The sequence below is a fragment of the Pempheris klunzingeri genome, chromosome 13 (assembly GCF_042242105.1).
Source record: "Pempheris klunzingeri isolate RE-2024b chromosome 13, fPemKlu1.hap1, whole genome shotgun sequence".
In the NCBI taxonomy this organism is placed as follows: domain Eukaryota; kingdom Metazoa; phylum Chordata; class Actinopteri; order Acropomatiformes; family Pempheridae; genus Pempheris; species Pempheris klunzingeri.
The window spans coordinates 19,000,919-19,144,642 of NC_092024.1; the positions used below are offsets into that span (position 1 = coordinate 19,000,919).

At 40.6% G+C, this 143,724-nt stretch overlaps 7 protein-coding genes across 11 annotated transcripts; 6 read left to right on the forward strand and 1 right to left on the reverse strand.

Moving 5' to 3' along the window:
• Window positions 1-6,455: 6,455 nt before the first annotated feature.
• On the reverse strand, window positions 6,456-22,309 carry rps6ka5 (ribosomal protein S6 kinase, polypeptide 5). The gene is made up of 17 exons (XM_070842283.1): window positions 22,093-22,309; window positions 19,140-19,211; window positions 18,756-18,974; window positions 18,393-18,508; window positions 18,180-18,281; window positions 17,415-17,498; window positions 17,153-17,256; window positions 16,907-17,057; window positions 16,558-16,719; window positions 14,787-14,912; window positions 13,572-13,705; window positions 12,683-12,776; window positions 11,561-11,731; window positions 11,051-11,242; window positions 8,755-8,914; window positions 7,969-8,132; window positions 6,456-7,502 (listed from the first exon to the last, which is right to left on the reverse strand). The coding sequence occupies exons 1-17, from the start codon at window positions 22,160-22,162 to the stop codon at window positions 7,209-7,211; spliced, it is 2,415 nt and encodes an 804-aa protein (XP_070698384.1). The 5' UTR covers window positions 22,163-22,309; the 3' UTR covers window positions 6,456-7,208.
• Window positions 22,310-24,540: 2,231 nt separating this feature from the next.
• hadhab (hydroxyacyl-CoA dehydrogenase trifunctional multienzyme complex subunit alpha b) lies at window positions 24,541-33,188 on the forward strand. Its single transcript, XM_070842449.1, has 20 exons — window positions 24,541-24,683; window positions 25,437-25,478; window positions 25,587-25,657; window positions 25,748-25,881; window positions 26,136-26,274; window positions 26,408-26,527; window positions 26,926-27,028; window positions 28,005-28,127; window positions 28,216-28,334; window positions 28,635-28,691; window positions 28,784-28,893; window positions 29,033-29,167; window positions 29,398-29,569; window positions 30,079-30,165; window positions 30,242-30,382; window positions 30,604-30,672; window positions 30,806-31,001; window positions 31,108-31,222; window positions 31,486-31,631; window positions 32,407-33,188. Exons 1-20 carry the CDS (start codon window positions 24,617-24,619, stop codon window positions 32,550-32,552), a joined length of 2,292 nt encoding a protein of 763 aa, XP_070698550.1. The 5' UTR covers window positions 24,541-24,616; the 3' UTR covers window positions 32,553-33,188.
• A 559-nt stretch (window positions 33,189-33,747) lies between these two features.
• LOC139211594 (kinesin-like protein KIF3B) lies at window positions 33,748-39,456 on the forward strand. The gene is made up of 8 exons (XM_070841854.1): window positions 33,748-35,183; window positions 35,296-35,397; window positions 35,615-35,737; window positions 35,961-36,079; window positions 37,216-37,332; window positions 38,270-38,384; window positions 38,756-38,934; window positions 39,306-39,456. The coding sequence occupies exons 1-8, from the start codon at window positions 33,783-33,785 to the stop codon at window positions 39,454-39,456; spliced, it is 2,307 nt and encodes a 768-aa protein (XP_070697955.1). The 5' UTR covers window positions 33,748-33,782.
• Window positions 39,457-40,233: 777 nt separating this feature from the next.
• On the forward strand, window positions 40,234-54,566 carry asxl2 (ASXL transcriptional regulator 2). Of its 2 annotated transcripts, none has more exons than XM_070841852.1 (12): window positions 40,234-40,374; window positions 41,721-41,803; window positions 42,892-43,000; window positions 43,297-43,438; window positions 44,670-44,788; window positions 45,904-46,024; window positions 46,330-46,389; window positions 47,281-47,441; window positions 47,765-47,861; window positions 47,983-48,088; window positions 48,882-49,608; window positions 50,021-54,566. In XM_070841852.1, exons 1-12 carry the CDS (start codon window positions 40,318-40,320, stop codon window positions 51,857-51,859), a joined length of 3,621 nt encoding a protein of 1,206 aa, XP_070697953.1. In that variant the 5' UTR covers window positions 40,234-40,317; the 3' UTR covers window positions 51,860-54,566. The 2 variants fall into 2 exon arrangements, with proteins under 2 accessions (XP_070697953.1, XP_070697954.1); XM_070841853.1 differs by having other exon boundaries at window positions 40,345-40,383.
• Window positions 54,567-59,822: 5,256 nt separating this feature from the next.
• On the forward strand, window positions 59,823-83,525 carry dtnbb (dystrobrevin, beta b). Its single transcript, XM_070841885.1, has 18 exons — window positions 59,823-59,889; window positions 60,143-60,223; window positions 60,335-60,548; window positions 62,062-62,147; window positions 62,496-62,650; window positions 62,762-62,867; window positions 63,248-63,414; window positions 66,057-66,181; window positions 72,496-72,570; window positions 76,438-76,528; window positions 77,774-77,862; window positions 78,027-78,140; window positions 79,799-79,895; window positions 80,231-80,251; window positions 81,656-81,815; window positions 82,091-82,180; window positions 82,390-82,443; window positions 83,437-83,525. The coding sequence occupies exons 1-18, from the start codon at window positions 59,823-59,825 to the stop codon at window positions 83,460-83,462; spliced, it is 1,818 nt and encodes a 605-aa protein (XP_070697986.1). The 3' UTR covers window positions 83,463-83,525.
• Window positions 83,526-91,286: 7,761 nt separating this feature from the next.
• Window positions 91,287-129,587, forward strand: dnmt3ab (DNA (cytosine-5-)-methyltransferase 3 alpha b). Of its 4 annotated transcripts, none has more exons than XM_070841726.1 (23): window positions 91,287-91,363; window positions 92,604-92,810; window positions 96,535-96,642; window positions 101,900-102,251; window positions 106,691-106,737; window positions 108,202-108,348; window positions 115,057-115,419; window positions 116,192-116,350; window positions 116,489-116,596; window positions 117,160-117,316; window positions 117,551-117,697; window positions 119,134-119,178; window positions 119,310-119,389; window positions 119,599-119,711; window positions 121,238-121,421; window positions 121,519-121,603; window positions 122,075-122,220; window positions 124,093-124,183; window positions 124,332-124,480; window positions 124,994-125,094; window positions 125,583-125,652; window positions 126,076-126,194; window positions 126,378-129,587. In XM_070841726.1, exons 2-23 carry the CDS (start codon window positions 92,730-92,732, stop codon window positions 126,517-126,519), a joined length of 2,994 nt encoding a protein of 997 aa, XP_070697827.1. In that variant the 5' UTR covers window positions 91,287-91,363; window positions 92,604-92,729; the 3' UTR covers window positions 126,520-129,587. The 4 variants fall into 4 exon arrangements, with proteins under 4 accessions (XP_070697827.1, XP_070697828.1, XP_070697829.1 ...); XM_070841727.1 differs by having other exon boundaries at window positions 124,994-125,079; XM_070841728.1 differs by lacking the exon at window positions 108,202-108,348.
• A 5,301-nt stretch (window positions 129,588-134,888) lies between these two features.
• On the forward strand, window positions 134,889-142,807 carry dpysl5a (dihydropyrimidinase like 5a). The gene is made up of 13 exons (XM_070842048.1): window positions 134,889-134,920; window positions 135,109-135,379; window positions 137,678-137,836; window positions 138,175-138,354; window positions 138,493-138,561; window positions 138,709-138,753; window positions 138,863-138,938; window positions 139,891-140,047; window positions 140,142-140,283; window positions 140,376-140,518; window positions 140,649-140,856; window positions 141,684-141,852; window positions 142,722-142,807. The coding sequence occupies exons 1-13, from the start codon at window positions 134,916-134,918 to the stop codon at window positions 142,805-142,807; spliced, it is 1,710 nt and encodes a 569-aa protein (XP_070698149.1). The 5' UTR covers window positions 134,889-134,915.
• The last annotated feature ends 917 nt before the right edge of the window (window positions 142,808-143,724 follow it).

Sequence of the window (143,724 nt, forward strand, 5' to 3'; positions counted from 1 at the left end):
AAAGGGATATATTTTGCATGCTTTTAAATGTTTTTGATATTCACTTGACCACATGTGCACACAGATGACCTCTGACCTTTGTGACGCATTGACCCAGACCCTCTCTGCTGATTACCTCACCTCTAGATTTAAAACCAAATGAATGATGTGGGAGTATTATCTGATTTTTGTCACCTAAAGAAGTGCTGTCTCCCTCTTGTGTGCACATGTTTCACCCTTTCTTATTTTCTTACATATACTCTTATTTTCTTACATATATTCTTTTTCTTTTGCACTATTTTGTATTTCTTTTGCACTATTCTGTATTTTGCACCTTCCGTTGTTTGCACTGTCCATGAGAGCTGCTGTATTTAAATTTCGTTGTGCTTCTTGCACAATGACAATAAAGGAATGCTGATTCTCTTCTTCTGATTCTCATATGTAACTTTTTCCAAAACGGAGACGAATTTAACAGGAGTAGTTGTAGTCCAGCTGACTGAGAGCCAAAGAGTGTCCTCTCCTGTCAGCATAAGGTAGTACCCAACAGGGAAGACAATGCGTAGCTTTATACTCGGTGGAGAATAGAGCTGCAACAATTAATTGATTTATCAATTAGTAGACTGATAGAAAAACAGTCAGAGACAACTTAAATAATTAATTAACCTTTTCATGATCTTTTATCAGTTTTTTAGCAAAGATTCACTGGTTTTAGCTTCTTGAATGTGAATATATCTGCTGGTTTTCTTAATTGTCTTTTTTATTTAGATTTCTCAATATATACATTATACACTTCCCACATCACAAAACAAAGACCCACAGTACAAATGACAAAGCAGAACAAGACAGGAAGACAAAACAAAACAAAAGCTCAACAGTATATATAAGGTTTGGCTGGTTTTTATCGTATTAAAATGAATCTTTGGGTTTTGCAATGTTGGGTGAACAAAACATGTGATAATCATGTCTCAACAATATTTTGATATCTTATAGATAATACAATGAACTAACTAATAAAGAAAATAATACTCAAATTATTTGATAATGAAAATAATCATTAGTTGCAGCCCTAGTGGAAAAGATATGTAATATTTCTTTTTTTAAATTATTATTGTTGTGACAAACATTTCCATATTTTCTAGAAGGGTTCAAAGACCCTGAAGCCCTTAACCTCTAAAGTGAGCACGTCTTCACAGATACGACACTAAACAGGAAAAATCAGTAAACACAAACAATTGCTCAGTTATCATTACGTTACACATGATTAATAATTCCCTTTTTTTTTTTCTAATTTCCCATTTTACCTTTCAGCTCTTCCCTGATGAACAATTCCAAAGTCTCACACTAGTGTGTTCGTCATACAGTATTAAATATGGATGCATCTTAAAACGACTCTTTAAAAAGACAGTGGAAACCTTTTATCAGGTCCACTACATACGACTATCTTAATCAGAGCATAAAAATAATACAACTGGACATTTAGTCATTTTGTAAAGACATAAATCTTGTTATAAATATGTACATAGCCGGTAACCGGTACATAGACTTTAATCTCTAGTCCTGCTAGACAACATAACATTTTATTTCTGAAGCATATTTAACAATCTTATATTCACCTCATCAATGAATAAATTATAAAGGTTGAAGGGAATTTGTGCTGTACAGTAGTTTGCTCTCTGAGTGGTACGTTATTAAATACTGCCATCTAGAGGATATCTGCTGAAATAAAGTTTCCTTGTCTCCTAACATCCCTTTTAATTAGAAAACCATTTTTGAATATGAAAAGGTTTGTACCTAATTTATTAGTCATGATCAATAAATGAACAGGAAAGCGTACATTTATTGTCTTTCTGACAACTCGTACACACAAATCCTGGTATCACAAAATATCTCCAGTAATGACATAAATACACATGAAAATACAATGAAGCCGAGGATCTATTAACAGACTCATCATGTCTGGTGTTATTAAATGTACAGATGTATTAAGCCAGCAAGTAAAGCATTTATTGAAGCAAATCAAAGTTTTTCCTCATACTATCAATGTTGTGCCTAAAGACCTGAATGATGATGTTCACAGTGCCCTAGAAAAGCAGGTATGCACATGGTGTATCCTTGCATTAAAAGTACTATCCGGTGTTGAGGTTTACACTTTAGTATCGTCTTGTTGGACAACGGCCATCAACAGAAACAGACGGATGAATAAGTTGAACATCTGAACCTGCACATAATCAAAGAGGACATTTTTTTTTTCTTTTACACACAAAAAAAAATCAATTGCATGATTAAAATACAAGTGCAAAGTTTTGCCCTTAAAGCTTGATTGCATGTTTTGAAACAGTTTAATATTGACCAATCTCAAAGGGATTCACTGCTACAGTACTTTTTGACACTTCAGTATTGATGTGACAAGGATATGGCAAGAATCAATATCAAAAGTGGAAAATATTGACAGGAATCAAGCAGTAGCACATGCATGATGGTGATGGCTGTGGTCATGGTGAGGATGATGACGATGATGCTTAAAGTGGCAGGTTGGCATGAGCACTGAATGACATCCCTTACAACATGTGTACGCAAAAGCATCAATGTTTCCCTCAAAAAAAAAACAACCCTACCAACAAATAAAATGAAAACAAACAAGCAAAAAAATAAATAAATAATAGAACTCTAAAACCTTTTCATGCAGCAATAATCTCTGTCAACAATAGAGCAATACTGGGCCCAGTAAACTTAATAGATTCCACATGTGCGTAAAGGTCTCTGACAGGGGGAAAGAGAAAAATAATTTCCCACTATGGATCATTAAAGGGTCAGTTTCTTACAAGTGGTATCTAACTTTGGTTTTATGTGGCCAGCTTGTGATCCCATCAGTCTATGAAATATCTGCTGCTGCACTAACATAATAGATGTGAATAGACATTTGTTGTGATGTTCCCAGCTTTGAAAAATGACATTTTAAATCAGTGATTTCTCATTCAAGAAACAAAATCCTGTTTGCATTTTGTGAGTTTTGTAATTTGAGTGAACTGACCCTTTAAAGCTGTAGTTCCCAACCTTTTTTGTCTGAAGTTACCAGACAGTGCAAATAAGTTTTTATCAATCTAGATGTTATCTAATCTAATTGATTATATAAACTTTAATATTGTTTCAGTTATTTAAATTTGGTCTATTTTCAAGGAGCTTTGGTCATGTTTGCATTCAGACTAACAAAAGCCAGACATTTTTTCTTCTGACTGCTTGATGTTACATCTGTCTCAGGCTGCTGAAAGTTGTGTCCTGTGCAGTCAACTCATTGTAACAATGACTATAAAAAGAACTCAAACAGTTTAAATGACTCTCCTGTAACACTGTGAGACTCGTAATGTACAGATTTTTAAAAAAATTATCAAAATCGATGCAGCCCAACGTGAGATATCATCATTTTTTTATTTTTTGCATTCCTCTAGAGCCACAAAGGGCTTGACACAACTTTTACTACATGTGCAGTAGTACTCTTGAGACCTGTTAACAGACTTTTCTGTGTAAAATTGATGGAGATCTCCTTTAAGATCAAACTATCACCAATTTGCATGTTTGTTTCCCTCCTCATCGCGATTTCTAGTTCTTAAAACGTTCAGTTACACCGTGGCAACTGCAATAATAAACCCAGATGTACAAGTACTCCCTGTTGAGAATCACTGCTTTAAAGGATCACATTATTGTAGGTCATTGTGGAAAAGCCACTTGTTTTTGCAGAACCACCAGAGATTTGGCCACTTCAGCACCTTGGACAGCTCCACTTGTTCCCATGCTGAACGCTGACCAAACAGAACTACACTAGCCACAGTATCTGTCCAAAAAAATGTCACTTTCACACATAATACATGCACAAAAGCGCCTGACTGAGGAGCCGTGCTTTCAGAGCAATACGTTCAATGACATTTTTGGCTTTGGCACCCACATCTGACTCTTAAGCACACACACAACACCACTGTCAGAAGTACAGAAGCACACGAGCATCCCAAGTCCAGTCCTTTGACTCTAAAACGCACAAAAGCAGTCACAGGTTTATACAAAACAGCTCAAACTACCAGCCCTCTAATTAATGTTGCACAAAAGGTACAAAGGTTTAGTTTCTCAGGCAGGGTGCTTTCAACCTTAATTCATTGAGAAGCAAAAAAAAGGGAAGCACTGTAGGCAGAAAGGGAATTTTCATTAAAATTCCAGGGAACCAACAAAAAAATTGTATCAAAGACAACAGGACGTCAAATCAAAACTGGCCTCCCTCTTGTTCATAGTGGCACACTGAACAAGTGGTTCATCAAAGGAGGGGACAACATAGTTCAAAAATAAGCCCCAATGGATGTTGGTACTAAACCAACTCTTTCTTTTTTCCCCTTACAAAGAAAAGTGAGCTGGGTCCCACAGAGACAGTGAGTGGAGTACGGTATTTTCTTTGGAACAAACAGCACTGCAGCACATCAGCTAATAGAGCCTAGCTCCCAGAGGGGAGCTCAATATAGGACACTTTTCCTCTTCCCCCACTTGAGCTATTAATACACCCAAACAAAAGAAAAGAGGCTTAATGAGGCAGCAACAGGGAACTCATGCGAACTAAGTTAGACAAGATCTTTGCAGTGTTTGGCTCTAAGGATTCCTGCTTTTCATGCAGGCGATGGGTCCTACTTTGCTATTTCTATTATGGCTGCTGCTATGGGAGTAAAAGTACAGTACGTGTGCATTTTTTTAAGGTCTTTTTGAAGTGGCAAAAGCAACAAAACAGCAAAAAGAGATGCACAGTTTAAAGCATGATAATGTGCCGGATATGGATATTATAGTTCCATGTAAAGAACCTCTGAAGAAACACACTGTACGCTGTTACAAAATGATCTGAGCTAGAAACATCGAACACATTTCACCAGTTGGACAAAACAAACAGAAACCGTGATATATGAAGCATTTCTTTGCATATTTGCATGAAAGGAAAGATCTCATGCAGCTTAGAGCAGCTACCTTGAAGTTAATGCTTTGGTTCAGATTCAGAGTGCATTAAAATGGAAGAAGATGAGAGAGTGTATTTAAATGCACACAGTAGTCCAACTAAGAATTTGTATCCTGATTGAGCGAGAGAAACTGTTTCTAGGCAGCTTCACATACTGAACACAAATACCCCTGTACATATCAACAGAATACAGTATTTCACCTATTACCATGGAAACAAACTAACACATACTTGCAAAAAACAATTCACAGAGCATGGCATTTACTTGCCTAACTACCCTGGCTAACACCAGTATTGTAACATGGGAACATTACAATATTCAGGCTATTGTAAAAAGCTGTTTTGGTGGTTACACCCATTACACCTTGAACTGCAAAACTTCAAAGTCCCCAATTAAATCGAATAAAGGGATATTCAAATGTGCAAGTAAACAAACTCACATCAAATCAAGTAAGAATCTGCCGAGAAAGCCCATAAGAACAAAGAAAAAGAAGAGGTTGATGTTTCAGTTCACATCATGCACTGGGGACCTAATACTAAACGGATATTTGCCTCAAAGTGAGAGCTGTCACACAGTGCAAAGATCACCTTTTCAGTCATGCAGTATAACATGGTAAATAGAGCAAAGAATGGTGTCAAAAGTAAAAGGAGTGTTTGTTTGAGGTCTGTCCTCAAGACTCAAGATTTAGGGCAGTGACACAAGGGGAAACTTTTCTCTGATATTGCCTTAAAATGTCCTGATGAACCACAACCCTTACCTGATAGGCTCCAACCTGATTTATTTTTTGCCACAGAAACTTTTCCCTTTTAAAATACTTTTATCTTGTTTATCCGAAAAGGAAGCCATGTGATGCTGCCCTTTGGCATCTTCTATTTCAGAAAACTCTACCTCACACTAAGCTGATCTGAATTTTCCATTTGGGACATTCTGCCCAATCCAATTGGTGGAAGTGATAATGAGACAAGTAAGTCTGATACCACACAAGGCAAATCCACTGCTGAGCTAAATACTGGCTTGAGGATCAGACCATCTGGAACGGCAGCAATGCTGAGCCTTGAAGTAGTCATACTCCCACATCAGAGGCAAAAATAAGTCTAAATATAGCTCTTCTTGTAGGGTCATATCCCCTCAGGCAGCAGTGCTCCCCAAACAACAATAAAATCACTGATTTGGCTGAACATACTACATCCACATTTGGTTGTTCCTACAAAAAGATGTTTACACTTTTGCTTCTTTAATCCTTATAAAGCAGGAAATTGACTTTTTTTGACCACTGGACACAGATGCAGTTCAATCTCAAAATGCACCAGCCTCCATAAATAATTTGAAAAAGTCTAAAGGACTCTGGTTACATAAATAAACTGCTTCACAACCATTAACCAGCAGATAATGGTGTCAATCTCTTCTTGCCTTTAGTAATGTCTACATAACTGTGTCTCAGTAGCCTACTTGAAGCTATGATGATTACAAAGATGTGTCAACAACTAGTTTGACTACATGGAAACAGTCTTTTGAGCAGAAAGGGAAAAACATACACACATACACAAAATGTCTTTTTTTTTAAAGACTCGCTGTATCCATTATCTCTTTTCAGATCACTCTGAACCATAAATAAGTTAACAATATAGCTTTTCATAAATAAATTTCAGTCTGTAAAATTCACATATAAATATCCTGCTCCATCTTGCAGAGACTTCCCAGAAAAGAGAAGTGGACCCCCGTTAACGGTAACGCTGCGGTACGGTGCATTTCTTCTCTCCCTTTGACAAAAAAATACAAAGCAGCCAAGGTGTAAACACTAGGACTTTCCCTTTAAAACCTTTGGAGGCATGGACAAAGACAGGTAAATAGAGCTGTGACTTCGTGACGAGACTGAAGATTGTCTCTCCATTGTCTGTCTGGACCTGGGGCAGTGGGGCAGCCCTTTTACTTTTAGACATCGATGACAACTTCTTCCTGGTCCAGTCCCTGATTGATACAGTCTGTGTGCGAAGTGAGAGAAAGAAAAGAGATTGGCTATTGCTAGTGATGGTTGATTGGTTGATTGATTGATTGATTGATATTGAGGTGATGGTTGCTGCTCCTGCTGCATGCTTGGTTTTGGAGACGTGCGGACGTCCATGCAATTGAGCCAGAGGCAGAGAGCTGCCAGGGAAAGAGAGAAAGAGAAGAGAGCTGTCTCTACACTGGTCCTCGTCATCCTGCGGTTCATCTGACTGTCTGAATCTCCCTTTTCCTCTCGCTGCCTCACTGTCCTTCGGAGAAGTGAAAGGCTGGATGCGCTGGTTGTTGCTCAGAGTTCGCTGCTAGGGCCACGGGCGTGTTGACGGGCGTGCTGTTGGCGGGCTGCGGGTTGGTGTCGCCCCCTGGAAAAGTCTTCTCCTGAGACTGGGAGGAGGAGGACGATGAATGGGTGCTTTCACTAGAGCTGCTGCGGGTCTCTGTGCTGGTACTCGTCTTTTTCATCTTCCTCCTCTTTGCTAGTGGCGCCTTGTCGACCGTCTGCAGGCGGAAACCTTCCCGCTTGCATTTGTTAAATGCCTGGAACAAAAAAAAAATGGAATTGGTGAGCTAGTTATAAAGATTTAATTTATAACTATTTAAAATCTGTGCGCTCATTGGAATCATTTCTACTTGAGGCAACATGAGACCACAGACTGCTGAGAAAATACAATTATTCTTAATATGGCACTGACAAAGAATGTGAATTTTATTGGATCGGGAATATCTGGCCAATATCTAATCAACAAAACATGAATTTTATTTTATCCATAAAATACAGAACATTTGTTGTGGGCTGCAGCTAATGATAAATTCCATAATCGATTTATCTGCTGATTATCTGCTGATCTCTGTTATGCGATTAACCGTTTCAAACTGTATTAAACATTGTTGTTTCTTAAAGCCTAAAACCCTGAAGCTCATATAGCTTTAGCTCTATGCTTTGGTGTTTTGTAAGAGTTTAAAAGTTCAAGTAGCAATTGTTAAACACCCATTTTTTTCTCACATTAAAGGTAGCTTTGACGTAAGTGTGGACGGAGGCAGTGGAGGAGCCGAGAATGTCCGGGGTCATGAGTGGGTTGGAGGACAGCTGGCTGTCATCCTGGAGCCAGGCATTGTAACGTAGGCCGCACATCTTAATCCTCTTGTTTGGGTCCACAGTCAGCAGCTCTGCAGGAACAAGACACAGATAATTACCTTTAGCGCTTTTAATACTCGAGTGAGGAAGTGAAGAGGAGTTGATTTCCTCTTCAGGTAGCTCAGTGAGTGGGAGCAACTTTGTACTTTTAAGGTTCAAACCGAGATCCAGATGGAAACATGGGTCGTCCTGCTGACGAAAAACAACCCTTAAAAGCACAATCAAAACATTTAAAGCATCCAGTATTTTTCGGATGCTGTCATTCCAAACATATCTGACTGGTTTGTTACAACAGACACCAACTATATACACGACAGCTAAATCAGAATTTGTAATATTTTGTAATGCTGTAAAGATTCATTCACATTAACTTGTAAAATTGGAGAGAAAATAGGCCTGTGTTTTCAATTAAGACAAGTTGAAAACACACAACATACTAATTTTCACACTATTAGTCTTACTTTTAGTTTTAAGTGTGATGTATCATACAATAGAGGGCATGATACAACGGTCTTATCATTTCTTAGCAATTAGCCAATTTACATTATATATACATGATAGTGAAAAATCTTCCAAAAACCTTTTGTTTTTGTCAAACAAAAATGGAGTCTAAACCACAGTCAGACATCAGGATTTAACAAGCTCCATCCTCACCTTGTATAAGGTCCTTGGCCTGTTGGGACACATTTCTCCAGGCCTCGCTTTCAAAAGAAAAGTCCCCATGTTTGATTTTCTTCATAATCTCCTCAGCACTGGTGTGGGTCAGGCTCTTCTCCTGACACTGAAAAGGCACCTGGCCAGACAGCATGGTGTACTGCAAACAGAGGAAAGTGACACAATCTGCTGTCAAACCAACATGAATACATTTTCTAGGCTCAAACAGCTACACTGGAAATCAAATTTAAATAGTTTGCACAGTCAGTGTGGGCACAGGAAATGCTACATATTGTTTTTGCTACTAATGTTGCCTACGATGAGTTTGGAAAGTAACAGGACATGAGTGTTAAAAAATATCTGTCGTTAAAATGACAACATGCTTTAGAGGGGCTCTTAACCGATCACGACTGTCCACTTCTTTCCATGACCGGGGCTGAACCAGCGCTAAACAGAAGAGCGGCCTGTGCTCAGATGAATGAACAGGATACTCTCACCTTGGCCTGCTTACATCTACCCTCAGATTTCTCATTAAACTGACAGTAGTTGGGAACAGCCCTTTTGGCGGTGGAGGATCTGTCCTGCCCCGATGTCTCGCTCTCTCTCCCTCCCTCTATGTGTCTGCTCACTTTGCTTCCAGGGCATTGTGCACAAAGCTTGTCAGTAGCCATTTCATCAAAGCTCCATGAGGCACACTCCTCCCACATCCCCCCAGGGGGCGTCGGTGCGAAACAACACTTGCACGGAGAGCCCAAGCTCTGTGCGGATGACTGGCCAAGTACAGAAATCTCTCTCTCTCAACTCTCCGCCCCCCCGTGTGCCCTCTCTTTCTCCTCTCTACCTCTCCTTTTAATTTTCCTCTTCTATGCAGAAAAAGGGTGAATTAGGATGACATTTCCGCTACCGGGAAGCAACATCTCATATGAGCGCAGCCATAACCAGCTCTGAGAGCCGGGCTGGTAGCTCTTCACTCTGTGGTGAGCGCTAAACTGTGTCAGCTCACCGCAGGATGCTGAAGGTTGTAGCGCTGAACAAGAGGGGGAGATGAATATCATGCAAAACTGATTACACAGAACATGCACACACATGCATACATACATGTGAACACTGAAGCACAAAAACACCCCCCCTACATACACACACACACACACACACACACACACACACACACACAGCCTGATTTACAGCCAAAATGTGTTAAAATAACAGCTGATTGCTTAATCAGAATGGACAGCAGCAAATGTTGAATCCATAAACAGGATAACATCACTAAATCAATGCTGTATGGAGCTCATGATTAAACATTAATTTGGTTTTAAAAAATGATTCAGTTAACATTATTATCAAAAACAACTTTAGAGTAGAGCTCGGAGCTGTGGATTTTTAAAAGATGTTTATAAATTATACATTTATATAATCAGGTCACTTTTCTGGGGTATTGTGGAAAGTGAGGCCTATACTCTGCAGTCACAAATAGTGCTGCTCCTGAATAGGACTAATCATTGATCTGCTATTTAATCCTACTCATGATTGAGCAGCATCAATGTCATCCAACTGGAAGATGAATTTTGATGAGGTGCGTAATGCTAGGAGTGTCCTCAGTAACTTTTAACCTGATCATATCAAATATTAAATAGCACACAGTAAACATTCTGTACTCACAAGGTTAAAGGTTTAAGATATTTGATCATTTGCCAAGAATGCAATATGTAAGTCTACAGCCCGATTTTAATACACTTCCTTTTTAAGACTTTAAGTCTTACCACCTGACTGAGACATTTTTATTATCATTATTCATTCTAAAATATGATTACACTGTGATTACACATTCTCCTTGCATACTTATTTGTAGAGTTTGTCAAGCAGACCATTAACCATCATTTGGATTAATGCTGCAACAAACAAGTGGGTAGCAGATCCTCAAGTGATGTTATGAAATTGCTTACTCAGTCCAACAAACAGTGAATAAACTTAAAGTTATCTTAAACAAAGACAGTAGGCAAATATTCTTTTTTAAAAGCTGTAACCAGCAATTGGTATTTTAACTAGTTATTCAATTTTCAAAACTGTCACAGATTGATTTTGAAGTGTCTCTGAGTACCAAGTGAAAGATGTTTTCTTTCAACTGTTTACAATTTCTGTGGACACCTGTGGCAGTGCAAAGACAACGGGCTGCTGCTATGTTTCTTTACCCTCAGGATGATGTTGAGCAGAATAATAAATGATTCTCCATCGGTCCAACCACCAGTATTTTGTTTTAACCCGAGCATGGCTCTGTCGTCCCACATCCACTCACCAGAATGACCCCCAGACTCCACAGGTCACAGGACTCATCGTAGCCATCATATTTGAGTATCTCTGGTGCTGCATACTGCAGTGTGAAGCAGGGGGTCTTCAGGAGCTGATTGTCTGGTGGTTTGAGGCGAGCAAAGCCAAAGTCTATGATTTTTATCTCGGAGTTCTCACTCTCGTCTGTGAAGAGCAGGTTCTAGAAAGCAATTCAAGACACGGACAGCAATCATTTCTTTCTGCTCTGCAACACTTACCAAGCTTACCAAATTGGACATCAAGACTTGTCTGACCAGGCACTTTTGACCCATATTAGGGTCAAACAATTTTACTCTTGTTTTGTAGAAGATTGCACAGTCAGAATGACAATATGCCAGATCATACAAAGTTCAGAAAAACACAGTAATTCTGTTTCAAAAGTTTATGATCCAGTGTGTCTGTATTCATCACAAAGACGCAGACTGCTCAGAGAGAAACAGATATCTAGCAGCAGTCCTGCTGAATGTATGTCCAATACCTCGGGTTTAAGGTCCCTGTGTACCACTCCTACATCATGCATGTGACTGACGGCCGACACCAGTTTTCGCATGATGCGGCTGGCCTCAGTTTCGCTGAAATGTTGCTTTCTACGAATTCTCTCCAGCAGCTCCCCTCCACCGAGCAGCTCCAGAACCACGTACGTGTGGAGCTACAGCGAACACACACACACACACACACACACACACACACACACACACACACACACAAAAAAGGAGTATGTTTACAACTCTGACCCACCTCTATTACACCAATTTTCCAACCTTTATTCTTTGACACTTTCTGAAAAGTGCAGTGGGTGCAAACATTTGTGTGGGTTCTGCAGTTAAGCAAATACTGAAAAGTTTGTGTTACTCAGTCTTTTCTTTCACAGCTTGAACTGCAAGTCGAAAACAGCTGAATGTTAAATGATGAAATGATAGACGAGAATTTTTTTGTTGCAGAAATATAGCAAAAGCATCCTTGATCAAACCATCATGGCAGTGAGTAAAAGTGAAAGGGGCCAAGCAAAGTGGGAAGGGAATAATGTGTCTGGGCAGCGGGGTAGAATTTCTCATTAGTGCTGGGTCTAGGGAACAAAGGCAGGGCTTGGTTGAGGCGAGACGACGCAGCGTTGCTTTGATCTGGGTCACAGGCCTCTGAGGTACAGTAATAACCCCACTGAGCTCATCAGGACTAAAGTGGTGCTCCTAAGCTTGAAGGACCGGGGTTAATGAACCTGTACACAGTCAGCCACACGGACACACCTCCCCAATAACTGAGGTAAGCAGTTGGAAACACATGCACACTTACTTTGGTTTGAGTGTGCGGCTCGATTAGCAGCACAAGTGAATCTAGGTTGTATCTTTTCAGTGTTACAAAGCGCATGTTTATACAGCTGCAGTTTAAAAATACATTTGGTGTGAAATATCGAGCACACGGAGAGATGTTTATGGGACAATACATGAGGAGACAGAGACAGACCTCGAGGGCTTCAAGCATCCCTATTAATCTGCCTTGTTCCAGTTCCAGGACTTAATAAGGCTGCAGTCTCCACAGGCTCCACGGAGAGCCATGCAAAACAGCTTATGGTGACAAATGTAATCGCAGAGATCGACCTTACCTGGTCATGGTAAATTTCATGTAACTTGACGATGTTAGGATGGCCATCGCAGAGCTTCAGGGCTGCTATTTCCCGCTGAGTCTGTGCCTCCATCCTACAGCAAAGACAAGCAGGAAGCCAGATAACTGTCATGAAATACAACATAAATACACAGACACAGCAGAGTGAGACATCGACTTTTCAGAGGGCAGTTTTTGTATCCTTTGACTGGTTTTCAATGGACATTTTGGTCTGAAGTGGACAATCTTAGTGAATTATGCAGAAGTGCTTTTGCATTACATATTAGCAAATAAATATAGTATTATGTCCTAAGAGATGCAAAAGCAGGCTCTAGAAGACAGAATAGTGTATCTATCAACCATTAGCTTTCAACCATTAACAGTGGATTGTGTGGGGTTGCCATTTACTTCACATATCACCTAAGGAAGCCCACAAGGTTCAGTTCTCTACCACACTGCTTTTTTTCTAATGACATGAATGGACAAATTCCAGCTAATGCACAGTATTGTTAGAGCCACAATATCTGTTGCTACACTGATCGTCTGTGTTGACTGGAGTCCTACAACACACTCCTCCATAGACAAAGCTTATTTTGTAGTAAAATCAACCAGGTTTGTGAGCAGAGATCTGGCTACATTTATTTACACCACATCTGGCAACCTCGAACAGGAGAATAGGGCAAATAAAATCTGTCTGAGAAATTATATAATCCAGTGAAATTACGACATTATTTTGCATTCACCAGTGCATTCAAAAGGCCATTTCTAATTTCTGCCAGGGAGACGAGAAGAGTAGGTGACTAATTTATCCAGTCATACTGTAAACATCACACAGCTAACGGCATTTAGGTTGGCAAACACATCTGAGCGTGTGGGCTGTGAGCCTGTACCTCTTGCTGACAATCTTGACTGCGTATTTCTGTCCAGTCTTCTTGTGTGTGCACCGTCTGCAGATGGAGAAGCTACCCTCTCCCAGAGCACTGTCCCTCAGGTCCATCTCATAACTCATATAGAAAGGTGAGTCCTGCACAGGGAAACAAATTAAGTTGTGTCAACTATATATTTTAACTAAGAGGCATCGCCACAGTCTCCAATACTTTCAAGTGAACTAAATTAAAGAATGAACTCAGTGTTGTCTTCAATAAAATGGTTGTAAAATATTTCATGTGATTAAAAAATTAAAACTTGTTGTTTTTTTTGTCTTTATAAAAATGTTTTGTTATTTCACCGCACATTGACCTGCAACAGTTCATGAAAACCGTTTCATGAGGAACCCAGTAAACTTCTCTTATTGTGCAATGTTGTCAGAATTCAACTGAATACAAAAAGAGAAAGAGGGAAGTGGCAAATGTACAAAGTAACAAAGCGGTAATAAACCTAGATTTTCCAGACCTGTGTTAAGATGTTGAAGGTCAGAAGGTCAGTACAGGATAAGATGAGAATGACTGTTAGATAGCTTCCCGTGTGGCAGAACATAAAACATATAAAACACTGTGAGCTGAGGAATTCTGAGCACATTTTCGGCACAGTTAGGCCTCATTGCTCTGCTGAAACGACCTTTTCTGAAGCATGTAAAGAGCAAAGGATTTAAGTAGACAAAGACCAAGGTTATCTGCAAGCCAAAATGCTGATTTTCACTTAACAGGAATTTAATTTAATATTGCAGCATTTTGTTAATTAACTGAACATTACTAAAAAGATTTTTGACTGAAAAGTATTCAAATGATTAATTACAATCCTCATCCCCAATATAACAAATGCGATAACAAATCTTGCAACATTTGTGAAACAGCTCAGTTTCATATCACTTAAATCTCCACACCAGCAAGTCCCCAGGATGTTGATGAGAGAGCTTGTATCCCAGTGAGTTCACAATGCACTGCTACCTTCTAAAAAGCATTTTGTTGCACAGATATACAAATGCATTCATGAACAAACATAAATAAACGGGCTCATGCCTGAAAACCTGAGTGCAGTAAAACCAGTACAGTAGGAAAAAAAAAGTTCCAGTGGAATAGAGGCAGGGAAAAAGTCTCATCTGTCTGTGACAGCAGCCATTAACTTAAGTGTGTTTGTGCAGGGGGATCCAAGCCCATTCATCTTACCTTCATCATGGCGCTGCGGGCCACCGCAGCAGAGCCTGGCCTCTCAGAGCTCCCACACAGCTGGACAGGGTCGTCCATCACCACATTCCTCTTAAACAGGATGGAAGGGGCCATGAAAGAGTAGCCCTGCACACAGAACACATGAACTCTAGATGTTTACATTTCACTAAGACATAAAGTGAGGGTTGGACTATATGGACAGTGGAAATGGGAGCATCCTTTCTCTTTACAGCCGCAGAAAAGACAGCAGCATTACAATCTCCCGATTATACTTTATTATATAAATATATAATATAAATATACAATGGTTTTGATCACTGATTAAACATTTTGTGTATTTTTTTAAGGAAAAAAAAATCTCCAGCTTCTTAAATGTGAATATTTTCTGTTTCTTTACTCCTCTATGACAGTAAACTGAATGTCTTTGAGTTGTGGAGACATTTGATGATGTCATCTTGGGATACACTGATCGATATTTTCTCCATTCTCACCATTTTATGACATTTCATATACCAAACAACTAATCATTTAATAATGGACAGATTAATTGACAATGAAATTAATCGTTAGTTGCTAATTTATAGACACCGTTTTGAATATTTCCAAATGTACTGTAAAACTTCAAATTGTCGTGCATTTTCTACAAATGTTTTCATGTCAAACCAGCCTGTGAGCTCCCAAATCTGTTAATTTGTGAGTGACAGTGGCTGTCCAGCTGTTCCTATTGTTCGACCTGTCATTGTGAAGCGCTGCCTGCTTAATTCCAGCTGTGGGGAGCCCAAAGCTTTGAGCTGGCATTAATCTCTCTTTCCCTTTTTCAGCAACACACACACAGCTGTGTGGTATGTAGTGACAGCCATGGATGGACGGAAGGATGGATGTTGAATGAAAGAGATGCCCTAAATTGCCGGGCTTGAATATTTGATTGCTCTGCTGTGAAATTACATCTTGGCGCTCTTAATGCAATTTTAATTTTGTTTTGTGAGGCACCGTGGGGGTGCAAGTGCACAGTTTAAAATTGGGATTGCTGTCGTTATCTCAGAGATTGCTAGGCTTGCAAATTATAAAGACCACAAAATTTCAGACTATGTGAATGGCAGCTGAGAGCGAAAAAAGCCAAGATGAAGTTGGCAATCAAAGACTGAAGGCGTAACCGAGACAGACGTGGTGATGCTCTCAAAGTGTAACCTTTTATTCCATGAGAGAAGCCCGTTAATGGATCTATTGATCTACCGAGCTCAAGGATCCAGAAGGCAATCAGCGTAGAAATTTCATGCAATACATCAGACAGCCATCAGCTGGCACGGAGTTGTGGGCCATATTATGGTTCAAAGCTACATCAAAAATAGTCATTCACATCTGTTACTTCAATAAGAGCTGCATATGGCAGCAATTACTTCAATAAAAGACTCTTTAGTCAATCTGAATACCAGTGCACACAGACAGACTCATGTTGACTTACAGCAACCTTTTGAGGACATTCAAAACTTCACTTGATTACTTCAATTGCTGTGGAGTATGTCAAATATAGTCACAGACAAAAAGTGGATAATGTATAATGCAATTTTTCATCCGTGTCAACATTTCACACTGCCTGCAACCAAAGCCCAGACAAACATCAGCACAAAGCAGATGCAAATATAAATGCTGTGCTGTGCAATGACCTGCAACGAGCACAAAGGAACGTTCCAGTCTGTAAAAAAAAAACAAAAAACCATGAGTCACAACACAAAATAGTCTGGTTGTCTAAGGTCCCTAAACACCTTCCCACCTGGAAGATGCGGTCGCAGTTCTGGGGCAAAGCTGCAGGAGAGTAGGTGGGGTCCATTTCTGTGAACTCTTCCGCAAAGTTGCTCACGTCCAGCTCATCCCGAATCACCGGCTTGAACGGGGCAGGCACCTTCTTAGCTGCCAAGTCCTCCCAGTTAATTTTCTGAAGTGAGTTCAAAGAAAAACATTGAGGTTTGTCCCCATTCTTATCAACACAGCTTATGCAAACAGCCTCAGTTATTTTAAGTGTTGCTCACTCAAAGCAGCCCCATTATGTGTAGTAACAGCCCACCCAGCCATTTAGTTCTTCTAAATATTGTGAAACAGTCAGGACAGGCAATGAGATCCACCTGGTAAAATGGGTGTTTTTTAACATTCTCTGCACCATTGGGACCTGAGCCCAATCTCTTCTTTGGGTCTTTGATGAGGAGTCGCTGGATGAGGTCTTTGGCCAGTGGTCCCATGTCTTTGGGGAAAGGAGGATCCTTTTTTGAAATCCTCCTGTGGTGTGTGAGACAGATTCGGTCAGTGCTGCAGAGTGATTATGACTGAAGGCTAGCTGAAAACTGTGGCTGATGATCAGGGAGAATCCATACTTGGCAATGTCCGTGTGTGAGTTCTCATCTCCATCAACGGTGAAGGGTGATCCGCCAGTCAAAAGCTCGTACATCAACACGCCGAGGCTCCACCAGTCCACCGCCTGGAATGCATGAAAGCACCCACCCGTGACTTCAGCTTAACAGACTAAAGGAAAAATCTCACCAGAGGGCACACACGTGCAGGAATACAGAGGGGAGATTCTGGGCTGCTTGGTTTGATCGAACAGATGACAGCATAAAATATAAAACTAGAAATTACCTTGTCATGTCCAGACTCTCCTCCTTCCACAATTTCTGGAGCCATATATTCAATGGTGCCACAGACAGAAAACGCCCTTTCCATCTGTTTAAAGAAACGCACAAACTCATCAATAGATACATTTTCACTTCTCTGTGTGTAAAATGCCAGGAAGAATAAAGCACCAGAAGAACTTGGTTTCAAACACGTATTTCTCTATGACAATAAAAAAGGTTCCCTGTGGTTGTGTTTTTGGAGCAGTTTTTCTATGAGCAGGTCCCCAGTTTGTTTGTCTTGTGCATGTACAGGAGGATGCGCTTACACCGCTGACACTGCACACATTCCTGCCAATGGTTTCACACTACCCCACTGATCTACAGGTGGAGGTAATGCTACATGAAATGCAGTAATGAGGCAACAAAGGTAGGAAAGAAGAAGAGTCCATTAGGTGTGTTAGACCTCAAGGAGACAAACAGAACAAACAGTTGCTGAATGCTGATTGGAGCATGGACATACGTGACGTCACCTTTTTCTAGCTCGTAGGAAGATTTCTTTCATATGAAACTTTGGCAGAAAACAGCGTGCTCAAGTAGAACCCAATTGCTGACAGAAAAAAAGCTGATTGAGAGAATAGTTTTAAGGGCCTTTAGAGAAAAATAATTAAAACTATTAAATTATTAAAACAGACGGATAATCAGTTTTGATTATACATTTGCAATTAGTCCGACATCAGCTTCTACACTCTGACTGCGAGGTTTTAATACATAATGTTGAGACATACTGTACCTGATCAAATTCTTTACTGAGGCCAAAGTCTGTGAGAACTATATGACCACTTGAATCCAGTAGAATATTCTCAAGTTTCAGGTCCCGATAGACAATCCCAAGCTGCAACAAGAAGATGACAGCGGGGCAAGTGAAAAATACGAAGCATGTAAGCAGCAATAGATAACATGTGAACAGACAACAGGCGTTGATTGTGTTGAATCTGGGGTTTACCTTGTGTAGATGTTCTAGTGCCAACACAATCTCTCCGCTATACAGGGCTACTTCTTGCTCCTTGAACCGCACCCTTTGCACCAAATGTGTGAAGAGCTCCCCACCATTTACATAATCTATAAAGGAAGAGATCATGTATGCCATGCTTCATCCAAAATTATATAAGTTAGTAAAAAAAAAAAAATTCTGCACAGAAGGGCAGATAGTTCTTTTAAATTTTTGTCAATACTATTTTATTCAGTTGGTGAATTTCTTTCACAGGGTTAAAGGCAATCATTAATTTTTTCTTTTGATTATATAAACATAACACAGAAGTGGCGATCTGCAGCACATGACAGGCAGTTTCCTATCAAATATCCTAACCGAGAATGAGGTGCAGCTTTGTATCCGTCTGGAAGGCATAATGAAGTGTGACGAGGAATGGCGACTGGCGGATGTGCTCCAGCACTTGCCGCTCGGTCCGTGTGTGTTCAGCAGTCTTTGCCTTTTGTACGATAGTGGCCTTCTTCAAAACCTTCATGGCATACAGCTTCCCCGCATCATGACCGCTCACTTTCCTCACCAGGAACACCTTGCCGTATGCTGGTGGTTAAAATAAACACAGACAGAGGGCAAAGTTCAGTGCAGAGAGCGACTGGTATGACATCATTCCAATAACACACAATATCGGATGCCAGATTGACACTAAATCTAAATGTCATATTCTGTCCAGCACAGAGAGAGACTACAGTTAAATGATTTACTCACCTCCTGTGCCCAGCACCTTTAATAGCTCAAAGTTTTCAATGCCCACTCTCTCTACATGGCCCGTCAGGTTGGCTGAAGTCAAAGCAGAAATAAAATATTAGAGAACCAGATAAACCACTCAACTCATATGAGAAAACAAATGTGGCTTGGATGATAATATTCTAAAAAACAAGAGATAACAAACATCATGTTACACTATGTTGCTGGAGATCAGTAGAATATAAGCGTGCAAGATATTTTCCACATTAAGTATTTTTCCACTGACTGACCAACTGTGGCTTATCTGGAACATGGGAAAATTTATGTTTATATCACGGCACTGACAGCCCTGCTATTTGCGACTGCAATTGCTGTTTGCAGTTGCATTATAAATCTCCCACCTACCATGACTGGTGCCACATTAGACGAGACACTGGCGAATTACCTTGACCTACAAGCCATTATCTAAAAATAGCAAAACACTATATACTAAGTATAAACTTCAGATAATAGGTACACGTTTTGAACGTAGATTGCAAAGTACAGGTGAAGGGTCTGGTTCTTTAAACTATGTTTCATCCCAGTCCTTCTCTACACTACAGCTGTTTCTGCCTCTAAATGATTAAAAGGTGAAAAGATGCTCAGCTAACCAGCAAGCTAATAAGCTGACATTTCACCAATCAAATAACCAGCATCTCGCCACAATCAGTGAAGACACTGTATTCAATACTGTTAACAGCTAAGTTGTAAATACATTTGACACTAATCATCTATTTTAGCCATTGTACCCAAAAGGCACATTACATCCCCTTACAGTCCTCTATACGTTTTGTTTTGTAACTAGTGCTCATGTTATAAATAATTGATTCTTGTGTTTCATTTTGATTGAATGAACGGTGAATGGGACATAACATCAGACATAATACATGTATCATTAGTAAGTTTCCTTCATGTAAACAAAGATCTAAAGAAAGCAAGACTTCTGCTAAAAAAACAATTTGCCTTGCTTAACTTGCTCGCAAATACGCAACAGTAGAAGATAATCTTCCATGTAAGTGCAAGCAAACATGCTACATGACAGAGCAAAAAGTCATTATGTTCCATCAAAGATCTCCAGTGAATTCAGCACACACCGTCAGTGACTCGTGTCTTTCTAAATCACAGAGTCCCACTACAGCTGACTGAGCGTAGCGCGCTTTTAGACATGCATGTCCATTGTAGTGAACGCATTCCTTCTGTCTCTGAAACGCTCTGAAAATAGGCTACTGAGCAATTAAAACAGCTGATTTAATCTTCTCCGTTGCTTCTCCTGTAGCGCACGAGAAGAGATGCTGCAACTATCAGGCAGTCCGTGTGCATACAGTATCATTTCAAACAACAACAACACTGTCCTCCAAATTGAGGTCAGAGGTTCAGGTTGCGTAACACTCTTGTCAAGCTCACCCTGCCGGGGCCAAGTTTGATTTCTGTGTCTATTAATAGACTATCAGAGGTGTCTAACCAGATGATGTCTTATTGCTTGACAGGAGGGACCTCTTCAGTCTCTTCCGTCAGAAAAGCTCATGTTCCTCAAAAAAAAAAAAAAAAGCTTTCCTTTTTCTTTTTATTTTGTAACACGCCAACACAGGCAGGACTAAGACTATTCAAACTGACAAACTCTGGTTATCATGTCCACCGTAGTTAAAACAGTAAAACCTACATTTTTTTTTCAGGCAAAAATCCTTGATATCCAGCAGGAAGATTGAAACAGGAGCAATTATGAATTGCTTGAGAAGAATGCATTTGCAAAAGCATGAAATCTGATTTTTTAGATCCCTTTATTTTACTGTATTGTCTGCACTGGGTCAAATGCCACAGACTGGGTCTTACTGTACGTGGGGTCAAGTTGATATGGCAGCTGAAATGCCGTGTGAAATTTGATACAAAAAGCAAGTGCCAGTGACAACTAGACCGACTGCATATTTAGGGCAGGGCAGTAAATGGGGGTGCAGCATAGTCATGTTGCAGCCTGAACAGCAGCACTGTGTTATTATGAACCAGTTGCAGCTGCAGGCAGTGTCCAACTTCATTCAGCAGCGCCCTGCATTGTATCAGTGGACTTGCCACTCAAAGCAACCACCATCACTGAGGTCTCAATCATTAATATCTGGGAATTGCAACGGTAAATATAATTGCATTTCATGGTCTGATCTATTTTTGAGTCACGTTTGGAGATGCTGCTGATCTATGTCAACAGTACTTCACTCATCATTCAGTAAGACTGAAACAAAGCACAAACACAAGCCAGTAGGATTCAGCACAGCCGTCACAGCTTCACCTTGGGGATGATGTTGAATAGTGTTTACCTGCATGTCATTATTACACGAACCTAAAGTGTCTCACCTTACTGCTGATGTACGACAATGTATAATGTGCAGAATGAAAACAAGCTAGCGTTAACTCTTGTGATCTGACAGCACTGCAGCCGTGTCTGCTCTTCGCTGGCTAAGGAGAAGTTAGCTAACAAATCCAGGCAATAACAGGAAAACCAACTCATTTAGAAATTAGCCTTAAGTTAGGACGTTGGCAATGGCAAAAAATAAACTTGCAGGAAATCTCTGTCTGTGAATTTAGCCTATTACACGTTGACAACTAGCTTAAGCTAATGCTTTTACCCGGATTGACAACGGCTATAAAGTGGCAGTTTGCTAACGTTAGTAAACTGGTTAGATAACATTAGTTTGCGTGACTTAGCAGTAGCCTCGCAGGTAATAAGGACAGTCAGCTAACGTTAGCCTTCCTCTGCCATTTTTGGACTTGAGTAACGTTAACGTCAATGTTAGCGCTCACTACAAATGCCCATTGACAGTGACAGTTGGCTCCTCCAAGCTAGCAGGCTAACCTTTCTCTGGGGCACGTGTCGGCTAAACATAAACGTAGTAAATAAAACAGTCTGCGTTAAAAGTTTGACGAGCTCGCAGATGAGTTAACTTACCATTTTTCAGCTCGTGTTTCACAGTAAAGAGGTCACCTTCTCTGGAAGATCCCTCCATCGGGGATGGCATCGTAATTTCGTGTTCCAATTATGTTCAAAGATGCTTTTTCAGACACAATTACGTTCACCTCGCAAGCTAGTTTGCAGTATTAGCATGCAGGAACTGGATTATTAAACCAGAGGATTAAACTCCTGATAGTTAGGCGCCAAACTTAGCAGATATGTAGGCAGAATGTTGATACTAGACGTAGCGGCAAGCAAGCCCGAAGGAAACACTTGCTTCTTCCAGCACACCACCACTACCACTACCATCGCAACCAGACAGTCCCTCTTCGCTGATTGGAGTTGCTATGTGAAGATCTGACCTGTGATTGGATGTTTTCGTGTTAGCGACACATGATCCCGCCTCCCTCGCAAAGACAGATGCTGCATTCAAATGTCCCTCGTACACGCTCAAGTCAAAGGTCAGAAGTGTAAACATTAAAGTTCAATCAATTGTGCATAACAGGATACTTCCTAAATGTAACATGTAAGTTGTGTTGTGGTAATAAGCTTTACTAAATGAAGTGTTAGCACTGTATTTTTGAGTAACTAAGTACTTCACTCAAGTGCTGTAAAGTATAATGTTGATGGATTTTACTTGTGTGTTTCCACTTGATATCACTTTGCAATCCCACACATATTGCACGATTTACTGCCAACTTATTTTGAAGATATAATTACTGTTGTAAAGATCAACTTTTCACAGACGAAACATATGATGATATTATAAAACAAGATGCAACTCATCCATTTTCACTGCATCAGTGATAATCAGACAATATAACAATTGCTACATTCACTTAAGTATGTTGTTGGCACTATTCATTTACACTGAGTATAAAATTTAATTATGTAATGAAATGCCTTTGCATTTTCCAACAGCAACTTCGAGCATCATGTTCCGCCATAGTTGAAGGTAGGTAGTGGTGTCAGGCAGGCAAATATTGAGCAAGAAAGACACCATATCTGAGACAGGATCAGTTCCTGTAGGTGGTGGTGCAAAAACATCTGAGGTGATGTAATCATCATTGAAAATGGGTTTATGTTGGTTATTTTATGTTGTATGTACAAAGTGACAATGAGATGCCTTAATTTTACAGGGAGTCGTATAAGCTTTGACCTGATACAGATAAAAAAAAATGCAAAAATGCTGCTGGTGATGATTGGCCACATGAATAAATGGACTGGAGCTTTATCATCAGCTTATAATTAGTCATGTCCATCTTAAAACCTGTAGTAAACTTCAGGGACACTGTGTTAAATCAGCTACAGTACAGCCTGTGTCTATGTGTAGGAGCCATTTTCCCAAACACAGGTTATGTTAATGTAGTTCACAGATTTGTACACCGGGTGTCACCTTTGTGCTGTGATCAATACAGGATACAGGAAGGAACTTTCACAGCATGAAATGAGGTAACGTTTGCTCTGTATTAATTTCATTGGACAGCGTGCACATGACCGTCTGTGCAACCCCTCTGAATGAGACATGAAAATTCAATTATGTGCTAAAGTAATTCACATGTAGTGACAATGCAGCGTGAGAAGGTCAAAAGGTTTTGTGAGGATCATTTGAGTTTGGCTCTTCCAGCAGAACTCTCACACACAGACCGACACTTGTATATTTTTTTTTAGATATTTTATTTGTTATTTCTGTATTTCAGCTTCTGCTCTACCATGACTTGTGTTTCATCTTCACTTTTTACTTGCAGACTTTCTTTTTGTCCAAGCATTGTTAGAAGGACATTGTGACTTAAGAGTCAATGCATATGCTTATAGCAAATAAAGAACTTTTTAAACCTAATTTGTATTGACAATACTTGCATTGAAAGATAGAATAGGTAGGTTAATAACTGCAGTTTTGCGTCTACTTTACTCTTGTGATGGCTGTAAATAATAAACATCTAAATATATCTAAATGCAAAGTCGGATATGTGAAACTTAAATTAAACAACAAACATATTTCAAATATGTGTAGCTAAGGGCTATTTAAACTTCCCAATGCAAACACACTTTTATTAAGTTTACAGTTTGAAGTCTCTCAAACAGACTTTCTGCCTCCACCTTGTGGGAGCATGCTGCTATTACTTATAGCACGTAGTCTAATAATTATATTTATATCGCAGATTTACTACATAATCACACATTGTCCGAAAAAACATACAGATGATTTAATTGATAACACGACTTTGGAGCAAAATGTTTTCCAGTTATGAGTATTTGGATGTTTGATTAATTTAGAGGCTTCGTAAGTGGCCCCTTTAAGAGGCGGGCCTTTTAGGACCTTGAACGTCCAATGAGGTGCGAGCTTCTCAGAGTCAGCCAATGACGTGCGAGTACATTCCATGAACGCCAATAAGCTTCTGGTCCGATTCATCGCTTTTCAGGAAGTCGGCAGTCTTGCTTTCTTCTGGTGGTACTTTGACAGCGAGCTAGTTAGCTTCACTTCACACCACTGCTGACTGACTGACCTCCGCTCCCAAAGATGGCCGGTGTTCGAGCCCTTGGTGTTCTCTCCAGACTTACATCAAGGAGATATGCTCTTCATACAGGTAGAAAAACCTTATGTTCGGTATATGGAAATCAAATAAATCCAGCGTGGGAAATGATACAGAAAACTACGTGGTTAGCAGTGTGTCTGACATGGGTAATTAGCTCTTTTGGTTAGCTGTTAGCTCCATAGACTGTTGTGCTGAAATGTGTGGCATTGCTTCATACTATATGGTGGTTTTGCTTTGTCAGCAAACACATTTCTCAATGAAAGCTTAACCAGAATATTCATTGAAAGTTGACCTTTTAGTTTTTGCGAACAAACTTGGATGTGAACTTGCTATCTGCGCTAGTTAGCGGGGTGCTAAGTTAAGTCAGACAAGTGGGGCGGCCTGTGGATCAAACTAAGTTTTGAATCTGAGTATTTGCTTCTACTTTTGGCTGTAAGCTGATAGAGATTTGAGGTTTTGTGTCACTGAAACGCTATTGTGACTTGTGACTGTTGTCTACAGTCGCCACTTTCCGTCTGAATGGTAGGCGGAGAATGTAGGTGAAGGGTCATTTTCCACTGGATTGCACAGCATGGCCGAGACTGTCTGAGGTCATGGCAATAATATTATGTGAACTTAATATTCATGTCATGTGTATGTTACACGGCGACGTTTTGTTTTTAGGGCTTGATATATAGTGTTTGTAATATTCACAACAAGGCTGAAGCAGCTAGACAGATTGGATGACTCAGATGTTGCATGTAATATTCGTTGGACATGAAGCTGTGATAAAGTATTGCTTACTGTCATTTTCCTTTTTTACAGGTGGTACTTTTCGCACCTTCTCAGTAGCTCCAGCGATGCTAGGTAAGTCCTGAATCAATGTGCATCCATATAGTGTTTGGGTAAAATAAATGGGTCAACAGTGACACAGTTAATTTCTCACCATTCAATATCCTCCTTCTCTATTTTTAGCCCGAACACATGTGGACTATGAAGTCAAGGGCGATGTTGCTGTTGTGCGGATCAACGACCCAAACTCCAAGGTGTGAGCTCCTTTAAAATAGAAGGCAACAGGTTTTTAGTAATGAATTATGCGGATGTGATGTGAACCTAATGGTCATTCCTCCTTGCAGGTTAACACACTGTCAATCCAAATGCAAAAGGAGATGGCAGAGGTGATGGGTGAAGTGTGGGCTAACAACGCTGTTCAAAGTGCTGTCCTCATCTCCTCAAAGCCAGGATGCTTCATTGCTGGAGCTGATATTAAGTAAGAGGAATCTCACTGAAAGCCCCTTACACTTAAAATTAGTGTGTGGAACTTCACTCAGGTCATATGTCTACTTTGTCACTTATTGTACAGTATGATTGTTATGAAAATTGCATCTCTGTTTTCCTAAGCGTGGTCTTAAATTGCAAGTTTGTGGCTTAAATACAACACAAACTAGTATTATGCACTCTCAGCATTAAGATGTTTTTATTACATTCCTAGGTTTTCTATAATTTTTTTAACATCTCTTACAGTATGATCCAGGCCTGCAACAGTGTGGAAGAGGTCACCAAACTTTCTCAGGAAGGGCAGAAGATGTTTGAGCTGATTGAAAAATCTCCCAAGCCCATTGTTGCTGCCATCAACGGCTCTTGCTTGGGAGGAGGCTTGGAGGTAAAAAAAAGAAAATAAATAAAAAATCAGAATATTTCAGCACCTAACTATATATTTGACTATACCGTTAATATTTGACTGGCATGATTAATAACAATAATGTGTTATCTAATGGGCTCTTTTTGCCTTTCAGTTTGCCATTGCCTGCCAGTACAGAATTGCAACAAAGAGCAAGAAAACAGTTCTTGGTACTCCTGAAGTAATGCTGGGCCTTTTACCTGGAGCAGGTGGTACGCAGAGACTCCCCAAAATGGTTAGTACTAGAATTCTATTCCCCAAGTTTATGTTTTTTTACTTGACATCATTTGACTACAACATGAACACAGTATGTGAAAGTGTCCTATAATAGCCATAACATAGTATCTTACATCAGGACAAGAGCTGACGTGGCCTGGCTGTAAAGCAAAACAATCTGGTTAATGCTCATAATTGGTTTAAGATGTGTACGTGCGCCTTCAAGACCCTGCCAGCCTGCAAATGACTTACCCCTGCTCATCCTGTCTAGTTTTTATTAACCCTGTCATTCAAAGCACACAATTATAACTAATTACAACATACATTTCCCATTAAAACTTGTTTCATTTTATTAACTATTCGCAGCACCACACACTCTCATTATCAATTATAAATCACTTCACATGTCTTCTTTAGGTCGGTCTACCCAGTGCCTTTGACATGATGCTGACAGGAAGAAATATCCGAGCAGATAAGGCCAAAAAGATGGGGCTTGTGGACCAACTTGTAGATCCTCTTGGTAAGTTATCTCAGTTCTTATATAATTAAAAAACAGTCAACTGACTCATAGTAGTAGTTTGAAAGTATTGCCTCTGTTTAAAATTGTAATCTTTAGTTAGTAAATAACTACTCACTGTAACACTTCATGAGTATTTAACAGTACATGTGATTAGGGATGAGAGGTGATAAGATGATAATGGTGATTATTCTTTTTATTGATTCGTGACCAATTTGCTACATGGAAATAAAAAAAGGCCTGCCTGTGCAGAGCTATTCTTTAGAAAATAGGCGCGTATCCTCAGTAACATTTGAATAAATTACAATACTCCTTTTCAAAGGACATTTGCTTGAATTAAATATAAAACAGTCACATAAAATCAACAACTATTCTGCAGAAAAATCAGTGTGTGCTTTCTCTGGGAGGATCCTAGATCTCTTTGGGCTAATTGTATCTCTGAGTGGACAGAACACTCTCTCAGATGTTTGCAAAAATCTGCTAAGCCTTGCTGCGTTGCACTAATGTTGTTACAACACAGGATATTTACCCAAGGTGAGATGTGCTGCTCGGCTCTGCGTCGAGTGTCATATTAATGTCAAGCCTGGAATTTAAGCCCATGATGCACACAAAGACATTTCAGCATTTCAGCATATTGCTGGAATCTTATTTGAAATGATAATTCTACAGACATCACAAATCTTCATTCCTCATCTTTCTTTCTCCAAATGAAGCCACGCTTTGCACAGTTTCTTCCTCCACGCTATCACTCCTTCATTGTTGAGAGTTTCCAACAGCTTAGACACATTAGTTTGATGTCATTGTTTTGCAATTCACCACTGTCAGAAAAACATGCTGGCATCGATAAAGGGAGTCGGATTGGACAATTTGGAACTGGTTCCGAACTGGAACCACTTCTCGATACCCATCCCTGCATCTGTTGATCTTTAGGTCAGTTGTTAAGATTATTCTTTGCTTAATTTTCCTGCTTGTATTACAGGGCCTGGCCTGAAGAGTCCAGAGGACAGAACAATTGAGTACCTTGAAGAAATTGCCATCGACTGTGCCAGAGGTATTGTCAATAAGAAGATCCCTCTCCGCAAAGAAAAAGGCATGATGCAGAGTAAGTTGTTTTTTAAATTTGACTTTATATTGTCATTTGTTTCATTATGATAAAATACTACAGTAAGTAAGAGTGACTTTCTCCATAGAAATTCAAGACTACGTTATGAGCTTTGAGCTTGTACGGAACCAAATCTACAAAACTGTCCATGGTAAAGTTATGAAGCAGAGCAAGGGACTTTATCCAGCACCCCTCAAAATAATTGAAGTAAGTAAAAACGCTCTACAAATATTTTTATTTTAATCTGAGTGGTATAAGGAGAACTCAAAATCCTGAGCCATCTGTAGTAAAGAGTCCAACCAGTGTGCAACTGTACCTCTTTAGCATAGCAAATAGTGTTGAAGGGGCTACTCAACCTATAGAAAAGAAGTTGGTACTTTTGATAATCAATAAATGTTTAATTCATTTGTCAATAAGAATACTAAAGATTCACTGGTCACGGCTCGTTAAATATGAATAACTGGTTTGTGGTAGACTACCAAAAATATTTTTACAATTTCTCCTTAGTGTGTGAAGACTGGAGTAGAACAAGGCCCCACTGTTGGATACTTGGCTGAATCTCAGGTAAAGTTTGTATACCTACATTACTGATACATTTATTATTTACAATAGTACGTTGTGTAAGTGAACATCACCAATCTTCATGTTTGTCACAGAATTTTGGTCAGTTGGCAAAAACCTCAGAATCGGGCGCCCTGATTGGTCTCTACCACGGTCAAGTTGTATGTAAGAAGAACCGCTTTGGAACTCCGGAAAGAGAAGTGAAGTAAGTGTTTATCTCTTTCAAATGCAGAGCCTGTGTGTGATAAACAAGATTATTCTGAGTCTTTACTTTGGTTTAAAGCAAGAATAAAATCCTTTTTTAGGTCATAGATAAACCATCTGTCTTTGTTGCTTACCTCTAGGACTCTCGCCATCTTGGGAGCAGGTCTGATGGGAGCAGGTGTCGCCCAGGTGACTGTGGACAAAGGTGTGAACACAATCCTGAAGGACACCACTGTGGATGGACTGGCAAGGGGACAACAGCAGGTTTACAAAGGGTAGGTTCATATCAGGTATTTGAATAATTGTTTTGGTCTTAGAAAATGTTTTTACAGCAAGTTAATTATTTAATTCACATGCTACATTTGATAGATACAGTTCCAGTCTAAACCTCAAACCTTTAAATCAGCTCTGAATTATGATGATTGTTGTTGTAGCAGAAATGTGTTTGAACCTAAGATGTGTGCTCTTAAAGTTTGTGGAATCTTTGTCTTTTATTGTAAACAAGGCTCAATGACAAGACCAAAAAGAGGGCCATCACGTCATTTCAGAGGGACTCCATACTGTCCAACTTGTCTGGCCAGCTGGATTACAGTAGCTTTGAAAAGGCAGACATGGTTATCGAAGCTGTGTTTGAAGACATTAAAATCAAGCATGCAGTCCTGAAGGAGGTGGAGGCTGTAAGTGTGACTGAAAAGCAGCTTAGTAGGTCTTTGTTTAAAAGAGAATGTATTCACTTTGTTATAAGTATAGATCCAAGATGAATATAATCTGTGAAAAATGCTTGATATTCAACATGGCTACAGCTACATGATAAATGACACGATGCCCTTGTCATACATGTTTTGTCTCCTGGCATCTCACATCAGACAATAATCACAATCAAAACATACAATCAAAGCTGATATGGACAGCTGGTAAAATAAAGTGACAAACTTTGTTTGCTGTAGGTATAAAGGAATTGTGCTATATTATTTTTCACATTTGCATATCTGTTAATAATTTAAACGTGATGTTAAAGGCTTTGAGAGTCTTGAAATTTTTGGTTTAGGTACCTTGAAATTGCTTCAATTGTATTCTTAAAAGGATGTATGAATCATGTATGTAGCATTGAATCCAGGACAGTATTGCTGTGAGTATTAATTTAGCTGTGTGTTTGAACAACGATCTAACAGACCTTTGCCTGCAGGTGGTTTCCCCTCATTGCATATTTGCCAGCAACACATCTGCTCTGCCCATCAAGGATATTGCTGCTGCCAGCAAGAGACCAGACAAGGTTTGTACTTGGGAGCCTCGTAGTTTTAAAAGAAATGAAAGAAAACAATGTCTGAATTCTGTCTCTCCGTCTGCAGGTAATTGGAATGCACTACTTCTCTCCAGTGGACAAGATGCAGCTCCTTGAGATTATAACCACTGATCAGACGTCTAAGGACACCACAGCCTCTGCTGTGGCCGTCGGCCTGAAACAGGGCAAAGTCATCATAGTTGTCGGGGTAAGGATTGGCGTTATGTTTGTTTTCCTTTCTCCTGTGTAGTTACTGACCAATCAATACCTATTTTAAAACCTGAATAAATGATTAATAATGAGGTTGTAAAGTGGTTTACAATGATTCTGCAAAAATATGACTCCCAAGTCATGACCACCATGATGATGTATCTTAATAATTATAACATTATTGCAACTCAATAAAATATTACACATCTTTTTTTGCAGGATGGACCTGGATTCTATACGACAAGGTGTCTGGCTCCCATGTTGGCTGAGGCAGTACGAGTACTTCAGGTTCGTCTCACATACAGTAGTTATACACTGGATTTGGGATACTAGATGGACCGGGTCAGCACACTTGAACAAAGCGTATTCATTATTTCAGGAAAGCTGTTACACATATTTATTTATCCACATGCGCTTACAGGAAGGAATTGACCCCAAGAAGTTAGATGCACTCACCACAGGTTTTGGGTTCCCTGTTGGTGCAGCCACTCTGGCGGATGAAGTTGGTATTGACGTTGCGGCACACGTGGCAGAAGACCTCGGCAAAGCTTTTGGCTCCCGCTTTGGTGGTGGAAATGTGGAGGTTCTGAAGGCCATGGTGGACATGGGATTCAAAGGTATGGGTGGTCACACTGAAGGATGAAGGAAGTTTTCTTTGGATTAAATAGTTGAGCTTTAATGTTTTGTCAAAATGTGTTCATCTTTGTGTTTTTTGTACTCAAGGCCGGAAATCAGGAAAGGGTTGCTACATCTACCAGCCAGGACTGAAAGTCAAAGAGGTCAACCCAGAAATTGGAGATATCCTTGAGAAATACAAGATGACACCAAATCCTGCTGTGTAAGTTTATTGTACAATTTTAGACGTAGCAATATTGAGATTTAAGTCCCACTATGCACCTTGTCATTTATAGAATTACTATTATCATTGCAAGTATAAAAGTGATTAGATTTTAGAAGTGAAAATAGTCCCATTCATTACTTATAAGAAATGTATTTTTTTATGAACAAGACAAAACCTATTGAGCCTTGATATTCTATTACATTTTAAACTGTTGAAATACTCTGTCAGACCAGGATTCTTACTTGTGAATCTTTTTACAGTTCATCAGACTCTGATGTGCAGTACAGGCTCATTTCTCGATTCGTCAACGAGGCCGTGCTGTGTTTGCAAGAGGGCATTTTGAACAACCCGTTGGAGGGAGACATCGGGGCTGTGTTTGGCCTGGGATTCCCCCCCTGTCTCGGAGGTCAGAGTTGAACCTTATTCATGGTCACATGAGCCTCTCAGAGGATGTATACCCTGTCAATGAAAAAAGCATAACATTGGTTTATGTTTGATGTGAATTTGAAAGTGCTGCAATTGTCACTATTGTCATGGGATGAAGTGAGGACTTGAAGGAACGACTTAGTTGTTTCTCTGTTATTTATGGTTCAGTAACTATTTCATTAAACTGTCTATAGAGAGCTTATACTGAAAACTTGTCTCAAATGAGCCGAACAAAACGGAACCAAAGCCAAACTGTTTTATGAAGCCAATTCAGAGATGATGAGATCAGATTAAGATTTTGAAACACAGACTGATTAACTCACAGTAAAGCAGCATGTATACCTATAACACTAAAATATTATAGTACACATGAAAATTACCACTGCAATCAGCAAAGCCACCAGAACTTTTGGCAGCATGTTGTAGACCTTTTGGCAAAGAGCTCGACACAACTAGATGTTCAGATTATTACTTTGTTATGCCTGTGATCATTCCCTTGTTGGTTCAAGATGTGTAAGATGCAATGACACATTGAAATAACTTTGAAGTAACAAAAAGGACACCAGTGAGATCATTTCTTTTCTAGCAAAATGAAACTTAGTTCAGACTTGTTTAAAGCACATCTATGAAACAGAAATTCCTGGTTTAACTAGTGATCAGGCTTTGTGAAGCACCCCTGCTGCGTTTACACAACAGCTCTCCCCTGTTATTTATCCTGTGATAACATTTCTAACATGATGTCTCTTCACTTGCAGGACCTTTCCGTTTCGTGGACACCTTTGGTGCCGACAAGCTGGTGGAGAAGATGAGACAGTTTGAAGCAGTCTACGGGAATCAGTTCACACCATGCCAGCTCCTTCTGGATCATGCGAAGGATTCTAGCAAGAAATTCCACAAGTGAACGACCCACCGTGTGTGCCAGTAGCGTTAAATAGAACTCCAGCCCGCCACTGCAATGTGCCTAACATTTGTATCATGAGTGGGGGCAAACATGCTGAAAATATGCTCAGTTTATACTTTATTATGTTCATCTAGCTAAAACTAATGCAGTCTAATAACAGAAAAAGAATCTTGCAGTAAGCTCTACCTTCATGGAGGTGTTGACTCAGCTGTGTGTTTAGTTTGGAGGGTGTAGTTTGTGGTGCCTTTGAGCTGCTTTGGCCTTCCAGAGGGTATATAGAGATGTTTGTGCTATTTGGCCTACAAACACTGACGCCAATGAGGAGGACAAAAGCCTCAATAAAAACGGAACATTACAGCCCTCCTGAAGGTTGGATTTAATGCAGCACTGCTGTACTTGGCTGCATTAGTTTTAGCCTGGTGCACCTAATAAACTGGCAACGGAGTGTTTAATGTCAGCAAAAACAATGAGGTTTTTTGTACTTTAACATTATTGATTTACTTGATGTATAGATTGAGGAGCTGATGGGCGCTAATTATTCACACATTGCAGATTTAAAAGCACCATAGAGGCAGAAGAATTCAAGTATTTTCCAACTGGCAAATAAATTCTTCATTATAGATGAATGTCTACCAATATGGTTCAGCGAGTGTCTTTCTTTTTTGTACATTAAAGACCGTCGGGTCTGGTTTGAACAGAAATGTAAATGTGAAGCCGGAATAAAAATTTTGTTACTGAATCAACCACGTTTTTTTATTTTCCTCTCTCAAGGTGCGTTCAAGTGTCAGCCGGGGGGTAATTTATCACGGCTACAGAATTGGACCATAGCTGTGCACCACGAGAAGATTTGCTCAAATCCTATTTGTCGCGCAGGTCACATGTCTTATCTCCATTGTCCGCAGAGCAGGGTGTGTACCGTGGGGAGGCTGTGTGGGATGGGCCGAGGCGGATGGGTGTTTTGTTTTTTTTCTTTTTTTTTTTCTCCAGCAAGCATCCTTAAATATCTTGTGACATCGCTTCCTTTCAGAAGGATGCTCAGGGCGGAGGAGACGCCGCGTCCATCGGGATGAAGGCAGCGGCACACATGAGCTGTCTGACCTCTTTCATGAGGTGAGAAAGGAAAGAGAAGCTGCTGCACCTGTGTGTGTGTGTGGAAAACTGTGGACCCCGCCCGAGAAAATGGCTTTTTAACGCGGTGAGGATAGTTATGCTTTTTTGCGTCTGACCAAAATGTCTAAAAGCAAACACTGCGAGGCGGTCAGGGTGGTGGTCCGCTGCCGGCCGTTCAGCAGGAGAGAGGAGACAACGAGCTGTGAAAACATTTTGCATATTGATGACAAAGTGGGGCAGATCACCATCAGGAAGCCGAAGGCACCACCTGATGAGCCAATGAAAGTATTCACGTTTGATTCTGTGTACGGCTGGGAGTCGAGACAAAGCGACATCTATGATGATGCAGTGAGACCTATCGTGGAGTCCGTCCTCCAGGGCTTCAATGGGACTATTTTAGCCTATGGACAAACTGGGACAGGTAAAACACACACCATGCTGGGGGTTTCAAACGACCCAGAGATGAGAGGGGTTATACCAAATTCATTTCAGCACATTTTTACCCAAATATCCAGAACTCAGAATCAGAAATACCTGGTGAGGTCATCCTACCTGGAGATCTACCAGGAGGAAATCAGAGATCTGCTGTGCAAAGACAACAACAAGAAACTGGAGCTTAAAGAAAATGCTGACTTTGGGGTTCACGTGAAAGACCTGTCTTCAGTGGTCACAAAAAACGCCACTGAGATTGAGCATTTGATGAACATGGGCAACCAGTCCAGGTCAATTGGGTTCACTAACATGAACGAACGCAGCTCCCGGTCTCATGCGATTTTCGTCGTAACCGTGGAGTGTAGTGAGGCTGGGCCAGATGGTGAGGACCACATCCGCGTGGGGAAGCTGAACATGGTCGACCTGGCTGGCAGCGAGCGCCAGACCAAGACAGGTGCTAAAGGGAAGCGACTGAAGGAAGCAACCAAGATCAACCTGTCCCTCTCGGCACTGGGGAATGTCATCTCGGCTCTGGTGGACGGGAAGAGCACCCACGTCCCGTACAGAGACTCCAAACTGACCCGCCTGCTCCAGGACTCACTGGGAGGCAATGCAAAGACAGTCATGATAGCGACAGTGGGGCCGTCGCACAAGAACTTTGAAGAATCCCTGGCCACGCTGAGGTATGCCAGCAGGGCCAAGAACATAAAGAACAAACCTCGGATTAACGAGGATCCCAAAGATGCCCTGCTGAGGGAGTTTCAGGAGGAGATTGCACGCTTGAAAGCTCAGCTAGAGGAACGGGGGATGCTGGCAAAGGAGAGGAGGAGGAAAAGGAACAGCAAAAGACTGAGTAAAAGTATGGCTGGAATGGAGGAGGTGTTCGGTGAGCGGGATGCGGATGTATGGAAGGCGGTCATGGAGGAACCAGAGGTGAACCATTATATGAAAGAGGGGAGTGTCATCCCCACGGCTCTGACCTGCCAGGAGAGCAGTGTGAAGTTAAGACACCTGAATGAAAACAGAAAAAGCATAGAGGACATGCAGTGGGATCAAGATGCTCTGGAGAAGATCATTGAGAAATATAAGGTACATGTGGAGATCATGTGCCTTGTTTTAATACAGTACAGCTTGATAAATGAGACACTGGTGGAACAAAAGAAATTTACATAAATAATTAATTGTGTGTCTTTGTTCACAGGCCATGGAGAGCAAACTGTTAGTTGGGGGTAAGACGATAATTGATCACACGAATGAACAGCAAAAAATGCTGGAGCTGAAGAGGCAAGAAATTGCAGAGCAGGTATGTATAAAACAATAAAGTAATACTTTTTAAATGTTTTTTCCAACGCTGCTTCTCATGAAACTTATTTTTTGTTCCTTTTCCATTTATAATAGAAGCATAATTGTGGGTTTTCTGAGGTTACACAGACAGATATTTTTGAAAAGTACGTGCATTTTGAAGGGTGCACCGTTTGCACTCATCTCGAATGGAGCTGGAAGTTCTGTGTGATTTGCAGATAAGAGGAGAGAGAGAGATCCAGCAGCAGATGATGCTGCAGGACGAGGAGACGCTAGAGATGAGAGAGACGTTCTCCTCCCTGCAGCAGGAGGTGGAACTTAAGACAAAGAAGCTGAAGAGGGTAAGATGACTCACCCGCTGATGTGTCCCACTCACAAAAGCAATTGTCCTGTAATTTAATCACTTAATCTTATTTGCAGTTTATAATCCTTTTTTTCAAGGGAGACGTCACTGGGAGGGCTAACACTGGTTTAGGCCCTCTGTGTGTGTTTTATATACTGCAAACATCTTGTCTAAGAGAGCTTTAGTGACACCAGTAATTAATATGTCCCTGCTGTGTACAGCTGTATGCCAAACTACAGCTGGTGAAGGCAGAGATAAAAGATGTCATCGATGAGCATGTCACAACCAGGCAGGAGCTTGAACAGACACAGAATGAACTCACCAGAGAACTCAAGTACAAGTGAGTAGCCAGATACCGTATTATGATAATATTTTCTCATCATCCTCATTATATGTGGCTTTCTGTGTTACCTCCATCATCCCAATACATATAAGGATAGATAAAGTATCAAAATAAATTTGAAGAGTTGACTGAATCCATTGTTTTATCCTGGCAAAGTTCAGCTGTAGGTGGTGTGGTCATAAAGAGCCACTGTGTTACAAAAGGGTTACAGTCATTTATGCCGGGATGCTACACGATTTAATTAATGAAATGCAGTAAAAGCTGTGTTGTACTGTATATGCAGATGTCATTTATGTCATTCACAATACATCAGACTGTGTAGATATTCATTTAGATGATAGCAAACAACTATTTTTGAATGCGTCTTTGAATTATATGTATGTATTTATTACTGTAACACTGTCTTCTCTTAGCGTTAACTGAAATTAAAAGTACATTCAGGTGGTGGGTAAAGTAAGAGCATGAGCACGGGGACGGCTTCTTCTCGATCGCCATCTCCATCAACTTTAATGTCCGTCTCAACCCTAGGACAACTCTACACATTGTAATGCGTCACCTATATTAAATTACTTCACAAATCTTAACCACCACTACCAGCAAAGTACATTAAATTATGTAGTTCCCTGTTGAAATTAAAGAAAATAATGTAATATATGTTAACCTTGAATACATTATTTAAATTCTCTCAAACCTGAGAAGGTAAAATAAATAAAACAAAAATAAATCTCATCTTACATTATTGTGAAATATAGCAATATTCTGCAAATGTAAATCTAAAACTTTAAGGATACAATGCACAGTTAGCATAGTTTTTAACTACACTACTTTTTTAATACTTTATGTTACGATAAAAACAACAAACTTCACGTGCCATCGTGTCCTGTCAGACTATACCTGCTGTGTAGCTTTAGTTCAGTCAGGAGATCAGGGAGGGATCAATGAGAATGTAAACTGTAACCAGGCAGGAGAAGAAAGGCTTTTATTGCTTGTTAAGTAGTTTGTTTAATGGGCAGAGGGATAAACTTGCTAAATGAAATGTATTCATGTGTAATATTGCAAAATTTTCCAGGCGGATATTTTTTAATATGTATTCTAGTAGTGCACTCTCAGCTAACTAGTATTCTTTATTGCAGATATCTCTTGATTGAGAATTTTATACCTCCGGAGGAAAAGAACAAGATTATGAACAGGCTGCACTTTGACAGTGAGGAGGATCAGTGGAGACTCCAACCAGTCCTTCCATCAGAGAGGTCAGTCAATTAAGTTCACATAACTCATATAAGCTACTGTAAGTGTCACAGTAAAGATACAAAATACTCAAAAAACCCATCACTGGAGCAGTAGAGATACTAGTCAGTTACCAGCATGAGTTACCTGAATAGACCATAATGCAATGCAGCTGTAAGGTATATAGCATTAGACCTACAGAATATGTGTTTAAGTAAGATGTGCAAGTGTTGCCTCTTTAAAACTGGAAAAACTGATTCCAATTCTTCTCCATGTATTACACCTGAGTGCACCTGTGCTTTCCCTCTCTAAGCCAACATTCTGGGAAATGGAGGAAATCAGTAACAGAAGTATAAATACATTAGGCAGTCTGAAGGCACTCTAAATTGCCCGTAGGTGTGTGTGTGTGAGTGTGAATGGTTGTGTGTCGGCCCTGTGATTGACTGCCAATCAGTCCAGGCTGTAACCTGCCTCTTGCTCTACACCTAATAGATGAATTACCTCCTTCAGTACAAGTCATAGACTGAAGATACAGAGTTTACGTTGGTTTAACTGTGATTTTGTATAACTATCATTTTTCAAATCATTCTAATGGACTAAGTTTTTGCATTAGTCAGCCCCAGTGTCTGTTTTTGTACAACCACCAGGAGTCACCAAAGTCTGATTTTTTTAATAGAGCTGTAAAGCAGTTTGACCTTACATGCTACAAATAATTAATGCATTCTGCCTTTTCCAAGTAACAGATATATTTACGTAAGGGCGACCAGATACCCTTTGCATTTGTCTTCAGTGAGACAGCTTGAAAGCTTAATGGAAGATGGCACAGGGGAGATTTGTCTGGTGGGAGCTGATCAGTTGACCATATATGGGGTACTTGAGGCTCCACAACCTTGCGTGTTAACCGGTAAACCAAGTGTACTAAACTGCATCCAAATCCTCCTTCCCATGTCTTTATCCCAGTGCACCCACTGAGGTTAAGAGAAGGCCTCTCTCAGCTGTGGGATACAAGAGGCCAATCAGCCAATATGCACAGATGGCTGTTGCCGCGGCAACCGGGGCCCCGTGTAGATACCAGGTCAGTGCTCGGACAGTTGGCAAAAGCACGTCACAGAGAGAGATGTGAAATAATGGTCTTGTGCTTCCTATTTCCATGTTCACAGCCCGCCTCTCTGCTGGGGGATGTGAAGATGGTTGTAGCCATGGAAACCAGCTTTAGCAGTTGCACACTAATGTCATCAATGCAATGTCACAAATCAAATACTGAACATTTCCAAATAATAGCCAGCACTCAAATAATTACAAGGAATGCAGTCCTTTGGAATAAATAAAGGTCAAGGAAAAGAAATTACCCACCTGTAATATATCACACAGGAAGTGGTCTTACTAAAAAATGCATTTGCATATGTAATTGTGCTATTAAACCTACATCTTGATGTGTTCTTACAGGCTGAGAATATAATGCTGTTGGAGTTAGACATGTCTCCACCAACTATGTTCACCTTGAACCTTAATGGCACTCACCTGGAGAGAGCCTTCTCTCCCAGACTGTTGCGGGATCCTCTGGTAAATGTTCCCATGAGAGAGAGGACCGCTGCATCGTCACGGGTCAGGAGGTCCCAATCCTGGTGAGAAAGCAGCTGACAAAAGACGAACCTCTTACATGGTCACAGATGCTGAAAGTTCCCCTGTTTTTAGGTGCTTTAATTCAGGATAAAACTGAACTTTGCAGAGGAAAAGTTATGCAGAATTGTCATGAATTGAGTTAAGCTTTGTAATTGTATATTGGATCAATCATAGTAATTGAAATGCTGTTAGAAAGAGTGTAGTAGTGGTGTCAGTTAGAGGGGCACTGCTTTTTTAACAGTAAGGTTTGCTGTTAAGTTTTGCAGAAAGCAAGTTTTATATATATATATATATATATATATATATATTTATATTCATGTTGATTTTTATGTTTATTTATTATTATTATTATTATTATTTTAATGATCTACAGGTATCAAGCACCACAAGCAGCATCCGTCACATCATCTGCATCATCCACACATCTGACATCAGAATCTCTGAGCTTCTCTCCCTCTCAGAGACAAAGACCTTCCTCTGCTGCTTATCTCTCACCTGGAGGTCCACTGCAGACAAGCCCCTGATATGTGTCAACACAACTGTGCACAGGGCTGGCCTCAGTTCAAGGTGGCACAGAGGACTCCAGACTGGCTAAAAGGCATCTGGGAGACATGAGGGGGAATCTTATGCCTTGATTTAAAATTGATTTTACACTTTACAAAGCATGTATTTGACTTAACTGGCTAGACAAACATAATTTCTTGCCTACTGTTGCCTAAAAACATGTACTTTCTTGTGGCTTATGCCAGTTTCAGTGAATAGCACAGCCAACATGTTATCTCTAAAACCAGGTTTAACATACAGTAAACTGTTATGAGTTTTTTTTTAAGCAACACATATTTTCTAAATGATAAAAGCTTGGAAAATATATCAGTCATTGCCAAAAGAGTGGATGGTGATGGGAGGGAACTGTGGGCCACAACTACTGCTGATCACCCTGGTTTTAGCCTGTACGCTTGATGAATTGTTGCTTCAATTTCTAGCTAACGTAATTGTGAGCCAAAAATTGTGAAGAAAGCTTGCAATGCTCTCTTGATTAGCTGCCTTATTTTCATAGTTGTGGAATCGTGCAAATTCCATTTGCTTACACATGACAATAAACAGACTGAAATGATCTTGAGCTTCTCTGCTGTATTCTCCAAAAAAGCTGCGGTCTCCCTGTGATCCTGCACATAATTGCAGCTGACAGCCACACGAATAAATGTGGGAAACTTGAGGAATTTGAAATGACAGTGATATACAGTAAGATGACGTTTCCCTGGGAGTCACATGACCCTTTACAGTAAGTCCAACATGGCAGACCGAGTGGATCTTACGCGGTAACTAAAGCAACATTTCAACTGAGACAGACAAATTCAACACTACTCTGCAACAAGACACCAACAATGAGGGAGAGACAGAAGAAAAAGAAGGGGAGGACGTGGGCGGAAGCCGCTAAAACGGTATTCTAGGTGTTTCTTTTCTGCCGTTTGTTGTGGTTGTTTTCCTTGAACGCTCCCACTTGTACAACTGTGTTTATGAGTTCATGACCTGCTGGAGAAGACGAAATGTTGCGTACACCGCGCAAGGCCCGTGTTGACATTAGGAGGACCGCTGTCACTAGCCGTCTAGCTTTGCGCATCTGTCACCGCTGAAATGAATGTCAGCCGTGTGCACCCAAACATGTTTTCACCGCCCGGCTGTGCGCTGTGTCTAGACGGTGCGGGTAGACGCGTCTGTCACCGTTTGAAGTCGAATAAAGTAGCCGTGAAGTAATCACGTCAGTGCTGCGCGCTAGCCGGGCTAGCACGCTAGCTCCTGCTAACGCGACTCAGTTCGTCAACAACTTTGTTTGACATCAGTTGCAAGTAAAACACAGCAACACGTGTAATATTCATAATAAACCAGCTTCCCCTACGTTACCCCAACTCCACAGAAGATCGCCATCTCTGTTGCGAGCCAGCGTTTGGCGATGTAGCAGCAGAGTACAGTAATGAATGTTGCTAGCATAGTAGCTAGCTGCCTAGCCTAGCATGCTAATGATTTAAAAAATATCTAAACTCACAGCAACTGTTTCATAATTAAAGTACGATATTATTATTAGTATGGAGATCCACTGTCCAGTGATATATCAGGTCAGTTACAGTTACTAGTTTGCTCGCATTACGTTGATAACTCCATAAATTATCATAATATTAGTTTCCATAAAGTCCTGTTTTACTGACACGATGATCAAACTGCAGCAGCTTGTTTTTTGCGTGCAGTCCTCACTAAAAAGCAAAATGAAAGCAACCCAACACCACATGTTTTTTTTTTGTTTTTTTTATGGTGGAGTGAAAGTGTCTGATGTTACTGTACTGAGATGTTTTACTGTTAGCCAGTGGTAATATTTCATTACAAAGATCTTGCTGCTCTCCCTGTTCATGCCACAACATATGGCAGTGTTTGCTAGCATCGTAGCCATACATGAAAATTATAACTTAGTAGTTAACCACCTGTTATTTATAATCAGCAGTGATTGTAGATGTGCATTTGGAGCAGAGAGCTGACCAGCGTCATAGCAGCAAAAAAAAAAAAGCCACAGTGTTTGTGAAAGATTTGTGGTCTTGATTATTCTGGGTAACATATCCTGTACTTACATGGCCAAAGGAATTGAGGCTTTGTGGATGCATGTTAGAAAGCTTCAGTATGTGAAATGTACGTGAACTAGCCTTGAGACGACATCATGCTGTGTGACAACCACTCTCACTTAGACTGACTTGTATAATAGTATGATTCTCTTTTTGTTAATGGTGTTTTATTGTTGCAGGTTTTGGAGAAATACCCCAACACACCTATGAGCCATAAAGAGATCTTGCAGGTGATCCAAAGAGAGAGGCTTAAGGAAATAAGGTAAGTATTTTTACTTTATTTAACTAAAGTCAGTGCCCGACAGATAGGAGACATTTTCACAAGAGAGAGCGCCACAGCTTTCTCCCCCTGTTATTGATTCCTCATACCACGTACTTTCCTTTTTCTTGTTCACCTAGTAATGATTATTTTACTCAATCAATAATTGTTTCATTTCTTTCTGTTTCATTGTCACTGTTCTCATCCAGAAGGTAAGAAAAAAGCTAGCCCCCACCCGTTATCTTAACAAACTCACTGCAACGCCACTTTGTTTGGTTTTACCTTTTGCATGTTATTAACAATTACATGTCCAGACGCAGTGTTAGACTCACACTCCTATTTTACTTAGACTTGCTATAGCCGTCTTTAGCCACCTGTCGCATAAAAACATAATTCTATGTTTCAGTGTGGAAATTTACTTGGCGTTCCAACAAAATAAAGCATAGATGCTAATGCAAAGACTTTAGTGCGGTTGCTAATTTAATGAGATAAATTATCTGGCAGATATTAGCCACCAATATTTGTAATACTATCTAGTTCAATTTTCTAAATGATTAACGGATGTTGCATTTTTTTCTCAATATCAATGTATTTTTTTATTACTAAGCATCTGCTTAATGCACTTTAAGTAATATATTCTATATTACATTGTGAAATGACACAATTATAAGTTGACAAAAATACATTTTTGCTTCCCTTTGTACCTCTGGACACATCTCTGGCGTTACCACTAAGGCATAATCATGCACTCTTAATTAACTTGTTGTTTTGAAAAGGTTTCATTAAACGAAAACTGATTTTTATGCAACAGACATAGTTATATCGGAACAGTTTAATCTGAGAATATCTGTTCTTTACAATGATTGGATTAGTCTTGAACCAGTTTTATGCAACTTATTCTGTATAAAACATTTAGTAAATTGCCTCACAACTTTATTGATATGAATCTGAGCTGAACATGTCCTCTTAATGCATGATAGCAATTTCTCCCCAGATACCAGACCAGCCTTCACCCCACTTGTGTCTTTCTCCCAGCTGTCTGATTTATTGGGGAACAGATGTGTACTTTGTGTTTTTCTCCCATGATTCAGTGGGACCTCGCCGCTGGCATGTCTGAATGCAATGCTGCACACAAACTCTCGTGGTGAGGAGGGGATCTTCTACAAAGTTCCAGGCAGAATGGGGGTCTACACATTAAAGGTTAGTAAGAGACAAAGCAGCTGTCACTACTGTCCCTGTGTAGCCTAAAATCGTGAATGGGCTACTATTACGCAAAAGATTACCCAGAGTCATTACTTTCGATAATTGCAACCATTTGTCAGCCTACTTAAGGGACAGGGAAACATAAATCTGGATAGCATCATGGCATTATAATCAAAGATGAATATTTTTACACTTTGAATGCTTTGGATGAATTCTGTGCGCATTTTGCTTGGCTCTTCTTGTCTGTACCTACAACATAAAGGTAATATACTCCTTGTACATTTTTTATATAGAAGGACGTCTCAGATGTGGCGAAGGAGCTTTCTGAGGAGGGCTCTGATGAGAGCAGTGACAATCTTTCTGACTCCCAAAGCACAGAAAACAACAGCAGTGCCATGACTCAAGAGGACAGGAGAGGAAGGTGGATGCGAAGAGGTACTGTGCACCGCATACAGGATCGTTATTAATCGTTCGTACATCACTACATCCCGCAAAGTCACTTCTTAAAGTAGGTTGTACAAGCTGTCATCTCTGAAATCTTTTTTGGGTGATCCAGGAATAACTAATCACCCTCTTTTGATTACATTAAGATAAATTCTAGCACCTTATTTAATGCCACTGCTGTTCAGCAATTATTCAAGTAAAATCAATAGAAGAGAACAACACCTTGTTCTCCATTCATAAGGACTGGAGTTCTGTGCATTAGCAGATTTTTGCTGGTTGGCTACCTTGCTCTGTTATGACTGAGAGAGTTCACGCCCCTTCTCAGCCGTTGTTAAAAGTCATTGCAGAAAGACAGGAAACCAGCTGAACTCACAGTAGAAGAGGCAAGTAAAGAGAAAGGTGGCTTCACCACAAACATAAATCTCATTACAAAATAATTCCTGGAATACACTGAGCATCAAACATGATGATAGCACAAGGTGGGTTTTATATTTAAACAAACGTCACTGTGTCCATAAATTCTTCGGTTACTTGTTTTCCGTTATTTGTCAGCAGAGAAGCTGCAGGCAGAACATGACGGTCACATTATAGCAGTTTTTGTTTGTTGGTGTGTCTGCGGTGTCACATCATTGCTTTATTTTGAATTGCACACCTGATTGTGCCTGATTGTGGAGCAACTTTGGAGAATGAGCTTTTCTTCAAGTGCCAATTATTTTGTTTTCCTCAGGCTCTGCTCTCACTGACTCTCATTATTTCTCTCTGCCACTTCAATATTTTAAGTGACTGTTAAAACAGGAAACGGTATTTTCTCAGTATGACCCGTGACCACTTCCTCATTATGCACAAGTTAGAAACTGCCAAGCAAATAATCTTGGTTTTCATCTGAGTGGGAGGACTTGTTTTATTTTTGATCTAATCAATACAAAGAGTCAGAAAGTGCAAATGCAAATTACGTGGCATCGAAAAAGAAACAAGTGGAACTGCTACAGATTGTAGAAAAGGTGTTGTACACAACAGAATGGTTGTAGTGAACAATCCTCCTATTGAGATGTTCAGCCCTTTTTAAGTAATATGATATTTTAGCAGGGTAATGTAATCCGCTTCTTTGTGCATGGTATTGGTTTCAGTTTCATCCAAACAAAAGCACGATGTGATCAAGACTGAACACCACCCTCAGGAAGTGTATTTTGTAACATCTGTTTTGTGCTTTTGTATTTCATAGTTCCCTCCAAGCTGCAGTCACAGCCGTCCTCTCCGCAGCCTCGATGCTCGTCGCCCTCTGTCCCCACCAGTAAACTCATCTCTCCCTCGCAGAAACACAGCAAGAAAGCTTTGAAACAGGTACTGGTGGGTTCCGTATTTTCTGTTTTTTAATTGTTCATTGCATTCATAAAAGCAACTTAGTTAGAGTAACTATGGTCGCTGTTTGTGCAAACACACATTTCAGAGTTCCTGCCACACCCTCATACTCACATACACCCTTATAAATCTCTGTTTTCCCGCTCTGCTACAAACAGGTTGGTTCTTGTTAATATAGTTATGCTTTCATGTAGTTTTTGTTGCATCAATGTATATATCAAGTGTAGATTTTTCAAAGACTCCTGCTCTTAAATCAGAAAACAGCACTAATCTGAATTTGATATGTCCCTCAACAACTAAAGTCAATCCATTGGATGTTTGTATTTATTATTGTTTGTGACATTTTGTATTTTTTGCACCTCTAATCCATGTCGAAACACTTTTCTATCTAAACTGACACGTTTTCAGTAAACATGGACATAACCTATGCTGGCAGCAAGCACCAATTATCCTTCCATTCCCTGTCTGTTTCACATCTTGTGCTGATTATTTAAAAACAATGAGGCATCTGGGAAAAATGCCTATAGCTGGTTTTACAGTATTAATGTGCTCAAAATGCACCCGCTCAACATTTTCCTATTGGCTGCTTTGTGCTTTTTGTGTTCCATTTAATTAGATTTCACTTGATTGCACAGATTGTAATTCACTCCATCTGTGCGGGTGTGGAATTTTCAGCTCTGTAAAACCAATTTGTATTCATTTATAGGACGTAGGAAACACTGGAAGATGGCGATTTGGCTAAAATATTAGTGCTGAAGAGACGTATTGTGTATTTTTCTTCTCTGATTTCCTTTTCATTTCAATAAGCTTAAACAAAAAGAAAGGCACTCGGTTGACTATCTTGAGTTGTTTTTTTAATCTGTTGACATTGTCTTTGTGAGGTGATCAGACTTCTTGACAGATTTATAACAGAGAGATGATTTATGCTTGTGTTATGCAACCTATGTTTCATTGCCGCACTGTTATTTAGCTGTTATTTAACCAGGCAAGTGGCCCCAGGGGAGTAGTTGCAGGGAAACACACATTACAAACGTTCACACTCTCTTTTTCTCATACTGCTGGCTATTTGTTTCTTCCTTATTTTTGCACATTTCCAGGCCTTGAAGCAGCAGCAACAGAGAAACCAGCGCAGACAGGGGGGAATGCCAACCGCCTCTAGTCCCAGACTGCTTCTGAAAACCATCAAAGATATGGCTGACAACATTACTACAAAGACTGGTAGGTGGCAGCTATTATATTGTCAAATACAATAGAAAATAAATGTAATAATTGCACACTGGCCTCGCACAATAGATGTACATCCAGGTCACAGAAATTAGATGTGATACTCAGTCACTTTGGATGTTTTACTAATGTTCATTTCATGGTATTACACACTATTTTGAAGATCATTTTTAATAACTAGACAACAAAAGGCATTATATTATCATCATCCTAACATGACTCATGTAGCATCAGTGTGGAAACTGTTAGATCTGCAATTTCTCTGTGCTCCTTCCACTCATTTCCCTCTGTCCAAACAGACTTATGCCACCCAGTCGTCCCAAGGAAGGTTTCCCAGAGGTCAGGTCGCCTTAGTGCAGGTACGTTACACCTCTACTTTAATTTAATCTAGTTGTTTGGAAATTGGGAAAAAAAACAACAAAAAATGTGTCCTATTGTCAACTATTGCCTGCCAAAGCCTTATATAATTCACTTTTAGCAATTAAACAGCCCATAGTCCGTGTTCATTTTGGGTTCTTTCATACATGCCAATATATGGAAAAGGATTGTAAAACTATGGTAATTCAATAGGCTGGTGCTGCGTGCACATTGAAATCATGAAAAAGAAAGTCATTTTCTGTTAATGCTAAATGTAGTCTCCTTGAAACTGCTAAAAACGAGATGCAGCAGTGAACCCTGGCCTTCCTCAGGCTGTCTTGTGTAGTCAACTCAAACAAAAAGAAACAGTTGCCGCTGCTAAGGGTGGAGACAGGCAGCGAGTGCAAACAGCACGGGGGAAGCACCAATGTGTCAATCCACAGCTTAAAACAGTCCCCAACAAATGCACTATTTACTCCTGTTAAAGTAGCATTTAGTAAAATCTATGGTGCCCAGTTTTAGAAAATGATTTAGCCTTCATTAGCTTCTAAAAGTGCCTGATGTTTTAGGTAGGGTGGGGACGCTGGAAAGTGTTGAGAGACAGACAAAGGCATTGTTGGTTTTGATCTTTCCATGGGATTTGCTGACAGTAAAAGGTTGTTGAATAACACCAACCATAACCATTAAAATAGGTAGAAATTACCAGACAACTGGATGCAAACTGGATATATCTGCCTCCCTACTTGAGTCTAGGTGAAAGTTATTATTCCAAGACATCGTGTTACAAGTGACAATTCTATGACTACATGTGAGAGTGAATTACTCAAGATGTCAGTTGCAGGAACGCCACGTTTGTGACTCAGCTTACATCTGCTTCCTGTTTTGTATTGCAGGGCAGCTGAAACGTACCAAGTGTCAAATAGATGTGGAAACTCCAGACTCCATTTTAGTTAACACCAACCTGCGGGCAATCATCAACAAACACACCTTCTCTGTCCTGCCCCCAGACTGCCAACAGAGGCTGCTCAAACTTCTGCCAGAAGTTGACCGGCAGGTGGCTCTAAGATCATACATACTTTTTTATGCTTATGTCGCATTACTTAGCACTAAATGTAGTGAGTGTTATATTATTGCAAGACATTTCTGTTCTGTTACTTGTTGCAAAATGTTTTAAACTATCTCACAAAATAGTTTAGAAATACTGTGAAAATGTAGAAATCATTTTACACACAGCTACCAGCTGTTTAGCATTCGTTCATATCCACTGTTTCTGTACATTTAACTGTACACTACATGTGGGAAGCATAAGTCGATGTACTAATACAGTGACGGCAGCTGCGATGATGTTAGTCATAACATTGTGCCTCCTCTCCCCAGGCTTGCATGGACGGCCTTCTGAAGGTCACTAGTTCTGCCTTAAACAATGAGTTCTTCACATCGGCAGCACAGTCTTGGAAGGAGAGGCTGGCTGAGGGTCAGTGCAACCGTTTCCAGCTGATAATAACAGCACTCACCTGACATTCAAAGACAGTTTAGTCACCAAGGTTCAGTAAGAATACACAGAACAATGCTTACAATTGCTCTGTCCTTTACAGGGGAATTCACTCCTGAGTTGCAGCTACGAATGCGCCAAGAAATCGAGAAGGAAAAGAAAGTTGAGCACTGGAAGGAAGCCTTCTTTGAAAGCTATTATGGTGAAAAGTAGGTTCTCCTTTATGATTGAGAATTTTGATTATTTCCTGACTCACTAATATAATCCAGCTTTGGAGAAGTTGAATTTTATATTTTTATATATATTTTTAAATGCTACTAGACAGTTCCTTCCAAATTAAAAGCCCTCTAACTATAGGACCTACAAACAGCAGAACGACAGTCTTACTTTTCCTAAGGATTTCTTTTTTTTATGCCATCAACATGATTGGATATCTAATTTAAGACATTCATTGTTATTAAACGATGGGGTGTATGAAAGGATTATTTGAGGTGAATTAGATTCCAAATAGGATCTAAACACCATCCTCATTTCTCTCTCACATCACTGGAGTAAATCAGTACGTGATAAAATGTCTTCTTGGAAATATATAACCATATTATTGTTAGAATTATAATGGACTTGTTCACTTTATGCTCACTTTAGTGTAAGTATTTCAAGTATTTCAAGTCCTGTAGAATGTGTTATATTCATTTACAACAATACACAACTTAGTGAAAATTCAGCAACAACATAGGGAATCTGTTTTATTTAAAAAACAAAAACTAAACCATAATGTCATTTTCTGTGATCTATAACAATACTAGCACCTAAAATGTTGTTTTTAGTATGTCTTGAATCATTGTGAAGCTCAAAGCCCAATTTGTGTGTACTCCTAACGATACCTTTAAAAGCTCAGTGTTTTGTAAATCCCCGTGTTCCTTTTTATGAAAGAAAACATTTGATTTATGTGTTTATTTCTTTGCCTGTCGTTCTACCTCCTCCTTCCCTCTCTCTGGGTAGTTCTGGGCTCAGCTTTGAGGAATCCAAAGAGCTGACAAAGGCTGATCTGAATCAGGAGTCTGCCAGGCCCCAGTCCCCCCCTCATCAGACAGAACCTGCCGCTCTAGAATCAGAGGATCCCAAGGGCACCAAGGACAGCAGCCAGATTGATGCTGCTGCTACCGCTGTGAAAGACATAAAGCCAAAACTGGAGCCCCTGAAAGCTCAGAAAGAGCTAGTCTTCACCACAGAACCCATGAAGACACGGCGGTCACAGTATGCTGAGGATCGAAAGTTGAACACAACAGCACAGTCTGGGCCAACACCTGCAGTGACACCAACACCTGAGGTTGAGAGGCAGACTGAACGGGCCGTGGTTGGTTCACTGCCTGAAAAGGAGTGTAAGGATGATGTGAAGGAGGAGAAATCTGAGCTCCCAGAGTCGCCTGTGAAAAAGAGCCATCCACCAAAGGCTAGTTCAGAGTTAAAAGAGGATCAGCCAGCGTCTGTGGTTAAGCCCGTTGAGGAGAGCGAAGAGGTCATCCCTGAGCCCAGTGGCCCCTCAGAGCCGCTGAAAAGGAAATCTCTCAGTGAGATGGGGGTTGAATTGACACCAGAGAAAAGGCCCCGTATGTCCTCAGTTTCTTCAGTGTCATCTTCAGTCTCCTCCGTATCTCCTCCAGCATCGTCCGTACCCAGCCCTGCTACACCAACGTCAACAACAAATCAGAGGGTTCCACCGCTTAAGGTAGGAAAGTGTTTGTGAAGTCAAAGTCTCCTCTGATCTGTCTTATCTTTTGGGTGTCAAAAACTCACCACTTGTAGACTTAAAAGGTGGCTCTGACAGGTTTGTAGCTTGCTTCTTTGAAGAGGATGACTGCTGTAGTCATTCACAGCAGTTCGATGACAACCAAGAGTCAGGGCAAAAATGATCAAAATGTCCTTAGAAGTCACTGATCATTATGCTCGTTATGTTCCAAACAACCAAACAAATTCCTAAATTAGCTACTTTTACAGGGTTTTGTAGCTGTAACCTGACAAATACAGTGTATGTAGCTATGTTGTGCTTTAAGTTGAATTGTGATATGGATGTTTTTCATTTACTTATGTATGCATATATTGAAATCATTCTCTAACAACCCTTTTTTCTTGTGATGCAGATTCCAGTGTCACGAATTCTTTCCGTTCCTGGGTCACCCAGCCAAGTGTCACCCAGGACTCCCCTCCCAGCCCCGCTTAGCAGCCCAGGCCGTACTGGTGCTCGCACTTTGGCTGACATCAAAGCCAAAGCTCAGCTCGCAAGAGCACAGCGAGCAGCGGCTGCCGCAGTATCATCTGCATCGAAGGGAGCGGTGCCAGGCCCAGGGCCAGGGGGAGGCAGTGGTGAGCAGACACAACAATCGCCCGTTCCCAGCCCAACGTCCCCACAGGCGCCCAGCAGGTTACCAGCCTCCGGCATCATCAGCAGTCAGACCACTACACCTCTTCCTTGTCCACTGGACTCCTTTGCTCAGCTAAGCCCAAATTGGTCTCAACCATCTTACTCAAGCAAAATTGGCGAAACACATAAAGGTCATTCAGCTGGTATTGTCAGTGCAGCATCTCATAGCGTTCAGAAGAGTTCAAACACACCAGCGCATCCCAATCCTTCATCTGTGCACGCTCTGAAAGGACAGGACAACCCATCACTTGCTGGATCATCAACCAGGACCAGCTCCTGTATTCCTGCAAACAACCCACTTGTCACTCAGCTTCTGCAGGGCAAAGAGGTTCCGTTGGAGCAGATCCTCCCAAAACCGCTATCCAAAGTGGAAGTGAAGATGTCAAATGTACCCTCTGGTAGTAAAGGGAAGACATCACTCTCTACTGAGTACAGGGCTGATAAGCAGATGTCCCATCAGTTCAATACAGCAGGACAAGCAGGAGTTTTCTTAGAATACACAAGGTATCCAAGGGAACTCCCTGATAAGGAGGCTGAGGAGCAGATCCCACAGGCTCTAATGCAGAGGAAAGACCAGCAGAGCCAGCCTTATGGTGGTATGGGGCCTCAGCACCCTCCGTACAAAACCCATCAGCTGGTGCATGCAGAAGAGCATCAGAACCAAACCAGGATTTCAGTAGGATTTCTTAGTCGCAAGAGGATGCCCAGGCCTGCCATGACAGGACATTACCTGCTCAATGTGTCCACGTACGGCAGAGGACCGGAGAGCAAGAGGCTGCACCAGTCTGCCATCCCAAACACTTCTGTGTTCAGTTTAAAAAGGGAAAGCACAGAAGGAGAGGAGGTGGCTAAGGAAGAAGAACCAGCCAGGAAAGTTTTCTCTTCTGTTTCTGGGGTTAAAACAGAGCAGCAAGGATACTCAATAACCAAGTTTGGTCAAGCACGGAGCGTTCAGCATTGCTCTAATGTAAAGACTGAGCCTGGATCAGAGGATAGTGCAGCTGGTGCTGATAACAACAGCACTGGTGCAACAGCCAAAGACACCAGCCCTTTTTCTCAGTCGCACCGAAGGCACCTCGAACTCTGCAATAGTAATCAAGGAAACTCCGAGCCATATCTTACCCAAGAGGACCCCAGTCACCAGCGGTCGCCTGCCTTTCAGACCCAGAGAACACTCGATAATCAGGAGCCCATGGCAGCACCGTGCTACGGCGGCACTATCAGCATGTCTGTACCTCACACTTTGAACCACAGCACCGCGGGCACCTGCTCTACCATAGCCTCATCAGAGGCCGACGGCGGCGGCGTCCACGGGAGCGTCATGTCTTTCTCAGTGACTGTCACCACCATACCCGCCGGTCACTCGTTAGACCACAGCAACCAGGGCGAGCCCTCACCTGAACAGTCGTTCATCGAGGGCTCCAACATGGAGGACGTGCAGTCTAAGTGCTACTGCCGACTGAAGGCCATGATCATGTGCAAAGGATGTGGAGCCTTTTGCCATGATGACTGCATCGGCCCCTCCAAACTGTGCGTGTCGTGTTTAGTTGTACGATGATATGAAATTAATAATGATTAGAGGATATCGCGGTTCGTGTTTTGTATTGAAACAAGGCACAAAGCAGTCATTCAGAATTGACACAAAATCAAAGCCGGGGTGAGGCACACTCGCAACCAGCACGCGGTCGCTGTTGAAAAGGCAAAGATTTACACTGGATGGTCTTTTGTTTCACCAACATCTTTGAAAAGTTGTTTTGTGCAATTTTTAGTGGAAATGTCAATCAGTTTTCAATCAAATCAGTAGTCTGCCAGATGTATAAAATCTGGCAATGTTTGCACTCGGCTAGGATTGGTGTGATATATTTTTTTAAATATATATATATATATATACATATATACATATATATATATATATGTGTGTGTAGTTTTTAAAAAAGGAGGGAAAAATGAATGTTGCTATTTTTTTAGAGCATAATGACTGTTGTTGTGTTTTAGACTGACACTTTTTATTATTGGGCCTAATCAGTTATGGTTACAGGCAAAAAAAAGGGCGCTAATGATAATCATTGGTTGTAGAGTACCTCCTATTTGGCATTTATGCACGCATGGCAGGGAAGTGCAACTTACAGTAACTATTTTGTATAAAAACTGTACATTTATTACTGAACACACTCAGATTTAAGAACTTGAGAGAACATGTATAGTTTTAGAAAGATAATATAAAAGGAATTTGAATGATACTTCGTGAGGATTGCACATCACATAATTATTTGATTAACAGTTACAGAGCAAAGCACTTAAAAAGTTTTTAAAAAAATGTATGGTAGTAACTGTGTACAAGCACTTACATTGATACATAGGCAAAAAGAAGTAATCCTTTATATATAAAACAATGCCTAAATGTTCCTTTTAGGCAATTTGAGATCTTCTCCATTCCAGGTCAAGGTCTAGAGTCATTTCTCACTGTGTAAACCTGCATTTTCTCCCCAAAAGCCAGTTTGTAGATATTGTCTCCTGTGGGGTGATTTTTCTCATGTTTGTATGTCTGTACAGATAGACCAGCAGTGGCAAACAGTTTTAAAAAAAACACTCAAGGCAAGGGGAGAAAATGAAGATAATTTTGCTTTTTCACTGTAAATATTTACTCATTTACGGTATATGCCTAGATGTAGAAATTTATTTTCATTTTATTCGTGCGGCACACCTTGCTTGAGCATATCCAGCTGTTTATTACATAATTATTTTTACCGCGGAAAGAAAATAGAGAAGAACAGTAAATTATGCTAAAACGCTAAATGCTTTAACTTAGACTGATTCAGCATAGTGTGCTTCAGTGTTCACTTGGAGGTACAATATGACACCTATGAACAGGCGAGTGTAACACTTCACTTTAAAAATGGCCTTTTTCCAGACATTTATCCTCCATTTAAGTGTGGCATAAAGTATCGTAAGCACAAAAAAATACTGTATCATGTTTATATAATGTACAATAACGTATGTGTGTGATGTGCAGAGATAAACCAGCACATTTGTGGTGTGAACACTGTGATGTTACAAGCTGCATTACGATGATGTTAGCACAGTATAAATGCTTACTTTACTACATTAACATGCAAAAAGGTCAGTTTGAAGAGTTACCTCTGCTGGGTTTTAAGGCGTTCGTGCTGATTGCAAATCAAGAAGCATCAACTGTATTTTGAAATCTCCTGGAGGTGCAAAGTAGGCCTGTTTTATAGCAATTATTTCCAAGGTAATATGCCAAAGTCACCTTAAAGAAAACAAAATAATCTGAACTTGTTTTTAATGTCTAGTTAATCAAAGTAATATATTTTAATTAATATATTTTAATATAAAAAAAAATCTATTTGCTAATTGTTTTTGAAAATCAACAGGGTATTTACTATAATAATATATTGGCTGTCCGTTTTTTCCTATAATTTTGTTCAGACTGGACAGACCACCGTACAGAAACTAACTTTTTATAATTCAAATTGCCCAGGTATCGATATTCTGTATGGCCCAGGTTTTTTCAATGGATCCGTTGGTCTATATTTTTCCATAGAGGTGTTGTCTAATACGTGTATCCTTTATAGCTGTCAACATTTGTCATTACCTAATGAAAACAAAAAGATCTGTTTTTAAAGCAACACTTTTAAGTCAGTGGATAAATTCAAGTCCGTTTTTTAAATGTATTTGTTATTAAATGACGGATTATGTCTTGTGGAAAATTGGTTTTTAAGATTGTAAAGCTAGAATCGGGAGTGGTTTCCACACGTTTAGTGTAGCCATTTCACTAAAATTGGTGTTTGAGTATTTGATTCTGTTAGCACAAATGTATTTATTTATTCCCCGTTATTCCCCATTAGGTTGAATGTGATGTTAGGACGCTGTAATGGCTTGTGTAGAGTTGAGGACTGGATTGCACTGCACAACAATCAACAGCAACATTCAATTAACCCAAAAGGCAGCTTAAATCTTCGTTAATACCGACTGAAACATGAGTCAGGCAGCATTTCCCTCAGTCACTGAAGTTACCTGTTGTGTGTGCATTCAGAAGAGAAGTTCAGTTTTTAGGGAAAGTGTAATGGGCAATCACCACCATTTAAAAATATCACGTTTATCACAAAGTAAATTTGTTTAATATGACTGTGTCATTTTGTCTCCATTTAAACTCCGGGTGAATGTAATATAGTAATCAGCACTTGTAAACAAAGTGTATTTTATCAAAGGTTATAGACTATTATGAATAAATAATGAAAAGAGAAGCATTTTGTGTGTGTTTTTACGTTCTTATCTCCCACAGAGCGGTGCGAGGGCCACTTGGAGTCCAGTTTATTCGACATGGTGAGTAATACCCCTGGTTGTGGAAGTAAAGCTCCCTAACATTTATCACAAAGACAACGTTTCCTGTCTCAGTCGGAGCACTTCAGCCTGGATCGACATCATATTTTCAAGGTTAAATCATCGGTAAAATAAACTGCATTGGAATATAGCTGTTTCTTTGATTTCAAAAAGTCAAAGCTGCATGTGCCTGTGTACATAAAAAGGATGGGGAAGAATTCAATGAGATCCTAAGATGTATTTTGTCAAGGACCAATCGCAGAGCTTAAAAATTTGTTGCATGCGCTGCTAATGGAAAGCTAAAGATCACATCGTTCAGAAAACTAGTAATACAGTCTGCAGCTTGAATTCATTTACTATTGGATTCTGGGTCAGTTTCAGGTGAATTGAGCGAATACGGCGCCGTGTTTTGTCCACAACTGCAACAAACAAAGCATTATGAATTTGCCACCACTGATTCATACATTTGACTGGATCCTTCTCCATGGCAACAGAAGCAGAGGCTCATGGGCATTGTTATATTTAGGGCCGTCTGCTGTGCCAAATGGGCCACCATCAGTTCTTTATGTTGAAAAAGATACTGATGGTGACTAAGTCTGTACCTCATTACATAATCTGGGACAGTCCTGTGATTCTATGTTAAGTCACATTGAGAATGTCCTAACAGAAGAATTTGAAATGTGAATACAGAATGGGGAAAACACACCCACACAGATGCCTTGCATTATGGGAAATGTAGGATCCAATATTTTTGGATCTTGCCTCACAAAATCAGGATGTCTTTGCCTCTGCTGCTTAGATTGTGTTCTTGTTTTAAAAAAAATCTGTCTCTTTTTAGCTCCCTAACTTTATGGAAGTGTTGTGCGAAATAACCGGAGTATCCCTTTAAACTAAAATTCAATCCATGCGTCTTGTCTCATCTCCACTCGATTATGAGGATCATAATTCAGCGTGAAAGCAGCAATAGTAGTAGTGCGCCTTTAACCATCGTGCGTGCGCACATGCGTAAAGTATAGTAGGTGGTCGCGCATGGCATCTCCGCGCCTGGTCGCGCTCTGCTCTGCCGTCCTCTGCCGCTGGGTCGCTGATGATGCCGCGCCGAGCGGGGCGCTTGTACGTCTCTATGTGCGGCTACAACCGCAGCTCGAAGGACTGAGGTCGGATGAAACGGGAGAGGAGCTTGAATCGTGATGATGGATCGTCCGAGCCGTCTCTCATCGCTCGGACTGCTGTAACGTCGGCGGACACACGCGTGGATTCGTCAAAGGTGAGAGTGCGGCTGTGAATCACGGACGAAATATCCTCTCCTTATTCACCCTGGACCACTTATCCTCCCCATCTGATGCTGCTGCTGCTGCTGCTGCTGCCGATGATGATGATGATGATGATGATGATGATGGTGATGCTCTAAACGCAACCTGCGTGATTTTCCTCCGATAAAGGCCACTTCCCTGCTTTGCCTCTCACTCGGCTGTTGAGACACCAGTGAGAATTGACAAAGATGCAGGATTGCCATTGTTTCTTATCCCAAAATTTTATGGGCATCACGACACACCATTGCCATTGCGGAAATAAGGTAAATATGCAGTTAAATCAGCAATATGGCTGCGTTTGTGCTCTGCCCTCGCTTCAGAAGTACATTTTGAGTGTTGCAGGATTCCTCACCGGGAGAAATGAGGCTTGTAGAAGCCGAGAAGTGAATGATATCAGCGGAAGGGAGGTACTGCAGTAACCGAGTCCTGATGTTGACTCGCGTCAAAGGATGTTGTCATTACCTCGAAGCTGAAGGTGCGGTTACAGTAAAATGCACCTTTACGGGCCTGTAATGATGACCACACAGTCTTACTGTATCAAAAAAAGGCTGACAGCAAATTAAATTAGAGCTTCTGATTATTTTTGTGCACATGACTGAATGCCTTTTAAAAAAAATCCCTTGAATTCAGACCCTTATCACACTGGTTCTGGTCTGAGAATTTATTCTGTTAATATGAATTATTAAGAGCTTGCCTCTGTTTCCTTATCATACATGAGATCATCCACTCATGTATTAAACTGCCATTCGCTGTCATGCACTGCTTATATTTTTCTGAGGATTCCCTGCCAGTGCAAGGCCTGAGTTGCCTACTCATGAATTTCTGCAGTTACTTCACAGGCTGAATATTTACAATGAACCATTGTGTTGTTTTGCTGACATGTGTCTGTTGGGTCTCCCACTGCATAGCAAATGTTTTCTACCCTTTACACCAAAGTACAGCAGCCTCTCTGATGTATCATCCCTGGAAATGCACAAATACTGTGTGTGTTGCCCCATAAGGACCCCATTTAATGTATAATTAGGCTGACCAAGTGCGATCATGGCCCAAGTGAACCCTTAATGCTGGCTGAGTTATTGTCATGATGTGCCCACTGAGCTGGAACGGGCCACAAGACTGTTTTAGAGCATTAAAATTGCTGTTTTATCGAGCACAAAGTGGTTTAGTGCTATCTTGCAGCTATGTCTGCTGGCTATCATAGCTGAGACAATTAGTCAATTAATCAATCAGTCACTCAACAAAAAACTGTTTTGATAAGCGATGAATCATCGCAGTCATTTCTCAAGCAAACATGCCAAACATTCTCTGGTTTCAGCCTCTCAAGAATGAGGATTTTCTGCTTTTCTCTTTTTCATAGCATTGTAAATTCAATTTTTTGGGAGGTTTGGATTGTTGGCCGGAAATAACAAAACATTTAAAGATGTCAGTTTGAGCAGCTAACAGTTATTTTCATTATCGATTAATCTTCCATTAACTGTTTTGTCTATAAGATGTCAGTAAATCGTGGGGAGGAAGGCCTTCCTACAGTCCAAGGTGATATGACACAGAAAAGCATTCACATTTGGGAAGTCACAACCAGCAAATGTTTGGCATTTTTATTTATAAAATGACCAAAACAGTTAGATACCACCACATTTCAGTGGACAGGTTCCTTTTAAAGACACTTGCTGGTGCCCGTATCCAGCAATAACACAAGCCAGCGTGGTGAGTTAGTGACTGGAAAGAGCCTCTGTCATAACAGTGGAGATCACAGTGAGAAGAGTGTCTCTAAAACAAAGCTTGCTGCAAAAAAATAGAGAAATCCTCTCTGTCTTTAGAAGGTAGCAGAACCTCAGCATCCTCGCTCACGCTCTGCTGGTCAGCTGACCCCCCTCACCCCCCTCTCACAAGTAAGCTAACTCACCCTGCGAGCATGCATGTCATCCAGACGTGGTTGGAGCATTCGGTCCCCCCCCCCGCCGGACCAACTGGGGGGTCGGAGACTGTCCGGGGCACCCAGCTCTTGTCACTCATTGGCCAGCTGTAACGTGCTCTGTGTCTGTCATCATTAAGTGGTTCCTTTTCAGCTCAGTCGGTGTCATTAGCCCACAGGATGAAGTCACTGCTGAGCGGGATGTCATGGAGAATTATCATTTGCTCAGACCACGGGCGCTGGAGCGCTCCCCAGCCAGCTCACCAATATCTCTAAAGGCAGAGAGGGAGGAGAAACAAAAGCACAAATTGAGAGTTAATGAAGTCCTTGATGGAGAAGGGGGGGAGGAGAGGAGAGGTGTTAATTACTTATTTAAAAGTCAACTACATTTTGTCAGCAAGGACTACTTATCTTTCTAGTAATGGTGACATCAAGCCAAAAGACACTCACACTAATTCTTTCAATACCGTCTCTCTTCACAGGGTCGACATTGAGGGCTTCGCTTTGTTTGACATTCAGCCAGCTACAGGTAAATGCTTTTCAAATCTTCATAAAATCAGGAAAACAATGCTACAGTGATGTCTAATGTGGTAAAAGCTATAGTGTGTCTGTGGTGTGAAGTCTAAAAACATATGATACAGTACTATTTTCCAAATGTACAACACACATATACTGATACTACTATTAAACAACGCAGGGCAATATTATTGTGATTGAAGTGAGTGATTGACTTGTGCTATTGTACTAATATTAAAAGCTCCGATGATACTTTTTGCAAAAAAGTAGAATAAAGGTATGAATGAAATAAGGAAACCCCGTATCGTTTCAAAGGGAGGACTGTCGATGTAGAAGCAAAAAAAAAACGGACACCAACAATGAATCCTTTTTGAACACACACAACAGAGCCAACACTGACGTTGAATCAAAGATGGGTGTCCTTTTTGTTCCTCCACACAGCATCTTACACCTGCGCCCTCATGATGTTTCATATTATTTCTGTCTTTTTGTAGCTGATTTTAAAGCTAAATGCAGATTGTCAACTAAAGGACTAGTTTGACCCCCCCCCGTACAACCACAGGTTTTGTTACTTCTTACATTTTTCTTACATTTTAGTTTTTTGTGCAGATTTGATAAATGAGATATAAGATGTTAATAATTAGTGAGCTGTGGTGGTGCCTGTTGCCAGCCAGGCCACCAGCTTTCCCATTTCCACATTTATGCTAAGCTAACAGGTTGCTTTGTATTGTACAGACTCTTGTACAGACTCTAATTCATGGCAAGAAAGCTAATAAACGCATTTCTCAAAATGTTGAACTATTTGTTTGAATCCAAGTCACATTTTTTAGTTACAGAGCATCCACATTGGTGGTGGCTGTTCACCTGAGCCAAGATAGGCCCTTTAAATTTAAGACGTTAGAATTTATCCCTGGTTTTCAATATCCGCGTGTCTCATCTCAAAATATTTGAGACATTCAGAAAGCGAATTAGGTGAAAAAAAGAGCCTTTCAAATCAAGGAAATATTATGTGAACCACTCAAAAAAAACTCCCTATAACGGTTTCATCATCTGTTAGAAAGCCAACCAAAGTCGTGTAACCTATGTGGTTTACAAAGTGCATAGATGGAGTGATGGCTATGTCCTTGATGTACAGGTTAAATAATAAATGAATGAACACACTGTATCCTTTTGTTATACCAGCGTTCAGGAATAATGCACACATACATTTCAAAGATGCTGCTTTACGAGCTTTAGGTATTCTGTTATAGTTAGTCTTTCCACAAAAGTTAAAACTCATAGTCTGAGACATTTTCTTCAATTGCACTATACTTAACCCTAACCCTAATATACATATTTAAATCATCTTCACTTGCATGGTATCAATGAGAGGAGCTGTGTGTTATTAACATGCTGCTGTCTGAACAGTAAGCATTGTATGCTCTGCTCTATGCCACAGAATGATCGAGGAGGGCAGTAAACGAGGCAAGGCCATGGTGGAGAAGAGACAGCTCTTCATGGAAATGAGTGAGTGGAGTCAACTGAGAGAAATCTCTTTTCACTATTCATAGTCAGGCAGCGGCTCATGCAATTCTTTGACTGGCTCACAGGAGATACGTGGTCCCTCACACACACACAGTAACATTCCTCCCACACAAGGACGGTGATAGTGTTAAAATGTACCTTCAGTAGGCCCAATTGTCTTTGGAAAGAGTTTCATGGTATTTCATTGAACTGGAAAGGCATAGAATGAATATTTCTTCATGCTTTTGTTTTGCAGGAGCTCAAAACTTCGATGTAATCAGACTATCGACTTACAGGACTGCCTGCAAACTCCGGTTTGTGCAAAAGAGATGCAACCGTAAGAGCAGATTCTTTCCTCTTTTTAACTGCTATGACACTGCGTAACCAATAGAAACCAACACAATACAGCCTTAATTGATCACAGTCTGTCCGTTTGCCTCCCTTGCAGTTCATCTGGTGGATGTCTGGAACATGATTGAAGCCTTTCGTGACAATGGGCTCAACACATTGGACCACAATGCGGAGATCAATGTGTCGCGGCTGGAGACTATCCTGTCTTCCATCTACTACCAGCTCAACAAACGGCTTCCCACAACCCACCAGATCAATGTGGAGCAGTCCATCGGGTTGCTGCTCAACTTCATGGTGGCCACCTACGACAGGTATGGGGCAGCTGGTCGGTGCAGAGGAGCACTAAACTCTGTAGGAGGTGGTCTGATTCTAGTGTTTCACAAAGATAAAAGCAAAGATTAAGGTCCCATCTGAAAAAAAAACATAATTATGTTTAGCTGAAATGCTTCACCTTAAACCCTTTCATACTAAGAACTGTTAAAAAACAACTTTACTTTAGTGCAGAACTTAAGAACTTGGAAACTTTGAAATTGTCAGGAAATCTAGGAGACCTATGAAATAAAGCTTTTAGCACTTTATTTCCAAAAACCAGTGTCTAAATGCTGTTTTAAATTCCTCTACCAGCAATTTAATTCTGGTGAAAAATGCTGAATCTTTTATTTAATTTTTTTTCAGTAATATCTAATACAGCATCTACAAATACTGGAATCAGCCAAAACAATACTGTCCATATGTTCCCCAGCTTCCCAGAGAAAATGCACAACACATGTCCTCAGTGTCCTTGATATTTAAAACCCTGAGTTTACTGTACAAACAATCCACACGGACAATAAGCTGACAAATACATATCTCCCTGTTCTCTCTATCACATAGCAGATAGAGAAATGTGCTGTGTAAACAGTCCATGGTGATGCTTTACTGTATATCCCTCCTCTTAATGTCGGCTCTGTGCTCAAGGCCTCAGATGCTGTGCATCCTGGAGCACAGAGGTTTGTTATTGACCGTAAAGCTCTCTCTCATTATTGTACCTTGTGTGCTCAAATTGATTGGCTGCTTGCCCCGTCCATTCATTGACCCATTCAGTTGGTTTACTTTTATCTGTAAGGCCATTCTGGTTCCGCTCCGTTATTATTCATGCTGCCGTATCTCTGGGATACTTTGTGGAAATGACTGTCTGCGATCACAGGAAGCAGTTTCACTATCTGTCCCTGAGGTCCAAACTGAATTAGGCGGAGGAGCTTTCATGTACTCCGTTACCTCTGCTCGGAAGCCACAGCTAAATGAATCTCAAATGAAAGAGCTGGTCCCTCTTGGCAAGTTAAAAAGATTTTAAGGGTCTTGAGGCAGCCTGATAATGACCTGTTAATCTGTGATTCAAAGCTTAGTCATGATTTTTGACATTTTATACTAATGCATACAACATGAAAAGTGCACCGACATGTTTAAATTGTAGTTATATTCGTCACTGTCTGCTATGTTCATCACGGTGACTCTTTTTCGATATGTACTCAACTCAAATTTGTAATCTTAGCACAACACCCAGATTAAATAAAGAATTCACTATTTAAAATAATATACATATTTAGAGTTATAAAATCAGCTAAGTGGCTTTATAACTCCAAGAGCTACCAGTCATATCAGACCAAGTAAGGCTGTAGCGGCAAAACCAGCCATTTATTGAACTGAACAAAGGGTCGTTTTACTACTTACGAATTCAGCTTTTCATCTCTCAGACCACGATTGAATTATTTCTTCTTTCAAGCTTCACACAGTCTCACTTAAGTGCATTGATGAAATATGAGTCACCTTTCTGTCTTCCTGCAGTGAAAGCCATGGGAAGCTAACTGTTTTCTCAATGAAAGCCATGCTGGCAACAATGTGTGGAGGGAAAATTGTGGACAAACTACGCTGTAAGTCTATTTCTAAGCACCTTACACATAACATGTCAGAAAGTGTTTACGTGAATGAGCAGCACTTTTAAAATTAGCTTTAATTTGTGTGCAATCCTCTAAAATCTGATGTCATGGCTACCTACACATGCCAGGGTGTCCTGGGACAGCTCTGTTCTTCATGTAGTTGCTCCAGTTAAACACATGGGGGCACTCTTGGAATATGTATGGAAAATTCATTTGCTTTCACTGTCCATATTTTAAAACTCTGCTGTGCATGTGGGTCGATGATATACATTCACAGAAATGTCAAAATTTTTCTAATTTTTTTCGCTAAAAACAATAAGTCTGACATTTGCTGTCTCTCAGATATTTTCTCACAGATCTCTGACTCAAGTGGAGTCATGATGTTTGCCAAGTTTGATCAGTTTCTCCGGGAGGTGCTGAAACTCCCCACAGCCGTGTTCGAGGGCCCTTCTTTTGGCTACACGGAGCATTCGGTGCGAACGTGCTTCCCTCAGCAGGTATGAGGAGGATTTTCAGACACGCTGCTCTGCCCTTCTTCTCTCTATCCTCTTTTAAAGCTCTAATAATTCACACTTGTTTAATACATGTATATCTGTGCTTGTATCTAGAAGAAGATCATGCTGAACACGTTTTTGGATGTGTTGATGGCAGATCCTCCCCCTCAGTGTCTCGTATGGCTACCACTCATGCACCGACTTGCAAATGTTGAAAACGGTAAGATCTGGACTCTACACTATACACTATTTAAAATTCATATTAGAATTTTAACAATCCAAACATCCTCATTTTATTTACCTAGACCTAAAACTAACATTATCCAGTGCCCTAAAATGAATTTATATCACTGTAGAGTAAGGTGTATATAATATAAATATAATATTTCCCTCTGAGATGTAGTGGAGTACAAGTATATAGTAACATGTAATTGATATGTTTATTTTATTAAAGTACAGTGCTTGAGTAAATGCACATTGTTACTTTCCACCACAAAAATATCAAGAGTCTCTGCCATAAAACTGTATGCAGAGTTTTTTGTTAGTAACTCTATAAGTCAAAAGAAAATCTTGTCTTTGTTGTTATTTTTCACTGCTCAGTCTTCCATCCGGTGGAATGTTCATATTGCCGGAGCGAGAGCATGATGGGTTTCCGGTATCGGTGCCAACAGTGCCATGGCTACCAGCTCTGTCAGAGCTGCTTCTGGCGTGGCCATGCCAATGGTCCCCATAGCAACCAGCACCAGATGAAGGAGCACTCGTCTTGGGTAAGGCAAAGCCCTAATCACTCTCAATTTTACATCGTGTTGTTCCCTATTCTAAACAATCCAAATGTCAATATCTTTGTGAAAGTGTGGAATGATTTTGCAGCATAGCAGACCATTCATCCGTCTCTCTACATTTCCTGTCCTCTCAAAGCAATCCAAGAGGGATTTTATGGGGTTTTACTCATTTTCGGCAAATTAAATTGTATTGATTGAATTTTCCGTGTTGCTGCATTCCCCCAAAGCTCGATCATTACGTTATAAATCGAAACAATGGTAGTCATAAGCGCTGGATCCCAAATCCAATTCCCATCCTTCTCCGTTTCTGCACAGAAAAGAATTAGTGTTGGTGAAGCCTCAGGCCTTGAATAACATGCCTGAGTGCCATGAAACACAAAACACTGTCTGTGACATGAAAAGATTTATGATATTTTTCACAGAGGTTATGTGGATGAATCTGCTCTGGATGTTTTCCTATTTTGGTGACAAATTGGTGAAATTGTATGTCTATGACACATCCGTGACATTGTTCACCACGTTTCATTTGGTGTCCAGTGTTCAAAACCAACTATAATCAGAGGTGGGGAAAGTACACACATTCTGTACTCAAGATATCCATGTAAAGACTACATGTCCTACATTTCTCTTGAATAAGGCCGTAGACGGAGCACGTCTGGCTGCTCTGAATCTGCTCCGTCTGCAGTGTTGGCTGGTTCACTTTCATACATGTCGTTACTAGTTCTACCTGCATGGATGTCACATTTAATAGAGGCCTTTTCTCCGCCGTCAAGTCTCCTTCTCTTATCCTGCATTAATATTATTGCTATTTTACTTACTTTAATTTTACTCATACTTTTTAATGGCTTTTAATTCACACGTCTCCTTCATTTTTACTGATTGTTAGTGGTCTAAATTATTTATTTATTTTTTGAACATTTATTAGAACAAGTTCCTTGACAGTGAGTCTCCCACAGTATGACATACATTCATACAAGTGTAGACCAAATAAAAAGAAAACATAGATGACAGAGGAAGTGGAGGGCTATCCTTCATGGATTCACTTCTTTCCTTTTTTTTAGCTTGTCCAGTTGAATACTAACTGTATGATCAGTTTGCTAAATACGTTATAACAGGTGTCCATCTTTTTAAATAAATGTCCATTCGGAGTTGTAGGCTTGCGGTTATATTTTCCATGCAGTTCACGGTTTGGAGTCTTTGCACCCACTGGTCCAAGGTAAGTGGGTGGAGTTTAAGCCAGTTAACTGTGATTATCTTGTGGGCAATCAACATCAAAACTCTGAGCATATACAATTTGTTTTTTCCTAAACCGGTCTAAATTATTTAGATTTTTATTTCTACCTCTTAATGATCTTAACCCACATGGATGCCACATTAGTATGTCTATGTTAATTGTGTTTACTTATACTTATTATTATTATACGTATGTCTGATGTTTTATCTTTTTACTACCTACAATGTATTTGTGGCTGCAACTTCCATGGTAGCTCATGCCACCTGGGATGAAATAAGCCATTTAAATGAAGCTCTGGTTGCTTGCTAGGATGAAATGGGTTATGACGCCAGGAAGGTGAGCAATAATGCAAGTAAATTAATGAGCCTGTTTTTGAAAATGAGTTGAAAGTGCAGATATTTGTATAAAAATGTAGGGAGTAAAGAAGTTTAAATAAATACAAAGGTAAAGTACAGATATGTGAAAACTCTACTTAAGTGTTTGTTACCTCCCACCTCTGCATGTTATGATTGGTTTTGGCATTTGGCAGCATTTTCTTTCCATCACTTTGTCTACACACTATACGTAATAGAAAAATGTCTGTGTGTCTGACTATTTTATTCCACAACACCCACAACGTAATATTTTGCTCTTGTTAGATGTCTTAATGTTAAAAGTTGGTCAAAATATGAAGAAAAGAGTTTTGTTAAAACTGCTAAAGCTCCAAGTAAAACATGTCTGAATATTTTAGTTAGTTGCTGTTTTTAATCCTAAACAGTTGCGCATGCAACACTGATCATCCTGCCTTAAGGACCTGCTGTCCCATCTTACCTGAAATTAATTCATTACTTTATACATTTCACTGGAGTGTTAAATGACAAAACTTTTTCCAGAGACTTTACTATCCTGCCAAGAATTAAAATCTGGAGAGTGTGGTCCCTCTGTCTTTTTAGTGACTATAATAGATGAAAGTAGAGTTACAGTATTATCTGTCTAACTAACTATTCAATTAATAATGGTATGGCAGGATTATGCCACATGTATGTCTTATAGAGTTACTGTAATTGGCAGTTTCAATATCCAACTTGCCACTGCCTGAAAAGGTGGTTAAATTCATGTAAAGCATATGGCGTCTATGTGGAATATTTTTTAACCCTTACACAACAACGTCTAACTGACTCATTGCATTGCAGTTCTGGGACTGTTGAGCAGTGAAGTCACAGACACAAGTACTTACTGAATATGCACCAACTACTGCTGATCCACACTTTTGACACAGTAAACAAACCGTGACCTGGTTATGGAAATTACCTCTGAAGCGGCTTAAAACTGTTTCTGCTCTTCCAACACGACGAGAACAGCAAATACAACGCACAAGGTGACAGATACTTTGTTTGCCCTGCCCTCCCCACAGAAGTCTCCGGCCAAAAAGCTGAGCCATGCAATCAGTAAATCTCTAGGCTGCGTCCCCATCGGAGAACCGCCACATCCTGTGTTCCCCGAGCAGGCTGAGAGACCACAGGAGCTCACTCACACTGTGTAAGTACCATTCCCCAAGCATTTGTTACCACCATTTGTGTCATTAATGAGGGAACCCCAACTGATTTGTTGTTTAACGGTACAGCGAGGTCCAGTGCGGTTATGATCTATAGTCTGTTCTTGTCATGTAACTGCCTCCATCTTCCCATTTCTCTGTCACTACACAGCTGATAGAATGCCATCTCGGTAAGATGTCAAGCCCATGATTATTTGCTAAGGTGGAAATGGTGATATACTTGGCAGGTTCAGCCGCTGCTGCCGTTAACAGCACAGTCGTCCTCATCAGTCTGTTGGCAATGAAACGGGGACGATGGTATAAATCTCACACTCCAGGCTTTGAGGCTCCTGGAAGTCATTACAGGAAATGCATTATAGTCTTCTGCTGTCTTAAACCCAGTACAGTCATTTACATTTCAGTTGAAAAATAGTACGATTTCCATAATCAATTCCACCACCAAGATACATCCACAGCTGTCCACATCGCTTCATATTTCTCTCATCATTGTTGCACCAAACCTTTGATGCTTTTGGCGTCTACAAGACAAAATCTCACGATGTTTCTGATTTAAAAAAACGTGATTTATGATTTTGCTCGTTCGTGGCATTTGTAGGATCACAGGAAATCTCTCAACTTTGTCATTTGAGCTTTCAACATTTCTCGTGGCACATTCCATAACAAAATCCTGCTTCATATTCCAGTCACGACCATAAACCTAAGCTGCCTCTATATGCTTTTGCTGCTGGCAAGTGTCAGTGAGTAATTGATAGTGAGCTACATCATGGCGGAGAAACTAGCTCACTGAATGCCAGGAAAAATAGACACAACGTAAATACATCAACATGATTTCCTGTTTTACTGCCTGACAGATACCATCATTTCTGAATCACTTCTCACATCCAGGCTTTGCCCACTGGCAGAGGGATTTTTCTGTATTATGCCCAAACTTATGCATTTAAGATGAAGTTTACATTTGCATACATTTACAATTCATCACAAGGGGAGAATCAGCTGTCGACCTGGATATTTTCCTCTGACTGAGAGATGAGGTGATTGGATTAGCCCGCGCAGTATAGGCTGTGTAGCATGAAATTACATCACACAAGTAGATTAATATTGATTTAAATAAAATTTGTGGCTAAACTACTCGGGATTATGCCCCCACCAGTTCCCTCAGCAAGCAGCTATCAATGTCGATTATTTCAGATGATGGAGGCCCGGAGAATATTGAGTCCTGTGCATTTGGGGCTCTTGGTTATATTGGATTTTGTTGCATGAAGGCCTTTTATTGTAATTCTTTTACTCAGACTGATTTCTCTATAAACTGAAGGGTCCTCTTAGAGTATTTTTTTTACAGTAAAAAGTTATATTACTTATAATCCATGGAAAGTGACTAAGTACCTCTACTCAAATAGTGATTTTATGCTATTTTATACTTCTACTAGAGTTATCTTGTGGCTCTTAGGAGGGAGCCCAGCGTCTAGTTTGGGAACCACAAGACTAAACGGTTGTATGTAAAAAAAATATAATAAATAAATAAAAATAAAGTAGTTAAAACTGGCTCCACGTACATTTTGCAGATAAAACTTTTATACTTACTGACCTTTTGCTTGTTATGAAGTCTTTTTAGATTGTTCTACTTGTACTTTTACTTGAGTAAAGGTCTGAATACCAATTTGACAAATATAGCAATATACTGTATCTCTATGGGATCTTGAAAATGGAAGTTTTTGGGAAGAAATTCCAGGAACTTCTTATTGTATTGTTAGACTTTAATGGACAAAGTGCATTCTCATGCTCTCGCATATGGCATTTCAAGGCTGGTGGCACTGTGTGTGTGTGTGTGTGTGTGTGTGTGTGTGTGTGTGTGTGTGTGTGTGTGTGTGTGTGTGTGTGTGTGTGTGTGTGTGTGTGTGTGTGTATGTTCACTGACTTTTTGGATAATGGATGTGACTGTTGACCTCTGAGACTTGTTTGTATGCCTCTCTGTCTCTATTGTTATGTCTGACGCAGGGAAGGTATTTACAAAAAGTCATCGTCTTTGACGACAAAAGAAATATCTATTCTTAGTTCCAGAAGCATTTGTGGGTTTTTTTTTGACTTGTGTTTGGTGATGAAGTGAGGTTGAGTAGCGCTTCTCATCAACCATTCCCTGAAAAGATGTTTTTAAATCTGACAACCATTCAAAATTTATATTCATCAGTGACTGGTTTAGATTTTTTGGTTTGGATTTAATGCTTCCATATTTAACTATGAATGTCTTTGATATGCAGAACAGATCTATTGCCAAATCTAATTTTTACATCAACGCAATCAGTCTATTTTGTACACACAGAGGTGAAAATATACAGATTTTATTTTGAATGAGTTTGGAATATGGCACATAATTTGAAATTTAAAGAAAACAGAGACGCCTGGTGCGTCTGTTGTGGACTAGCTTACAGCTAACATCTGAACAGTTGTTGCATATGTTGGGTCAAATAAACACCACATAGTCGAGCAGGTGGAAATTTGCTTCACTGTCTGTCTTTACACCCTTTTAGAGGTGCTGGCAGGTGGATTTTGTTACCCTACAGCAGATGCAGGCTAGCTGTTTCCCCCTGTTTCCAGTCTTTATGCTAAGCTAAGCTAATTGGCTGCTGCCTGTAGCCTTTTATTGGATAGATATGAGCGACATGAGAGTGGTGCCGATCTTCTCATCCAACTCTTGGCAAGACAGCAAATGAGCATAACTCCCAAAAGGCTGAACTATTCCTTTAAATCCAACATAGGAATTGTACCTCCTGCGCTCTCTGTAGCCATGAGCCATAAGGAAGCTGGCACTAATAGACTAATTCCCATTTCTTAACGGTCAATTTCAAAGAAATTATGGGTGAATACAGTAATTTTCTGCCTACCGTTCCCATGCTGGCTTCCCTGCTGGCTACAGAAATCTTCCCTCAAACTTGGATCCCTCAGATAATTAGTCACAGAAAAACTGCCAAGCCACGAATTTAATTCTACACTGACTTAATTTTATTGATGATACATTAAAGAGAGAGAAATGTGCTCTGTATTCTAAAAGTAGTGTAGCTGGTTGCCAATCCTGACGAATACTGTGTGTAGAGAGGTGTTATTTCATGTTGTGAAGTAGGAGACATCCATCAGCGAGGTCTCTCAGGTGTGTGTTTGGGTGTGTGTGTGTGTGTGTGTTGAAGCGCCTGTGAGTGAGTAATAATGGCAGAATCAGGGTAGAGCGTCAGATTTGATCAAAACTCCCAAATCGAACGGACATGAGTCTCCCAGATGCCCAACCCCCCGCATCGTCTTCAGACAAAGTGTAGCTATTCTGATACTGTTGTGAAATATTTACTGGCGTCTGAAAGCAAAGACTAACAGCGAGCTGAGCTGTGAATTTTCCCCTCCACTCAAACTGTCAGCGAGATTCTTGGGGATTTGTGTTTTGGAGAGAAGTTATAGGTTTGGGATGCACTGTCTGTCTCAGGAACTTTAAATCTATGATATGGCTTCCTACCTTCAGACTTAGCACTGCTTCTTCCAAAAGACTTTAAGCACCAAAATAGCCTAAGAGTCAAAAATAGGCATCTTACCGTGCTTTGCATTAATGTGGAACACACTATATCGTCAAATTCTCAGTGCCATTTTTTATATTTTGCACCCAATTTGCCACTCTTTATATAATCCCCAGAAATCCTTTAACTTTTTAAAAAATCCTTCCTCTGTTTTATATCTTTTTCCATTCTCCGGGTCAATGCAAATTCCATCAGTGTTATTAAAATAGATGGAACAGCCATGTAATTCACGTTTCTGTGAGTGTGATCCATTGGGTTTTTATGGTCGAGGTACTGACAGCCTCCCGGGGGAAATGGGAGCACCTTTGCCAGCAGGAGAGGATGCTTCATGTTTGCGTATTATTTTTAGCCGGCTGAGGGCAATTGAAGGCAGCCATGCATCTGTCGTTGTCAGAAATAAGGTGAATGTGCGTGTATGAAGCTCCACCAGACTTAATTTTCCCTGTACCCCTGCCAACTGCCAAGTACAAGGAAAGGGTGGTACATTGTCATTCGCGGCACGGAGGTAGCATGAGGCTTAGCGCATTGCAGACTTTGATCTCTTAGTGCCTAAATGTTGTGTCAATTCACTCCCATTTGACTTCTGAGACACTGGCTGAATGACTGGACTGTGCTTCCTTAATCAACATCTCTTCAGTCAGTGAACCACAGGGCTGCAGACACTGATGTGAATGAGTTAGGACGCCTCTTAGCATTAATCCAAATTCTTTGAGGAAACTGAAATATCTCTACTGTCAAGCTTTTACGTAAGAGGAAGGTCTTTTTTATGGCGCCCTGCTGTTCCACTGGAGTTACATTGGTGTACTCAAAAGGACTGATGATTATTTATAGACGGATAGCTGTGAAGAGCTTTGACTTATGTAACGCGCTGAAGGTAAAAGGAAGAGTTAAGATATGTAAATGCAATTACAGTATGGGCCGTTGAGGCCAGTTTGTTACATGTTTGCGAGAGATTTGTTCTCTTTTTTGGCTGCAATAGAGGTATTTTGAGCAAATGGCATTTTCCTAATTTCCAATGTGTATTCATGTGTTAGAGAGAGGTGAAAAGACAGAGTGAGAGCAGAGAGCTTCAGAGAGGAGAGAGAGAGAGAGAGTGTATGAGAGACAGAGAGAAAGAGAGAGAGAGAGAGAGAGACAGAGGGAGAAATCTACGTCGTCATAAAGTCATGTGACCGCCGAGTTTCCTTGGAGACAGCAGCAGTGTAGTACATTGAGATGCTCGCCTGCTCAGTTGAGGGCAGATTAGGCATCTGGCAAGAGCAGCAGTTGGATGTATTTTGCCACCCAGACAGGTGCTTTCTCTCCTCACAGAGGTAAGTGTGATGCCTCGTGTCTCCTCCTCTGTCTGGAGCTCACCTTCGGGGTGGATTATTGTAATATGATGAGCCTTAAATGAGAGGTAAACATTTTTCACATGAGCCGTGATCTTTAGTTGGAGTATCTGTGCACACGGTCAGTCTGTGAAGGAGACTAAAAGGCAGCATGTGCAGCTTGGAGTGGTGGCCGTTGCTTTTTCCTTTTCCTTGTATTATCTTATTGTTTGAAATGTAAGAATTAGCGGGACTGTGTTGAGAAGAATTAGCACTGATGAATTACTCACGTCGGGCCGTCCATGGTTCCCTTTTGAATCTGTTAGGTTAGTCCTGAGGGAAATTCAAATGTATAACTTAATATATTAATATATATTGCAGTGTACCTTTTAAAAAGAACAAGCTGAACCCTCATGTGAGCATCCAATATGTACTTTGGGTTGTGAGCAAATAACAGTGCAAATTATTTGAATACAATTAGAGATCCAAAAATTATGCAGTTTCTGTCTCTCTTATTTCAGTTTTGTGTTTAAATGGAACAGTAATATGCAGAAAAGAGGACCATATGTGCTGTTGAGGCACTTTGTGGCACCGTAGAAGGAAAAGGCTTTCAGTGCCTTGTGATGATAACAGTGTTCTGCACAATGTGGATATAAATAGTTTGATTTTGGCCAAAAATGCTGATTAGACAAATAAGCAGAATAGGACACAATGCTGTTCAGTCATTTGCCTTTTATGTGATAATGAGTTCTTTAAATAAAACAGTCAGTTGCAAAAGAATCGAGGCTGATAACTACAGAGAGAAACTATGTGCAGATCGAGGAGATGCAACTACAGAGACATGGAAATCAAGTGCTGCCGTGACTGGCTGCTATTTTCTGCACCGGGTGAAGTGTGAAGCTGAGAGCACCTGAGATGAGCAGGGTGGTATTTTGATCCGTTAATGAGACTCCGTGGTCCGGAGGTTTGGGCTCCGATGAGCTCACCGGGGCCACTGACTCAACCACCAGATGGACCCCATCGCTTTGTTTACTCTCACAAATTACCTCCTACAATGTCACCTTTCCTCGTTTTTCACAGACTTCCAGTTTAATTAAATTTCTTGTCTGCCGTAGTTGCTCTTGCTCATGTTAATTAGATTTAAGCTTATAGCCCTAAAAACATTTAAATTGCAGTTCCCAGAAAAGTCAATTATTTCGCTACAATTTTAAGTGCAGTACAACATGTTGCCTATTTTGTGCAGCACGCTCAGTTTATAATGATCCCCCCCTGCCTCCTCTCTTATCCTCCTTTGTACAGTAGGATTAAATTGCAGTCAGGATCGCTGATTCATGATTACTAATAAAATGCAAATGCCCTCTACTCCATTCCCCGGTGACAAGCACCACAGGCCTCTGCAGTGTAGCATTAAAGACCTCTAATCTTGTCTTTTAGTCAGCCGAAACCAGTGGCCAACAACATGAACGACACAATGCTCATGTCCTCCGGGGCACCCACTCCTACCAAAAGGTAAGCACCCCCAGGCTCAATGCATAATGTCTTTTTGAAGATGCCATTCTGATTATTCCACAGAATTAGCTTCACTTTTGGGATTATCACCTCTCATGCATTCGTAAAGATGACAAAATGTCACTTCAAGTTACACACAAGCAAAATAAATTTCCTCTAAATCACTCAGAATTCACTCTGTGCTGCGAGTAAGTGACAGATGCTCTCTCATCATCAGCGGAAATAAAAGGAATAGCACGGCAAATCAGACTACAGATGTTATTTGTTCCCACACACTTGACACACATTTTTGCATCTGAACAGCATGCCCTTGTGAGTGTATTTTTAGAGAAAAAAATTTGTTACGCTGTCACAAAGAATATGTGAGTGCTCCCACTTAAAGGGTTGATTTGACAAATAGATTATGATAGAACTGGAGCTTTATCATGTAAGCAGAGAGCCGGCGAGAGCCCCCGTGAAAGCGACCTAATTGTCCTTTCATTGCAGCCCCTCTCGCTTAAAGGCCACCTCTATTATTATTTACTCACAGTGGTAATGAACCATTGTGGTTATGAATTCGATAATGGAGAGCACTCAGAGGCAGCTGTAATGTATATGCACTCTGTCCTGCAGATCTGAGCTGGGAGAACTTTCCTTTGTGTACAGTATCTCTCTGTCGCATCTTTCCGGTAATTTGTGTTTGCAAGATGGGACCGCTGTGGGACTCAGGGCATCCCACAGCACATTAGAAGCACAGAGACGTCGCTGTCTGGTGTGCAGAAAGAATAGAAGTGTGCATTAAGGTCAGGTAGCAGACAAAGAGTTTGGAAGAGAATTCAAGAAGAGCTTGAATGACGTCTCAACTTGTTTTTTTCCACTTGTGCTCTTCTGGGCCGGATTATCATACTACAGTACTACACCAAGGACCCAGGCAGCTGAAGGGCAGCATGCACACTGCAAAAAATGTCCATCAATGTGTGTTTTTAATCATAACAATGTGACAAAGGGGTGCAGTCATGCAGTCGATATTCCCTCACTTCTCTCTTGAAATTGATGTCCCGTTTTGAGTAAGTACTAACCTTGCTGGAAGATTTCCTATCTGTGTTTAGAAACATGAGATGCTAACAATCAATACTAGATCGAGTTTCTTGCCGAGATGAACATTTTGTGCAGTGCAGCCTTGTCTCGGAGGGCTGACAGCATCAAGATTAGAGCAGGTTTGAAGGAAGCTGACAAGATGGGGTCACCTGAGGCAGTAAACGATGCCGCGCATCCAGACCCGCGGAGGTCAGTGGAAGACATCACATGTTGCAGCATGTACAAGAGCAAGGCGACGCTCTCATGAGGATTGTTTTACTGTAGCAGTAATGAAGAAGCCTGATAACCTTTGTCTTGACATTTTGCTCCGTGAGTCAGAGTTGCTTTGGGAAGATGTCATGCACTATGGCTGCTGTTGCCTTAGAGGGGCATAACAACTACAAAGCTGCCATATTTAGGGCAGAATTTGCGCATTAAGGCACCGTGACGCTTCCAAAATAGGTTGTGTTGAGACTCAGCGTGGATACCAGTAGATAAGGTGCTGAATGAGGAGTAGAGGAGCAGGCTTCGCTTAAGTTTAGTTGCAGAGAACAGAAGGCCAGTTCCTGCCAGCCTCTCACTGTGTCACATTTGGTTTGTAAATATTAATCCATTGTTATAATTACCCGGCACTGGCCTGCCTGCTTTCACATGAAGGGCCTATGAGTCAAAGATGCTGCTGCTGAATAATGCAAAGCTCCTTGTGGCTCTGCCTCAGTTCAAGAGCCCCAAACTGAAAAGCAGAACCAGTGCTGTCCTTGTTTGTAGACGCTTTGAGATTCCACTTTTTAACCAGAGAAAATGTGCATAACACATTCATGACTGCGTGCCAGTGCAGAGTCAGAACCGAATGCTCTCTGTTTGAAAAGCTGTGCGAGTTGTGCTTCCAGCCTCCATCACAGTCGGCTCTCTGATACTGTCTGCTCTGCTGACATGGCATCTGCTCCCTCCCACCTCACCCTCTCACAGACAATCGCTCACCACTCGCTGGTCCTCCAAGGGCGAACCGCAATTTATTACCTGTTAGTCATGCAGAACCACGGCTGCACAAGATAAAATTTAAAAAAGAAAAAAGAAAAGAAAAGAAAAGACATTGCTTGATGTCTTGAGATTGATGGGTTTTAATTCAAAATGAACTGAGAATTGATCACATGTGAGTCAGTGTTCAGCAGTTTGTGTTTCTGTCAGGACGTGTCATTATGTAAAACTTATGAACTCCTGTGCTTGACGTTGAGATTAAAACATGTGGCTGGTGGGTCTCTGGCACTCCTTACTTTAAAACAAACTTGATAGCAAAATATCCTGAATGCCTTAAACATGCTATCCAGGATGAAGTCTGTCGGGCCAATCAGGAACGAGCTGCATCATCCCTCCATGTTTGTTGTTTTGTTAGAAACAAATCTGGATCTCTGGCCTCGTAAAGTTTTAGTTATAGCACCATCAGGCAAATCAGGACACTGCTTTTAAAAAAGCATATACTCTACCTTTTAAACCAGAATAGAACCAGTGGTGTCTGGGAGATTGTGTTTGAGTTAAAAAAAAAAAATGCAGGTATCTTCAAACGTGTGACAAAAATAAGTACCTGGGAAAGATGCCAGGAGGGCTTGAAGGCAGTTCATGCATCTTTGTCCAAAAAATAAACCTGGCACAAACCAGCAGGTGGTGCCAGGAAACTCCCTGAAGAAGAAGAGGCAGGAGCAGCTTCTCTACCTCTAAACCAGAGATCCAGACATGCAGTTCAGCTTCAAAAGACCTTGTAAGGTCACAACACCTCCTGAGCCAACTCGAGCAGCTCCCTGACGTGCTTTAATGTCTAACTTTAATCTTACAAGGAACCCCCGGCTCTGCCCGTGCATTAGCCTGAGGATAAGACTGTAAATTATTTAGAAAGTGTCCCATTTAACAAGACATTTCTTGACAGTCTTGAAATTTTCCTCAAAATAAGTGTTTTGACTTGCCGGTGGAGTGATTTCACTTTTTCCTTATGCAGACCAACTGAAATATTCTTAAGTAAGGTGACGCTATCTTGAAACAAGTCGAACGATTTTAAGATACCATCACTGGGGTAAGAAAACTCTTGAAACAAGCGAGGTAGGAGCTGGAGCAGCTAAAATTATCTCATGACACTGACAGCTCTTTTATCTGCTTCGAGAAAGATAAGGTTTTAATACAAATGTCGATTAAAAGGCGGTTTGCAGGGTGTTTTGGGCCTCAGTAGTCAGAGCTGCAGGGACTGTGGCTGTTGATGCAGTGAGTTTGAAGCCAGATTGGGTTTAATGGTCTTAATCATGGCTCAGTCAGAGTTAGATAGCGCCCAGCACCATTTCAGCTCTCCTTCACTCTTCACTGCAGACTGCCTGCCGAGAGGGGACAGCATATGTCCAGTCATCTGTCCACGCCATATGCCACACCCACGATCATTTAAAGTCTCATGCCTTATTTGACATTTCCATTTAGTGATGAAATGGCCAGGATGGGCACTGGCACAGTCACAAATGCGTTTGGCATGCCACATTCTCTCTTCTTCATCTCAGTTCATTGTTACGTCCAATTATCTCTGACTGTCCATCAACAGTGGAGTCAAAGCCAAGTGTCGCATATGAAGGTCACCTCAATTATAAAGTTGTTTTCTTTCCACACAGATTGTTTTACAAAATTACTTTGACTGCACAAACTTTCCACTCTACTTACATAAGAGCTTTTCACATTAGAGTCAGTGTTGCAGTATACGTGTGTGTGTGTGTGTGTGTGTGTGTGTGTGTGTGTGTGTGTGTGTGTGTGATGTATTTCTCTGTCTCTGACTTTGGGCAGCGTCTTGGAGAGTCCCAGTCGGCTAGATGAAGAGCACCGCCTCATCGCTCGCTACGCTGCCCGCCTGGCAGCCGAGGCGGGAAACTCCACAGTGAGTGTCTCACAGAACGCCCTGTGGTGGGCTTCAGTCAACCTGCATTTCACATTTGATGCTTTGACAAGTTATTGTTAGGCACTTCGTTGTGGCTGCAGAAGTGTTATGTAGAAGCTGCAGTGTAAAGGCAAGCGAAGTGCAGCAAGGACAAGTAAAGTTGTTTTCCACCAGTTTAACTTTTTCAACAATTCTTTCTTGAAACACGATGAAATAAGAAATGGATGCTTACAGATTGATGCTTAAAAGATGCTTAAGATTTCAGCTCTTGATGATTTGACATTTGTGGAGTCTGCCATTCCCATGCTGTATTCAGATGTACACGTGAGGGATTAACAGGAAAATGCAAGTGATCCATCCAAGTTTATCTCATTAATATCAGTCTTACTGTTCAGTGTTCACTCTCTTTAACTCTGGATGTTGCCAAAACAACCAGGACTGAAATCTTAAGCATTATAACTATAAAGCAGATGACACATTTGTCTTATTTCATCGGGTTTCAAGTAAAACTTATCAAACAAGTAAAACTTCTGGAAAATAACTGCACTTATCTCTCCCGTTCTTCACTTGTTTTTACACTGCAGCGAGAAGTAACAAGCTTGTGTGCATAATAATTTTCCCAAGGTGCATTTGGGCAAGAAACATCTAATTATAGAGCTTAAAGTTCTGCTGCATGCACTGTGAATGGCCGGTAAAAGCAAAAGAATATTGTGTTGAAAAAAAACTTATTGAATTCAGAAACTATGATGCTGCAACAACAAAACCTTTTGAATTCATATCACGATTTGTACCTCTCACTGGATTGTTCTCCATGGCAACAGCAGCTGAGGCTCATGGGTATTGTAGTATTTAGAGCCATCTGCCACGCCAAAATGACAATAAATTATTTCTCAGAAACAAAGCACAAATAATTGAAACTCTCTGTTAGATTCGGATTCAAATGCTGCCAAATCCGTTAAACCGGTGAAAAGAAAACCACAAAAAAAGATATTTTAAAAATCTGTCACGTGAAATAACCAAAACTGTCCTAAAAGTTCAGGCAGACAGAGGAAAATGTTCATGTGGGGTTATTTGTGTTTGGACTTATCAAACTGAATGAAGCTGTGATGACGTGAAATGGCTCCCTGTTTATGCAGACACATAAAAAGCCTCTAGCAGAGAGCCGTTACCCACTGTGGTCAGAAGGCAGCTGTTGATGTTTTCCTGCTGTTATTAATGCCATTCTATGATAATTTTGTTTTTCAGCAACAGTGTCCTCCAACAGATCTGAGTTTCAACTTCGATGCCAACAAGCAGCAGAGACAGCTGATTGCAGAGCTGGAGAACAAAAACAGGTACAGTTTATCATTAAAACATCAGATTGATGTATGATTACTACTGTAGTTAGGTTGGAAATTCAAATGTCACAGTAAGTCAATTTGCTAATACTTCTGTAACTTTACTTGAAGTTTACTACTTCAGCTTCAACTTCAAGTTGCTGATTGACTAACTTATTCAGGGAGATCCTGCAGGAGATCCAGCGGCTGCGTTTGGAGCATGAGCAGGCCTCTCAGCCGACCCCAGAAAAAGCCCAGCAGAACCCCACACTTCTGACCGAGCTGCGGCTCCTCAGGTATCATCCCCACCACCAACACCAACACCTCTCATAAGAACTCCGCCATATATTAAGGAAACCAAGTAGTAAACCTTCTTGTTCTTTAACTAGAAATAATGTCCTGCTAATTTAGGATGATGTTTTTGAATTAGCTTCACCAGCAGCAGCCTGGACATTTGTCATGCTGGCAGGACGCAGAGACCTTTGGGTTCAGTTCTTGGAAGAGATTCACCCTGAGAGGACGCTTTACAGCACTTGCCGCCCTGAATGACTCCCTGTTTGTCTGGCCTGGTTTAAATAATGAATCAGCAATGAGGTTTATGGTCAGCGGCCGTGACAAAGATTTAAATTTTATGTTTATTTAATGTTTTATAGCATAAATTATTAGCTTCTCTTCAGTGCTTGGGAACAAGAGCTGAATTTGAATTACTCTCTTCACCACCCACAGTTTGCCATGCTAGAGGACTGTTGTGTTTACAGTAATCTATCAGTACATGTATAAAAAAAATCATAGTAATTACATTGTGAAATAATTGCTTTATATCACTGGAGGATAGATTTATGCCTCGTATTATTTTTCCCAGTTTAATTCAAACATATCTAGAAGCATTTTTCAGCTCACTGAGCCTGTTTGTGCTTCACGGTTTTAGATCAGGATATTTTCAAGTAGTTATTATTTCATCACAGACCGTGCACTGTGTCTGGAGCCTAGCTGGACGGCACTGATATTGCCTTTATTCAGCCTGGGGAGCCAGAACAGAGCAGAGGTGTTTACAGTCTGCAGATGTTTGTGAGTTTTTGATAGGACGACTCCAAACAGACACATGATTGCTTTGAGGCTTTGAGGCTTTGTGCAGTTACACCCTGTGAACAGCAGAGGGTGATAAAAAGCCAGAATCCTCACCTAAAAGAGGCCAACAAATAAAACATTGTTTCAAACTCAAATTACCAATGAACAATGAATTTACTCTTTGTATACTCTAACTCTAAACTAGACGTTTCTTGTGCTCTCCCTCACACTGCTCTGCATGTGTAGAGTGAGCAATGCAGAGATTGTATTCCCAGAGAGTAGCATCTTTCTGCTTACAAGCAAGATGAGAAATGGGCACAATAAATTAATAAATACGCAATTGGGCAGCTTTTTTTGAAACCGTCAGTGCTCCAGGTCAACATTTTTAGTTCATAAAGGAACATTTTGGTGTCGGGTGCACCACAGTAAAGTAAAGTTCGCCCAATCAACTTTAAATATTTATGTTGACTTATTGTGCAGCTGGATGCAGATGTTAAACATGGATTATACTCCAATGTTACATCCTTGCTAAAAAAAATAGTGGGTGATGATTTTAAGACTGCAGAAAACTTACAGTGGGAAAAAAATAAGTAAAGAAAAATGTTAAAACTGGGCCAGATTTAACAGTAAAGTAAACACACTGGGGCCTCTATAAAATTGTATTTGTAACAGGGATATTGGTGCAGGTAAAAATACTAGATTAGACTGATTGCTGAACAATTTAAATACTACATGCAGTATCTGTGTGTCTGCAACTACTGGACACTGAATCTGTCTTTCAAATAAAAAAGTAGGTGTGTTTACATGTGTACTGGGTTTTATTACTGTCAGATCCAAGCAGCCCTTGTTTTGTAATGTAGCCCCAAACTCTTTCCTTCTGCCGCAGACACAGGAAGGACGAGCTGGAGAGGCGCATGTCGGCCCTGCAGGAGAGCAGACGGGAGCTGATGGTGCAGCTGGAGGGACTCATGAGGCTGCTAAAGGTAAGATGATCAACTCTTTCTGAAAGATTTATGTGTGAGAAAAAAGCCTCTGAATCAGTATTGATACCTTAGGATGGTGCATAAACACCAACTTATTCACACAAATCTTCTTTAACATCTTGTAGGTGTTGTTGGTGTTAATCTAAAGCTTGGTGGCATGTTTGATGAAGTGAGATGTTGGCATGTTTGATCCTTTAAAACCAAGACATTGCAGTGAAGTTTTGTGCATGCACAAATTCCTTTCTTCCTCTTCTTCTTCTTCTCTGCTGCTGCTTTAATTCTGTTGCTCTCACTCTTCTTGCCCTCTCTCACTGCTTACCTTTGCTGGCTGATAGGATGAGGAACAGAAGCAGGCTGTAAGTTGCCTTTAATTCAGTTTGCAAGGCTCAATACCTGGCTGTGGTCTCAGCACTTAGTTTAATGCAGCTATACTCCCCCCTTCACACATATGGGATGGAAGGAAGTTTTTGTAATTGATTTTAAGAGGGCTGTTAGGAGAGATAATAGGATTCCACTATCTAACTGGGTTACACTAATCTAGTCCTACTCTGCCACTTCCTTGTGAGCACCATTTGAGAGCTAAAACTACAGAAGGCGACACGATCTTTAAAATCAGTTTTCTCGGGTCCTTGGTCCAAACAAATTGAGAGGACGGTGTTTCTCACCGCCGAAATGTCAGGGACCTGCTCCTTTCAGTGGCGCTAACAACCTCTCGTCTAATGTGACTGCAGTATGGCCGGCCATCTGCTGCCTGGCTGCGAGCCATCGACCTGGGCCTGCACCATTCCCAGAGACACACAGTGATCCTTTCTCTGTGAGATATATCGCTCGTCTCAGCACAGGCCCCAGCCGCTCACCCACACATGGTTCTCATTACCCCCTTGATGCAGTAAAGGTGCTCTATAGAGACCCAGAGTATAGTCAGCCAGTATAGGATTTCCAGAAGGTCTTCTTGCCTTGTTTTTGTTTGTTCTCCCTATAAGGATTAAGTTCTTTTGGTCACATCTGCGTCTGTGTTTGTTTTAATAAAAGTCATCTTTAGAACCAAAAAGGCCATCTCTCCCCAAAGCTGCAATCTGTGATTCCAATACAGCAACTTCCACTAATTGGATTTAAGTTTTTTTTTTCTGTATTAGAGGTCCAGATTTGCTAATGGTTTGCAAATGAAAGGCTTTTCAGTAAGTCGTGAAAATAACAAACTATGGTGTTATTTTCCAACTGTGCACCAGCAAAAAGATGCACAGTAACAAATCGTCAGCTAGTTTTTTTTTGCACCTGTCATGGTCAAACACGTAATAATAATGTATACATCTCATTAGGATTGTGCTCGATACATAAACATGTTTCAAGCTCAAGTTCACCAACTTTCCCAAATTATCAAGTCACAAAAATAGGTATATTATCTTCTAAATTCTGGGATAGTTGAACCTGAATGGTGGGACATTTTGGGAAATATCAGAAAATATGAAGCTACCACCAGCAGTCAGTTAGCATAGTCCCCTACAGGCACCTCTAAGGGTCACTGATTTTCATGTAATATCTCTTTGCTTAATTCATACAAAAATAGAAGTGTAAAAAACTATATCTTCTCATTCAGTTTGCAGTAAGAAAGCAAATGAATTTTGCAAAATGTTGAATTTCAACATCTGTTTCAAGACTAACAGAGGAACCTGTACTGTGAGCTGGCGTACATACATGACGTGTTACTTTTTCTTTTGCTGATGATACTGTAACGTGTCACGTTTGTTTTTATTTTGCAGTCCCAGTCTGGAGGCTCCCCTCATTCTTCCCCCAGTCACAGTGCGGGCTGCTCCATGCCCATGCCCATACGCTCCACCTCGGCTGGGTCCACCCCAACTCACACACCGCAGGACTGCCTGGCAGGCGTGGGGGGGGACGTGCTTGAGGCCTTTGCTCAGGGTGAGAGTTGAAACAAAGAGCATTCTGTGGAAAACTCATGCACGATTTATCACGCACTGAGCAGTGATTTATGATATGGACGAATATAGAAAGACACACATTTTGGAAGCTTACTTTTTATATCTAAAAAAAGTCTAACCCTCAAGTGATGCTTCCAACGAAAATGCAGTGACTCTACCACCAGGCTGTTAAACTGCCGTTTCACATGATTACACTGCAAGAGTAGAAACTACATGTGTTTTTAATCTGATGTTAGAAATGTCTCTATTTTCCAGGTGTACCTAGAAATCTTCGGAATGATCTTTTAGTTGCTGCTGACTCAATCACAAACACTATGTCATCACTGGTGAAAGAGCTCCACTCAGGTTAGTCTGCACCACATGTCTGTTTTATCATGTGGATTGTGTTCTGTTTAAGACAGAGACTACGTTTTTAGTCCTTATTAAGGAATTTACCATGTCATTACTGAGTTCTCTACAACAGATTATCTTCCTCTGCTTCTGATATGTTTCCCTCTTTATTTTTGAGTTTTTACATCGTCACCAAAAACATTGTCACTTCTTTTTTTTTTAAGTTGATGACGGGGGAGACGAAGAGGAGACCAACATGAGGAACGGTGGGGACAGAGGTAAGTCAGCGAACATGTTGATAGTTCACTACCTCAATCTTTCAGAGCCAGTCATACTATACAGTCTATGCCACTCAAAAGCAGAATGCAGAATTATTTTTGTTGATCATAAAGATCAAATGCAATGCAATATTTCCTTTCTTTTTTTTTAGCTCAAGCAGAATGAACAACAAAAAGTAGGAATCATAATTAATTGATATATAACACAGTGAGAAGGCCGAGAGAGGCTGTGGTTGTAATCAATTTATTTTACTCTGTTCTCTCAAGATCACACGTTACTTTTCCTGTTATATGGAGATGTATATCTTCTATCTTTTGAATCTCAAGAAAATAAGCTATTGTTTCACAGATACAACAGCAGCAGGTTGTTTTTGTCTAAATAACAAGATAAATATGTTGTTTTCAGTTGGAAAAAAAAAGTCATCTTATCAAGTTAATGCGTTAATTATCCCATTATTTTATTATAGTATTATATCAAGATAACGAATTTACTCATTATCACAAAAAAACAACCTGTTGTTGTTGTATCTTAGAAAACAACAGGTAACAATAATAAATAAAGATAATTAACACATCATCACAAGAAAATTACTCTGATATCCTGAGATAATTAACTGGGATGATTAACTCATGATCTCAAGATAACGGCATAAAATTAAATAATTGCAACCACGGCTTCTGTATGATCATTTTCAAGAAACAAGTTCCCTGAAGCACTTCTGGGCGAGTGCTAGTTGGTGCTAATTATGGCAGCATTGTTTCTTCATTTGTTGGACTGAAAGAGTTGGGTACAGCTAAACATTTACATGACACCTTCATCAGCTACGTGTTTGGCTCTTAATAACAGGCCTCTGCTTCAGCCCTCCATCCAAAGTAGAAAGGCACCATGGCACATTGCCACAGCCTTTTTTTTTTTTTTTTTTTACAAATTAATTGAGACTGTGCAGGCTGTCAGCAGCACTAAATTTGCCCCTCCTCTCTGTGTCTATCCAGGCACAATGAGAGTACCGAAGCACTGAGGAAGAAACACCATTCCACCCTGTAAGGACATACAGTCATCAACTGGGAAGAATCAGAAGAATCAAAAACAACAACAACAACAACAACAACCCCTGGCATTAGCACGTAGAGTAATGCATGCTGTAATCTAACAGGATTTCACTATGTGAAAAAAAACGTTTCTTCACACCTTGCAGCTAGCAAGATGTGTCTAATTAGCGAGTGTGTATGTTGTCCTGTAAACAAAAACTGCTGTATAATTACCCGATGATTTCCCTCATGACTGCGAAGGAATGGCTTGATGTGCTTTCTCCCCCAACTGTTCCATTGCAGCAGATCATTCTGTGTATGAAATACTGTAAACACATGACCATGGGAACGGCCCGACATGGAGGTGACCTCCTGTCACAACACGTTCCCCGTCATTGCTTTTGTATGATTAGCGCTAGTATTTTTTTTTTTCCCCTTTTTTAAAGAATAATTTTTGCATGAATCTGCACTCATGTCTGGATTTCGGTACTGTACCATGCTATGCCAGCTCTTTGTGGGTTTATGATGACAGCTGGGGTGTCAGAGGTGTCGTGCCTCAGAATTCACGCTGAGTGTGTTTACTTGCACATCCATATTCTGAAGTACACGTCTCAGAGTCTTACTGTCACCTTCAGGGTGACAGGCAATCTGCAGAGACTCCAGGAAGTCACAAATATTCCAGCTCATAATCCCCTGTAAAATCCACAACTAATATTTTTACACTTCAGTGTTTGTATGAATTAAACAAACAAGATATCAAATCTAATGATACATAAAACAGCGAGATTTAGAGGAGCTGGTAGGTGGATTTTATCATCTATGGACGGAGCCAAGACTAGCTGTTTGCTCCTGTTTTGGTTCTAAAGATGAGCTAAGCTAACCGTAAAAAACCTTGGGCTTTTTTTTCCCCTTAAATTGATTTTATTTGTAAGGGGCTGTATTCGATATTAAATGGTATCATGTGATGTATTGTACAGGAGATCATTTAAAGCTAATTTGTTGTTGGAGCTTAGCTTTACAGGGAGTTAGTAAGTTGGACTATTTCTTGGTAGAGTACAGTGACTTCCTGGAGCTCGCCAGGCAAAATAACACCACTACTTGTAGTTTTTTAACGCAGATAAAGCAAAGGGGAAACAGCCAGACTCGCTGTTTCCCTCCATTTCCAGTCTTTATTCCAACTTAAGCTAACCGGCTGCAAACTGTAGCTTCATGTTCACTCCTCTTTACAAGACAGAAAATATGCTTTTTCACAAAATGTTATACCATTCCTTTATTTGTTTAAAAAAAATTAAAATCAACAGGTGATTTAGTAACGAAATTGTTGGCTGCAGCTCTCGCCAGGAGACCAACCACATATCCTGCTGTTTGCATAGTGTCAGCTGGGTTCTATTAATGGGTGCAGGGATATCTGTTATTACAACTTGTCCTCATTCAAGCCGTAACCAGGATTTACACAGTAGCAGGTATCCAGAATAGCGCGTGCATGTAAACACACTCACTGAGTCACATGCTGTGCTGCTGCTACTGCGCTCTCATTGAGCCACCCTTGCAAATAAGAGGGCTGTGCGATTATATATAGGAAATAACAAGGGGCTACAACAAACACAATAATGAGCCGAGAATTGTTGTTTCCTCCCCGCGAAACATCACCTGAACACACCTGGCTAGCTGGTAGCCTCAGTATTTATTGTTTCAGGTGTAGGGAAGCACCTCAGGATGTTTAAATAGTAATGAATTAGGCACAGAGTTTTAGTTGTGAGTTACAGAAACTTATTCAGTATGTGAGGATGTGAAGTCGTAGTCAGCAAGTAGGAAATGCTTTGATAGCTTTATTTAGTTAATTAAGGAATATTGAACATGTTTATGTGCAATGAAGGTAGGTGCTCAGGGACTGCAGAGCTACTCTTGGTGAAATATGGTGGTAATGTCCTTTAACTGCTACATGTCACTAGCCACAGACTGAAAGGTTAAAGGTCAATGATGATTAAAAACTGAGGGTTTCATTCCAAAATATACTTCCATTGATATTACCAAATTATTTCTTCAAGTTATTAGTGATGCCTGTCATGAGATTGAGTAGAAACATCCTAAAGTAGTTGACTTTATTCTCATTTCACCAGTCGTTTTGTTTCATTTTGGGCTGAAACCCCTTAAAAATGTAGAGGAAAACAACAGCAGGTGATGCCAGGAAAACAATATGGATCATTAGGGAGAGACAAGTTTTTCTAAAGTGCTATTTGGTGAAGCATGTTGTTGGATATAGTTTGTCTGTGTGTGAATTTGTGTCTTTCAAGGAAAAGCAAAGCAATCTGTCTGTTACAGAGGTAGCTCTCAACCAGAGAGGATGTTTGTTTTGAGTCAAAGATCAGGTCTAAGTTACCTTTACATTTTTGTCCTCTGATTCGATGTTTTCTGTCCTTCAGGGTAGCCATTCATCTCAAATGAAAAAGAGCAATGTTTGCTTTCTAGTAAATGCAATGTGAAAAAGGTCCTGGAGCAGTTTTAGACTAATATGTTCAGCTCCCAAAGGAAGTTGTGGGTAAAATCTGACTGAATCGAGCTGAAAAGCCTGAACTTTTTGTTCTGGGAGTTGTACAGTAAGCCTGTCCTATAAGCTATAAGGTATAAGGTTTCGGTAACCTGTTACACTGTGTCCAGAAAAAGAACAAAAAGAGGCTCCGCTGTTATCAACATCCTAAATGTGATGTTTTCATTCAGTTCTCTTTTCTGCTCTATGTCATCATTGTTGTTATTACTCTGGTTTACAGTATTAGTGGACTATAGTCAGTGGAATGAGTTTGTCAAAATGCAGATTCATGTGCACACTCACACTCGCGCCCAAATATAAATTGATATGAAGAGGGTATATAAATGAATGTATTGTAATTTAAAATTTGTTGTCATAAGTTTGGTCAATATGGCGGAAAAGGTCCGGAAACTTTTAAAATGCAGAGGTAAAAATGTAAGCTCTCTTCCCCCTTCATTCAGGCCATGCATATGAAAAGTTAGCTTTCTTTTTGTTCTTTCAGTTTGTGCCTGTAGCTGTTCTGTAAAGTGCTGTATAAAGTAACCATCCAGCAAATAAGATGATCTATCAGCCTTTATGTCGGAGTTTTAGTCTGTGACTTTGTAGAGATTTTATTTATTTATTAAATGTATTCTGGGGGAAACTGATGCTCAGCCTTTACATTTGTGCCAAACTGTTTGCAGACATTGTGTGTCATACAAATTACAGGTATATATCAAAGTATATCTGCATTAGTATGTTGTTGTTGCCCATAGTTTATTCACAGAATGCCTGGAGATGTTCACACATTAATTAATGTTTTCCACTGCTGGAATCTGCTGGAAAAACTCACATTTAGTAGTTAATAAAGACAGAAAACACATTCCAGATCTACTGATAGAGTCACTGATGTCATTTTAGCCAATGTGGAGGCAATACTGTATACCCTGTCAGACCGAAGCCGGGGTAATACAAATAAAACATCTGTCATACAGTCATACAGAGGTGATGCATCCATTGTGATCCTTTTATTGTTTGCAGAGATACAATGTGCAAAGAGAACAACCTCGACGACTGCGCTCCCCTGATGTTATTTATCTATGTCTGTGTTCTGTATGGTTACGCTTCTGGTACACATTTGTTTCTCATGTTGATTTTACAAAACATAGTTTTATGTCACAAAGCCACTGTCTTTTGTAAATAAATCAAATGTGAGATATATTAAAAGGATTTAAAATATGGCTTTGATGGGTCACGTCATGATTTTTGCTGTGTTTCTTTAGTCATCACAAAAGTCATTAACACACACATCATTCATTAGAGCTGGATAATAAAGGAGTATAATTCTGTATGTATGAGTATGTATTGTCACATACTAAACTACTGAATAGTCTATATAACAGTTAGAATTAGCTCCACCTCAACCGGTATACAGCATTAAAATGCAGCTTACGCATAAATGTATCATTACTAATTCAGTAATATAATGTTAATACAATACGGCTATTTTTCATAGTGAACACTTGTACAAATGTACAAATATTTAAGTATATATTATATTTAGATAAATCACACTGTCAACCAGTAATTTTATTTCCAATGTGATGTGAACTTTGTTTTTAAACAATACAGAGCAAAGTAATATGGTCAATTAAGGTGAGAAACTGGAGCTAATGTAATGTATTCTAGTGTAATAGTGGTGGAAAGTAACACAGTACATTGACTCAAATGCTGTAATATTTTGACATACACTACTTTAGTTAAGAATTTCCATTCTACATCACTTTAGTTATTATTTACATTCAGATTTTATATTTTAAAATTCTGTTCATATTGCTAAATGAACAAATAAATTATATTGCATTGCTAGTAATTAAACTACCCAGATGAATTAGCTCCACCTTGACCAGCAACAGTAAAATGCTGCTTAAATATTAATGCGTCAGTGATTATAATCTAACACTGAGGAAGCAGGCAAACATTGACTTTGACTACATTGACTACATTTTGCTGATGTTCCTCTGCTTTGAAAAATTGAATATAGGACTTAAAATTTTTGTAATGACACTTTTACTTGTATGTTCTCCAGTCACCTTCACTGATAGTCTGGTCAGATATGCAGATATAAATGACCTCAGGTTACAGCGGTCTGGAAAGAGCAGCATTTCCTCTCGTTTCAAATGTGTTTACATCAAAGTTGAATTGTTTTGCCTCTCATGGACTGCCTTAAACACTAAATGAGTAAACACAGGTCGGCCAAAAACAGTGCCCTTTCCTGCTTCGCCTACAAAACAAAATCGAAAGCCAGCTCTGGCCTTTTCCGTCTTCCTTCAGGCACTGAAAATGACAAAAACTATACAGGCTGAGTCACTTTGACCTATCAGCATCCTCCTCTGTGGGTCTCTTGAAGGAGACAGCAGTTTCCACCAGCTGGTAGCACACTGCTCCTGTCTGTAGGTCATGTGGCATCTTCCTGCTGCTGCTGCTGCTGCTGCTGCTGCTGCTGTCCTCAGATGAACCACTCATTGGCTCAATGAGAAAGCAGAGGCGCCGCTGCTTCCAGATCAGTGAACCACATCCGCCCGCTGCACACACATTTCCTCTCTCCCTCGCTGCCCCTAAAAAGCACTCAATCTGCCTCACATGGAGCAGCTCTGCGGGCCTCTAACCCTCCTGCAACCTGTAACATTTAACTCTCCGTGTCTCCGTCTGGTGGGCCTGTATGGGATAAATGCTGGTTGCAGTGGCGGCTGCTGTAGGGTTAATGGATGAATGCGATAAGAGATTTGATATCTTGTTCTAGCTGCACTCTAGGAAATGAACTGAAGATGTGGGACTAGATGAAGAGTCTGCTTAGAGGATAAAATCTATGAGACTGCATGAGATGGGCTACATACTCCTACATCCATTTTGATATACAGATTTAAGGCCAAATAAATAATTAGTTGAGTGCAGCCAGGAATGTAACTAGTTTGAATATCTGCTTTAAAAGTCCGCTACTACTTAATTGGAGATGTAAGAAATGTAAGAAATGTATAAAATGCTTTCCTGAGTATCTATCCTCAAGAGGCACATGACATAACTTTCAAATTTCCATTAGTATGGTGTCACTATTGTTGTTATACAGCAAAACTGTGCAAAAATCATCACAGTGGCGGCTTTTGAATCCCTCACTTTTATGTGGTTTTCACCAGCTGCATAACTGCTATTTTATGAGATGAGATACGACTCTTGGATAGGATGTTTGCATTTCCATAAACTAATAACAGTGCCGCAGACACAAAAGGAGCAAAGTTGAGTGTGACTCAAATAACTATCAAGAACATGCATTCTTAGTAGTTTCTGTTATGCAAATGAGTTTTCACACGCAAAACACAGGAACTCCATTATTTTGACTAACACAGGACGAGCAGCATCACCGAATTTCTTCCCCGTCAGAAGTCTGTTCATCTTGCACGTTACATAATTGTTTTTGCTCATGTGTTGTTTTGCTTTCTGAATAAATTTTTGCTCGTGTTAATCTTGATAGAATCAGAGCACTTGTGTTTCTTTATCAAATGAATCAGACATTGAACTCATCCCAGCAGGGAAAGAACAGTTGGAACCGATTACATTAATTATGGCAATTAATGCAATGCAATTAACAATGTTATTACACCTGTGCTGGCCAACTCAAACTACCTGGAATAGAAGGACACTGTACTTATCCCTGAACAGAATTTCAGCTGTCACTGTTGTCAAAGAGTACACAGAGTAATATAGACATGTATGAATATATATATATGAGTTTATACATATATGAATGACAGATGGATGTCAGTGTTTTACTAAAATAAGGGGCCTATATACTGTAATAGGAGAGGCTTGTGCAAGAGAATTTGCAAATGTCAGTAATCACCATACACACCTATATATAAGAACTTTACCACACTGTGTGCACTCAAACATCTGTCCAGCACAAACGTATATAAACGGAGTAGGCTTGATTAAGGGTTTACATCAATGTGAATTGTGCAGTGTAGTATTATCAAAAAGAACAATAACTATAGAAATCACATGTTTCACTTCACTGGGCCTCTAAACTGGCCCGAGGTATCAGCTAATTACTACCCCACAGCCACCAGGGGGCCCATAAATGCAGCAAATTAAAAATGGGCAAGTCTGCTAAGGTTCCTGTGTTAATTCTGACAACATTTTGATGGCTTTACGTCTGTCTGTCTGTCTGTTTTACGCACTTTTAATCCTAGTTCAGTGCAATGCCCCTAACCCTAACCCATAAAGTATGGTATGTTGTTTTTATTATTTATTGCTGTTCTTATCTTCATACTTTATGGGTATTTATTTTATGGTTCTCATTGTAACTTATTGTAACTTGTCCCTCCTTCTGCCCCTTGTCCTCAATTTGCTTTCCTTGATTTATTTATTTGATTATTAATCATTGGTTGTCTGTTGTATGCACAGACATGTGTACTGGGAGAGCTATAAATGAATTGCCCCTTGGGGATGAATAAAATTGCCTGAATCTGAATCTAACATGTATGATGGCAAAGAGGGGTATCCCCAATAGGCCCAAGCAGGCCTGGACTAGTGCTGCTTGTCCTACACAGTGGCGCAGCAGTAATTAAATCAACATAAACCAGATCTCTCTGAGGGGAAGTGGTGAAAATAAGAGAAGGGCAATCACCTTCACACGCAGGTTTAGCGCGCATCAGAGGGACACTTAGGACAACCAGAGTGGTACTTAAGGGGCTTCTGGGACTCTAAAATGTCTCTCAGGTGTAACATTAGTTCAAATATTAAGCATGGAAGTGCTCCAATTGGGCAGTAATGTTCAAACCTTTAAATAAAAATTCGGAGGCATCCCTGCAGTCCAGTGATCTAAGATACAAACCGAGTGAGCCCAACATCCCTGCTTCAATATCGGCTACGGACACCTCTTGTTTTATCCCTAAGTTTGTACTTTGATTGTTTTCTGCCAAATAAAATGTGTAATTTGCCCCATTTTTAATGAATAAATAAATAAAGGGCAATTCAGCGGTTTTTCTGTATGCCACTCGGCTCCCTGGAGGTAATTATATACAACACCATGAAGAGATCTGGATGTGTGTGTATTTAAGGGGGGTTCATGGTAATGACTCTCAGACCACCTTCACCACCTCCTCCCCTCCCCCGCCCCCTTCTGCACCCAGTGGTGCCGGTTGTTGAGCGGGCAGGCTTTAGGACCCCGCGGCAGCCAGCAGACTGTCTGCAGGCCCCTGCAGTGAGAGCGGTGCATCTGGAGGAGAGCTGGCCGGCTGGGGAGGTGGAGGACGGGGAGAGAAGAGGAAGGAGGCTCCGGGAGCAAGCGAGACAAAAAGGGTCAGGCCTGGGACTTGGGAAAATCGGGTAACGAACACACAGCGATTCACGCATTTAAATCCGTTTAACCCGGCACTGGTAGCCGCGCAGGAAGGGTAACCTTAATGTGAAGGAAAACGTGAGACATGAGAGAGCGGAAGGCGCTCGATGGAAATGGGGAAATAGAGATTTAGGGGTTTGCTTTTTGCAGATGTGCTGATTGGACATCGCGATGTGCACTTGAACTTGAATTTACAGCACAGAAGCAGGATTGCGGCTCCTGAAAACACTGGCCTCATTAGAAATGATAATAATACTAATAACAATAACGGGGATTTATACTTGAGTGGCCGTGGCCTGTAAAAGAGCCACAACCCCCCGGGTCATACTGCAGACTTCCCTTGCTGTAAAGACGTCTAAAACTTTGCAAATTTAAGCATAGCCAATTGATTCATAAAGGCAAGTCAGTCGATCGCAGGAATGGCAGCGTGTGGCCTGGATGGAGCTTGATGTGCGTGGAGACGCGGTGACATTAAACGCCTCTGTGGCCCTATAATAAATTATTTTTCAAGATAACAGGTTCTGGTTGTTGCCTGCAATGAATTTTCTTGAGCGAAGACTTCATTCCAGCAGCTTACAAGACATTTTGAATAATAAAAAAAAAAAAACGAGTGTCATCAGTTTTGACTGAACCTCTACAGGAAATTAAACACATCCCATGTGAATATAGACAGGCCTTTATTGGCTTGTGATTTTTTGGACATTTCCACGAGTGCAACAATGCAACCGTGGCTCCGCTGTGTGCGCATGGCTGACTGCTGGAGTAACTTTAACCCAGACACTTGAGGTGAAAATTAAAAATTAATAATGTTTAGAATGAGCCAAACGGTATAATCACGTTGGGTGTATTTTGCAGCGTTGTTCAGGGTTTTAGAGGCACATTAGCAGCCATTTAATGTCGACTAGTGTACACCCATACATCCATGTGGTGTGAAAAAGTAGCCAAGGCCCTATAGGCATAGTAGCCATACAGTATCCTATAGAAGCCTGTGAGGTTCCTATACATGACGTGCACTGAAAGGAAAGCTGATGCCCAGAAAGAGCCTCTTTATGACTCAAAATGCAATTTTAACCAAAGTGATGTGAGGATATGTGCACAAAATGTGCCAGGGTTGTCACTGCAGCGTGCAGTCTATTCACCTCTGAATGAAATAATCACAACGCTAAAGTGTATCTAATGTGTGAGGAATGAATGAGTTGATTGTCACCTTTCTTTCTTATCTTCCAGGAGAGCGGAGAGAAGAGGGATCATCTCTCACTTCTTTTTTTTTTTGTTCCATTGAGTTTATTCTCACTTCATCCACATCACCCATTATCCTGACACTATACCCATAAGCCCATAAGACCCTTGACGATGCCGTCCAACTCTGTCGCCAACACCAATAGTACTGCTTTCAAAGGTTCAGACTACACCGATTCACCTGGAAACAGAATGGTAAGAAACGTGTGAAATATAAGTGAAATAGTAAAGTGTGCCACAGGAATCTCACTTTAGGTATTTATGGGAGTCCTGTGAAGCCCGGCATGCTGGTGAATGACCAGGATTTCTCACCGTTATTGCTAGTGGGTTCAAAGAGAGGATTTTTTGTTGGAATGACTTGAGCTAAGCTGCTGATTAATTTTGGATTTGACACTCCATCACTGTGAAATGCAATTTTTTGAAAGGCCTCAAACTCAGCAGAGCTGATTTATAAGCAGATTACTCACTCCTGGGCTCATGCAGCAGCAGCAATGTAGTACAGTGTGCTGTTTAGTATTTTCCTAAAAATATCCATAAAGCTTACATGTGTGCATGCATGAACGTTTGTGTCCAGTACAGTTAGTTACTTTGATGTGGAGCACTGAAATAAGAGGTATGTGGTTTTTACAGTCACTTCAGGTCAAAGCCAATTAAAACCTCTCTCAATTTTATGAATGGGGCTAATCAATCATCAAGCTAATGCCTTATTGATCACTGCAATCCAAAGACTTACTGGAGCTGACTTAATTGCATTGATTCCTTCTGTTTATTGAGGAAACAGTCAGATTTTTACAGAGGAATCCATCAGCACGTGGAGTGCCATGTCACCTTTCATGGTGCAGACAGGCTCATTAATACTGCCCGTGTGTAACTGCCGCATCACTGATGCTCCACAGCGGCAGTGAAAGCAGCACCACTGAGATGCAGCTGTATTATGTGACATTTGCCGTTGTAATGGTGCTTGGTGACGTGGGCGTTGGCTGGTGTAGGTTGAGCTGGAGCTGGAATGGCTCTACAGCTCTTTTACTGGGGGGATCTGTCCTCTTCCTCTACGTTCCCATTACACAGTACTGCCCTTAGTCTTGTTGCCTGGCAACAGACATCGCCTTAAATAACCGGCTACCCAGACGGAAATAGTGCAGAGATATTGACAATGTACTAGGGTTCACTCCAGGCAACAACAAATCATATTTCAGGGTTTTTTTGTTGGTTTATTTTTTTCCAGAAAATATTAGGGTGAAGCTGTGTGTGAAAATGGCGTGTTATTTTCATTCAGTGTGCCCGAGCTCTTGGGTTGGGAATTGGATGAACAGTGAGGTGTGGGCTGTTCCTGCAGGCACCGCTGAATTGTGTCATCCATGTAAGTGTTTCCCAAATGAGCCTGCACACCAGGCTGCACTCAAAACGTGCCATTATCTATGCAAATGCTGCTGCCCTGTAAGGAAAAACTGAAGCACCAGACGCTCTAATAATAATCATACAATGAACGGGCACCATCTGCAAAACACATCCTCTCACAAAAGCATCAATATCTACATTTGAATTAACCTTCTGAAGGCTTGTCTGTAACCTCTGTATTTTAATCCAGAAACCCATTGATGAATATCCTACGAATCATTTTAGAAAGATATTTATCAGTTATAACCCTATGCCCATTAATCACAGCATCGGTTGCTCTGATCACATCTATCTCTCTATGCAAATCAGTTTATCACCGTAGGACACTAATGGTTGATGGATTTATTCAATTTTAGCAGCAAACACACTCAGGATGCAGCGTGGCCTGACCTTTGAAATTCCTGCCTGTGTTTATTAACATCCTCCAGCTTTTAAATTATTTAACAAGTACAGTCTGCTATAATTTGAGCGAGCACAAGTCCAGTTTATTAAACATGTTTTTATGCTATTTTTGCCTTTACTAGACAGTAAAAAACAGAAGAGAAAGAGATGTCGCAAAGGGTTCCTGGCTGGTGTTATAACAAATATTGTGATCTGTCAGATTGTGTGACCTGATCACTGCAAAGGTTTTTACGATGACAAAAGCTCTACTTCATTTTCAATGGTCACTCTCTAGTTAGTTATGTTATTTAGTGTCTCATGGAGACCAAAATGCTGCTATAGTGGTGAAACATTTGTCAGACGTGAGCAGAATAACATTACATTGCAAAATAGCACTTAAAGATGATATTATACCTCATGATATTTACATTGATATTTTTTTTAATGTCAACCCTCACAGAATACAGTCACAGACCCCTCAACCAGTCCCTCAAAACCTTCTTTTTTAGGCCCATTTAGTAGATCATCTGCTTTCGACCATATCACATGATCTTCATCAGCGGCCAGTTGGAACTATAAATGTTCAAATTTTTTACTTTTCTGAGCAATTTCTCATTCACGGTGGTTTAAAATATGAGATTCGAGATACATTCTTGACCTCGTAAATGGCAGTTGGGGGAAAAAAAATCTCACCACAGGGCCCATTTAGTAGCTGCTCTGAAGCTTTTGATCGAATGGCATGATGAGCAATCATGAGCAGCTGGACTTTGCCAAAGGGTTTAAATCCAGCATGGACAAGATAAGTCCTTAAAGTAGTCAGCAAAAAGGCAAAAGTGAACATTCACATTTCCATGACAACTGGGCAAACCCATCAGCTTATGAAGATCATGTGATAAAACTGAGAGTTACTGAATGGACTGAACAGGAGATGGTTTTATGTAAGACGCTAAACTAATTGAAACTTACAGTAATGGAATGGATTTACGTGTCTAAAATGCACTACTGATTGCTCCATAGCCTTGATAGCACAGTGATTTGTGCCATGTTAAAATGCAGTGTAAAATGTAGTTTTTATTTACAGTTTGAGTTGTTAAGTTTTGAGATAATGATCTTAAGCAGGAAGACAATGTAACTGCACATGTGCTCTCTATTTTGCTTCTTAATGGAGGAATTTAAGGTTTTGCGTAAGCCCCTCGTCTCCCCCTGCTTTGCCTCTGTAATTCAGTCACTAAATTGTCTTGTTATATTTAACGATCATTTTACAGAGACACTTAGTCATGTAGTATCTTACAACAATCCTCTCTCATGTCACCCTACACCACGGTGCCCGAGGTTCAAGTACAAGTACTTAAAACAAGTCAGCAGAGGGACTCGGTCGCAGAATGCTGTACAGTGAAGGGAGCTCATTTATCTTCGAAGGAATCTCACATTCAAGACTGAAGGAATTTAATAAGGACCCAGCCCTCCACCCCCCACTGCAGCTGTCAGGAATGGCCTTGCAATCTCATTTGCATTCAGACCTGGTGCTGGTGGTCCTATTCAGTCAATATTGAAACTCAAAGCATCTACATTAGGATCATCTGTTCTCCCATCAACCCCAGGGGTACTTGGTGGTGGCGGACATGGGGCTTTGTTCATGGGGGTAGACAGTTTTATTAATCAAAGGGAAATTGCAGCAAGGGAAGGTGGGGGCCGGTCGACGTCTTTGTAACGGTGTCAAGAGGGGATTGTCTGTGGAAGGTCAGCGCTGCGTCCGTGGAGCTTTCACTTCAGTCTAGTTCAAAGGAACGTGCCATTCAGTTTCTATCTGTCTCATTGTCCACTCAGCCAAAGACACTCAAGGACCTGCTGCAGTCTCCCCAAATGTTCAAGTGTTTCAGTGTGGCGCAGTGTTATGTGTGTTCTGCAGATCTAGTATCACTTTTGCTGCATCTGTGGCTGAGGTGCAATCAGCGCTCGTCTTAGCGCATGCACAAATACAGTCTGTCATAAAGATGCAATATCTTATGTGCATCCAGGCCCGAAATGTTAATTTGACATTCCCTCAGATAAGTGCTCTGTTAATGTGATTATGATATGATACCAACTCCAAATCATGCTGTGTGTGTGATGTGGTTTTTTTCTGTGTTTTTTTTGACAGGGTGAGAGTGCAATGCTGGACATGGACCTGATGACAGAGGAGAAGTTGGCTAAAAGTAGTGCCTCTTGTAAAGTTGGCAAGCCTGGGAGAAAGCGCAAGCAGTTCGCAGTGAGTGTTGATCTATGCCAGAAAATTTACAAACACATTCATCCATCCAACCATGCACACTTGTTTGAATTGGTTTTCTGTCAATTCAATCCAGTATATTCTTTAAATATTGCTCATAGTCAAGGTTAGATATCAGATCTATCTGATCTATCTAGAGCGCAGCAACATAAAAGGATTAATACTTCACATTTATTTATTAATTAGTTTGTTCAGTAGTGTTGAGTAGTGTTGTGAAATAATTCCTGAGTAGGGAGAGTCATTCAGTGTCCTTGAAGGAGCTTCTAACCATTAAAGAATTTTAGCCTGAGTCCTAGTGATTTAGGACACAGTGATTTTGATTTTAACGTCCCATGCTGCTCTAAATCGGTTAAGGTCTGAGTATGCTTAATGGGAACCAGTACCCTGGTAGCTGAATGGTTACAGCACATGCCCCTTGTTTTCTGTCTTTATCTTCAATGTCAATTGTCAAATAAAAGGCAAAAATGACAGAAATCTCATCACACCATAGTACAGCTGTTCTTGACGTTCACAGAAACCCACACATGGAGTTGTTAATCATTCAAATATGGGAATGATTGTGCATATTTTCAGACAATCTTTCCTGGAAGGCATTCATTGTGTTGCATTCTTTCTGTGCACGCAAAGAGTAACATAAATAGTTGTGTGAAGAATGAAAAGAGAGCTTGAGAGAGAGGTTCAAAGCTCATCTCTTCCTTATCTCCACACAGCGGGCCAATCGCTGCGTGAAGTGAGTGCGAATGTCATTGCAGAAATTGATAGATATAGGCCCCACATTGATGTCATCAGAAACGTGAGGGGGGGGTGTTTCCAATGCTGGCTGACTATCTGATAAGCACTTCAGTTGGAGCACAACTGCCCCCTTTGTTCTTCATATTGTTATAAATATATCTGATGTATATATTGTAGAAAAATGATAACACATTAATAGAAAATAAGATATATTAATCTTCATCCATATGATTCAGTTGTGTTCAGTGTACAAATCCAGTAGCTTTATATAAACAGTATGTATATGTATGTATAGTCTAGTCGTATATTTATATATTATATGGGTCACCAAACAAGTTGGAGAAGTGCGCAGTGATTTAAATGTTGGGAAGCAGGCTCCCTCTCCCCACACTTTTCTGATGTCAGCGCTTTTTGTAACTTTTTGACAGTTGACATTAACGCCCCATTCATGCAGCCATAAACCACGTCTGTGAGTCTGTGAGTAAGTATGCAGGAATTGAACTCCTCTCTCAAGCTTTTTTCATTCTTTCATAAAACTAGTGCAATACTATGAATGCCTCTGAGGAGACACTATCCAAAAAGTATGACGTTATCTCAGTCGGAACAATTATCACGTCTCCCCACGTTTCTATCACAGCTGGCCTCTCACCCAAATATCAAGTGTGACCTTTTTTTCTCTTTTACCATATCACACATCCAATGAACTAGTCATCATATAAGCATACCTCGGTTTTAGTTGTCACATTATGGTCTAAATGCTAATTCAGACACTTTAAGTAGTAAAATGTCTTGGTGAAACTTTGCAAATTCCTGCAAAATATCTCCAAATGTCCTGGTGTTGTTACTATGAAACTGAAAGAATTTAAAAATATTGAATATCTACACAGGATAATACGTATCAGCAGTCTTTGTATAAAGATAAAGGTGTTATTCAGCCTTTTGTAGCTACTTTGTACTCATGCATAAACATCACCTAGTCTGCACCATGTTTTTGCCTACACACACCACACTAACACCATTTGTAATCTGTTTATGATGCCTTTTGTAGTTAAAAGCTCTGATTTGATAATGACTCTTGGGCCGACATGATTCTGGGGTGTTTTTTTTCCCTGAGATGTTATCATTTGCATAAGCCTCTGCTTAAAATCATGCTAATTAACTCTCACAGTGTGATTCAACAAACGAAAAAAAAGGGATTACAAAAATATTTACAGATATGTATGATAGGGAGGGATATGCTGGAGGCTTTGTGTCAGCGTGTATTTAAAGCAGCTGAGTGGTACTACTGGTAATAAAGAAAAGCTGTACTCAGAATCAGGGTGCCTTAGTGAGTGTTTTCACAGCTGTGGGGGAGTGTCCACATGTGGCAGACGCTCCAGTCACATAGGTGTTTTGTTGTTGTTATTCTACTCTGAATGAGACAGTCACTGAAAAATGTACGTGCCAACTTAAAGGCAGAGTCTGCAACTTATTGTAGAAGCACTTTTTGTTATTTTGCCTGACAGCAATCAGTGAATGAAATAGTTTGACAAAAAAGAAAAAAGAATCTGTGTCTGTAGCTGTTAAAGGACTGTAATAAACTCGTCAAATCATTTCATTTGGACTGAATGAAATGACGGAACAGGCCTGTTTACCTACATTGACCTTAGTCAGACATTTTTAAAATCTACCTACGTTTGCTAGTTTCTCCAACGTTGCAGACTGTGCCTTTAATATGCATCTGTAAGGCATTAATGGATTTTTCAGACACTCTGACATGGATCAGAGGTTTCACTTTATTTCCTTTATTCATTCACCTCAGTTGGCAGGGTTTTGTTTACCTATTAACCTGACCTTGCTGCTCTTTACTATCATGGGTCCAGCCTGCAACATCTAAAGGAGGCTAAAAAGTGCTCAGCTGGTTACATGTTTCAGCTCTGAATCTTCACTAAATTCATAATATGATATTTTCACCTAATTTCCCCCATTGAGATCAATAAAGTGTTATCTTGAAGCCTGTGTGCCAAGTTCACTCGTAAGATTAGGAATTAATTGTTGGCCTGATTGAGAACTTACTCGATGATCAATGATATATATACAAGATATAGATAAAACAAGAAATGATTGATGGTTTGTTCTGATACTGATACACTAATGTACTGCAATTTTTGGATCTACTTTAATTACAGTTTAACCAAGTAACTGAGTGAAGTACATATAATAATTATATGTAATTTAATCATATACTACAGAAATCAGCCAGCAGTCTAACAAGTTTTCATATTTGTGTAATTTTAAGAACACATTCAACATTAATTTATTTCGAATCTATATTTAAAGCCATATAATCATAATTTTCACTCTTATTTATCTCTCTTTTTGGTCTCTCCAACTCACCAGCTAGTCGATAACTTTGTCCATCTGCCATTTAATGGTAAGCCGGTATTATCAGAGCTTGTTTGCTGAAGAAACATCTGCTTAATGCAGCTGGAAAAGACAGATGAGCGTGGCTAGAATGGTGCTGGACGTAAAACCAAAACAAGGAGCTGAAATGTGCTAAAACGCTCTGTGGATCTGAGGGCAAATAATTAAGTTGGATGATAATTATATTTGAGTTTGTTTGCCTGGGACATTATACACAGACTTTTAATCCCTTGTGAATATGAAAATATGAATGAGTGCAATGTTAACAGTTAATACACATATGTATTAAACTTATTATATACAATTTGAAATGATGCAGCAGCAAGTTGGATTAGGTAGCCAGTGACCTCTGTCTGCCTGTCTGAGCCTGTCCTGAATTACTGACTATGACCAATGACCTCTGGCGGGGGCCACATGTAGTTCACTGGGTCACTAATCTGTTGCATAATTCTTTCAGTGACAGTTGTGTGTTCTGTTTGTGTGTGTGTATGTTGCCCGAGTTTGTGCATGTGTTTGACTTTATGTGTGTGTCTGTCTGCACTTGGCTGGTTGTTTGCCTAAACCCACACACTCTGCAGCTTTTTTTTTTTGTTATGAATTACTTTAGAATATTAATAACGCCTGAATTGTGGATTCGTTGTTTTCACTTATCATGTCAAACAGATGTAGCGGAGTGCTGCTGTTTGTGTGAGTGCAACTGTTCAACATTTACAGTTAATTTGTTCTCAGTTACAACAATGATGAAGTCATTTAGAGTTCTGCGGCCTGCGAGCAAGGCTTAAAAACCAATTTTGGCTTGGTGTAGCTTTGTTTTACGATACAGTACAACTTTCACTGAAGTTTATTTTGCAACTCGGTTCCGCATGATTTCCACTGCATTACACAGGCATTTTATAAGTCTGTGGGTCACATTAAAACTAGTTTTGCACTGTGTTTTCCTATTCAATCTGCATAAATGAGACTACATCTGACCTTTTAGCTTCTAGCACAAGAGCTCATGTTTGCTAAATATCGTCTGCTGAAATACAGATGCCTCCTGGGGCGTTGCTTTGAATGCATACTGCTGTACCTACATCTACAGGAGATGAAAGCCTCAGCGCTGCTGTCATCAGTGTTGACAGTCTGATCTCACAAGACATGCTCCACTTTCTGCTCCCAGTGACCCATTAATGGGATTGTCTGAGAAAGTGTGTTTTTATGGCTATTTTTAGGCAGGAGCAGAGACACTATCACATTTCTTCAAAGTGTTGAGTGTTGAAACAAATCTTTTCTAGGTCTTCTAAGACAGTTACTGCTTTTTTTTAGGTAAAACAAGGTGTAAGAACAGAATATCTGCCACTGTAACTTAAACTGCTGCTTTAGATCGGTCGGCTTGCTTTGAATTTACTCCTTTGCATAGAATGAAATAGTTTAACTGGGCGTTCCAAACTGGACGGAGTGAAAAACTTCTTTGTTGTCAAACAGCCAACATTCTTGTCATATTTCTGTGCTGCTGTAATGATGAATGCACGACTACAGGAAACTCACTTGTGTACCTGATGAACTCTAATGTAATCCCTTCCTTCGCTTGCAAGTTAATGGCTGCACAACAGATTTACTGGCACAGCTTTAAAGTTTACAAGTCTAGTTTAACAGAATTGAATGGGAAATGCCATAATTCACTGACTAATAAGTGTAGAAGTTGAGCTGCATGTTTGATTCTGTCCAGATAGAACTGAGGAGACGTGCGGGATGAAATTAAGCTTATCTAATATGAAATGGATGAATGCTTTGATTCTCATTTTCTTTCAAATAGCCCATTTAGCCAATAGAGACTGAAGAGTGCTTATCCTCACAATGATAGTGCCAGCTGTTTTATTGTTGCTCACTGAAATTACCTTTTTTCAAGCATGCTGGATGATTTGTTGTAACTCTTAAATGGGTTTGTTTATTGCACAAGCGACTGCGCTATATCCAATGATATGTCATAACTGCTGACAGGCACAACACTGTTGTACAGCTTTAAAACATCAAACTGTAACATACTGCTACAGCAATAATAATCTCTAAAGCTGATAGATTGCCAGGATGTTAACATGTCACCCTCCTCTTCCCCTGCCTGCAGGTTGAGAGCTGTGGCACTCTCAAAGGCAGCATGGGCATGGGCAACAGCTACGCCGGAGTGGGTAGGCCATCCATGACACAGGTCCACAATGGAGATGTGGGCGGGCACAGAGACAGGACGTCTGACGCCTGCTTCCCCAAACAGGAGAAGAGGGAACTGGAGAATGGGATCCTCAGAGACCCTTCCTCCTGTCGACCAGAGGACAGCTTCCAGGGTCAAAACCTGAGCTCGTCCCAGGAGAACGGATTCCTGCCCGGCAGGGAGAAGCAGGACTCGGAGAAAGACAAGGACGACAGCCTGACGACACCACGCAAGAAACGAGGGAGGCGGAAACTGGAGCGCCCAACGAAATGTGAGTTTTCGGCTTGTGTTTGTTCAGTGTGGCTATCGTTTCCTCTTCTCTCTGTGGATCCCTAATTATGTGAATTTTGTTAATAGACCAACTGTATGCATTTTTACTATAACAAAGCAGTTGCAATTGAGTTGGTCCTGCAGAACTGAATGTGCACCAGCCACAGCGTACCAGTAGATATCATTAACGAATGAAGATGATATAAATCAGTGGGCATTGTTGGGAGAGAGTGGTGCTGACAGGTAGCTTTTAGGCCAAGACGGAGATAAACAATATCACTTAGTCCCCCCCACGCTTTGCTTTTTAGTCCTATCTCTCTCTCTCTCCCTCCCTCTCTCTCGCTGTCTCTCAGCCACGTGTCTCTCTTGCTCGTCTCTCGGCCACAGAGACACTGGCTTTGACCTTGATGAGGGGTGCAGTAAATAAAGCCATGGGAGGAGCGACTCGTCTCCTGGCAACGCGCCTCTGTTGGGAGCTGGCAGGTCTCTGTTGTGGCCGCCTCCCTGTCGGGGGCCCTGCCAGGTGGATGGCGTTGTGCCCAGAACTCTTTACAAACCAAGTCTGCACTCTGTATTCACCTGATCTCTGCCTCTAGGATCTGTTACTTCACTTCAAAGCAGAAATCTGGGATAGCACTGGTCGCTTTTGGTGTAAATGGCTAAAAACTGGTTTTCAGAACCAGGTCTGCAACCCTGCTGCCTGACCTGGGTCTGGGTTCAATGCCGCTCAGCTTTAGGGGCAAAATGCTAAGAATCTAAATGCTAAGATCTAAATTTCACATTTTTACCGTGACGATGATAAAATCTATAATATATGTTAAAAATGTTTAAAAACATTGTTTGACCATCAGGGTCCACAAACAACAAGTCTGCTTAATATGATCTGCTTAAATATCATGTTTTAAATAAGCTGTGATGTCAAGGTCTACTGCAAAGATGGTACTAAGCTGCATTAGTAGAAGCAAGCTTTTTTTTTTTAGTCATTAGTATCTCACCTTCTGTTTCTTCCATTTTGAGGATTCCCCCAACTTTATGAAAATACAACATTAAATTGCTGGTAAAACACTGCACACCTAGTTACTATTGGCTTACTATAGCAGTAATCCTTCTAACCCTTCTATAAGAGTAAATATTGGCCACAGAGTCTTGTATTTTCAGCCATACATTGCATTGTTTTTAATCATAAAGGGGCCAACAACATGATTACAGAGTTAAAGTTGTCCCATACACTATATAACTATCAAATAAAGAGAAGAAATCCCACAAAGTTACACTAGATCATCTGCTTTGACCTCCATATTTAAACACTTTTAACTAGCCCTGTGTAGTAGAAAAATGTACGGAAGCGCAGATGTATCAGCCTGGTGTGTACATGTGATGAGGAAACAGTGAAACATGGGGTGAAGTAGGCTTATCAAATTGACATAACACAATAGTCCTCAGCTCTCTAACTGAATTAACATCTCTACATACAGTGGCACTCATAACATAACATAAACTCTAAACATCACCCACTTTGTTTCAATATGTTGTTTTAAAGTTTAAAATCTTCAGAAGGGGCAACACTTCCACACTTGCTCCATGTCAGAAAGGTTTAATAATGACAATGTTTCATTCATAATTGGATCTTTGTCTGGTTAACAGAAAAAGTCCTGTGACACACAAGACGTTGTCGTGTTTGTTGCTGTGCATGGAAACAACAGAAAGAGGAACTAAGTAGTCGGCCTAAGCAGTGTTAGCCACAAAGCCAGAGAAAAGACGTACGGAAATGTAGATGAGGTCTGAGCAGGGTCTGCAGGTCCCTCAAGACCTGAAGCAGATGTTAGTGTCATTTTTTTCTTTCAAGGCTGCAGGCGAGCATTGGCTGTCATGTAATGAGCGAGCATAGTGCATGGACAGTTTGTTGTTCGCAAGCAGCACATACAAATCTGCTGCTTGTCTTCAAATTATATTAGTAATAATATTTGGTGACTATGATGCAGTGAAACAACATTTATAGGATTTCTTCTCGCCAGGACATCAAAATAATGTGGAGGATTAAGAAAGTTAAAGGCACACTGTACAGATGGCAGGTTAGCGAGCAGGCTTGGTGCAACGGGATCAGGCAGCAAGAGTAGGCATGTGCAATCTTAAAAAAGAGGCCACACAGATTTTTAATTCAGATTACATCAGCAGAATGTCGACATAACTGCTGCTAAGTGATCCCTGGGAAGTGCAAACACACAGAGCACACCACACGCACCTGCATGGTGTCTTGATTTGCTTTAAATGCACTTAAAAGTAAATCTCGACTTAATCCAGTGACCAAACAAGTTTTAATAGAGGGAGCGTTGGTATATTTATCGCAGAGAGCAGAGTCCTTGGTGTGGGGCAGTGTGGTGGATCGATACTGAGCTAAACAGGGTTTCTGTTATCCATCTGGAGGGCACAAGAAGGATTTGAGCTCCGGCTGGAGTTTAACTGAACTCTAGCAATACGAGAGCTGGAACCCGCTCAAACTGGCAAGGTATACTCTCTGTGGGCAACATTAACCAGCTCCTCTCACAAACCCAGTGACCTTGGCAGTCCGCACCGCCTCACCGATTTGTTATATAGTCACTTATTCCCGATGAGGACGAGGAGACCAGGAGAGAGGGGAGAGGGATGGAGAAAAAAAGAGCAAGGGGGAGGGAGGAACTGGGGGGCTCGGCTACACATGGAACCAACTTGAAGAGGCTGCTAAGAGAGCGGACTATTGTTTGGACAGGTCTGTAGGGTGCTTCAATGACAAGCCAGTGTTGGCTGTGCAGAAAACATGTCATCAAAAGTTGTCCTTAGCCTCTCAGGGCTCAAGTGTTATGATAGTGTTTGGGCTTCGCCTCAGCAGATAGTCATGTTTACTCAGGCTCTGCCACCATGCTAATTTAGGGCACAGCTGTTTGAATGATGCACATATACTCCGCTGGTGTCGTATCACTCAGCCTGGGCACTTTTAGAAACACTTGCTCATATTGAAATTAAACATTGTTAAAGTAATATCAGAGGTGTTGGTTTGAGCTTCTGTGATGAAGCTGATTTTGGCCTCCTTATCTGTTGCTCTGCTGTTGCTTTGGGTGTAAAACTTTTCATGAATCATGAATCCTGACTGCTGTCCTAGTGTTTCAGTTGGGTGGTGTCCATGCTCCCTGGCTAACCCCTCACTGCTCTGCTTAACACAGGAAAACAATGCTGTTTAGGAATGAATAACACGCCCTCGCTGTTGTGGACCCCCACATCTTAAATCACGGCTAAGTTAATGGGAAATCCCAACTGGAGCTTTTATTGTGTTTAAGACATTTTTATTAGACTGCGGTTTCAGTTCACGTTTCACCAAATATTTTCTGTGCTATTTTTGAGGCTCTTTACCCTGCTGCTGCACCTCTCGCTTTTGGTTTTGCAACTTCCTCTGTATATATGGGCATTTTTTTCCTGTGGAAAATATTTGTCTTTCTAAGACACTGCCGATTGTATTCAAGACTTTTGAATCCTTACAATACATCAGTATTGCGTCTTTCCTTTCTTGCAAAATATGATATAAAAATACTCCATTACAGCAAAAATCCCAGCTTTACATGTTTATGTTTAGTTGTGTTGAGTTTATATGTACTTAAATATACCAGAACAGCTACTAAATGGATCTTAAAAAGAAATTACTTTGTCATCTGCGGTTTCCAAGGTCAAGAACGTTTAAGTATAGAACTTGAGTTGATTACTCACTTTTATTGCATTATGAAACAACAATTTTTATAGGGCCACTGTTTTCTGTTCAAAATAACAGAAAAATACCATCCTCTGCATCTCTCCATTCCTACATAACTCAACTGCAGCAAGAATATACTCATGTTTTCATCATGTTGAGGCTTTGGAGACTGGCGGGGAGAATATATATGCAGTCCCAGGGCCACAGTCAAGTGAAGCACTATGTTGTTGCCTTTACGGCTGAGTGTCAGCAGCATGGGAGGGGCCATGCTAATAGCAACCAGCTGTGTGTCTCATAAAGGGGGGATATAAGGTCAGAAGTGTGACATTTGCCAAAGTAAACCTGGCCCCTTTCCATACTCATCATAACGTGGGCAGCCACTCCAAACTCTCTGGGCTGCAGCAAACCCACATACGGCACCTGAGCGCACAAGCTCCTGTGATCCCACATGATTTTAAACTCTGAGCACGCATGAGGAGTTTCCCCGGGCCAGAATCTCTCTCACAGTTTTATTAATTTGACTTTAATTTGATCAAACACATAGTTACTGCGATGATGTGGAGGGCGAGGCCTATCAATTTGGACTGATAAATGTGTCATGGTTTATTGATGAATGCGAAGCCGCTTGAGTTTAACACAGATATGAGGATAACCGATGTGGTCAGTTTCCACTCTCCTATGAATGATTCAGGCCATCTATTGTGTTGCTGTCTTCTCTCTAGATGTGGAGCACAAGGAGGAGGACGGGGGTGATGCAGTCAAGACTGAGGTAAGATTTCTGCTCTGTTATGTCTTTGTTCTCTGGCTGACGTAACTCATGAGGTGTCTTTCACACTTGCCAGGGCTGTAGCTTCCTCTTTTTGGGTGAATTACCTTTCCTCTCACAAACGGTGAATCCTCTGCTTGCCAGCACTATAGATAGTCATGGTGCAGCTTGAACAGAAGCAAACAGAAGCATGCTTTTCTTGACTTGAAAAAGGACAGTTTTTGCAGCAGAAATACTAAATATAACTGGATTCTCCACCTGACTCCATCATACCGGTATGTTATAAAAACATCAACCCATCAAGTGTTGTTACAGCTATTTTCTTCCTTTTATAAATGACTCTAGATTGTAGGACAGGTCGTATGCTCGATATGGGGATGTTTACATGTTGTTTTGCACGACTGTAGTTAGGTAGGAATTGTTTGACTTTTGGGAAAATACATTTGTTTTCTTACTGAGAGTTAGCTGAGAGTATTTAAAGGTTGATATTAAGCTACAGGCAGCCGGCAGCTGATTAGCCTAGCATAGCATAAAGACTGGAAACAGGTGGCAACATCTAGCCTGGCTCTGTGCAAAGATAGTCTGCTGCATGAGCCCCATTAAAGGAGCAGTTTGACATTTGGGCCTAATCTGTGCAAAAACACAATTCATTGTTTTATAGGAAGTTATGTGCTGCACTGTTTCTTGGCGATAACTGGTGACTTGCTGGTGTTGCACTTGCTGGTGACAGAGCCAGGCTAGCTGTTTCCCACTGTTTGCTGCCTGTAGGCTAAGCTAAGCTAATCGACTGCTGGCTCCAGCTTCAAATTGACTGAACAGACATGAGAGTGGTGTAGATGTTCTTATCGAACTCTTGTGAAGAAAGTATATTTCTCAAAATATCACTATTACTATTCCTTTAGGCAAGTTAATCTGTGTATTGTTAAACTTTTTCTTCCACCTTCTCTCCCACAAATGCAGTTGCGCTGAAAGTAAACTGTATCTGCACCATTGCTGGACGACAAGATTTGTATATTCTTCAAGGTCTATCTTCAAGGTCCAGAAAAACTGAGTAGTTCTCTTGCCTTTGGCTTTGTGAAAGAAATGGTACCTAATGGTGTATAGATTTGAAATATCAAATACACTTGGGAGCTTCTCGAATCAGTTGGAGCGACTGACCTTGAGAGTGTTGCCAGGGAGTTGTGATTAGATACTGTGGCATCACTTCTTGCTGCCTGACCAATCACAAGCTGATAGCACCATAAGGCACATCAAAATGTGAGCCATTATCCTTCTAGGAAATAGACAACCCCATCGCCTTAACCACAAATTACTTACTTGTTAACTAGAGTCTGTCTCACAGGGTCTAGTGACAAATTGGACGTACAGATTTACTACAAGTCTGAATGCTTCCTTATAAGGGAAACTCTAAGAGAAGGAATCAAAACAAGTAGCTAACTTTTTTTTTTTTTTGAACACCTTAAACAGGGAGGTCGAGGCAGGCTGCGAGGGGGAGTTGGTTGGGAGATCAGCCTTCGTCAGAGGCCCGTTCCCAGAATAACCTTCCAGGCTGGTGACCCTTATTACATTAGCAAGCGGACCAAAGAGGAGTGGCTGGCCAAATGGAAGATGGAGGTGAGTACCCCAGCTCTGTCCCAGCCACCGTAGATGACAGGGTGAGTGTCAGGCGGGGACGAAAGCTGCCAGGGTCAAAGACAGGGCTTGTGGTGTATTTACGGCCAAGTGTATTTGATGGGTCATTTGATATCTCATGAAGGTACCATTTATTTCAGTGGATTTCCGGGGCCATTGGCTCAGTCAGCTCCTGCATTTCCTGACTTTGTTCCTATCTAATGGAGCAGAGGAGAAATGACATGCAGCTGTGTTGATCACATCTGTTTGATGCCTTGACGTGATTTATACTTCCCAGATGAAATGTTTCTGTAAATTTAGATACGTATCATTCTGACTGCTTTTGGTGTCTTGAAGTTGTGGTAGAATGATTCTACATTAAAGGGTCAGTTCACCCAAATCACCAAAAAACATATTTTCCATCTCATCCTCGATTTTCATTCTTGAAAAACCTGTGTTCCTTTCTGGGTTTTTCAAATGGAAACTCAGCCATTATCAAAAAGCGGTGAATTAGGTTACAGCGCTGATGTCCTCTGCTTCCTAAACTCCACACTCAGTTCACTGACAGTGGAGGCCCACAGGGGGCAGAAGCAACACAAAGTGCTGTGATATATCAATTCCTGTCTTCCGGCTGAATAGCTAATTTGGAAGATCAATAACACACTGGGTCTGCGCAGTTTCGAGGAGAAGTGGCAGCCGGCTAGGGGGTTTATATGGAGCAGTGTCATCATTCAGAATTCTACGTCAGGTCATGTGGGTAACAATTTTCAAAGAGCAAAGGAAAATGGCATTTTAATGGCTGGGAAAAGGCATTTTGATGCTAAAATATACATATGTAAACCAAATTTGAATGTTCAGATTTGAATACACATCAAACGCTACATAATGACATATAAACCCCAATAACTAAAAAAATAATGTACCCACCCTTTCACAGCAAAGTCTCTCTTCCAGAAACAATGTCTGTTAATCTGATTACTCCAAAGACTTTATTGGGACTACGTCTTTGATATGTTTCCTATTAAACTTTCCATTTAAATGTAGTGTAATGATAAATGGTTAAAAGTTCACTCTTGACCTTGGAAACAGCAGTTGACAAAACAGTCTCATCACAAGTACACTGTTTGTAGCTACTTTGGAGCTTTCAATTGCATCACACGATCTTCCTTGAGCTCCAGCACAGCTGTTTTGAGTGAGACTGTTTTGTCAACTACTGTTTCCAGGGTCAAGAACAAACTTCATCTCATCTTTTATGCCAATATGGACACAAAGTCTCTGAAGTGTTCCACAAAATGGAAATTTGAACATCTACAATTTTATGGCATCCAAGCGAACTTCTTGTCATGAAGATCATGCGATTCGATGAAAAGCTTTAAAACCGCTACTAAATTATGGACCATGTGGATTGCTTTGTATTTTATTTTTACTGCGTTCAGAATGATCACACAGCACTCCTTCTCAGCACATGTGGTAACTTACCCAAGATCTGATTTCCTTTGGAACTTAATAAAAACTCTCATTGCAGCAAGATGTTAAATCTTACTAACACAAAGTTCCCCACATTGGTCATTACTTAGTCATGTTAAATATGACTCCTGGTAGTTATGTGATGTAGTGCAACTTCATCTGTTACATAATGAGGAGTCTCCAACATGGGGTCTTCCATTTCTTCTGCCTCCCTGCCCCCCTCGGCTCTCCTCCGGAGAAGGCTCAGAGAGCAGCCATAAAAATGACTCCAGGGAAGATATATTGCCAAATTAGCAGGACATGCAAGGGTCCCACAAGTGAAATGACGTAAAATACGAGCCAGTTAAGCAGTTCGCGTTTCCAGAGGTGGATTTTCTTGAACAAGTAGCTCTACAAGGCTGAGATTTAAGGGGATTTGCAAGATGCAAATTTTGAGCATGCCTGTTTTTTCCCCTTCTCTCACCCGGTGTATTGCAAACTTTGATCTAATTTGCAAAAAGACTGATTTGTCCTGGCATCAAAGCCCTTTCCTGAGGAGTAATATCATGCTTTGCTTTGCCTAGGTTTGGTTCTGCTCTTGACACAGAGCCTTTTGCTGTTGCATGTTTTTGCAGCAGGGAGGACACGGTGCCTGAAAGGGTTACTGCCGTCTTGCACTTTCTCCAGGATCTCTCCTTTTTTTTTTCCCGAGCCTTGTGTTACAGTGGACTTCTCCGTCTCTCCCTCTCCGTTTCCCTCCCCCATTCTTCTCCTGACCCCTCCCCCAGCTATGGAAATGAACTCTGTGCTATGGATATGAGGGTGAAGATGAGGTTTGCAGCAAATTTCCAGCCCTGCTTGCAAGACAGCCTCTTGGCTCACTGCCAACATTTTGCAAGTCCTCTCTAGCCAACCAGAATTCCTGTCGGCAATCACCTGACCCTGAATTCCCAGACAAAGAAATGTTCATGCTTTCTTTTTTTAAGCGATCTCTTCTACCCTGAGAGTGGGGGTGAAAAAAAACTCAAGCCCCACACTGGATTATGAGGGTTGCGCGCTGGTGTGTATGGGTATGTGCACTGCATTGTTTGTTTGATAACACGGGGGGATAGTGTGCATGTTTGATTAGCCTGCTTACAGCGAGGAGAATATGCTGACTTCAGGTATTTCCACGAGAGTTGTTGTGAACCATCTGCTCTGCACAGCTTAAAGGGAAACCGTCTCTTTAAAAAAGGAAGAGTGAGCAGGCTGTAACCGTGTTTGGGAAAAAGTTGCTTGCGTGAAAAAACTTTTTCCCGTGGGGGGAATTTATGCTGAAACTATTTCCTGTTTCATAGCAGTGCCTAGAAATGTCAGAGCTGCATAATTTTGTTTTAGGTCAGATATATTTACCTTAAAAATGTTGCTGTGTTTTGAGAGCCTTGATTTCACCTTACATAACATTTAACTGGGAAAAAGGTGAGGCTGTTGTGTAGGCCTCAAATCCCTTTCCTTCCTGTCATTGTGTACTTTGTTCTGTTTGACTCAGGATATAGATTTACTGCATAAGAGTAATTTGATTACTTTAAAAGAATTTAAAGGGCTTTGGAGTGAGCCGAGCAGCCTCCTCAGGGAGCTTTTTTAACAACTCCACTTGTGGAGTCATGGGGAATTCTGTTTATGTATTCATGGCTGACTCTGTAATATTCCTAATTATCTCTTAGAAGGACGCAATACAATGAGAACCAGATGGCCTACTTTGGTGTGACCCCCCAAGGCCGCTCATGAAATACACAGCCTTTGTAGGGATCTGCGCTAAAATCAGGCTAATGAATGTAGTAGCCACATTACTGCACAACACAACCTGCCACTTGTGAATTTTCAGGCAGTATATCCACTTTAACAGGAGCCTTTTTAGAGGTTTAGGTTCAGCTTTTGCAGCGTTCTTGGTCTGATAAATTCTGAGTTGACTCCACCTGTCGTGACTTGAGGAAGTTTTAATTATTTGTAAGCAGTCTTGCTCAGCAGATATGCTTAGGTCTTTGCACTGAAGACATATCTCACTGTATTATCCATCAAACAATTACACAAAACATTCCCCGCTGTGTGTCTCCTGCCTGTTGCGCACGAGAGACTGCTGCATTCAAAGGTCAAACTCTTTTGTGTGGCTTCAAAGGCTCGCTGTCACGTTGTGTGAGGAAGTAATGCTCAGTGACAGTTTATTTCATCTAACTTTTACCTTTAATCAGAGTCTGCAGAGCGCTTGTTCGTTTTGATTCGATGGCACCTGAACTGCTACTTCAACATCTCTTTTTTGTCTAGAATGTAATTCGTTTAATGCTGGTTGTGTTTGTGCCTGTGTTACATGTGTGTTTTCATGGCTCACACACAGTGGTGTGTCATCTCAACAACTGCACTTTTGACTCTTTGAGACTACGACATTTTTCTCATAAAGTTAACAGCCTTATAAGAGGCAGTTGTTGTCTTATAAATAAGTGAAGCTACGCAGTAAACGTGACCCTTTTGTTAACACGTACAGCCCAGATTAGATATTAAAGTATCATCTGCACACCCCAGAGACCAATATCCTTTCTGTTTTTTCTGCCTCCCAGTGCACTCTGTCACCTCTTGAGCCCTCAGGGTATCATGCTGCACAGACCTCTAAGTCAGATTATCCCTTATTGTGCACCCAACATGTCTCCACACTCTGCCAGAGGCCCGTAGAGCTTCTGTTTTCACTCTGTCCGTAACAGAAATCAACAATCACTGTTAGTACAGTAACTTAGGTTTGGTTTTCCATTGTGTTCATTTATAACATAGTTTTTTCCAAAGGGAAAAAGTGTAGATATTTTCATTGTGAGGTTGTTTAAACACATTTGCTCTGCAGTGTTTATACATCTTCAGTATGTCTGCTGTCATTTTTGGTATTTGTCTTCAGCACGGCGTGACAGCAGATATAAGTGGTGGTATTTCTGAGCTGTCAGTGACAGGCAGGCGTGCGTAAATGATAAAGACCGCATTGTGTCTCCACTACCTCCTCTCCTATTTTCCTCTTTAGACTTGGAGGGCCTGTCTTGCTGGTGGAGCTGCACACACACTGAGAGGCCCCCAAAAGGGGGGCATTTACAACTGGGAAGAAGTCCAGAGACAAATATCTGGTTCTTATAGCCACTGTACTTTCTCTCCTCCCCCTACTGGCATTTTCAGTGTCACTTTCTCATTGGCCCCGAGGAGAAGGAACCCTGGAGACAGTCTGACCCTAAACAAACGAAAATGAACACAGCAACAGTGGCTCAGCCGCTTTATTGCTATTTACAGATCTCCTAGTTTACCTGTGATTATTGATTACAAGCGATGAAGTAGTTCACTTACACTCAGCTTTGCAGTTATTCTCAGTCAGCCCATTTCTTCCCATCTGTACCAACAACTGCTCTCCTCACTTGCCAGTGTGATTGCAGATTGTTTCTCCCCGTACACATAACGCATTTAGCAGTTTAATTGACATTTGTTAGTTTTTGCAGTTTACCATCTGGAACCACACATCCAAGCAGGCTGTCGAACACTAACTCCAATGTGCTTGTGCTGGAGCCAAGAGTCCTAACACATATGGCCAAGGGCTTTGAACCATCCATCTAGCACTACAGTACAGATATTTATAAACCACAGCAGAGCCTCTTGATTGAAGAGCACATGTTTCTACTCTTCTGCGCCGAAACTCCTCCCTGTGCCGTCCAGGCACCACCTCCCCTTAAAGGCGCTATTGTTTACGAGTCACACTGGGAGAGAGGACGGAGGATTGTGCCATACTCTCTCTCCGGCTCTCTCCTTCTTGCCTTTTTTCTCCTCTTCCCACACACCCAGTCCACCTCTGGACATTTCCAGCGAGTGTGAGACCTGAGAACCTGAGAAAGACTTGAGGAAAGTAAGCACAGCTGTGCAGCTCTGCTCTCACGTGGAGCCTATAGAATGACTAACACGTGTTTACATATGGGACTGCAGATATACTGTATATTCTGTACGAATGTGTGCGTGTTTTGTGAGTCAGAGGAGGAGGAGAAAGTTAACATGTGTGTGCATGTGAGTCCTACCGTGTGTGTTTGAGAGAGAGAGAGAGACATCAGAATGAGTGCAGCTGTTGGGGATTTACTGTGAGAGGCTTAAGTCCCGGCTGCGTCTCGTCCTCTCTGATCGACCTAGCGGTTCAGTGTCAGGTACCACAAACCCAGTGAACTCTGCGCTGCAGCCCCAGACACTAGAGGGTTACTGTATACCATGCTGATGATGAATGGGCCTTACAGTGGGAGATAAAGCCATGTTTACAAAGGTTGTCAGATTCCCACAATCGTGATTCTGCACTTACACAGTAGAGACGGCGTGCACAACTATGTGTGCAGCTAAATGGCAACAAATGCTATCAGCCTCTATTTATATTCTATTTGGCCGTAATACAATTTATTTAGGATCCTGCATGGCCATGATTCAGAGAGAACACACTGCTACATATAACGTATTATGTGAAGTTATTTCAGTGACTGGTGTGATGGGCATGTATGAATCATGTTGCATGCGTTTTTTATTTAAAGATGCATTAATCAGTATCTTCAAATTAACATTGGGTCAGATGCATGTGTGCACGACTTTAATGTTTTGTTCGACGCTCACCACTCTCATCAGCAGCTGTTTTCTGTAACAAACAGAAATCCATCAGAATCTCAAAGACAAAGTTCGCTACCAGCCAGATATTTCCCTCGACTTGGACTAATGTTGGTCTGTGCCTGCTAGATGTTTAGATAGGCAGCATGTTAGCCATAACAACTTATAAATTGATAACCCATCAGCATGTGTTTACAGCCTGTAAAATAAAACTCAATTATGACTGAACAATCTTACGGTCATTTTGCAAAATTGTTCATTGTTTAACAGTCAGTCAGATGAGAAGCTAGTGTCACTTTCATTTCTGTCTGACAGACATTGATTTACAATCAATCTCAAGGGCCTCTTAATCTAATTAGTGGGAGAAGATTTTTGCCCTATTTGTAGATATGTAAGCAGAAGTTTGACATTTCTCCTGATTTAAATCACCACTTTTTAAAATCCAACTGCAAGTTGTTGTACCGCTGTTTTTAAATTGTGTTTTGTTGAACTGAAAAAGTATTTATGTACATAAATGTGTATTTGTAGAAAGGTATGCTGCTGGTATTAAAGACTCAGTCTTTACGCTTAGCGTTAAACACTGGACGTGTCATTTGAAAAGACCTGCCCTCATTACTGGTGTCCCTGTTTCAGGCAGAGAAAAAGGCCAAACTGATGTCAGCGATGAACACGATGAAGAAGGATCACGAGGAGAATGAAATAGAGACCCAGAAAGAAGAAGTCTCAATAATCAAGCACCCACCGCCTTCAACACAACAGCAGCAGCAGCAGCAGCAGCAGCCTCAGTCGCACACTCAGTCACAGCCTCAGTATCAACAGCAATCACAGCCATCGCTGCCACAACAACAACAACATCAGCAGCCGCCTCAGCAGCAGCAACAGCAGCAGCCTACTGACCCCGCTTCCCCCACTGTGGCCACAACCCCTGAGCCCGTCGCCATCGGAGGTGGAGACAAATCGTCCCCCAAGTCTGTAGACACTGAGCCGGAGTATGAGGTAAGGTAATTCACCGTCGATTCACTCCGATTAATGTCCGGCTGAGATCTCTATTGGAAAAAGGATTTACTTTAAGGCCAGGGTTAATTCCTTGTCAGGTAAAGCAGCAATTCATGCTTTGAGAATTGACTCACTCCAAGCGTTTTACAAATGTCAGCCTCGTGGAGATCCAAAAGCTCCAAAAACTCCAAATAGCCTATGAAATGTGTCTGCAATAATGCAAAAGATCTACAGCACATTTGATATAATGCCACAGAATGAAAAGCATGCCTTGTGTGTGTTTAATGGTGAGTTTGTATATTTCACTCATTGTAAGCATGTAGCGCTTCTATCTATATCTATGTAATATATACAGAAGTCTATTATGTATTCTATGGTCATTTTTTTCTGTGTATATAAAAGAAGCTTTATACAAGTGTTTATACAGATATTTTTAAGCTTTGATGTGTTAAATTTGTGAACTTCTACTATATGTCTGTCTGTCTTGAGAGAGGGATCCCTCGTCTCTTGTTCTTCCTGAGGTTTCTCAGACTATTTCCACCCTTACAGGCTTTTTAGGGAGGTTTTTCCTAATCCCAGTTGATTGCCTTCTAAGGACGAAGGGTGTTGTATGTTGTACAAATTGTAAGGCCCCTTGAGGCAAATTTGTTATATTGTGATTTAACTAGAATTACCATCCCCCAAAAAACATACTAAGACATTTGAAAATGTTTCACAGTTATGCCCAGAAGCTGATATAGAGAGGATGATACGTCTTTTATTTTGGCTGCAGGACGGCCGCGGTTTTGGCATCGGCGAGCTGGTTTGGGGGAAGCTGCGAGGGTTCTCGTGGTGGCCAGGCCGCATTGTATCCTGGTGGATGACGGGACGGAGCAGAGCCGCTGAGGGAACCAGATGGGTCATGTGGTTTGGAGATGGAAAATTCTCAGTGGTGAGTGTTTATAGCCAACATTAAGCAAAACAGTCTTCCGTTTATAGTGAAAACAACACATTTTATGACAAATATTATTTAACAATCTGCAGTCATATTGGCAAATATCATTATTTAATTTTCTATATGTTTTTACAGGTCTGTGTAGAGAAACTCATGCCTTTAAGCTCTTTCAATAATGCCTTTCACCAACCAACTTACAACAAGCAGCCCATGTACAAGAAAGCCATCTATGAGGTGCTACAGGTGAGTATTACCTGCCTATTAAACTGAGCTCATTGCCACATTTTATAATAGCAGTGCTTTTTTGTCAAAGCAGATTTGATAGTTACGGTTGCCAGTGTAGTTCATACTATTAACTTACACATGCCATGTGGTCGATGGCATTGTACGGTTGTTTTCACTTCTTTTCACTAGTTTGACATTTTGGGAAATGCACTTGTTCACTTTCTTGACGAGAGTTCGATGAGAAGATTAATACCGCTCTTAAAACTGTACGCTCAACATTCAGCCAGAGCCAACAGATGATTAGGTTAGCACAGCATAGCATAAAGACAGCAAGAAAGTTCCAAACCAGCACCATAACGTGCCGCATCTTGTTTGTTTAATCTGTACTCATCTGTCCATAAAACTATGAAAATGGTATAAAAATTCAGTGTAATTAGCACACACAAATACCAAAAATGTAATTTCAAGTGCTTAGATTTGCGCCGAAGAGAAAATACTTATGATCCTTTTTTGGGACTGTAGTTCTTTTGACCACACTGAATCAGGATAAAATAAACATGCATGTTTTTATGTGTTTGTAGGTGGCTAGCAGCAGGGCAGGCAAAGCCTTCATGGCCTGCCCCAACAGTGATGAAACAGAAACGTCGAAATCAGTAGAAATGCTGAACAAGCAGATGATTGACTGGGCTATGACAGGATTTCAGCCCACTGGACCCAAGGCCTTAGAGCCACCAGAGGGTAAGAGAAATATTATGAAGCTTGAAATGTTGGGCTGGAAAGTTTTGTTTCCAGTAAGCAGGAGTCTTGACTTCTTACATTTCCAAGAAACTTCCCACATGCGTCAGCTACTTCCTCACAGATAAAAGCTGTTAGTGGACCTCTACGGCTATAAATTTCTCTAATTAAGCATGCAATTGAATAATTCATAATGTTGCCTGTAATATTTTTTGTCTGATATGCTGTGCACCACAGAGGAGCGTAACCCATACAAGGAGGTTTACCCTGAGATGTTGGTGGAGCCTGAAGCAGCAGCCTATACGCCTCCTCCAGCCAAAAAGCCTCGCAAAAACACAGCAGAGAAACCCAAGGTCAGGGACATCATTGATGAGAGGACACGAGGTAAGGTGCCTCATTTATTAGGTTAAATAGGAGTCACGAACTCTATATTCCTTCCCCTGGGGAAGACTCAGCAGACTTATACTTCAGAGTAAGTGGCCAGAGAAGTCGTGTGTGGACAAGGGGTCCATTAGTGTGGCAGGTTTAAGACGAAAGTGAGTGATGTAACAAGGCAAAAAGGCTTGGGCTGTTCAAGGACAATTAACAGAAGCTTGTTTGAGTTTATTCCCAAACAAGCTTTATTGATATTATTGTAGGATATCTTGGCAATGAGTGGCTGTTTCAGCAACGTAGCAGACACAAGTATTAGTGAAGCCTAATGTTAGAAAAACTACAGTTAAAATCTGTTGTTTAACTCGTGAGTACAAGGGTTTTATTTTATTCTTTTATTTTATTTCTCTATGACCATTCTCTGAAATTCCTGTTGCATTTCATGGTATTGTATGCTATGCTAAATGCTATGCCATAGATATAAAGCATGTTTACTTACTGACTTCAGAATATCTCAGATGAATATATTAAAAGGTAAGTTCTCTCTATAATTCAGTGTTGGATAATATTGATATGGACATCACCTATCATATATTCAGCGATGACCTACTTCTGCTCAGGCTCCTCGTTCTGAGTTAGATCCATTAGTATCTGATTATTTATCCAACTTTGACCCTGAACTGGATGATTTAATGAGAAAAAGAAAAGACCAAAGAATGTGTATTTTCTTTTACTGCTAAAGGTAATAATGATCCATCTTTCCTACATGAGCAACAGCTACACATGATGGATTTAACGCCAAACTGAACCCTGGGGCTTTGTGTTTCCTAATTTACATACATGATCTGTCTATTGTTCATAAACTGACGTCTAATATTTGATTTGCTGGTGATATTTCAGTATCTTTCATTTTCATGGAAACATCTGGAAACCGCAAATTGTTGCAAAAACATTCCCTCAGCACACATGTCCTTTTTACAGCGTTTGCCACTGCAAATGTGTTTCTAAAAAAAATAATCAGTTTTTAGACATTTACCACATCTAGAACCTTTCACAACTACAGTACAAAACAGAAATAGTCATGAGCTGCAGTCGGCATTCTCCAGCTTGTACATGTTTTTTTGTAAATATCTTTTAGAAATACTGTAATCTGGCATTCAGTTCACGCTTGTTTCAAAATGGGTCCTGAGAGTTTTTAAAGAAATGTGCCAAGAAAGTCCTGATTTTCTATTTCTGGTACAAATTCATCTTGTACCTTTAGTTCTGGATTTACACAGACAGTTGACAATTTGCAACTGTATCATCTGTGTGAATAAACAAAACAAAAACAACTCAAATCAGCATCGAAAGGAGACACATTTCAAACTGTGGCCCCCACAAATGTATTGTCAAGTGTGATGTTGTTAACCTACATTTCTCATCAGGCGCATCATGTGTTGTATTTTCAGAGCGGCTTGTTCAAGAAGTGAGACAGAAGTGCCGCAGCATAGAGGGTGAGTGAAGTGTCCTCTGTGTGCTCCAGCTTGCAGCAGCACCGCGGGGCCTGTCAGGGGATGAAGACCTAGACGCCGTGCACTTGCCACTCTGCTTGTTAAATACTGACATACTCCACTTTTTTCCACAGACATCTGTATCTCCTGTGGAAGTCTGAATGTTACCCTTGAGCACCCGCTGTTTGCTGGAGGAATGTGCCAGAGCTGTAAGGTAAGCTGTGATAGAGGTCATTAAAAGCCTGGCACTCAACTTCAGCTACTGTGTCGTAAAAAATTCACAGCTCCTTTCAAAGCTAATAATAAACTGAAAATATTTCAAACAGCACCTGATGTGACCTTGTAACATTTCGCTGTTTTTGAATATGTTAAACTGCAAACTGCTCACTTCTGATTTGTTTTACTGTGCCGCCTTTTTCACAGAACTGCTTCCTAGAATGTGCATATCAATATGACGACGATGGTTACCAGTCCTACTGCACTATCTGCTGCGGAGGACGAGAGGTGCTCATGTGTGGAAACAACAACTGCTGTCGGTGAGGTTTCTGTTGGGCTCTACCGTCTAATGGAGGTGGCATGTGGTATTAGAAACCACAACTGCCATTATTCATTAGCTGTGCACATGTAAATCATAACTACATCAAGCAGAAAAAGACTGCATTCATGTGCAAAATGAAAATGTGCATAAAAAGGAGGTGGATGGAAACGTTTGGCACATTGGCAGCAAATTGGGGGTATAGGAGAATACACTATCACAAGATCACACTATAGGAAATGAAAAAAGAAATAGAAATAGGTCACGCACATGAAGTGAGAGAACCAGTCCACCATGAAATGAAAAGAAAACCTGTCACAATAGGTTCTCAGCTATGCTTAAAAGAGACACTTTGCCTGTCTTCAAAAAATGGCCAGGAGGAAATCCCATCTTCTAAATTATCTTTTAATCTATTCAGCGTAGACTCAGAGGGTGCCACTGTATCTCTGCTTGTGGCAGTCCTGTGGCATATCAAAATAATCCAAAAGTAGTTGCCTTTGACACAATTGAACCAAGATGTGACACAATTTTCTGTCACTTCAAAACGATATGAATACACGGCCTTAATACAATCAGTAGCTTATATGCCACTGCCTCCGACTTACAGTTAGTTGTTTTTCCCATTACAGACAGCAGGGATGTGCCATCATTACACATATTGAATACATAATAGAGGCTTTGTAGTGGTGTCACAAACCTAGAAGTGATGTCAGGTGGCATCATGGAGGTCCAGTGCAGATGCAGCTGATGTTATACAAAGTGTGGTTGTATGTCGGTTGAATAGACGACTGTTAACTATAAAGAATATAGACTACTAAAGTATCCTCACACTGCCAGACTGCAAGATTAAAGTCCAGAAGGATACCACAGAGAACACATTGAGCCTTGTCAGTCACATGCTGGACCAATCAGCCAACAATGGTTTCCTGTGTGTTACGATGGTGGCATTTGACATTTGGATGACATTTTGATGATAACCCGCAGCCTTTCAAAACTCCCAAACCACATTCAAAACCAAAACTAGGCGTCTTAGATGTGAAAATGAAGGCAGTTGTGGGGCCTCTTCCCATCCTTTGATTGATTTAGAAACTGATTTTTGGAGGAGAGGGTTGTCAGTCTTTAAAGGATAAGGCTTTTTATCTGACTATGCTTCTGTTATCGTCAACAAATCCATTAAATGACAGAAATCAGTCAGTTCAGTTGTCTATTTTGGGCTTCACTTCATTGTCTGTGGCAACAACCCAGAGCCCTACTTCAATCTTAAAAACAGGTCACAAATATGTACAGTTTTATTTTCAAAAAAAGCTTAATAATTTCCTAAAACAAACAATTTGTGCAGCATAATTAGTCAGGTGCATTATTGGGTGTTTACAGCAGCAGGATGAATGGAACATGTGATGTGGTGCAACGTTGTGGCTTACTGATGTGTTTTTAATCATTTTTGGACGACTAGGTGCTCTGTGGCACGAAGGCACAAGATTTAGCTAAAAAGATACTTTCAATTTACAGTTTTTTGGTCTTTTAAAGGTGCTTCTGTGTGGAGTGTGTCGACCTCCTCGTTGGTCAAGGGGCGGCCCATGCAGCCATCAAAGAGGACCCGTGGAACTGCTACATGTGTGGTCAGAAGAGTGTGTTTGGTCTACTGGCGCGTCGCATTGACTGGCCATGCCGTCTCCAGCACTTCTTTGCAAATAATCACGACCAAGATTTTGTGAGTAATGCACCTTTAGGCTATAAATCCCACTAGCTGTCTCACGCAGGAGTCTTATTTTCCCTGTGTGTGTTATTTTCTCTTGGTATTATTTCAGGATGCACCAAAGCTTTACCCCCCAGTCATGGTGGAGAAGAGGAAGCCCATTCGTGTCCTTTCGCTATTTGATGGCATAGCAACAGGTTAGACCTGAAGAACTGGATTCCTTTTCTCTAATCAAAGTCTATATGAAGTGTCCTGTTTGAATCCGTTTACATGCAGTGCCCCCTTTTTGCTACATTTTCATAATCATTTTAATGTTAGTACAACTGAATAATATTTTTTTATCCTTTTAGTTGACTTTCATGTCATTATTAGACAATAAACATCAAAAGGATTCATTTTAAGTTAAAGTTAGAGTTCCTCAGTCAGTATGTGACTGATATCAAAGTATTATTTTGATGAGGAGGAGTTGAGCTTCAGATACTGTATGAGTGTTAAATGGAGGACTTATGGTCATTTTCAATTCTACTCAGTGTGGGAATTTTTCAGTCAGACAGCTCCACAGCTACCTGTCAGTTTTTATATTTTAACATGCACAGTTCGTTGGGTTTGATAAAATCTTATCCTTGGTTTTCTGTGTTCTGTCTGACCTTCGACCCCGTCCTGTGCAGGGCTGCTGGTGCTGAACGAACTTGGCATCCAAGTGGATCGCTATGTAGCTTCTGAAGTGTGCGAAGACTCCATCACTGTGGGTATCGTCCGGCATCATGGTCGCATCATGTATGTTGGCGATGTGAGGAACGTCACACGCAGACATGTGAGTTTAGTTTCTTTCCTCTTAGGTGGTTGTGCAAAGTGTGCATGGTCAAATCACACATAATGTATATTAACATTTGCACATTTTATGTCTTAAATGTGGGGAATGAGCTTATATTGAATGACTGAGGTCATACAGGGAAAACACACTGACTGATAGTTGGCTATGGTTAAATGTGTTACCAGGCAACCGCCGAAATCTTACAAGAACATAAATCCTTGCAAGTTCCTGTACCAAAACAGAAACAGGCATTCATCAAAAAGAGTTGCTCTGCTAATTTATTATGCACACTGTGTAGAAAAAGGGGAAAGAAAAGAAAAACGCTATGTTTGGACGAGATGGTGGACGGAGAAATGATGGCAACACAAACTCTAAACGTGTGAAGTCAACTTCAGTTGAGCTGTGGCTCACCACACACTATGTGATTTTATCTGTCAACAACAACTGCCCCAGACTGGAACAGCCTCAGACCATCCTGATCGGTCACGACACCCGAATTGTATTCACGATCAGCCCTGCAGTCCTAATGTGTGTCCTTGAGAGGCTCCACTGCAGCAGAGGCTGGTTGACTAGTCAATAAAGCTACATAAAGAGTGATGTTCATGTAAAATATCTTTGATCACAAAGTAGGGCTCTATTATACATGCAGATACCAAACCAAAGAAGAAGTTATATGTTCTCTCTGCTTGAAATTCTGATTCAGTATACAGATGTTTCTGCTCACAATGGGCCGAATACAAGAACCACAAGCCTATTCGCTCTTATGTGGCACGTACGAGTGATTTAAGAGAATTTGTGGCGTTCACCGATTTCCTTGTAGTTAAGCTTTTCACTGAGGTACAAACACAATTCTTGTGTGGTCCAAACTCTTGGGGTTTTTCTAGTTTTTTCTTAGATGTTCTAATTTTATTGGCGTATTCAACACATCAGCTTAAGCAGTTCAGTAGTCGCTAGAATTCACTTCAACAGGAGCCTCAGAGTCTTCATGCAGGTCTCTGCCCACTGCCATTCTCTGTTACAACACCTGACAGTCAATAGCATCACCTACTGAGGGAATAATATCACTCCATGTTATATATCTGTGCTTGTCACGTGACCGCCTCACTTACATGTATATAGGTATTTATAAGTCATACGCCACTTTGCTTTGGAAAGACGTTGTTTAGCATCTAACTTCATGTTAAACATCTCCCCCTTTACCTCTGTACAATCAGTATTTTTGGGTGAAATGTTTGGTAATACCACTATACTTCTAATATTTTTGTTGATTTCTCAGGACAGGATGCTTTATTGTTTGGTAAGACAGAGCAGAACAGGCAGCCTCATATGCCAGTTTTAAGGGTGGAGACTATGCTAACAATTAAATCTCACAAACACGCACCCTCCCCATAAACAGGTGACACTCACCATGATAAAACAAACAATCGCCGACTTGGAACACTCAAACCCCACTGAGAAATGTAAAAAAAGTTTACCATAAGAAAACAGAAATGTTCTTGCTTAAGACCCAGCGCATCCTAAACAGCAGTGGGTCTCCTTTTGAACCAGAGAGATCTGCACCTGAACCCATATTACATTATTCCTGGCCACTGACGTTCAATATTTTCAGGAGATACACAGCTATGTTGCCTCATTACCAAAGTGCATGAACTCCTTACAGGCAGAAACTGGAGACTAGAACACAATAAAGACATTTTTTAAAGCTCTACAAGCTGAATTAGTTTATTTTTGTCAGTTAACAGCATGTGTTGCACAATATACTTGAAAGTTGGAGGAGTGTGATTCTGGATCACTTTATCTTACAACATGTCATTATCTATACTGTCTGTCTTTGTCCGTGTGTTTCTGACTCTGTATCTTATCTGCATACAGATACAGGAGTGGGGTCCTTTTGACCTAGTTATTGGTGGAAGCCCATGCAATGACCTCTCTATAGTCAATCCTGCTAGGAAAGGTCTTTATGGTAGGTTTACCGTTATGACTTTCTTTATGATGTTTTAGAGCTTAATCTGGTCAAAATTAAAGCTTCTGTCAAATACTTGTCAAATACTATCTGTATAGACAAATCATCAGTATCATCACTATGTGGCCCTGGCTGTTTCTGTCCACAGAGGGCACCGGACGCCTGTTCTTTGAGTTTTACAGGTTGATCCACGAGGCTCGGCCAAAGGAGGGGGAGGACCGGCCTTTCTTCTGGCTCTTTGAAAATGTGGTTGCCATGGGTGTCAGCGATAAGAGGGACATATCTCGCTTTTTAGAGGTCAGCTTCTACATCTGGTTTATATAACGCTAGTCATTAACTTCTAGCACCTAGTTAAATCCTGGACTGGTGTGTAGATGCAGTATGATGTGACGTGAGATGCAAGTATTGACGGATTATGAATCCCTTGTGGCACTAATTAATTACCTTTAGACACCGAGCATTAGAAAGGAGGACTGACTGTATCTTGGTGTAACAATGTGCTATGTCACACGTGCTTTGAAGAAGTCCTAGATAGCATATTTTGCTCTCCATATTTCCTTTTGTCCTGTAAAGATCTGGTCATCTATTGGTTTAAAAGTATTCTCCACTTTGTTTGGCTTTTGAAACCATTTTAAATGTTAAGATACTATGAAAAACACCAAACTATACAAGGATTTGTTTCACTAACAATAGTACAGCGCTGTACTATTAAATGGTAACTGTACTTCACTGTACTGTAATACACTAAAAATCAGCACCTTACCTTGGTTCCACTGGTGTCTTTTCCCCTCTGCTCTACTTGGATGTCAGTGCAACCCAGTGATGATCGATGCCAAGGAAGTGTCTGCTGCCCACCGTGCCCGCTACTTCTGGGGTAACCTTCCTGGCATGAACAGGTTGGTGTATGAATGGTGAGGGAAGCTGCAGCCTGCAACATAAACAACAGAAAGAATAAACCCCATTAACAAGGGACTACGTTTACAGAATTGCTGTTTAACATCGCTTAGCCCTTCAGCAATACCCCAGTTAAGATAGCGACTGTGTCAGTCAACTGTTAGCTAAATTAGGAAAATATTTGATTTTAGATATGACTTCTGGCTTTTTCTCACAAGTGGCAATATCTGTAACTTTGCACACCCAGACAGCTCAGTCTGAGAAAACATACAACTAATTGTTGTAGGCATAAAATGAAGTCTGATTCCAGCCGATTCTGAAGCTGACAAATGACATTTCCAGTACATTTTTAGACATTTCTTGTTTGAAAAGACCAATGCAGGAAAAGACCAATGCAGCCCAGCAGGTTGTGGCTAAATCTAATCAGGTGTATGTACGTTTGTAGATAAGAAGTCTATATATAGGCTAAAAATCAATAATGGCTCCTGTTCTTTCTCCTTTTCAGGCCATTGAGTGCCATGTGCTCTGACAAGCTGGATCTCCAGGACTGTTTAGAACACGGCAGAACAGCTAAGGTACTTGTACGATACTTTGATGGTACAAATATATTACAACACATGTGCATGCATCATGTGATGAAATGGCAACAACAGATTGCAGCGAGACAAATTGTGTTTTTGCTGTCATCTCATGCTTCATCAAAACCAAGGAAACCAGTTTGTGACAGTCAGAGCTGTAATTGTAAACAGAAAACAACAGGAAAAAAGCATGCAAAATACATGGCAGACTGTATTTAGGCAAGAGTAAGTAACTTTGCACACAGGCGGCTCCCAGTGGCAGTAAGAGGTATCAGTTTGAAAGTCCATCATGAAAGAAGTCTTGAAATTTGCCGCTCAGTAACAACACACAAAATCTTCATGCTTATCAGTCAATGTTTAATCCAGTAATCCAGCTCTTACAGCCTTGACTCATGGACTAATGGACACATTTTCTGTTAGTTTGACAAGGTGAGGACCATCACCACCAGGTCTAATTCCATCAAGCAGGGCAAGGACCAGCACTTCCCCGTCTACATGAATGAGAAGGAAGACATCCTGTGGTGCACTGAGATGGAGAGGTATGTAAAAGGTCAAGGTCCGTCCTTCAAACTACCTGTCACAGCTCTTTCAGTGATCAAAATCTCTAAATTATCTTCCTGTGTGTGTTCCCCTTTTCTGCAACCTGTCTTTCTTTCTGTCTGTCTGTCTGTCTGTCCCACTTGTCGTTTTGTTTCTTCTGGCCTGGCTGGTTTCCCCGTTAGGGTCTTTGGCTTCCCAGTCCACTATACAGACGTGTCCAACATGAGCCGACTGGCCAGGCAGAGGCTCCTGGGCAGATCATGGAGCGTCCCGGTTATCCGCCACCTGTTTGCACCACTCAAAGAATACTTTGCTTGTGTTTGAGCAGCAAGAAAACTCACTCGGAACCATTTAGGAACTACAACCATATGTTGTAACTAGAAATAAGAGCCTTGATCCTCAAATTATACTCTTGTATAATTTCCAAGCGAAACATTGACGTAGATTTCACATTATTTCTTGTATTTGAATTGTAATTCTTATTCTATTTAATTTTGATGTCATTTTACCTTTTAGCAGTGTTATCAAGTATTGTTGATTTGTTTGTGCAAGCTATACTTGAGACTATGCTTTCTTCTCAAGACACTGAGACAGAAAAATGCTGAACATGTATTGTAAAAGAGACGATGATGCGATGGGAAAGACCGGAAAGATAGGGAACGCTTTTGAGATATGTGAAATGTTTCTGCTGCGTGAGCGTACTGTACGTCGGGGCTGCGAGATTCCCACCTGCAGTGCAGCCATGCTTCCAGCTACTGAGCCTCACAGAGATGTGAAGAGAAAGGCGATTTTCTTCAGTGTCAGGAGAGCTGTGTCTCTAAGAATCCAAAACACCAGATCACATATACCTCTTTGTTTACAGTTTCTATACATAACTGAAGGTAATAAAGGTACTACTGTAATATGGTTACAATACCATGGTGCTCCAAGATGATGAGAAACATCATAGCCCATGTGGCATTACAACTTTAGACAACATGGAGCTCTTTAACTTGTTGCTGGAAAAAAAAAAGTGTTTGACGTTTTTACACTTACTAAAAAAAACCATCTCTGCTCTGTACCATTGAGTTCCCTTCAAAGGAAACTAGCAGCAAATCCTCTTTTCTGTGTTTTACAGCTTTTATACAGTTTTTCCTGGTGCTCATTTAATCTCTCAGCCTTGCTACGCTCAGGCTCACCGCCTGCATCTGCACAAACAGAGAGTGAAGCTAGCCACATGGGAAATGATGTTTTCTGTCATTCTAAAAACAAAAAAAACAAAAAAAAAAAACAACTTAAGATCAACGTCTGTGAAACTACTTTTTCTAGTTTCATCCTGACCAATGACATTACTGTACAACTGTTAGCAAGTGTGGTCGCTGGAGGGAGGGAGGTTGACCAGGCCAGGTAACTCAGCTCCTCAACTTCCACCTCTGTAAACTGAAAAACCGTCAGGTGCAAATCCTCAACAATATGGTGCGGCTTCACAATGTTCTTCTACCTTTTTATAGCAATTTTGTGCTGTTTTATCAACATTATAAAGCACTTTTATATGTATACTTTCTTTTTTCTTGATATTTTAAAAAAAAAAACTATTGGTTCTTGTGAATTGTTTTTATTTTTTGGTTTGTTTTCGTTTTATGATGTGAACTGATCTAGCCTCGTGTAATACTTTTTGTATACAGTAGGGCTGTGCCAATAGAAGTGAAAGAATGGATTTTGATATGTGAAACCCATGTTATTTGACTCAGTGTACAGTAGATGGATTGACATTTGTAACCCCAAACCCCTTTCCCCTCCTCCATCATCCGTATTGTTCTCTGTTTTAAAGCAGCGACCCAGATTCAAAGAATGTCTATTTCTATTAAGATTGTAAAATGTAAGGCAGAGTTAACCAACTATGTCGTGCGCTTTATATTATATTTTGTCCTTTGTGAAGGACAGTTGGCCCTTTGCCATTTCCCTGATGAATCGTAGTCGTCATGTTGACAATTTTACGTGCTGATCCAAATTTGGATTACATTCACAAACTAAATTCTCTTGATTGTAACCTCTAAGCTAAACATGGAGGATTTAGGCTGCAGTTTGTCAAAACAAAAAACTGACACAGTGACAAAGACGTCAGCACTCAAAGAGTAAAGAGGGTAATAAAACCAGATGTTATCTCTTATATATCATATTTAAGATTCAAAATTTGAAATTTAATTTCTTAATGTAATTAATTTCTTAAGTGACCTTATTATCATCATTTTTGTCCATGCACAGCGGGGTCAACAATATGGGCTCTTGTGCTTTGTGATATTGTAACCAGATGTTATTTCCCCCTCCTCTTATAATACTTAACATCCCCTCATGGTTGTACATTTTGTACATAGAGTTTTCCAGTTGCTGTTTTCAATTTGTTTTTATCTTATCTTTTTTTTTTTTAATTACGTATGAGATGTACAAATATAATTCTTTGCTAATATATATCATCAAATTAGGAAAATCGTAAAAATAAAAATCAAGTGACAAATTTGATTCAAAACTTGCTTTGAGCATTAGATGTAGGGAGACTCCAAGTCAACTTTATCGTACTGATTTGTTTGTGTCAAGTGAATCCAGATTTAATGTCATGTGATCTTAATAGTGGCCTATGGACAGCTTTAAGATGAATGGTCTCAACTTCACTGCACAGCCCTACATGGTGGTTTCTTTTTTTTTTTTGCTTCTGTTTCCTTTTGTAAGACTTTAAAAAGAGGGATTGTAGGTGTTTCCGATGGTGCTAAACATTTTATCTAATCAAGAAAAATATATTTGATTGGAAGAGACATAAAGGTGTCTCGACAATGACTGTTTTTAAGTTCCTTGTAGTCATGGAAAAGAACTATTATTTCACTCATATAAATATATTAACAAAGGCATTTTAACTTTGTAAAACTTGAAAAAATAAGGATAACAAATAATGAAAGGTTTCCTATATTGTTTTAGACTAGAGATTGCTGTAGTTGGTGCTTATCTGTGGGAAAATCGTGTGAGAAAAAAAACGGTAATAACCTTTACTGTAGCATAATGTATGCTTAATGCGCATTGCTTCTTAATCCTACATTCCATGCCGTACTATTCTCCATGTCTGTTTTCAAAATGTTGTTTTGAATTGATTGGGTTCTTTTTTATATATATCAGAAACAACATTTAATTTTTACTGTTCAAGGCAGGTCAATAATTCTATATTCGGTGATACTGTTGACACTCTGTGTGACTTTCTTTCTGTCATAACTGTTTATGGCCTACCAGTTCGTACAGCAAATGTAGCAGTCATTCTCCACTTTGACCCTCCCATACTTATGTTTAGTGTCCAGAGAGAAGATAAAGGCTCCGTATGTAATTGTGCTGGAGAACACTTGAATAAATGTATTGTTTTTGTGCAAAAATCTGCCACCTCTTGTTCTTTTTTATTCATATTCAATACAATGTATCCAACTTTTTGATAGTTTAAAATAGTTTAAATGAAATATTCATTATTAAATGTGCAACAATCCAACAAACTTCCTCAGACTTTGATTCAAATGTTGTTTGATTCTGATTGGTGTACAGAGAGTTGTGACATCACTTTTTTCCTGCTCAGTCCCTCCCATGTCAAGCTAGAGAGACAAGTGCTGGTAAAATGAAAAATACAGAAAATCTCTTGTGAAAAAAATCCAAACTGTACAAAATCGAGCAGAAAAATGTGAGCTCATGTCGGACCTCATCGCTCTTTGTAAGAAACTCCTGAAAAGAAGTAAAATAAATGTTTTCAGGGTGTTTAATTGTACAATTGGGCCATTAGTGGTGAATCTGTGGCACCAGCACATGTTGAAAATGTGCACACTCACTTGTGCTTTAATCTTATCACCACATTTTTCAGCTAAACCAATTATGCAATCTCACAGTGGTCAAAAGCACAGGTATGAATAATACAAGTAAGGATGGCTGAGTTCCTTTTAGCTGCCTCAGTTGAAACGTCCTGGTATTGTGCATGCTGTGACCCAATTCCATATGACTCTCAATGCATGTAGTTATTTACAGTATTACATGCCAATCTTCATGGTACTCTATATCCTAGTCTTTGTGGTACACTGTTTTATTGCTGCTGGTGTATAAGAAGTTTTGTAATAACAGGAAGTGATACAATACTAACTGTAACTCAAAGTTATGACTTAATATCTCATAATAGTAGAGAGATAATAGAGAGCATATGATAATTCTGGCTGATTCTGATGAATTAGTTTCTCATTAATGTGACTAGCTACTGGCTACAACCTTATTATGTACTATATCAGAATTGTGAGAGCAAACAACATTTAATAATGAAAACACAGCAGACATTTGGACTTGTTGTAGTAGGAAAAGCAAATTGATGATGGCTCTATTATATTCAAGTTATCTTGAGATTGTACCTCATAATAGTTGTCAGAATTATTATATACTATCTCATAGTAATGAGAAAATGTCTCTTAATTATGACACAATAAAGTCAGCATTATGGGGAGGAAACCAATAGAAAACTGTTCTCAAGTGGCAGAAATAAGCTTTAATTGACACATGATCTCAATGTAATGATGATATTTCAGATGATGGACATTTACACCCATTATTAATATTCACACATCTCTGTTTTGGCTTCTAATTGTCAAGAGGCTGAGGGGGGAGACATGAACATTGATTTTCAGCTCCAGTTTCTGTGCCATTATGCCCTACAGCGGGAGATTTATCTCTCAGTGTGTCCACACCTGCGTCTTGACCACCTTCAGTGCCTTAAATTAGGGTGTTGCCCTGCAGCTCCTTCCTGATCAGACCAGACAGGCTGCCACTCTTTCATGCAGGCATCAATCAAAAAGAATTTACCAGCTCACGCTCACTAATGCTTTCTGCTCATAAATATATTCTTTATCTGCTTTATGTTTCTTCTTTTTTCTTCAGTTGTAACTGTTTCTGATCAAGCCGTGTTAAGATAAGACACGAGGAATACTTTACGCCATTAATATATCACAGACAGCTGACAGAGACATTTAAGCTATTAAACCCATGATAGTAGTGATGTAATACATTATAATACCCTATTATGCAGCCTCATTTAGCTGTTATCCTTATGCCACCCTCTCCCTCTGATAGTGGTACATCCTCCTCAGAGTGGACACGCCCCAAGTCCCCACTAATTGGTTGCTTAGGCGACCAAGCCTTCACTCGGCGCTGCTGATTGGACCGTCGCACCGTCGCACGGCCTGGATGCTGTTAGCTACATCAAGTTCACTACAGAGAGATGGATCGGTACCGGAAACTCGTATATTTGCCAACAAAATAAAAGCATAACAAAGTGTCCGGCGAGTCCCAGTGTTTGCTTGTTGTCAAACACTTTACACTCTTTTTATAGTTGATCAGAGATGCCAGTGTAATGCCATTCTTGGGCAATAAATAAATAATCCACTCTAGCATTCATTTCAATTGATTGCTCCCAAATTCTGGAAGTACATATTAGTGAAGAGCTGCCATAATGTATATATATTGCAGCAGTACATTTCTACATGTCATCTATCTTGACAGGGTGCTATCATATATGAACACTTCCAAACTATATGTTACAGGATTACATATAATTTTAGTGGTCTGATAAGTCACCCCGTAAAACATTACAGAACCATTTACGTATTTATTTATTGATTATATTACTAACAACATATTTCAGGGGTTACACAAATTACGACTGTAGCACCAAACAAGTAGTCTATATATAATACGGTGCCAATATTTGCAGCCTAGTGGACCAGTGTTGGGGATATTTTTGCCTAGAGCAAATAGATCTATATTGAGCTGGTAATAAAAGCCAGTGGGGATATCAATTGATTGATTGCAACTTGCCTCTTGAATACACTTTTTTTTTGCAGCCTGGCTCCACACCTATGAATTACCTCGCTCCCAATTAAATTCTGATAATCTGCCAAGTTTTGAAACATTATTCATTCCTGCAGGAAAAGCATGCGGATTTAATTTTGAAAGCCATAACCGGAAGTCTTACCTGTACCCCCTTGCTGTCTTGACGGTGATGATGCTGCGGTCTGCTGGTCCCGGACCGGCCAGGAAGGCATCCATCTGGTGTGAGTGTGTGTGAGTGTGAGTGTGTGTGTGTGTATCTCCTTGGGAAGTGCCATCCACGGACTGTGTTGCATTCTGTTCCTGTCAGAAAGTAACCAGAGAGACGAGTGGATCAGCATCAGCAGGCCCATAGAGGAGGTATGTGGTCCACATCATCAGCATTATTGATGTTCTGTGGCTGTGTTTGCGGGGAAATGCTGTGCTGGAGCCGGGAGACTTTGTTCCCATGCCCCCTTGGCTGCACGTCTGGGTGTCTGCCCTGCCTGCTGTTCCTGCCACCCTCCCCGGATCTTTACACACCCTGAAGTACACACACCTCTTAACCTGTGGTTATAGCGTGAGGCCACTCTGCGCCTTTCGACAGCAAGCTGGGGTTTTTCATTGTGGGGGAGGCAGAGGAGGGACGGGGAGAGAGTTGGGAAGGCGGTTTCTAGGTCGGTAATCACGCCGGATGGAGACCGGTTTCTTTGTGTCAAGTCGCACAAGTAGGATTGTCATCATCTCACTGCGATCACACACTTCCAGTAAAATTACATTATGAGCCTGGATAATTATGGTGCTTGATACTCATTGACATGGACTGGCGACTGCATTTGCTTTGTAGATTATAATGGGCAAATTAAATGTAGAAATGTTAAGGCATTTGACCAATACAGTACCAGGGCCTATAGTTGTACACTTTAAAATGAGCACTTAAAACACGTGCTAAATCTGTTTTCTGTATCTGCAAATACTGAATTACTCTTTGTTCCATTTCATATTCTCTATACTAGAATCATTTCTCTGAACGGATTCATTGTCTTTATACAGGTAACATAAGATCACCTGTTTATTACCAACAAGCTGGCGTCAGTTCCCACAGTGGATCCTGAGCTATAGGCCCCATAATATTATAATAACTTTATTATAGTCTGTGGCTGCTCCCAGGCTTTGAGGAACAGACGGACTATTATACGAGTGCTTCGCCTTCTAACTTGCAGCCTGTTGGTTTTACTGTACGAGCATTTAAGAAGGAACCACCCTGCACATTATCTATCATCTGATCTGGATGTGTGAAGGAGTCCATGCCTTGCAGTAAAGTTGCCGCACCCTCATACGTACGCTTCCTGCACGCACACATGCACGCAAGCACGCAGGCTGGGCACACTCAACACATCACATCATTAATACAGTGGTGTAAACGGGAAAGGAGGGGGCAGATTTTGGAGATTGTTTCTTTGTTATTGATGAATAGTTCATCACTGACAGTAATCACATCCAGTTTACCCAAGAACTGATTGGAAGAAAATTAGGAGAATTCATCTTTGCATTATTTTGCCTGTAGATGTTTTGTGTTGTTTAGATTAGAGAGCAGAGAGCAGAGAGTGGAGCACAGTAGAGTGGAGCAGCCTCTGGGACTGGGACCAGGACTGAAACCCCACCCTCACAAAAATCAGGCCTGATACGAATGTATTTTTATATGTATATGACAGGTTTATATGACAGATGCTATTTGCACCCTTTTATATTTGTATTTGACTCATTATTTTTAACCCAAACATGATCTTTTCCTAAACCTAACCGAGTAGTTCTGATGAAATCTAACCAAAATACAACTGAAAACTGAAAATAAAAGAAAACAGAAATATATACGTTAACAACTACATTTCTATTAATGAACTATTGATGTCACATGTGAATTGAACCCTGTTTGCCTGAGTGAAAAATCATGTAACTAAACCATTCAGCCACTACAACCACATTGAGCTGAATAGAAATTTATCGTAGTTATATCGTACTATACTGCATGACCTGAGTGTAAATAGCTAATTAGAGGCTAGAGACTATGTTTTTTTTATTTATTAATCCAGTTACTTAATGTAAAGGTATAAATGTTGATGAATGTTTAATCTCTCCCATTATCAGGAATTAAAGCCATTATTCCTCTTTTGTGCCCCAAAAGTTGTTCAATTTAAAACTAATAAGCTGAAAACAGTCTGAAACATGTGCGTTGTTAATTATAGAATATAAACTCTAACTAAACTAGAAGTTGTTACAGAAATTCCATCATTTCAATCATTCTAGATGCTTAAGGAGTCAAACTATCCAGTATTTGACAGGAAAAATATGTTTACATCATGGAAGTCTGAACCACCTGACTAGGACACCATAGGCTTAGTTTCTGTGATATAACCTACCTCAGTAGCCATCAGACAAACCCTGACTTTTATCTCTTAACCCCTGTGTAGGATACTGACCCACTGGTTGGGAGGCACTACAGTAGAGAAGTGCAGTAGAGATATTTGGTACTTGCTGTGGAAGAAAACCCACCTCAATATCAGCCTCCATGATTCTTTCTGTATAGCTTCACTGAGTGAATGAGTGATTATCATTGTAAGAAGCTTTTTGCTGCTCTAGTCCTTTTAAAATAATGGCCTTATTGACCCTTGTCTGCCTTATTGTAATCCACAACTGGACTCAGCTTCTTTCCATTTACAACTACATCACTGCCCTCTGGGACGTCAGGCCACAGGCGGTGACTGACACAGCCTTCCCAGCCTTGTAGCTGATGTCAGTCACAGCCTGAGCGACTGGCCACAGAGCAGCATCACTGATTCTTGTCTCTGCTTGACCTACTACATTGTATCAGGATGAGGTAGAGTTTAAAGATCTCTTTCTCAAGTTTCTTGTAGAAAAAAGTTGCAGTATCTGTAAGTTTTCTTGTGATTTTTGTAGTTTTGCGGTTTGATATTTGGTCGGTTCACAACAATTACAGCAGCTGCTCACAATGACTAAAAGGGTTAAAAACCCATTAGTAAATCTTTTTCTCTCTCTTCCTTACAGAGCTATAGCGATGTCTTCCAGCTCAGCGATGGTGCGGATCCTGATAAAGGGCGGCAAGGTGGTGAACGACGACTGCACCCAGGAGGCCGACGTCTACATCGAGAATGGCATCATCCAGCAAGTGGGGAAGGAGCTGATGATCCCAGGTGGAGCAAAAGTGATCGATGCCTCTGGAAAACTGGTCCTCCCCGGGGGTATCGACACCAGCGTCCACCTGGAGGAGACCTTCATGAACGCAACCACGGCAGATGACTTCTACAGCGGCACCAAGGTAACGTCCTGCTGGAAAGAAAGGGGAGGAGAGGTTTAGATGGGAAGTAGGGCAACTGGCATTGTTCTAATTATAGAAAAGAGCAAAGTCAAAACTTTATGTCACAGCATGTTTTTCAGTCAAAGCATAAAACAAGTTTCATTGGCTAATTTTAGCCAAGATGTCAGCGATGCTTTTTTAAATTTGTTTTTGATTAGATGAGACGGGTTTCTCAATATTTGGGCATCAAACAAGTTGGTTATTTTAGACACGTAGTTTACTCTGCCTTTAACATCTTTGTGTTACCAGGAGCTGGTGTTACTGAGGCAAAAACAAAGGCAGATAGTGAGGTGGATTTTCATTGGTGGGGTCTGACAGCCCCAGGGAGCAAAATCCCAACGGCGTGTTTTCACACACATTTACTGAAAGATGGAACAGGAGAAAAAGAGAGAAGACAGTCTTTTGTTATAGTTTGGTGGTTTCTAGGCACACCAGGGACATATATTTATGTAGAAAACACATTAAAAAGGGCATTTTGAAAATGAAAATGAATGAATGAATACAGCATGTTAAAAGTCTAAACTAAGCAGATGATGATGACAGTTTGAACACTAAGAAAGTTTTTTTTCTCAGAAGTATAGTCAAGTTATTATTGTTACATACTTTGGAAGGTCTTGGAAGCTAAGTAAGAACCCCAACAATTAGTTGATTAATCAATTAGTAAATGGACAGAAAGTTAATCAGACACCATTTTGATAATAATTGATTAATCATAAGTAATTTTCTAGCAAAATAGCTACTTCTCTGTGATTGCTAACTGAGCATCCTTGATTTTTGGACAGTTGGAGGGCTCCTCAGAGAGCCAGATGTCAGCAATCCTGCTTCCAGATTGCGAGTGGTGCTCATGAAGCAGATGTACAGCAGACAGAACTAGGATAATTGCTGAAAAATATGCACATAAAACAGCGACAAATCACTGAAATATAAAAACAAGCTGCTAGCTAAAACAAGCCCAAATCAGATGAAACATTTTACTTCAAAAATTATTCCTTCATTATTCAAAAGAATAAATAGTTACAGAATAATCAGTGTTGTATTAGTATTATAATAGTCAGAGTTGTAGAAAAGAAAAAAATCATGCTACTTGGCAGTTATATGAGTGCAAGGTTGCAGAGTCTGTGTTTCACCAGCATCACACAAAGATGATTTGGCACTTTGCTGTGGGCAACGCTGATAACTGCCAGAAAGTGTGTAATGGAGTCATCATGGCTGCTGATAAGACTGGGACACCCCACTCTGCTTCAGGGCACCATGATGACTCATCACTCTGTAGCACTTTGAGATGATGGAGGCTGAGAGATGACGGATGCTGGGCTTCGGTAGCTTTAGTGACAGGAGAGACAGACCGTAGCCGGTAGACGCTGGTGACAGACACTATTTGCCGCTGTTCTATTTCCTCGCTCCCTGTTTCTCCCTCCTCGCCCCTCCCCACCTGCTCTGCTGCCACCATGCTCCAGAATAAGTCGAGAGACAAATGCAGATCAGTATCTGTTTCCATGGATACCAGGGGGGCTGCTGCAAGGACTGCTGCAAAGCCTTTTCACTCACGCCATTGTGCTTGGAGACAATGCTCCTCAGACCCACGCCCCCCTCGTCCTCCCTCCCTCTACACACTACTCAGCTCTCTAGGGTCAGCTGACAGATGCTCGGTGAAGCATGCTCTTATACACAAAACATGGTCTGTCTTCACTTGTTGGGGTTGTTATGATTTATTTTGGTGTGAATTTAAAACATCTAAATCTGGTTTTGGAGGACAAAACGGAAGTGATAATACATTAAAGAAATTATGCAGTTATAGCATTAAATGCCACTTAATTATACTGTGAGGCGCAGTCAGTGCTTTAACTATTGAAGGATTTACATTTCCCTAAGCAGTCGTCTGTAAATAACCATAAAGATAGGCAATAATGGCAATTGAAGCTTTTACTTTTATGCTCAGAGCAGGAGCTATGCTGATTAGTAGATTACAGTCCCTTCAGTATTTACAAGCTTAATAAATCAATATCTTCTGCCTCAACGCCGTTTTATGCCTCAGATTAATGTTCCTTTCGGTTCATTTAAGGTCTGCTCATTTCAGCCAACCTCACTTCACTTTAGTCTTTAAATGGCAACTGATAGAAAACAGGAAAAATCAGTGCACTGCAATGCAGTCAAGTAATAATCACCACAAAGTGAAACCCAGAAAACAAAGTTAACAAAACAACACAAATTTTGCATATTTAATCACAGAATTCCATCCTACATTTGCATCTCTTCTAGGCCGCCCTAGCTGGAGGTACAACAATGGTGATTGGACACATACTGCCAGAGAAGAATGAGTCTTTGCTGGAAGCCTACGAGACATGCCGCCACTCTGCAGACGCCAAAGCCTGCTGTGACTACGCTGTGCACGTGGGGGTTACCTGGTGGGGACCCAAGGTACTAAGACATCATGCTTCCTTCTCCACATGATCATTTTTTTACCAGAATGATGCATTTTTAAGGAAAAAATAAATGAACATTCAGTCAAACTTTTAGTTGCCATTAGTGTTCAGGAGAATGTTTATTACGTCTGCTGGATTTCTGTTTGTGATGTCCTACAATTCCCAGAATGCTTTTTGACAGGAGACTAGCCGCATAAATGTTTCTTTTAGGTCCTTAAATGTACGTGTAGGTGTAAAATGAGATGAGTGAGAACGATACCTAAACAAGAGGAGTCTTTATGGCAGGACAGGCTGAGGAATGCTAGGGTTCATGTACACGTTCCTTTGCTGCAGGTGCGAGCTGAGATGGAGAAGCTGGTGAGAGACAAAGGAGTGAATTCCTTTCAGATGTTCATGGCCTATAAGGACACATTCATGCTGAGAGACAGCGAGCTCTTCCAGGCTCTGCAGCACTGTAAGGACATCGGAGCTATAGCAAGAGTCCATGCTGAGAACGGGGAACTGGTGGCAGAGGTGAGGGAGAACCATTTCACTACCTTTAAATTCACAGGTCTGTCTATATTCATTCTGTTATGTTGAATAGACTGAATTATGTTACAAATGCATTTTGTACTACTTTGATGTCTATATAACTCATAAATATCTTCCTAGGGTGCAAAAGAAGCATTGGAACTGGGAATCAATGGCCCAGAGGGGATTGAAATCAGTAGGCCTGAAGAGGTATAATAGTCAGAATTATCCTGGTTTCCCCTCAAATACTCTGTCAAGCTAAAATTAACTTTTATTCCATCCAGACTCTTGTCAAAAGCATTAATGTTGTTTCTGAAATGAAACAATGGTTCCTCACTGTCTGTTGTCTCTTTGCAGTTGGAAGCAGAGGCGACCCACAGGGCAATAACCATCGGCAACAGGGTGAGTACAGGTCTCTCCAGCACAAATAAAGAATTATATAACTGTGAAAAAACAACTTAAGTTTTTCTATTTTACATAATTTGTACCTCGTGTGTGTTTTTTCTGTCAGGCCCACTGCCCCATCTACCTTGTCAGTGTGTCCAGCATGGCTGCAGGAGATGTGGTGGCTACTGCCAAGATGCAGGGTAAGGCCTGTTTCCTGTTGCAATTACTGTTATCACATTTTTCCTAAGCATATAATATAAATTTAAAATGCCAACATTTACCTTTGAAGTAGTAATTTCTTAACTATATTATATACGGGTATCGTATCAGTTAACAAATTAAAAAGTTGTCAACCATGGAAGGAAGAGATAAGACGGGAAATAACTGAGGCGGCGTGAATACAAGTCTGAGAAACTCGGTTTAAAGTAGCTCCATCAGCCCTAACCTTAACCCTGGAGGGGTTTTTGATGACAAATTGGATTTAGTTTTTTATAACCCTTTCAATCCAAATCCACTGGAGCTCAGTGCTCTTGCTGTAGGGAGTGTGGAGCAGCACTGGTGGACCATAGCCTCACATTTTGGAATTGCCCAAATATTCAGCCTTTCTGGGAGAAAGTGGGACACTAAATGTCATGTATACTGAATTTTAACATCAATATTTAATTCTCTCCCTGCGTATTTTGAAGATATGTCCAGAGGTTTGTATAAAAGTGAATTCTAGATCCTGAAGCTCCTTATGACTGCAAGTAAAAACAAACGGTAGCCAAATGCTGGCTTTAGAGAAGTATGGACCTTTTCATAGACTATCAACTATTTACGGTCCATGGAAAAGAGGACTTACACCATTCAACTACCAAAAGAAAATGGTGAAAAATACTGGATTAAATGCGGTTATTACTCGCGGGAAGCTGCCCTCTCTCACACCATTTTTAACATTCTTCTTTCTTTCCTCTGTGTGTGGTCAAGTGCGGACAATGCTGCCTCAACTCCTGTGTAATGAACTGTAATTAATGATCCCATCCTACACCTCTTATCTTTGTCCTGCATTCCAGCTTCTCTGTTACATTTAAAATATTATAACAAGTTAAAGTGTTTTTCTGTTGTCTCAGAGTCATTTGTTTTGTACATTTATAATGTATTGTCTGACTACAGGTAAGGTGGTCCATGGTGAAACGACCACAGCCCACGCTGTGCTGAACGGCATGCAGTACTACCATCAGGACTGGGCCTATGCTGCTGCCCATGTTACCGTGCCTCCTCTCCGCCTGGACCCCAGTACTCCCAATTTCCTAATGAGCCTGCTGGGAAAGTGAGGAAAAAGCTAACGCACATTAAATGTAATATGAGGTTAGTGTTTCTGTGATGCGAAATGTGACCCTCCATCTCGCTCTGTTTGGCCGCAGTGACACTCTAAATGTTGTGGCGTCAGACCACCGTCCGTTCACCATCAAACAGAGAGCGATGGGCAAGGATGACTTCACAAAGATCCCCCATGGGCTTCCTGGGATTCAGGATCGCATGAGCGTCATCTGGGAGAAAGGAGTGGTATGTGAAGCTCTTTGTTCCTGTCTGGGTGCAGATGTTGTGTTTGATTTGAAGATCATCTTTTTAAGTTGTGTCCTTGTTTTAATTCACAGATTGGTGGTAAAATGGATGAGAATCGCTTTGTAGCGGTCACAAGCTCCAACGCAGCCAAGATCTACAACCTCTACCCCAGGAAAGGGAGGATTATTGTGGGAGCAGATGCTGATGTGGTTGTCTGGGACCCCGAGGGATCAAAGTATGAAACCTGATCCATCCATTCATCGACCGGCTTGTCTCACTTTAGCTTTTATCTCCAGTCTCTGAAGCTGATGAGATTTTTGTCTGAATTAACTGGATCATTTTTTTCTTTCCATCTCTCTCTGCAGGACCATCTCTATGGATAACCAGGTCCAGGGAGGAGATGTAAACCTGTATGAAGGTCTCCGTTGTCATGGTGTACCCCTGGTCACCATTAGCCGTGGCCGCCTGGTCTATGAGAATGGCATGTTCACATGTGCTGAGGGCTCTGGAAAGTTTTGCCCACTGAGAACCTTCCCAGATTACCTTTACAAGAAGATGGTTCAGAGGGAAAAGGTATCAGACAGTAATGTTTTTGTTGATTATTACATAGTGTAACGATAAAGCCTTGAATCTGAGACAGCTGTTGACAGTTTGAAGAATATAGTCCTTAACTCATATACAGCATATTACCCAATTATTTTATTAGAGAGCCTGCTACAGGCAAAAAGCAGTTCATATTATAAACATTAAGCTTTACTCCCCTCCCTACTACTGTTGCTGCAGCTCATACTCCCTTCATAACTAGTAGCACTACTGTTACCACCACTGATGCTACCACTACTACAACAGCAACAACTACTGCTGCTGCTGCTTAAGCAGCATCGGTGGTACTAACACTGCCGCTACTAGATATTCATACAGTGACTGAGGGGTTTTCTACATACTTGTAGTTTCTTCGATAAATTCCAAACATCTTTATTGACTTTTTTTTTTTCCTTCTTGTTTCTTTATTTCCTTCTTTTGACCAGTTTCATTTCCTTGTTCCCTTGCTTCATTGTGCCATTGTTTTATTTCCTTTTTTCATGATCTCAGATGTCATTGTGACCATAAGCGGTTAAGCTGTTAATATTTAGAGTAGTTGTCAAGCACAAGTTATCTGAATTCTATTTGAGCGATATTTCAATGATGAGTTTGGATATTCTATGGTCTGTTCACCCCTTGCTCCTTACTGTTAAAAGACAATGCATTTTCTCCAAGAAAAATTTTCTACTCACTTTAGTTAGTACAAGACTATTTCAAAGAGGAAGTTTTTGTTTTTACATGTTCATTAACCTGACTGTATACATTTGTATTTGTAATATATATGTGTGTGTGTGTGTGTGTGTGTGTGTACCTACCAGTGCCAGGCTGTGAAAGCTGTTGAACGGGAGCCCTACACAGGTGAAGTTGTTGCAGTGGCCAACTCAGGAAAGAGGGACTTGGGGGCTCAAGATCTGGATACTCCGACGCGCCCCTGCACTCGGCACGGGGGCCAGAGGGACCTCCATGAGTCCAGCTTCAGCCTGTCTGGTAAGAATCAACAGATTCATTCAGATATCACTGAAAATTCCAGTTTTCTTTCATACAATGAAACTACGAGGATAAGAGGGAGTATTTTTTAGTCTGTAGTCTATACCTCAAAAGTCGTTCATACTCTGGTAATATTTTTGGTGCAATTTGGGGGGATGCTGTACATTGTCACTGCCTTTTCGACTTTTTAAACATACAATAATTGGCCTGATGAGGGCGCCATATTTAAAGAAACTTGGAGGAAGAGTTCTTGGCTGACCCCATACAATGTACAGCTGTGTCAGTAGATGCCTGCATCAGTTGTGGAGGATTAAGTGTTAAAGTTTATACTTGTTTAAACTGTATTTTAAGTATTTCATAAGACAGATTTGAAGCACTTTTTAAATGAATATGTTTCCAAACCAAGGTATAGAGGGCTTACGCCATATTTTTATGCAGTTATATTCTTCATATTTATACAAAATCAGACTTAGGAGTTAGCTAATGCACTTTTTAAGGTATTTTTGGAGTAGCTCACAGGTCTGTGATACATTTGTTGGTCAATAAATTATAGTTACTGAGATTATTTGGTATTAAATGTACAATATCTTGTTGCCTGGAGGTTGATTTTGCATAGTTTTCTCGGTTTGAGTATATATTGTTCAAGCAACAGAAGGTCAGAGCCCATGCCATAAATGTATACTTCACACCCAAATATTAGCTAGTAACTTTAGATGGTTTGAGCAGTGTGCCTGGAAATTAACACAAGCTGTTTAGAAAATCCACAACAAAATAGGATTGAGCTGCACATAAACACTACTAGGAAATAGCAGTTGCTTGTGTTTCACTGTTGAACCTGTGCACATGATCACGCTCCCCCGCTGCTCCAGGTGCCCAGATCGATGACAACGTCCCAAAGAGATCCTCGGCCAGGATCCTCGCTCCTCCTGGAGGGAGATCCAGCGGGATCTGGTAACCAGTCAGACGGCCGTTACATGAAGCAGAAGAATGGTACCTGAGGGAAACATATGGCCAAGCAAGATGACTTGTTTTTCTTTCTGGAAGCTTAGAATGTGTGGGGTAATCAAGTCATGTTTTTATTTTGAACTCAGCACAGTTACTTAGGGCTGTTAAACGTTACACTGTATGACATCGCCGTAATAATATTGGAATATGGATCGAGGAAAACTATTGCTCAGTGGTTATAGCTACCAAATTTCAGTCAGTTATCAATGAGTTACTTTGGCTGTTGGAACATGTTAGGGGAAATATCTTACTAATAGTTTTAGACATATGGAGATGAGTCATGGTTTTTATGATGCGATTGTGTTACCTCACTGTAAATTACGATTTTGCACTTGTATCATGTACTATTTAGATGCCTTTTTACATGAGTTAATGTCACAAATTTCACAAATGTCTTTTTACTGCAAGCCAAGGTGAATGAAATGTAATAAATTATTACAAGGTCGTCAGGATGACATTAATAAGTCAGTTATGAAAAATATAGTTGCAATTGTCCAATTAATGAAATGCAAGCTAACCTTTTAAATGTGTTTGTTTATTTATTTTTTATATTGCATTATTTGTGTTTTTTTCCATTGATGCTACTATGTTAGAGTTATTTCCTAAATGTCTTTGTTCGGTAGCTCATCATGTTTACAGCCTTACAGCAGAATAGACTTCTGTTCCACCCCCACCAAATGTGAATGAACCAATGCTGTGTGTACTGTGCATGGAAGCATAGTTAGAACTACTGTAATAAGCACTAATGTTGCTCATGTTACGCAGCATCCTTTGTGATCGTATCCATTTTCCACAGAGAGCAAAAAGTCTCACCCAAACTGCCTTTTTCTCACCTGAGAACACTAACAACCACAAACACATGGTCCC

Bases quoted from the DNA above. Each gene is read 5' to 3' on its own strand.
- rps6ka5 (XM_070842283.1), bottom strand. From the start codon at position 22,162: ATGCCATCCCCGATGGAGGGATCTTCCAGAGAAGGTGACCTCTTTACT. The intron at 18,975-19,139 runs GTGAGTAAATCA...TTTAACCACCAG, and splicing joins AAAGGTGCTGGGCACAGGAG to CATACGGCAAGGTGTTCCTG. The intron at 13,706-14,786 runs GTAAGATGAATG...TTCCCTGTGCAG, and splicing joins CCCGCAGCGCCATGATGAAG to GACTCACCTTTCTATATGAG.
- hadhab (XM_070842449.1), top strand. From the start codon at position 24,617: ATGGCCGGTGTTCGAGCCCTTGGTGTTCTCTCCAGACTTACATCAAGG. The intron at 25,882-26,135 runs GTAAGAGGAATC...CATCTCTTACAG, and splicing joins ATTGCTGGAGCTGATATTAA to TATGATCCAGGCCTGCAACA. The intron at 28,128-28,215 runs GTAAGTTGTTTT...CTTTCTCCATAG, and splicing joins AGAAAAAGGCATGATGCAGA to AAATTCAAGACTACGTTATG.
- LOC139211594 (XM_070841854.1), top strand. From the start codon at position 33,783: ATGTCTAAAAGCAAACACTGCGAGGCGGTCAGGGTGGTGGTCCGCTGC. The intron at 37,333-38,269 runs GTCAGTCAATTA...TCTTTATCCCAG, and splicing joins CCAGTCCTTCCATCAGAGAG to TGCACCCACTGAGGTTAAGA. The intron at 38,385-38,755 runs GTCAGTGCTCGG...GTGTTCTTACAG, and splicing joins GGGCCCCGTGTAGATACCAG to GCTGAGAATATAATGCTGTT.
- asxl2 (XM_070841852.1), top strand. From the start codon at position 40,318: ATGAGGGAGAGACAGAAGAAAAAGAAGGGGAGGACGTGGGCGGAAGCC. The intron at 41,804-42,891 runs GTAAGTATTTTT...CCCATGATTCAG, and splicing joins GAGAGGCTTAAGGAAATAAG to TGGGACCTCGCCGCTGGCAT. The intron at 47,442-47,764 runs GTGGCTCTAAGA...TCCTCTCCCCAG, and splicing joins TGCCAGAAGTTGACCGGCAG to GCTTGCATGGACGGCCTTCT.
- dtnbb (XM_070841885.1), top strand. From the start codon at position 59,823: ATGATCGAGGAGGGCAGTAAACGAGGCAAGGCCATGGTGGAGAAGAGA. The intron at 62,868-63,247 runs GTAAGATCTGGA...TTCACTGCTCAG, and splicing joins ACTTGCAAATGTTGAAAACG to TCTTCCATCCGGTGGAATGT. The intron at 81,816-82,090 runs GTGAGAGTTGAA...TCTATTTTCCAG, and splicing joins GCTTGAGGCCTTTGCTCAGG to GTGTACCTAGAAATCTTCGG.
- dnmt3ab (XM_070841726.1), top strand. From the start codon at position 92,730: ATGCCGTCCAACTCTGTCGCCAACACCAATAGTACTGCTTTCAAAGGT. The intron at 121,422-121,518 runs GTGAGTAATGCA...GTATTATTTCAG, and splicing joins ATAATCACGACCAAGATTTT to GATGCACCAAAGCTTTACCC. The intron at 125,653-126,075 runs GTACTTGTACGA...ATTTTCTGTTAG, and splicing joins AACACGGCAGAACAGCTAAG to TTTGACAAGGTGAGGACCAT.
- dpysl5a (XM_070842048.1), top strand. The intron at 138,562-138,708 runs GTATAATAGTCA...GTCTCTTTGCAG, and splicing joins AAATCAGTAGGCCTGAAGAG to TTGGAAGCAGAGGCGACCCA. The intron at 140,857-141,683 runs GTATCAGACAGT...TGTACCTACCAG, and splicing joins AGATGGTTCAGAGGGAAAAG to TGCCAGGCTGTGAAAGCTGT.